We start from the raw sequence: 144,179 nt of genomic DNA on the forward strand, positions 1-144,179 counted from the left end.
GGTTACCAGGCAGAATCTCCATCACTATTCTACGATCACCCAAATCACACGGCACACGAGGGTGGGGTGTAGAAATGGGGACTCCACCTTAGCAAACGAAGGCGAGTCTAGATCTCAACACCGAGACAGTCATGTTCCCGCAATGAGAACACAAACTATCCTCAAAAGCTGCTTCGGCATGCTGTGAGCCCAAACACGTGATGCAACAATTGTGACCATCACAGGGGGACAGGGAACGACCACATCCAGAAACGCACAGGCGGAATGACCTTGAAAAAGACACAAACGCACCCGTGGCAATCGCGGCAACACTGACAGGGATAGTACCAGTACCAGTACAGCAGCCTGTACCAGTGAAGCACTCACTCTCTTCGCCCTCAACCGGCCGTCAGACAAACAAACACAAACAAAGATTTGTTTTGCTGTTAAAACAGCAGTTGAAAGCTTAGAAAGCTCGCGATCACCGCTGTCATGCGCTGTAAACACCAGCACCGCGAAAGACTTCCTGAAGAAGCACCGACACACTCGCTCGTTGTAATACAATACACTCTTCAGAGACATCGACATGAAGACTGATCGGCTCCGAAGTGAAAGACAACTGGTGCGTGCATCCACTTCCGTATTTATACCCGCACTGCGGGGCGGGGCGGGGCGTGTGATGCGATTCACGCAAGCCAATGTCAATACTCGAAGATGACAGGCTCCCTAGCGTGATCCCAATCAGTCAACACTTTCGACTACATTGAACGTGCCCGACTGAAAGGGAACTAATTTATCATGTAAGCAGAGTGTTTTCATGGCAATAGTGATCGTTTAGTGATTGTTGAACACATTAAACAAATTCAAGGCAGACATATAAATTAGGCAAAACTGTTTGTCTTTAGCATAAGCAAGTCTCTTTTGAACTTCACTAAATTAATGTGCATGTGCCACTCAAACCAGCAACAGATAAAGGAACAAGTAATCATTTAAATCAGACATCCAATGTATCAGAGAAAATAATGCAGAAAATAATGCAGTTTGATACATTTGTCTGGATTGCGTAGAACAAATGGTAAATTAGTGAGGGGTAACAGCCTGCTGGTGATCTTGATCTTACAATTATTACATGGCTGATTATTACATGGCTACTCACCAAATAAAAAAAAATACATGGACATTAAATTTAGTTCTGTCATGACAACTATCTGAGAGATTGGCATGATAATGGATGTGGCAAAGTTAATGTATTTGGTCTTGGCCGAACAGATCTGCTAAGCTGCTGTTGTTGATTATTGCTGCTGCTGTAGAGCAAGTTCAGAGACTTGCTACTGCCAAGACATACAAAGACATGCTGCTGTGAGCAAGTAAGAAATACTGCTGCTGCACAAATAACCTACATGAAATAATCCCCGTATCTATGCATGTGGAGCTGGGGAAGTTGCAGCAACCAATCAGCTGTGCTATGTACATAACGATGTGATCGCTAACAAATTAAGTTAGGGACCTATCAGCCTGCACTATCTAGAATTTCATGACATAACTTTGTATTTATCCAACCTGTATATTATCAGTTCAAAAAACAAATTAGTCCATTGCATTGTACAAAACAATTGGCCTATAGTGGACAATATTACAGTCATAATAATACTGAAGTCCTCAGAGGTAATTTTCACTACAATCGATAACTGAGATGCAAGATGGCACAAGCTGCTTCTGTATAAAATAGAGAGAGTGAGTCTGCAGGGTTATACAAGAGAAATTAAAGTAGGGGTGATTTCAGTTATGGGTGAGCAGACTGATATCAGCATTGTCATGGACAGCGGCGAAAATAGATTTTAAGTCGGGTTCTGAAAGTCTCATTCATTTTATCCATAAGGGAATTGATTTTGAATGATAACTTATAAATATTTAAATAGAGACCTGCTATGGGCTGCGAGGTTGTTAATTGTTAGTATATGGTTTTGTTGAAGCCATCAGACTGCATTATTTCAACTTATTTTAAAAATAATCATGTTTAACATTGAAATTCCCAGTGAAAAAAACGACATTACCCATACATTTGGTGCCCACCCTCTCCAAGAAGAACTGGGATACTTCATGATAATGTAGTTATTTCCCTCATTAAAACCATTACGTCTTGTACCTTTGTCCTTTTGTTCAAAAACTTTTGTCCTTTTTTTTTTTTTTTTTTTTTAAATAAAATTGTGTAATAATTTATTTCACCTCGTATTTGGTTAAGTTCATGGTTTAAAATTAATACTTAAAAAAAAAAAATCCCTATGGGAAAAATGAACGGGAAAACTACTTCCTAATCCAAGGTAGCTGAAAAAGTGGTTGGGCATTATTGCACTCTATTAAGAAATATCTGATTGCTGAGTGCCATGATTGACCAATCAGACAGAATCAAGTTCCAGATAATTCCAGATGATAATAATAATTCCTTACATGTAGCGCATTTCTGGACACATTCACTCAAAACGCTTTGCAGAAAAACCCCCACATATTCCATGTAGTTTGGTGCCACATGTATTTCAGAGCTGTGATGTTATTACTTATTACTAAATGCTAAATTACTAAATGCTCTTCCTCAAGATATCCAATAGCACCTCACTGCAGTACACGAGATCCAGGGGGCGGAGTTGGATCCAGATCTAAGGGGTGGAGATTGGTAGGTTTAGGGGTGGGTTTAGGGATCAGGGGGTAGAGATGGGTAGGTTTAGGTGGGAGGAGTTGGATCTGGATCCAACTCCTCCCCCTGGATTTCGTGTTCTGCAGTGAGGACCATCTCAAGATATCCGTCAAGCATCCTCCCCTCTTTATTTCAAAAACCTGTTAAAAATATTTTTCTCTGAATATTACTCTTCAGCTCTTGGTCAGTGTATTATACTATGTTATGGGTGTTTGTTCTTTATCTATATTCCTCTAACCTAACTTTGTAAAGCGACCTTGGGCATTGGAAAGGCGCTATAAAAAATACAATTATTATTATTATTACTTATTAGCCATGTTTGTGATCCCATACCTGCTGTGAGAGTCTTTTATATGATGTGGCACTCAGCAGCGGCATGATCTTTACTGTGGGTGCTCATTAGTGTGTGAGTAGATTTGGTTTAAAGCCTTTATTATTAGTGTATTAATATTTATTAATAAAATTATATTTATGTGCATGTGTGTATAGAGTAAAAACATGTGATGCTAAACACTAATTATTCAAAACAAAGGAAGAAAACATGTAAATTGTCACTGAAATCACAAAGGAAATCAGTGGAAATGTTTGTGGTTAGTCAATAACAAAAAGAAGTGCACCTTTATTGTCATTGCCTCTCTCTTTTGTGTTCCAATAAGGCAGGTTTCACATGATAACAGATGGTAACTCATTTTACTTTAGCCCCCTGAGCTGCATTTGTGTGTAAGAGAGAGACAGTGAGTATATGTGAGACAGATTTGACTCATACATGCCACTGGACTGCTGCTGTTCTCATCTTCTACTGTCCCTCATCTGTAGTAGAAAATGAAAGTGTGATGAAATGTAATATCATCCCCCTTGGGTAACTCAAGGGAGACAAGCAAGCAGAACACAATATATCTAATGGATATTACTGCAGTTCAGCACACACACACACACACACACACACACACACACACACAGGGACATTTACACATACACAGTACAAGATGCTACAAAATAAACACACAGTTGCTTGCATACAAACGCAAACAGATAATCGCATGTACGCATGCACACACACTGTTATTTTCAGAGGAAGATTAACATTAACCTCAGTTACCTTTTTTTCTGTTATGTCCATGAAATTCACTTATATTTACCATCAGTCTCATTTTCCATCTTCCTAATGGATTTCAATAACAAGCCTTGAACTTCTGAGCCTCTGAAAGTACCGCGCACAGCCATGACAAACCCAAATCACTGGATAACATCTATTATTCATTATCTAAGCCATGTAGAAATAAATTGCTTTTCTTCCAGTCAAGGTTGACTGGGAGAGATGAGGGAGGGGGGTTAGATGGGGGGGGGGGGGGGGGGGGGGGGGGGGAGAAGGATGGAGTAGACAAGGGAGAAAACGTGTGTTTGTGTGTGTGTCTGTGTGTGTACATTGTACTGCAGACACATTGGATCTGTCAGGGTCTTTGTTATAATGTCAAGTTATAGCTGTAAAAGGCTCTTAGCTCTTAGCACTAGTGTTAGCAATATTTCTCTGTTCAAAGAAGAGCTTGTGTGTGTATGTGTGATTCTTTAAAATAGATTTGAATTGGATGTTTGCAGTGTGACCCAGTACTAATGGATACTGAAAAAGAACAAAAACTGTTCTTCATCTGAATGTATGTGTACCATTCTAATGAAATCAATGCTCACGATTTATATTATACATACATACATACATACATACATACATACATTCATACATATACATACATACATACATATTAATGGCGATCATTAAAAGATGCTTGAGGTGTTGTGTATACATATAGGACTACCTATCTTTTAATGTATCGTTAATACAAACATATTTTAATATTAAATATATATTTTGTATATTTATACAACATTTATTATTTTTACATATTTATATTAATGGTGATCATTAAAAAGAAGCTTGAGGTGTTGTGTATTTGCAGTGTATAGTGAATAATATATTTTATATTTATAAGTAAATGTTACAAATTAATACACTGAGGCAACTGAACATTAATTACATTTAAAGGAGTCATAATGTTGTGTTACCTTGGATACCCAATGCTCTATTATAGTCTTTCAGGCACTTCTAAAAAAGAAAAGTGGAAAAAAAATAAACACAGAGCTCCTCAGACCCTTATTTCTAAAGGCATTATTGTCTCGCGAGATCTGATGCGATGTTTTGGCTGTCGTGGATGGTCATTATAATAATGCAAATGAGGGGCGCGTTGATTGGTCGTAGAAAAAATACACCATTGCCATATACATTCTTACAGAAGCCCCACTAACTGAAAGCTATTTTCAAACTGCATGTTTTGCATGAGTTTGGCTAATAATGTTTAGTGGTATATTGTTTTCATACTTGCATTTAAACAGTTTTAGCCACTGAGCATGGACTCCTGTACCGTCACTACTGTAGCTGCTAGTGTAAAACAAAGTGGAAAGATGTGGCTAGCATTCGTAGAGTCCATTCCCCGTGTTTACCTCGAAGGTAACGTTACATACAATAGCCGTATTAGCAGTTAGCTGCTATTTGTTAACCACAGTAGAGCAATAAAAACACAGTCTTACCTTTTCAATTTCTGGCAAGTCCCTGATGGTTGGGATGGCACCTTTTCCCAAACGGAGCTTCGAGGCCAAGTTCGCCTGATACTGCCCCAAATTTGTAAATGATTCCGGTGTAAAATGTTTAGCACACACACCTAACGATACGCCACTTGATAGAGTTGTTGGGACAGCGTCATTAAAAATGAATTTCCTCCACTGTTCCCTGATAGTTTCGTCCGTTTTTGGTAGATAAAACACATTTGCATGTTGTTTGTGGCAGTCAACCACAGAGCATCTCAGGTGTGCACTCGGTTTCTCCATCTTTCTCGAGTCGACTAAACTGAATCTGAGGGGGAGAGGGGCGGGCTTCCCGCGGCATAGGTTTGCGGTGTCCATATTTGGTATATCCTCCCCCGTCTTGACGTCAAGAAGGGGAAGAAATCAAAATCTCGTTTTTTCGTGCGCGTGCACGTGGCCTATTTTACAAACCCTGAGGTAAACAAACGCTTCACTTTTAAATATCGGCTTCCCGGCCAGTGTACAATCATTATGCAATCATAACATACATTGATTCTCGTGGAAAAGTGAAATTTCTACATTATGACTCCTTTAATACAATATATTATTTTTTATATGTTGTTATATTTATACATATTAATATTAATTGTGTCCATATATGTACAGTGCTGGTCAGAATTATTTACTTAATATGGGTTTGGTTCCCATATAATGGTAATTATAACACTTAATATGGGTTTGGTTCATACAGTGTAAAATGAAATACTCTGCTGTATTTTTAATGCTGTGGGCCTAATTTTGGGCCTGTGCTAGAAATCTTAAAACGGGCCATGTTTGGATCTTCCAACAGGACAGTGATCCAAAAACAAACATCAAAATCAAAACAAAAATGAGTCACTGAGCACAAAACCAAGCATCTGTAATGGCCATCCCAGTCCCTGACCTGGGGCCTCATTTATAACCGTTGCGTAATCATAAAACATGCCCTGAAAGAGGCATAAGTTGTGATTTATAAAAACAAACTTGACGGGAAAATTTGCGTACCTGCACGCAAACTCTGACCCATGCGTACAAACGTTTTGGAGATGGAGCAGTTTGGCGACACCGATGGTGAGCTGGAGTTAAATGTCTTTTTGGTCACTTTTAGTTAGAAAATCTAAAGAAAATTATACATACAAAAAAATAATGCAAATATAATTTCACTCACCAAGCCTATCACTTGAAGCAAATATCCATCCCTTCTTAAATGTCTGCGCCAGCGAACGTGTTGAGCCTTTTAGTGAAACTGAGCCTATCTAATGGCAGATGAAGTAAAACCGTAACTCTTCATCTGCACATAAATATTTCATATTTTCCTATTCCATATTTCCACGTTATCACGTGGATGAATAATCATATGCAAATGATATGCAGATGATGATATGCATAGTAAAACTAGGCGTTGTAAGCTCCATATATGGTTATTTCGGGGAGGAGACGCATGTGCGCACAATCTTCCGCTGACTGGGATTTATAAAGTGAATTCTGCGCAGCTTCTGGCGTACGAACGGTTTTATAAGTCTGAATATTTTTTGACGTACGCCATTTTTGGCTTTCGGGCGCACGTACACTTTTAGTAAGGATCCTACGCACAGTTTTATAAATGAGACCCCTGAACCCTATAGAAAATGAGTGGGCTGAACTGAAGAGAAGCAGCGCCAACATGGATCTGGGAATCTGAAGGATCTGGAGAGATTCTGTATGGAGGAATGGTCTCTGATCTCTTGTCAGGTGTTCTCCAAACTCATCAGGCATTATAGGAGAAGATTCAGAGCTGTTATCTTGGAAAAAGGAGGTTGCAAAAAGTATTTAATAAAAGGGCAAATAATTGTTCCCAATGTGTTTTGGAGAGAAACATTTATTTCATAATGTGATTTCCTCCCCACTTTCAATTATTTTACTTCAATAAAAGGTTAGATTTTTGCCATTTTTTAAATAAAATATCAAAAGGATGAACAATGCAGATTTATTTTTTACAGCCATCTTTGATCATATTTACCAAGGGGGCAAATAATTCTCACCAGCACTGTATATGATTATATGTTAAATACATTGAGTCTCTTTTGATGCTCACCATTAATATGAATATGTAAATGCACTGTTGTCCATTAGCAGGTGATGGGTGTCCTAGTCTTTTCTTGCACGTCATAGCTATAAATATAGGCTCATGGATTTGAATTTGGCTGGCATTGCTAATGTATTTAAACAGATGGCAGCACACATATACTGCATTAGTCAACTGCTCTTTTGTTCTCTCAAATATGTATAGTACACACACTGCTGGATAACCTGAACAGCTATTATATAATAAAGTGAGATGGAACTTTGTACCTTGAGGTTAAACACTTACACACGCTCGTGATAAAATCCTGTTATATGTTTGCATGTGAGTTTCATTCAAGTGAAAATGGTAATTGGTAATTATGAAAAGTATAAAGAAATCCAAGTCCCTTGATATACAAAAAAACACAGACTCCTACACACTGTAAGTACATCGCAGCTTTTATAATAATGTGTTAATTAATAACAAGACTATCTAGTCCAACGCAATTGCTGCAACTCACTTGTGACTATTTCCACAGCTCGGATTTGTCTTTGTGAACAAAAAGTGTTTGTGAAGTTGTCTGTGTGTGTGTGTGTGTCTGCTCCTGCCTCCCTCATGTTATAGGTTGCTATGGATACAGCTTTTGACAGGCCCTTGTCAAATGCTTAGTTCGATACTCTGTGTCCACAGAGAGCAGTTTCTTTGATCATAGTTCAGAGCTAAGGGATCTTAAAAATCAGGGCAAGGGACGATACTTTGAAGACAAAAGTAAAAAGAAAAATCCATTGGTTGACACTGTTTGGAGTGTATATTTCAGTGCATTTCCTTAGTCTATCCATAACAAATATCTCAGAGTTTGTAGATGAAATGATCATGTAAATATGTTTTTGTTTTTACCTTGACAAGATTGAATCAATAAGCAATGATTCACTCAAACTTAGTTCTAAATGTAAAATCCTGTATAATCATTTTTCTATGGTAGTTAAACATGTTCAATTGATCTACAAAAGGTAAAAGCAATCTAAATAAAAAAAGGCTCTTAGACTTTCTTTTAAAACATGCTTAGGAGAAAGTAAAGATAGTCCTATTAACCCTGTTAGATGATGTCTATGACATGGCTGACTGAGTTGTTTGATTATTGATTGTTCTCATACATGAGTATTGACGAAGAAGTAAATTAAATGGCTTCCCAATCAATTATCTTTTCAGTAAACTCTAAAGGAATTGCCAATTGGATCTTGATGCCTTTCTGTGGTCAGATGAGATTTAGTGTGTGAGCCAATCAAAATCAATAAAGCCAAGCTGGAGTTAACCCTTTAATTACTAGCAAAGCTTGCTTTAAGACTAACAATGAATACAGAGGATGTTTCCTAATGCTCCAGTATATCAAAACCAAGATGACATTACAGAGTGATCCATCTATGGAAGCATTCATTTGCTTTTCTGCTAAATTACTGCTGTATTCTTTTATTTCTAACCAACCTCTTTACTGGGTTATTTTTTGTTCACATAGATTACCAGTCAAATTTGTTGTAGTTCCAATAAAAGATGAATAGCAATGGTTGCTGTAAAATAAACCTCTAACCTCAAAAATAACTCAGACATGTACAATACAAAGGGCATGTGAAAAATATAGCTTGACAGGTTTGATAGGCAGATGCTTTGATTAAAATATCAAAACACCACCCACAAACAGAATGAAAAAAAAAGATGAAAAACAGAAAGGAGAGAGAGAGCACCTGCAAAAATCACTGGCACTGGTGATCCATGAATCCAATAGCTCTCATTAGAGTTCAACATAGACTGGCATCACATCTCTCTGTTCTGCAGAATGTGGCTAGTGGCATTCATGCATGAAAATAAATGTTCATTAAGTATCTTGCCTAATTCTTCCTTCATAGCACTGCATTTTGTGTAGCAGCTCAGTGTTTACAAAAAAAATCCCTGAGACTGTTTGGTGGCAGTGTGTGTTGCTCTGTAATCAATAGGTATAAGTGCAAATGGGCTACTTTTTTGAAGCAAGTTCCTTTTGGTTGATGCAATACAGTGGGCTCCACAAATATTGGCACCATTGGTAAATATGAGCAAAACTGACTGAATTATTATTATTATTATTATTATTATTATTATTATCATTATTTACAGTTTATTCTTAGTTTTTGATTCAAAATATTCACAAGTAATTACCCTTTAATTTAATTTAAATAGCTGAAAGACAAAAATTCTTATCATAAAACAATTTTTTTTATATATAAAAATATGTATTCCACAATTATTAGCACCCCTAAATTCTAATTAGTAAAAATCTAACTGAAGTAAGTTCACCTTAGTGATCAGGAACACTTAAGTGATAAGTCATGACTTCCTGTTTAGCTGGGTTCTAAATATGAAGTGACATGCAGGACAAAATCCTAGTCATTAATCATGCCTGTGTCTATATTGGCCCCACACACTCTGAGGAGGATGGTTTGAGTTGCCAAACAAACTGTAAGGATCGTACATCGAATTGCAGATTCTAATTGTGTCCTGTTATTTAGAAAGTCTCTAAAACTATGATCAGACCTCACCTATATAACCACAATTTGTTTGGGAAGATTGCAATAAAAAATATTTTGTGTAACCCCTCCAGTTCTATTCATATGTGATGCGATCTGGGAAAACCCACCACATGGTGAAATTTTACCTATTACAGGTTTTGATATCATATGGATGCTGGTATCAAGCCTTTTCCAAATCTGTTTTTATTTTTATCATAGCTTGTTGGTAGCAGAAGTTATGTTTATCTGAAGTCGGCCGATCTCTATGATTTTCTGGAATGGAATTTTGAGAAAAACAGGTTTAAATAACTGTCACCGTTGAGACGCGTCCATCTCGCGATTGTTATGAAACTGCGTGACGTTATAGTTTAAACAGGATTGGCGCGAAATGCGCACTATACACATTCACTGTACATCCCAGCAAACACAGAACGTTGGCGCAACGTAGCCAACCTTCTAACAACGTTTTAACAACATGGCCAAAAGGTTGCTATAACTGGGTGATTCTCCAACTAGAAGCACTTTTGGCACTGTGAGTTTATGTAAAATTCACTCTCTTAAAACACTCTTAAAACAATCTTCCTAGCTTCATTAATTTGTCTTCTAACACAATATAACAGTGGGCAGTTTTAGAATTCCATGGATTATTATTATTTTTAACAGTTTTTCTGAAGAGCCATGTCATTTCCACCACTTTTCAATTTATGTATTTTATTACAATATAATATTGTAAAACTGTTATATAAGATTATGTATCTGTCAACAACATCAGTGGCTACCTAATCATGTAACAAAATAAATCTTAATACTTCATGAACTTAATGCATTTTCATTTAAAGTTGCTAAATGCCACGGGTTGCCACGAGTTGGGATTTTTGCCTACAGCATCTCATTTTTGCTCAGGTCTATGTTTATTATAAGTCACTCACACATATATTTTAAGTAATGAACTATTACTACTTATTTTAAAATACATTTAGATCCACATCATTGGTTATTCTTATTTTTTTTCTTAAAAACTGTAGTGGTGGAAAGTGGTGGAAATGACGGTTTCTGGTGGAAAGATTGTTTCTGTTTATTTTTACTTAAATTGCCAGTCCAAAATATTTTTAACCATGTATTTTATTATTTAACATATATGAGTTGAACAGTATACCTAATAGTTTTAAAAATAATGATTACAAATGATATGCAAATTATATAAACCTGCTCAAAACATTCATATAAATATAGATGAATAAAAATACATTTAGAGTGTACTGGAATGGTGATATATAAAGTTCTCAGTCCAAAAGCACAAATATGTCATGAGAACATGCCAACAGCGCACAAAAACGGCATATATCATGTCCAAAGCTACGCCTCAAATTTCTCAGAGGTGGAAATGACGGAGGTGGAAATGACATTTTAGCAGTTTTTCTGCAATATTAACACACCCTCATGTCAGGCTTAGCTACTTTTGGACTTATTATGTTGTTTACTCGTAATAAACATAAATACATTATTTTCATATTTGTTGTACATAATTCAACCAAACTACAGCCAAGGTGGAAATGACGCTGAATAAAAATATTCTGTATAAAAGCTTGACTTACCTTGATTTATTTTCTTGTGCTGAAGAGCACATGTGCCTGAAGTTTCATCTTCAACTAATACGTCCTTTTCACTATTGTTTCCATGATTACCAAGTAAATAAAATATTTAAGGTGGATCTATTAAAGTGGATTTTGTTGAGGGAGGTGGAAATGACGGAAAACCTGGGGACAGACGTATTTCATTCCAAAAATAGTTTAAAATTATGATATACATATGGAATTTCGATGGTATGATATTATTTTATTTGTCCTTAAGACAAACATGTTAAAAAATATTTTTAAATCGATCCTTTAATATAATTTTCTAACATTCAAAGAGGGCCAGTCTGGGTTGGGGACAAGCATAAAACTACAAAATCTGCTAATAAACAGCCATGCAAAAGCATTTTTAAAAGAAAAAAGGGGCAAGATTTGGTGGTTACTATGATGTTGGAGTATGAACTTCATAATGACAGTTTATTTGTGCACTTGTTTGTTTATTTATTTACAAAAAAGGCCAGGGACAACAAAAGTGCCTGTAGTTGGAGAATCACCCAACTACGTTGTGTGGTGAAGGTTGTTACAGCGTTGTCACAATGTTGACATTGAACCACCGTTCAGGGCCATTGCTTAAGGTTGTGCCTAGGGTGTCTGGACAACCACTGGACTACATAATGTACTCGTCACTGCCCTGAAGCGCGAAAATCAGACTTTTAAATTCCAACCACCTGTTGGGCTCATTGTGTTCTCATTCATCATCGAGCAAGGATACGTGAGTATTGCGTTTAGCCTACCTATCAAACACAACCTACAACTTTAATTTCTAATTTGATTAATGTTGGATCGCTCGCACTGTTTAGTTTTTCGTTTGATCTTTCCGCTATTTAGTCTCATTTGTTTCTTTGCTCCTCTGGATTTGTGGATATGTTTCCCCGGTGACACCTCCTGCTTTCGGCTATAGAGCTGGTAAGTCCCGCCCCTTCCGTAAAACCCCGCTGGACCTCAAAGTTGAAAAACCGTCAATGCAAGTGAATGGGAGAAAATAATTATTTTCTGGTCCCGTTTGAATTATGCCATGAATGTGAACATATGTTGTCTGTGAATTTTTTATATAATCTTTCATGTTACAAGTTTGACAGTATATGGTATGATTCTTCGGCTAGCAGTTGTGGAAAAGACATAACGAGAAAGACAGTATGTCGCCTATGTGACGTCACCCCATAAAGTTGACTTACCCGTGGTTTTCACCAACCTCAACGATTTTGTCCTCTCCCTGAAAGAAGGCGGTGAAGTGCACCAAAGACACAGTCATGTTTAGCGGGATCCGTGAGCTAGAGCCGTGTGCTAGTGGTGGTGACGTTTCAAACGCGTCGAAAGCAGCGAAGAGTTGTAGTCCACAAAGTGCTTTCACACAAAGTCTAACCGTATCAAACTTCTACCCGCTAAATTGTAGCATTCTTTACACGAAAAGTTCTATAAAAAATTCACAGACAACATATGTTCACATTCATGGCAAAATTCAAACGGGACCAGAAAATAATTATTTTCTCCCATTCACTTGCATTGACGGTTTTTCAACTTTGAGGTCCAGGGGGATTAGCGGAAGGGGCGGGACTTACCAGCTCTATACTGTCCGCCATACAGACCCGCGGTTTTGTTCATTAAATGTTCTGATCTGCCTTTGCTTTTTATGTTTTATTTATTATAGGCTACTTAAAATAAATTTGTATATTCGTTTATTTCGTTTTTTTTTTCTTTTTTCACAAATGTAGCCTATGACTTTTGGAAGTGCAATTTGATTATATGCAGTTTTAATAAAGTTGAATTAACGAAACCTTCTGTCATTTTTACTCTTCAAAGTGTTGGCTTAACTTGGCTACACTTGCAGGTGTTGATAGCCCCATTAAATAATAATATAGATAAACAATAAACGATAAAAAGTATATAATTATCTAACAAAATGCACCATATAAAAATATTGTCAGAACGTCGTCTCTCAGTTCCTGAATGTCGCGCAACAACGTTGCTACAGCCCTGTCACGTCTTACATTTCTACGTTGTTACAATGTTGCGAGCACGTAGACAGCGACGTTGCCATAGCAGAAATGCAACGTGCCAGAGACGTTGCCACAACGTAAATGTGTTTGCTGGGATGTATGTGGTTTATTTTAAAGGTAAACTATCTTTGTAGTGTTACGAGACGGACAGGTGTATGGGATATACGGCGATTGTTTTGTTTTTTTCACCTCTGCCGGGCGTTAATGGTCGCATAGAATGCATTAGAGAAAGAGAGTATTTTCAGCTTGACACTATAAATCGCTGTTTTTCTGCACTACACAAGGGAATTTTGCCAAGATATTTTCAGAGATAAGAGAAAAGATGTTATAGAATAATAATTTAATGGAAAAAAAAATTTTGACAAAAAAACTGACATTCAAACTATTTTGGAATTTACTGAAAACGGCCCAGCGCGACATCCGACGGGTTTTCCCAGATCGCATCACATATATCTCTGAGCAGGATTCAAACTGGCTTTTCTGGCATGGGAGGTGGGCATGCTAACAAGGATGCTAACGACTGCATCCTCTAGGGCCCTATTTTAACGATCTAAGAGCATGGTCTAAAGCGCATGGCGCAAGTGCACTTAGGGCGTGTCCGAATCCACTTCTGCTAGTTTAACGAAGGGAAAAATGGTCTGCGTGCCCAGGGCATGGTCTAAAAGGAACAAAGTCTGAGAATTGCAGATGCTTTGGGTCCTGTTGGTAATTGGTCCTGAATGGCGCCATGGCAGATTCGCTATTTACATGGCGAAATTTGCAAGCGGAAAGACTGAACGCGCTCCAGAGAGGAAAAGGATCTGCTCATGCACAAGGTTAAAGAGTGCAAGCAGATCATCTATGGGACAAGTCGGATTCCACCATATCTTTATGAACACAATAATAATCTTTTACATTGTAATCCTTTTATTTTTTAAATGTAGCATGTTTGTGTGCTGCTGCGCGTCCCTTTGTGTGTAATAAGCAGAGAATACGCGCGTTGTGGACCCGCCTATAGGTTCATATTACTAATGCGCCCTTTAAATAAATAAAAAAATACTTCGCCATTGACTTTAGACAAGGTTTTTGTTGGTCAATGGCGCAGTCTAGTTCATTTGCCTCAAAATAGCAATGCGCCAACAATGCGCCTGAACACAGCTCGTTTTCAGACCAGCGCGCCTGTGGGCGCAAAAGCATTTGCTATTTAAACAACATGGCGCAGGATGTGCAAATGACAACTGCGTCAGGCCAAAACTAGCAAAATGCCTGGCGCTGCATTGCGCCGGGTGTATGATATAGGGCCCCAATGTCAGTCGCTAGTGCACCTCTTGAGGCCAGTGTTGTGAGGTTTACTTGCACAGCTCTTATTACCTGACCGTCGTTACATTCGGTGATATCAAACAGAAATCTCATGCACCTACAGCTTGCCAGGCTTTTCTGGAACTTTCAGTGGGACTGGATGTTATGGCCAGATGAGACCAAAGTCAAACTTTTTGGAAAAAACACTAGAGGTGGGTTTGGCAGAAACATACATAGCCATGTAGAAAACCTAATCCCCAAGTATGAAGTATGGTGGTGGATCATAAACTCCATCAGACAACTCCAAGTATCAGCAGATATTCCTAAAAATCATGTTTTCATACAAATCACTTTGTACAAATTCATTAAAAAAAAATCACCATCTTGTAAAATACTTATTATTTCCCATGATATTGTGTTGTTGTGATCCTCTTTCAAATTAAAACAAATGATAAAAATATTTTTAAAGATATTCATTGTAATAATGGTTACATTTTATTTTACAGTACGTGCACTTTTTATATATTTACAGTGTACTTACCCACAAAAGTACTGAGTAATGTAAGGTAACAACATGGGTTTAGGGGTAGGTTCAGGGTTAGTACCTAGTTATTACCCAGTTAGTGCAATTACTATAATAAATACATAGTATGTGAGGAACAGGACTGTAAATTAAAGTTCTACCGTAATAACCATTAGAATCATTAAAGCAATGTGAACATTTATGATTAACTTTTCACTTGTTGTGGATAAATAGAACATAAAAATTACCAAATAAAGAAAATTATTTATATTGTTTAGTCATTTCTGTTACATGTGACCTACGTGTTGCACAGGATAGAAATCTGGTAATGTAGTTCAAACTCCCTTGCTTGAGCTTAGTCCAATCTTCCATTAAATCTTCTCATAATGACAGGATGTTATATTATTTGTGAAGAATTTCCCTGTGTGGGTGTATATAATGTGAAAGTCTCAAAAGAACATGAGAGATTGTAATGTTATCAATGGACTTGTTTTTCTTGTTTTTATCAAGCAAGACCTCTGGTCTGGGTTTTTTCATTAGTTTTGATTCAATGTTATTGTCATTGTTTCGAGTACCAAGGATAGAGTTAGCATTTAACCAATGCAAATAGCAATATATTAAATATTATTATTATTATTGCTATTATAGCAGATAGTGCTATCTTGTATTTTCTGGTTCAGTGATGTTACAATGCAGTATTGTTATACTTTTCATACTCTCAAACAATACAAGTAATTAAAAATGTTTATTTTTTATTTTTTATTAATTAAATTGAAAATATCCTATGTAGCTATACTTGACTAGTGTGAAGAGAATCTGTTTGTTAGACAGAGTTGGTTCATGACCAAAGGGATAGTTCACCAGAAATGAAAACTCTGTCATCATTTACTCACCCTCATGTTGATCCAAACATGTTATGCATAAGACAAAAGAAGATATTTTGAAGAATGTTGGTAACCAAACAATTTTAATGAACATTGACATAAATATATAAATAAGTCATACAGGTTTGGATCAACATGAGGGTGAGTAAATAAATGAAATGTGAAAAATTATGTGAAATTTATTTTTGTGTGAAATATATCCCTTTAAAATGTTAACTGAAATAACCCAGGTAAGGTCTAACATCAGCTTTCTTTACATGCTCATTATACAAAACATTTTCAAGAAGGAGCTCTATTTTCAAATGAAAACAGCTCAATAATTCTAAAAGTAAAGCCAGTTGTCAAAGTCTATAAAGTGTCCTTTCACATGTGATGAATGTTATATGGTTGGACTCAATTCAAGAGAATTGCTGACCACACAATTTACTTAAAAATGGCAGTTTGGACCAATAGATCTTCAGAGTCTTTGTTATGGGCCTCATTGTGTGGTGCTGACCTGTAGGTTGTATGAAGAAAGCCATCCCACATCCTGGTTAAAGCCTCATTAGAGTAAAGACCAGCTGGGTAAGCGGGTGGGACACTATTCTTAAATCCATTTACCCACAACTCCTACACAAGCCTCTAACCGCTGAGAAATTGTGTGGTCACTTAAAACAGTGGCCTTTTGTACACCATTTTCTCACACCCAGTTCATTATTTAAGATGTCAAACTAAGTCATCAGCTCACTGGTTTACTGGGAAATGATTACCATCTCAAATTAGAGTTGTTAAATGACATTTAAATGTTATGTGTTAAATGAGACATGGAAATCAGTCTGCCGTTGGCCTTTTTTACATTTAGCTATTATTTTTAGCTTCATATGCATTGTGCTTTTAATGAACAAATTACGTATTTGGTTGACAACATGCCTATGTTTCCATTTTTACCTGTTCAAACAGGATAGCTAATTGTTTAAGCAATTTAGGACTAATTATCGAAATGGCAATTTTTTAATATTATACAAACATATAGTAACCCCAGCCTTTTGTCGCTTAAAAACTCACTTGCCGTGTAGACAGCTTTGTTGATTATAATTATAGCAATCTATATTTGTCGCATTGCTCACTTGTAGTTTAGACACTGTGTAATTCACGACATGAAGTACATCATATCTGAAACAGCAGCCACATGACATTTTTAGACATTCATGAATAGAGGCAAGGCTGTATAATGATGCTCATTTTCCAGCACTACAGCAGAGCAACATCGTTTCCACTGTGTCTTTGAACAACAAACGCATGCTGGGAATCCGTTGCTGCAAGCTGTATAACATATGTTGCATATAAAAGTACATTTCTGATTGGATTACATTCCCTTACTGTATTCAGTATAGTTTTATAGAAACCACTGGCAATGCATCTGCACATCAGTTACAGTCAGTTTCTTTGGATACACAGCGGAGTGCCAAGTGCCCTAACTGTAGTGCTTGGTTTCATGTTTAATATGCTGAAATAAACTTCAGATATTCTCTGCTCAGCAGACATTCTGCTGAGTTTATCATCAGTAAAGACGCATCATGCAACTGTAGCAGCTGCGGTGGTTAAAAGAAATGTTTTTCTCTGTATCTCTACCCTTGTGAAATATATTCATTTGAGGTTGCTGCTGAAAGTTGCAATAAGCAAAAAATTGCAAACATTTACTCGAACTTGAATATATTACGAAATATATAAAATTAAACTTAAATTAGTTTTTGGCCTTTTGGAACAGGCACAACAGAAATGATCACATCTGAACCAACAGATTAGTAACACTTCACAAACAGGTCCAGTTTGTTTACATTAGTTAATTCATTAGGTATCGTGAACTATAACCATCATTTTCCAGAATTTATTAATCTAGGTTAATGTTAATTTCTACATATAATACATACTTAATTAACATTGAGTAATAGCATATTGGTAACACTTTACTATAAGTTTATGTTTGTTAACATTAGTTAATGCATTAACTATTATGAACTAACAATGAACAAACTATTTTTACAGCATTTATTAACCATTGTTAATGTTAGTTAAAAGAGCTGCACGATTAATCGTTAAAAGATGGCGATCTCGATTCAAACACCCACCCAATCTGCATGACAACTATTCGGACATTAAACCTTTGACAAGTTTGATCACACCGTTTAAGATCTGCAATTGGCGCTGCCACGGAGCCAGAGAGAGCAGTTGTCATGTAGGTATAAAACAGCTTCGCCGTCTTTTCAATCACACAGTATCGCTATTTCTTATATAATCATTTAAATGATAATAGAAGTGATAAAAGTTTATAGTTTGGATATAAACACTGATGTATATGGTAGCCATCAAAATAGAATAAATCACCTTTTGATAGTAACTTGATTCTTCAAATAAAGAGTATCAATTACATTTTTACACCAGTAGGTGGCGACAAGTGACTGTTAAAAATGTATGTCATTGAATCAAGAGATTTGCTCAAAACTGCTGATTCATCCCGTAGTGAAACAAGTCAAGTTTTTATGAGTGAGTCATTGAATCATTCATTCAAACAGATTTTTTTTTTTATTCTTTCAAATCAACGGTCAAAAAAACGTTCATATTCATATTAATTCACAGTGCAAAAAAACACAACATAAAGTTGTATGTTAACAAAACTTTTGACCTTGATTATTCTATTGATACTACTATTAATGTAGTAGTAAATGCTGAAATGAACATTAACTAAGATTAGTAAATGTTGTATTCTTCATTGTTAGTATGTTAAAGGGATAGTTCACCCAAAAATTAACATTTACTCACCCTGAAGCCATCCTAGGTGTATATGACATTCCTCTTTCAGACAAATACAATCGGATAACTAGCTTCCGGCAGATGGCTGTACGCATCGATTTACGCAAAAAGACTAACCCTTGAACCCTTTGAACGGGGAAATCCCTGCCGCCATTTTGAAGTGTGTTCCACTTTGTGAAGTGGACGAGGGAAGTTTATATGGACAGACCCTCGTTCCCTCGATTTTGACAGAGGGAGCGAGTCTACTTCAAATGTACACTTCAGGCACCTATATGTCCCACAATGCAGTACGATTGTGACGTCACCACAGATCTTGTCTAATCACCACCACAACAGACAACTCTATGATATATTAATTCAATTTTTTTTATTTAAAACAACCCAAACACACATAGAAACATTTGGATACTGCATTAAACAAATTCTTAAAGGAACATTTTTAAATAATAAATCAACCCCACAGCTGATTCCAAGTGATCAAGGGCTTAGGACGTTCCAAATCAGCCCATTGCAGTTTCCGCCAGTAGTGGGCATTCGTGCAACGTAAGCAATGACGTACATCCGAGTGATCGAGACGGAGGGAAGTGAGCGAGTGAAGGGCATGACAATTTTGGACTGGAACGCAGCACGGGACAGCAGAGAGTAGCCAGTCAAGCAACATCATTGAGTTTGTGGTAAAATGATGAAACGTTTGTAATAGGCATTTACTCTTTGAATGACCAAATTACACCTTTGTGTACACAGTAGCGAAGCAATGCAAACAAATAATTTACATTTATACAAATTCTGAAAGCAAGCATTATTGGTCACTTGATAGGTACATGGTCCTGTTACAATTGTATCCAATGAAAGTGAAATTACAATCCAATGACATATTTTTCAAGAGAGAAAAACATTACTTCTCGCGGTGGTGATGCCCATTTTGTAGCTAAAGAAACCAAACAACAGTTTTCACTTAACGTTACATTGCTGAAGTTGGACGAACTTAACTTACCTGTCCAGTAGAAAACAGGCAACTTCGCCGTTGTAAAAAAAACAAAACAAAGTATTCTTCTATATGGAAAAAGCCAAAACGATGTCAATCCAGGATTTCTGCCGTCGTCTGTCACGACTTCGTCTCATGTTTTCTTTCCTTTGCCGACGAAGATTGATGCTCTGTCGGTTCTTGTGCAAAATAATACACTGTAAAAAGTGAACAGTTGGATCAACTTAAAAAAATTACTTCAATTGGTAACACCTAAAGAAATGAAGTTTTCTCAACTTAAATTATCACGTTTTATCGTGAAAAACGTGATAATTTAAGTTGAGAAAATTTCATTTTGTTAGGTGTTACCAATTGAAGTAATTTTTTTAAGTTGATCTAACTGTTCACTTTTTACAGTGTACGTGTGGTCCTCCATTTGTTAAAATTTCACTACTAACGTTACTACTTCTTCGTGCGTATTCAACGTAGTGACGGTGCAAGTTGCCTCTAAAAACACAAGTGAAGAAGAAGCAAAAACAACAGAGTGACGAAACGCGCTCTGTCGAGAAGTTTGTCCGTTTAGGGGTACTGTACTCACCTGCTTTTCTGTAGTATGCATTAGTATGGTGTTTACTGAGTTATATCGCGATTAGTAATAGTAGCAAAAGTCAAAAGTAGTCAGTAAAAAGTAGCAAAAGTCAAGGCGCGAAATTTGAAATTGCAGTGACAAATTTGAGAAGTTGCAAGTGCCTAATTTAGGTTGTACTGCGAATGTGAATGTAATATTAAATGCAAATATATATTACAAGTTTGTGTCTGTCATTGTATTTCTGTGAATGGCATTTTACACATTTGTGACTACTTGTCTGCAGCTTTAAATTCAGAATACAGGTTTGTGACTATTGTCTGTGAGTGCACATTTCAACATTCAACTTCAGATTTTTATTTTCCAGGTTTTCACATTGAAGCTGTGAGTGTAAATGTTCACGTACAAGTAGAAATATTTATTGTACAAGTTCTCAAATTCACATCTACGTGCTCTCAAGGTTTGCTACTCTTTTACCTTCATACTTGTGGAAAGGAGAAAACAGCGCCGCCGTTCTTCGTTTTTAGACGCGAAATGTGAAAAAAAGGGGACCTGCGGTGTATGTAGATAGAAATGACTCATTAAGGTAATAAAAACATAACGGTTCATTTTGTAAGGTCTTTATACACCACTCAAAACATAGTTATGTACTGTATATTATAATGCATTTCTTACAATAGATCTTCATACATTTTACACACTGCACCTTTAACTAAGATTAACTAATTAAAACATATTGTAAAGTGTTACCACTCCAGTATATTTATAAATTAACATTAACCTAAATAAATGTACTTACCATACCTTACCAACTTACCATAAAATGTTTCCATGTTGACAGTGCTTTACAAGGTTTAATTTGACTCTGTGTTATCAACTATATAACATAATCTGGAACAAAGCAAATTGACTAAGTATTAAATTGTACAGGTCCTGACTGTTCTTCCCAGTATTGACTAGCACTACATGCTTGGATTATGCATTTGTCCATTCAATTAGGCAGCTGTGGAGGCTAAATCAAATGGAAATAGTGTGAATCGACAACGGTCTGGATTTATACTGGCCACAGTATCATATATTCCAGCTGATGTGTATTGATTGAACTCCATGCAGGCTCAGGAATATCGCAGTCTGTATGTATCAGAGCAGAGGGAATATGTGCATTGAGGAATTGGTGTGTGTGTGTGTGTGTGTGTGTGTGTGTGTGGCACCATCTTGCCTCTTGAGTGTGATCCATAGCTGTTCTGATTAGGAATATGGCATAGGTTACTGTTTGTACATTTGTAGGATACTAATGATAAGGCAGAGTTAAAAAATAGGCTGACAGGTGAAGATGACCTGGCAAATAATTTGCAATAATTAAAGGGGTAAATTGGACATCGCCAGAGACTTGTTGCTTGTTGTTTGTTTTAATGTTGTCCATATTATCTATATTGGCCAAGATATTTAATTGTTCATGCTCATTTCCTCTATTTGTAAATTTAGATAACCTTTTCCATCATTTAACACTAAGGGCCCTATCTTACACCCGGCGCAATGCAACGGCAAGCGCGATGCAAGTGTTTTTTGCTAGTTTCAGTCCGACGCAGTTAGCATTTTCACATCCTATGCCACGTTGTTTAAATAGCAAATGCATTTGTGCCCATATGTGCGCCCATGGGCGTGCTGGTCTGAAAACGAGGTGTGTTCTGGCGCATTGTTGGCGCTTTGCTATTTTGAGGCAACAGAAATAGGCTGCACCATGACCAACTGAAACCTGGTCTAAAGTCAATGGCTCAATATATATATATATATATATATATATATATAGATTTTTTTTTTTAAAGAGCAATTGTTTTTTGCCTAAATTCACTAATATTTCTGTTTTATTTTATAACTTAGACAAAATAGAGTAGAACTTAAAACTGGCCATTTCTTAGTTATCAACCACAACATGAATTATCAACTTATCATTTTAGCCAGAATATTAATCTGTCTAATTAAATTATTCATTTTAATCTAATTTCTAATGTGTACACACATGCATTTTTGCCTTGACCCTACTCTAAAGACCAGGGTTGACAGCACATCAAATACAAGTACAAATAACAAGAAAGACTATTCATATCCTCACCAAAGAAATCATTTTATGGTATTTGCTATAACAGCATGAAGGACTTTGTGATCATTTTTGATGGCAGGATCATGATAAATTATGTGTCTCTTTGCTTCTGCAGCAATCCCTGAGACGTCTGATGGAAAGTCTGTTTTTCATTTTGCAATTCTTTCAGTCTCACAGTGTAGAGCCTCAAACTGTCTAGAAGAGGTGTATGAGAGAGAGGACGAGTCTTTAGGGAACACTGAATAAGATGAATGAGGTCCTTTTGAAAGTCAAAGATGACCACCCTCCCATCGCACACCACCAGCCACATCACTATTACCATACCTGACAATGTCTGCACCAGACTTTAGCACTAATTACAGCCCTAGTAATGGGAAATATCAGCAAAAGAGTCTCAATACTAATAAAATGATAATAAATTATTCAATAATTCTAAACTGTATGCTTGTATTTGTGAAGTCAGAAATCTTTTTGAATATCTGAATCGCCATTCTGAAATGCCATTTTTAGCTTCTCAAGTCAAGCCTCTCAGGTTTTTTTTTTTAACTATGGCTGCTATTTGTTATGTAGTTTTCTCTATTAATCCCATCTCTATTAACTCTATTGTTTGTTTGTATGTGTGAATGTGAAGGAAGGAAAAGCGAGAGAGAGAGAGAGAGAGATGGAGAGAAGAGAGAATGCCTCTAATCTCCTCTGATTCACTTTGACATGTGAATGACACAGTGAATGGTTACCATGGAAATAAATGTGTAAAATTTATGCATGCACCTTTTTTTCTGTCTCAGCCAAAAAGAGGGAGATTTTGCTAATGGGGTGTAAGTGCTACTGGTCTCTCTATCTGTCTGTTTCTCTTTGTGTATGTATTTAAGTGTGTGTGTGTGTGTGTGTGTGTGTGTGTGTGTGTGTGTGTGTGTGTGTGTGTGTGTGTGTGTGTGTGTGTGTGCGTGTGTGTGTGTGTGTGTGTGTGTGTGTGTGTATGTGTGCGTGTGCGTGTGTGTGTGTGTGTGTGTGTGTGTGTGTGTGTGTGTGTGTGTGTGTACAAATGTGGTTGTATGTATCTTTCTCTGGGCTTAGTGGCCATTATATTGTGTGTTGTTCTTAGGCATCAAAGCATGTTAGCATGATTAGCGGTGATGTCATGGTATGAAAGCACAACAATGTAAAGACTGGCTTTTAAAACTAGCCTCATTCAGCATAAACCTCCAATTATTTGCCACATTTGTATTGACATACACTGGATTTAAAGTAAGGTATACACAAGAAACAAACTAGCTGAATAATAAGCGCACACACACACACACACACACACACACAGACACACTCATGCACAGAGGCACAGAGGCAGTGGACAACCCCCAGGGTGCAATTTTACTATTTTGGTTTCCTGCATGAATTCCAGGAATTGTGTAAGTATGTGTGTGTGCTGGTGAAACAATGAGCATTACATCCATCATTACATTTTCTAAGGGCATTATTTCAACTTCTCTTAGCCATATTTTACGGCCTTATTTTTACTGCCACATTCTTAGATTTCAAAGTCATAGCTCATATCCAAAAATGCTTCTCTAAAGTCCTGCACCTCATAAAAGAAATAGTTTATGCTTCAGTGCAGGACGAAAAGAAATTCTGTTTATGAAATCTGCAAATGTGGTCAGAAATTAGATGTTTTACTTGCTGTTCAAACCTGTCATTACAGCCTTCATAATGCTGAATCATGTACAAATGATTCAGTAGAGTCTAACTGCAATAATATCTCCTTCCTTTGCAATACTCAAGTATTTCGAACATGTTCTGCTCCTCTCTCTGAATTTATCAGCTTGTTAACCTTTAGATCAGCAGTCAGTGAGAGAAGAAATCTGATCCAGCAGTTCTGTACACAGGGTAATGGCTCTTTCTTTCTCATCCCCAGGCAAGTTAGTCTTCTTCATATATAATGGACACAGCAGCAGCGTAATATAATTCTTAGATATTTGTTTTATGATATAATCTGCTGTGTGAATAGTGCTGATCTGGATTAAGAGTAGTTCTATTCTAAAGGTGTTTATAGGTATTTCAGTAGTTTGTGGCTCAATTTACCAGTGTTTTTTAAACAGAGTATGAAATGTGCAAGATGTCAAATTAATTAAGAGTACAGTCCATCTTATACCAGAAATTATTATTGGAAAAAATAATATGAGAGACATAGAAAGGGAGATATGGACAGAGAGAGTAAACCAATGACTGTCCAGAGCCATTAGAATGAGGGATATTTCAGCTTGACTGAGCAATTCATTCTCAGCATGTCACATTGAATTTTCTCAATTCTAAAAGCCCCCATATTCCTGACTTTTTCCTATCCTTTCAGATGCTGAAATATTGCTTCCAAACTCACTCACACAAATACACGCACCAAATATGTCTGCTTAATCACAGTGAACATGAAAATTACATTTGCATATGTAAAGCATATTTTAAGACGTTATTTATGATACATGGACAATCTTGGACATCTTAATGAAAGTTCAAGAGGAACAAGTTCATCTAATCCTGCCAATCACAACCCAAGGATAACCATAAATAAATGTTTGCTTACATCGCTCCAAGTGACCCACCAAGGTTATTAATATTATAGTTTTGAATTTAGTTTTATGTAGGCTGTAGTTTTATTTTATTTGTCATGTACACTATATGACTGTTAGTTTGATGGTTTTTTCAGCATTTAAGTTTTAATTTATTTAGTTTTTTTATGCTGATAGAATTAACGTGTTAACTGATATAATTCTGCATTAAATTACTCATTGCCATCTAGTACCTATATATCATTACTAATATTATATAGTGTCATCTTCATGTGTAATGCATTTTTATTAAAAATCTTTACAATATGTGTATCTAACAATAATTTGTGGCCTTTTTCTTTTTTCTTTGCATAACTATTTAATTGTGGTTTCATGAAAATGTTTATTTTTTATTTTATTTTTTTTATTTTTTTTTATGTAGGCTACTAGTTTTTATTTTCATTTTAGTTAACAAAAATGGTTTCATTTTATTTGTGTTAATGACAATGGGGGATATTTGGAGCTAGAGTCAAGGTATGGAACAAACTAAAAAAATCTCTATCCAAAATATTTTAACCTTTGTCTCACTAAATTTAAAAGACCTTGTGAAACCATGCATAAGCATATTATGTATTTTTAAATGATATCAGTTGTATTGATAATGTTTAATTTTGTCCTGGATCTCTTTTGTTGATTTTGGGTGAGTGGCTTGCACTCTACAATATATCTCCTATCTCTCTTTCTCTTCCTTATCTGACTTCCCTCTCTCTCCCGCTCTCTTTTTCCTCCCGGCAGTCAGACAGTTGTGACAGGCCTGCTTCTGTCTGACTGATGTTACTGAGATGCCAAATGTGAGAGAGAATGGCAATTATGTCAAACTGCGCAGAAACATGTGTCTGTGTGCACCAGCGCCGACCCACCTCGCTGCACCTGATCACTCTAAATAACTCTGAACACAGGTATTCTGTGCCAGTGGCAGTGAAAGAGATCCTGCGGATTTGTTTTCCTAACTCTCCCTTCTTTTTCTTTCCCTCTGTATTTTGTTTTGTTTTTTCTTTACCCCTATTGCTCTTCAGTCCGCAGCCTTGAACTATCAGAATAAATAACCCACAGTGTTTCTATTTGCGAGAAGCTTTTAAAGTGTGGTATGAGACAGTACTGCATTGATACACCACTATGTGTATGATTATGTGTGTGTGTGTGTGTGTGTGTGTGTGTGTGTGTGTGTGTGTGTGTGTGTGTGTGTGTGTGTGTGTGTGTGTGTGTGTGTGTGTGTGTGTGTGTGTGTGTGTGTGTGTGTGTGTGTGTGTGTGTGTGTGTGTGTGTGTGAGTGTGTGTTTGTGTGTGTTACATGCTGTCTCTCAGTACGAGACAACAGCATTCAGTGCTGTAAATTTAAAAATAGCAACCTGCAAATACATAGTTATGCTCCAACCACAAAGTGGAACAGTGGACTAAATGAGATCTAGAGCAGATTGTAGGAACATTTCACAAGAGAGACACACCAAGTGGAGCACAGGACAGAGAATTTATATTCCCTTAAGTGCTAGAAAGAAAGAAAGAAAGAAAGAAAGAAAGAAAGAAAGAAAGAAAGAAAGAAAGAAAGAGGCACCATATGTTGATATCTGTTTTTACAGAAAATAATCTCAGTGCTGATTTTACTGCAGATCCACAGGATGACACAGCCCAGCACTTCCTGGCACTTGGCCAGTAACATGCAGGCTTTAGGATTTGTCCATTACTGCTACTTATTATTGGGTGGGGGTGTGACGGAATTGTTACCGAAGTTTTGAACATCGAGTGAATGAAGAAAAATGCTTGAAAAAGAAAGAGTTTGGGTATGAGAGAGAGAGAGTAGAGAAAAGAGAGAGGGAGGTTCTCTTTCTGAATCTTGGCTAACATCCAAGGTAATCTCTGTTTCTAACCCACTCTCTCTTCAAGACATATAAAGATTCAAGAAAATTAAATGTTTGAGATTGTCCTCTAGAGGTAAATCATATGAGAGAGATCATTTGCAAACTGTGTTTATATTTAGACCAAATCATCCTGGTGGCCTGTTACCTTTCTGTACAATATTTGTTTTAAAATCTCATAACCAATTAGTGTCATAAAAAAAAAAAAAAAAAGGCACCGGTTACCGTTATTTTTGGTCCTACCCTGGGACATGGTTAATTTTAGTCTATTTTACATGCTGCGTTGTGTGTTCCTCTCTTCAGATTTATATATTTACAATAATATTTGCATACACAATTTCTACATTATTTCAACAGTACATCTTAATGTAATGACATCATGTCATATTAAGCTATGAAATGTACAAACTGCTGAAAGTGATGCATTAAATGGCACTTAAAATATGAGTTTACAGCTGTGGAAAGGCACTGTTATTTTTCTGTGATTAGTATATTAATGCATCTTACATTCATAAAGCTAATATTTCATTGCTGATAATGTGTGTTAAAACTGCCTTGTTTATTTGAAAAAAAGAAAGAAAAGAAAAATATTGTAAACACCTGTGGTTGAATTATGGAAGCCAGAGTCTGTCATTTCAGAAGAAGACTAATGAGAGATCACTTTAGCCTTTTGATTGATAGTGAATGTGATCTGTATAGAGCCAAATATTCCCCTTGAGTAGATCATGAGCATCACTGACTGCAATGCTTTCTGAGCACTGGCCCAGTTCTCACAGCTCTGCACAGTGAGGCTGCAGTGTAAAATAAACACAAGGTCATTTGAAAGGATTTATGACATGTTTATGGGGCAACAGACTTCACATTCCTACTTCCTCTTCTTCTACTGTTTATTCACTGTGCTAACCTAAACGCTGCCACATCTCACATTCCCATTTCCCGTCTTATCTGATGGGATTTCCAAAAACACTTAGAGCCAAGACTAGTGCAAAAACACAAACACACACATAAGAAAATCTTGTAAATACTTTCTCAAATGGTCGAAATAAGGGTTGAGAAATGAAAGAGGGAAAGAGCAAGATTTCAAGTAAGTTCTAAAATGAATTTAATAGACTATCTATCTATGTATCTATCTATCTATCTATCTATCTATCTATCTATCTATCTATCTATCTATCTATCTATCTATCTATCTATCATAAAAAGAAGAAAAGAATGAAAATCCAAGTTAAAGGCAACATAGAGAAATAAAGTCATGGCAGAATGAAACATGTCATTATATGCCGATAGAAAAGCACACTGAGGCATATAATGTAATTACTTCCCAACTTTCACAGTGTGTCAATCACGCCACTATCTGCTTATGCTTTAATGGGATATTGAAATGTCCTCTCAGCTGAGAGGCAATGAAGGCTCCTGCTAATTAGTATGAACGAGGAGCGTTAAAATGAGTAATGCTGTGGAGGACAGGTTTTAATTGAGAATAATATAACGGTCTATCCCTCAAATTCATCAAAGCCACACACTAATTGCTCATCAGACTAATGTTGCCACAGACCATGTTTTACTTCCTGTACGTTTTTGGACCAAGAAAGTTTCTTTGCTCTAATTGATGTTAGATAATTACAGTGACATTTTAGAGTAGGGTGACTTACACATTTTATAAGACAGTGTTTAACTGAAATTAGGAGATAAGTAAATTACTAATTAAGTAATTACCAGTGGTGTGGTAATGACTCCTCGTGTGTCAGTAGGTGAGCTGAAGTCTCAGGGCGCTTATCTTAGAAATGGGAAATGATTTAAATCTATTTATGATCAATAAAATATCACATCTCTATCCAAAAACTACAAATATAACTTATGCAATGTTTTAATGAATATAACAATGGACAGCCTGTGAAACAGTAATTTATTCAGAGCTGTATTTAGCTGTAACAATAATGGTTTTTGAGGACCAAACTGTCTCAATTAGTATGGAAATATCAATCATGAGCAAGTAACAACCACATTTCCATAACAGAGTCATAAACATATAGTACATAGTCAAAGGACTCGAATTGGTGAATCTGTTCATTTACATGAATTGCCCAAACAAACCAATTCACTTGAATCAGATTTTCCGATCTTGAATATGAGGGTGGACCATTTAGGGGACTTGCTCAGATAAATTAATTCACTATATGAATCAGACTTCTGGCACTAGCACTACACATGAGAAGGAGTGCAAGATTGACGCCTAGGTGAGTATGTTTGATTATTTCCAGCAATGTACCAGTTGGTTGTGAAAAAGTAACCTTTTGAAAAAAGTCAAATTTACAGTACTTTGAAAATAGCTGAACTATTTGCACTATTTTCTACTGTACCAGTTGTATTTGGTTTTTAAACTTTGTTCGTTATAAGTAATGGCAAGAACATTTTTAAGGAATGTTACCTTATTTTGTAGAGCTATAATTGACTCAAACGGAGATAGGCCCGTGGATGACACTGGTAATGAGTTATGAGCGTACTCAACCACTGAAAGCTGCTGACTTCAGGAGGAAGGATTCTTGGATACCAAACATCGCAACACTCTTTCCAAATCCTGGTTGGCTCTCTCGGTTTGGCCATTGCTCTGGGAATGAAACCCAGAGGACAGACTGACAGTCAATAATGTACAAAATTCTCGCCAAAATTTGGACACAAACTGGAGCCCCCTGTTGGAAACCACGTCTATCGGGAGGCCATGTAAGCGAAAAACGTGGTCTACTACAGTCACCGCTGTCTCCTTGGCAGAGGGTAATTTAGGCAAGGGAATAAAATGACCCGCCTTCGAGAACCAGTCCACTACGGTCAAAATGACCGTCTTGCCCTGGAAGGGCGGGAGGGCGGTGATAAAATCTAGCACTATGTGGGACCAGGGTCTCGAAGGGACAGACAGCAGTTGGAGTAACCCATCTGGGGTTCGATTGGAAGTCTTACCAGTGGCACAAACCGAGCAAGCCAAGACAAAACTGCGAATGTCACGAGCCATTAATGGCGACCAGAATCGTTGCCTGACCAAAAAACTGGTGCGATTAACTCCTGGATGACAAGCCACGTTAGAACAATGCCCCCATTGAATAACGTCAGACCGTAATCCCTCCGGTACAAATAATCGATTCGGTGGGCCACCGGGCGGAGGCGTTACCCCTTCTAAGACCGTCTTGACCTTCGACTCGATCTCCCATGTGAGTGTGGAGACAAATAGGGTCTCTGGTAAAATGCACTCGGGAGTGGACGGGCGTTCGGAATGGTCAAAAATACGCGATAAAGAATCGGGTTTGATGTTTTTGGAAACCGGGCGGTACGAGAGAGAAAAATCTAAACGACCGAAAAAAAGAGCCCACCGAGCCTGCCTGGAGTTGAGTCTTTTGGTGGTTCTGATATATTCCAAGTTCTTGTGATCGGTCCAGACGATAAAAGGTACCCCCGACCCTTCTAATCAATGACGCCATTCCTCTAACGCTAACTTGACCGCCAACAATTCTGTTACCAATGTCATAGTTACGTTCGGCAGGAGATAAACGATGGGACAAAAACGCGCACGGATGCATCTTGTCGTCTGTGGGAGAACGTTGGGAGAGAACTGCACCTACCCCCACCTCTGACGCGTCGACCTCCACCACAAACTGACGTGAGGGATCAGGGGCTATCAAGATGGGAGCCGAAACGAAGTGACTTTTCAGTTTGGCGAATACAGCCTCCACTGTATCGGACCACCTGAACGTAGTTCTGGGGGAGGTCAAGGCAGTCAGAGGAGCGGCTAGTTGGCTGAAATTGTGAATGAAACGCCGATAGAAATTGGCGAACTCCAGAAACCTCTGTCGGGCCTTACAGGAATCTGGACTTGGCCAATCTACCACAGCCTTAACCTTTTCAGGATCCACACGCACTCCCTCATTTCTCCGCCTTGACAAAAAGCCCCTTCTCTAGCAACCTCTGAAGTACTCGTCGGACGTGCTGCACGTGTTCCTGGAGAGAAGATGACAAAATCAATATGTCATCCAGGTAGACATATATGAACTGATCTACCATATCTCGCAGCATGTCGTTGATGACGAGTGCCTGGAAGACCGCTGGGGAGTTGGACAAACCGAACGGCATGACCAAATATTCAAAGTGCCCCCTGAGGGTGTTAAAAGCGGTCTTCCATTCATCCCCCTTCCTAATGCGAACCAAATGATAGGTGTTCCGTAAATCCAATTTTGTGAAGACTGATGCTCCCTGCAACCTCTCGAAAGCTGAAGACATCAGCGGCAAAGCATAAGTATTCTTTACTGTGATGTTGTTCAACCCCCGGTAATCAATACAAGGTCGCAGAGAACCATCCTTCTTACCCACAAAAAAGAACCCCGCCCCCGCAGGTGAAGAGGAAGGCCGGATGAACCCTGTTGCAAGAGAATCAGAAATATATTTCTCCATAGCCATGGAACAGAAAGCGAATATAACTTGCCCTTAGGCGGAGACTTACCTGGCAGTAAATCTATAGCACAGTCGTAGGGACGGTGCGGAGGGAGAGAAGCAGCACGGGACTTACTGAACACTTCCTTCAGGTCTAGGTACTCAACGGGCACGTTAGATAAATCCACCGCCTCCTCCTGAAACACAGAAACAGGTACAGACGGACAAGCAGACGCAAGACACGACTTATAACACTGAGTACTCCATGCGGAGATGGAGTGCTTGCGCCAGTCCACCCTGGGGTTGTGTAACGTGAGCCAGGGGTGACCAAGTACTACAGGTGCCAGGGGTGAGTCCAAGAGAAGAAATGACAAAGTCTCAATATGATTGCCTGATGTGGTGAGTGTTATGGGTAGGGTTGCCAACCGTTCCGTATAATAGGGAATCGTCCCGTATTTGACACATAAAAGTCTTGTTCCGTATTGAACTGATACGGAACGCACTTTGTTCCGTATTTTTGAGAATCAATTCAGTGCAAATCCATGACAGACACATAGCTTCTAATATATGTCAGACTATGAACGAAGACATTTGTAGGCTATGATAAGGAAAAAAAAACGACGGTGCGGTAGATACTAATTTCTCCCCCTGTTTGTCTATGATCAGCGTAGCGTTTTTAACATCTTGGAACATCATCAGAGAATGCCCTTTTAATTGGTCGTTTCAGTCATTGTGAGTCACGTATCGTAGCAACGATGACGACAAGTGACAACAGCGAGAAATGTAAAAATGACTACCTCCGAGCAGCCGGCGAAAAAGAAAAGAGCACAAAAATATACAATTGAATGGGAAAATGACTACCCGTGGCTGGAATGCGTGAGGGACAATGAATACTGTTGTGTTTATTTTTCTTCAAATGCAGTCTAAGCCGATGAGTTTTGAATGTTATATGTTGTATTTGTTTAAGTTAAAAATAAAACGTATTATAAACTAAACAAATCCATGGTTCATTGTTGGCAAAATGATCATGATAGCCTTTATATTTCACATCTATGTGGTTCAGTCTTGTATATTGATTAGGCCTACTTTTCTATTCTATAAATATATAGGCCTAATAAGTTGTATAAGTTGTATTATAATATGCTATAATGTATGAAATGTATTTATCTAAATGTATCAATTAGTTTCCACAATATTCACCAGAAGTCATCATTTATGGGGTTATTTTTCAAAATGTTCTTCCGTGGGGGCATGTCACCGGAAGCCGCTGCTGGTTCGTGGACCCTCCGTGACTCCAGGAATACGGATTGAAAGAACGCGACGTTCCATCCTGGCAAGTCGTGCGTCCACCTTGAGAGCCAAATCCACGAGTCCGTTTAAGCTTGTGGGCAAATCCAGCGCGTAGATCTCCTTCTGGACACAGTCAGCCAGCCCATGCAGGAACATGTCCCACTGCGCCTCCTCATTCCATTGGCACTCGGCCGCCAGAGTGCCGAATTCGATTGAGTAGTCGGACACGGATCGATCACCTTGTTGTAAGTCGGCTAGGACTCTGGCCGCCTCTCTTCCCGCCATCGACCGGTCGAACACTCTTCTCATCTCTTCGGCGAGTGCCTGGAACGAGGCGCAGCATGGGTCTTGGTTCTCCTACACCGACGTTCCCCATAATGCCGCCCTCCCAGTCAGCAGCGTCAACACGAAGGCCATCTTCGATCTCTCGTTGTTGAAAGTGCGGGGCTGTAGTGAAAAGTGCATGGAGCACCTGGTCAGGAACGCCCTGCAGAAATTGGGTTCTCCAGAATATGCCTCCGGGTCAGGAAGACGAGGCTCCGACTGGAAGGACGACTCTGGTGGTGCGGGCTGAAATGGCGGTGTGGGCGGCGCAACGGGACTCCTCAGGTGTTGGAACTGTTGGATGAGCTCGGACACCTGCGCCACTAAAGCTTGTACCGCCCGCCCCGTGTTTGCGATACACTCCTCCTGCGAATCCATCCGATTGATACTGCGAGCGATGAATTAATTTAAGCTGATCTCAGAACCACCTTCTGCCTCCATGCCTTGGTCAGATCGTTCTGTCATGAACGAAAGAGAGAAGGCAAAAGCAGGTCAAATCACGTTTATTTGAGAATAAACAGAGAAGGTCAGGTCCACACAAAATACGACACACAGGGCCGGGAGAGTGACGCAGGGACTTCAACGGGCAACCCGGCTGAAGGTGGATGGTGGATGAATGACGAGTCCAGTTCCAGAGAGTGAAGATGAAGAACGGAGACGAAGACACAACGAACAATCCAACAGGAACGGAGACCAAGAGAGAATGCCAAACGGGAACAGGAACAAACACCAGAAACACCACAACGATCTGACAACACAAGACACCAGTCACTGAGAATATATAGCTGAGTAGAGTGGAATCAGCTGGCGTTGATGATCAGCGGTAATCAGAGGACACACCCACACTAATCATACACACTACACAATCACACGAGACAAGGAAGAGACAGTGAATTCATGAACCGTGACAGTATGGCCATATCACAGCACAGATGACTACATTGCAGCAAATTATTACCTACAGTACATTTCAACAGTGCAAATACAACAATGCAACTGTGATAGCAGAGAAAGAGAGTGAGTGAGAAAGATAAATTAGGAAGGGGGGTAGTGAGAAAAGGAAAGCACTTTTATCTTTTATCTCTCTCATCATTACTGAATGCTGTAATAGAGGTGATGGCCCCTGAGGCCTCTATGTAAAATGCAAAGACAGCATTTCCACACTGCATATTGCAGTAACAGCCATGATGTAGAAAGGAAGGGGTGAGGGTGGTAGAGAATCAAATCTCATGAAAACAACATTTGTAGAGGGTAGAGTAACTTTATCCTCCTCTGATCCAACGTAGCCATGTTATTCTTACAGACTATAACAGTTTTTTCTCAATCTCTTTGGCACCTTTTTCGAAGCAGTCTTAAAATTCTCTAAACTGTAAGTTCAATTGTAAAAACAGTTTTCTGGAAAATCAGAACTCTATAGCATGGCTGCAAAATGTATAACTCAACAAGAACATTGAATTCGTGCTTCAAAACTTATATTGTGTCAGTAAATTGGCTAATGCCACCAAAATAAAAAGTGGTTTTGTCATTGTGTGAACCATACTGGTCAAAATGTTTTTTTTGTTGACTTTCCATTCTATACTAGAATGTCAGTTTTGTCATGCTTTTGTGTATCAAACTGAGATACACAGATTTCAACAGTAGGTAAAAGTTTACTATAGGAAAAGTCAATACAGTACACAAAAAGAAAATGAACATTTGTGTTTATACAAAACTATTTTACACGTAAACTGAAAATTCACAGTTGCTTGTTCATTTTTACACGCTCTATTATGTCTTCCCCTAACACCACCTAACATTGTTTTATATCATCCTATTTCTCTCAGTTTACATGCAACACATTTCTACAAAAATGTACTGTATGAATATTTAAAGTACTGCTGTAGCTGCTGCTGTTTAGGGTTGCATTTTCTCCATGTTCAAAAATAGTAATTGTGCTGGGCAAAATCCATATATGCTTCCAAACTTAATTGGTTGATTAGTTTAGAATGTGATAACTATTTCAATACAATGTCAGTATTTTGCCAATTTAAAGGGGTGGTTGATTATGATTTCACTTTTCTAACTTTAGTTATTGTGTATTGTTGCTCTTTGAGCATAAACAACTTCTGCAAAGTTACAATGCTCAAAGTTCAAAGCAAAGGGAGATATTTTCTTTTAAATACATTGCTTTTTAAGGACTACATCAAACGGCTGGTAGGGACTACACAACATTCCTCCCGGGTTAGTGACATCACAAACCCTAAAATTTACATAAACCCGCTCCCGGAATGCGATTTGCAGATTTTCATGACAGAATATGCTAATCAATGACTAGAAGATAACTACACATAAGCTACATAAATTAATCAACTAACCATTCAGAAATGTCCTGTACATGTTGTCACTTCTTCTTGTCTCTCTATAATTGTCTGACTCCGGTTTGAACATAAAAGGCTAAAAGTTTTAGAAATTTTCAGTGCATGTCTGTGTAAGGTAAAAGGACACAAGCTGTTGAAGCTCTGCCCTCTGTGCCGGGAGCAGCAGCTCATTTGCATTTAAAGGGACAGACACAAAAACAGTGCATTTAACATGCTATATAAAAATATCTGTGGGGTATTTTGAGCTAAAACTTCACATACACACTCTGGGGACATCAAAAACTTATTTTACATCTTATGAAAAGGGCACCCCTTTAACAGACATTACAAACATTCAATGTCAGATTTTTATGGAATATACATGCATGTCAGACAGATTTTGATAACTAAATGCATCATTTTGCATGTGATGATGGCTCGATGAAAGAATGTTTAGAAATTGTGAACAGTTCACTGAGAATCAACTCATTAGTTTTGATAAACAAGCGCACATTTACATTTAGTCATTTAGCAGACGCTTTTGTCCAAAGCGACTTACAATTTAGGACTAAATTAAGCGAGTCATCGTGAAGAGGCAAAAACAATGCAAGAAGTGCTCAACATACGAAGTTCAGGCATTGGTCAGAGTAGCATAAGCCCGATAATGGAGGATTAAAGGAAAAGGATAGAAAGTTTATTTTTATTTTTTATATGAGGTTAAGTGCTCACGGAAGAGATGAGTTTTCAGTTGTCTTTTGAATGTTGTCAGGGATTCTGCATTCCGGATGAGGGTGGAGAGAGCATTCCACCAGCATGGAACCGTGAATGAGAATGTTCTGGAAAGTGATTTTGTGGCTCTCTGTGATGGTACCACGAGACGTCGCTCATTGACTGATCGTAGGCTTCTGGTAGGGATGTAGACTCGCAGGAGTGAGTGAACGTAGGAGGGAGCTGACCCTGTGATAGATCTGTAAGCAAGCATCAATGCCTTGAACTTGATGTGAGCAGCGAGTGTAGCCAGTGCAGAGAGATGAACAGAGGAGTGACCTAGGCCCTTTTTGGCTCGTTGAAGTGCATTTAGTTATTGTGTAAATTGTAGACAATGTATTTACTCTTATGCACACATGTGCCAAAACACATGCAATTTGCTTAAATCAATAAGAAATTCAAATCTGATGTAAACAAGAAACGAATTGTTCATTCGAGAATTGAGCGAAAGCGATTGAGAAAAACTGTAATATTCAAATGCATTAGATTAGAAATAGAAACTCTCAAAAATCAGCTATACACAAGCACATCAGTGATCTCAGTGACATGGGAAATACATAATTTAATATTCAGTTACCTTTTTAGATTTTTACTCAGCTATGCGGTGTGCCCTTATAAAATAAACATGGTAAATATTTTAGACCCTGCCTTTGGTTATATGACTGCATTGATGATAGCATATGTATCAGACTCTTTTTCTGAGGGGCTTTTTGAGATGTGACACCAGCCGAACAACACTTTGTTCAATGACAATTTGACTTTATTGCATTACAAAGGGGAGAGAGATCAAAGACCTCAGTGTCTGATAATGAAGACTGAAGGCCAAGCCAATTGCACAGACCCAACAGCCTGAGAATTTTACTGATATGAATCCATGTATAATTGGAAATAAGCTTGATCTCTAGGAAGACTGTGGCTGAATCTTGAGTATCTGTTCTATACACAGTGGAGCAAAGCTGATTTGTCAGTTTGCCAAGGTCACAGCAGAAGACGCTCTTCTTTAGATTCATAGCAGAGAATAATTTGGAGCTCTGGGTGGAAAAGTAATGCTGTGGGTCACAGGTCCGAGGCCCAGATGACAAGAGTCATTTTTAACAAATGCAAAAGGATGTGTAGGCTGCTATAAGATAAATCACAAGGCAATATACAGTACATGATTGAATTTGTAACTATATTGTGAAAAGTGTCATCATCACATCATATTAGGTTGGCCTATAAAAATGCAACTAAAAGATTTGCATTATGTGAAGTATTTGGCCTTGTTTTATAATAAGCACAGGAGAATTGAATATTATTAATGCCACTGATGCCTCTTCTTCTACATCCACAGCTGTTCAGTCTAATTTAGAGCACACCGCCACAATGGAGAGATCACAGGCTTAATATGAGGGGCGCATAAATAAAGATTATTAGGTTAATTAATTATTTTGCATTTATTATTCTTTTATACCTCCACATAATTACTGTGGGCTGCTATAATTGAATTTGAACTTGTGCCAGAGTGGGATAATTTGTTTTCAGGTTACCAAATGGTGACAATGTTGCCGGATGTAGAGGAAATGACATGAAGTGTGAGTGCGGCATAATTCATCTGTGCACGCTGACACCAAACCCACAGAGAGGAAATTAATTCAGTTTCCCTCCTGCTACATGGGCAAACAGCATTACACACACAAATAAATAATAACAGAGAATCAAAGATGCCCTGCACACATCAGATCGGGCGCATTCATCACCACACGTATCAAACGTAATAACAACAACATGGAATGTGAAACACCCTCCTTATCTGATCGTCAGTGTGTGTGTGTGTATGTGTGTGTAGATAAAACGCACGCCTGTGTGTTTGTCTGTCTGTTCATGCATCTGCATGTTTATTGTATGAGTGTCTGTCTGAGAGGGAGAAAGAAGAAGGAATGATGTGCATATAATGTGCATATACTGCATGCATTTCTTTTCCTTTTGTAAAATCCTTGGGCCTTGTAGATAATTTGAAATGTGAAAACTCATCTTAATTAAATATTTGGTTGTGTTGCGTATAGGATTATGCATTGCACAAGAGTGAACATTTTCAAAGGGAACACTGTGAATGCAAATGCAATCATGATTGCCACTTACCTTCCAGCTGAGCCTCTGTTTTGCTGGTGGAGTTACTTTCATCTATAGTTCTCTGATTCCAACCCATGGGATTACAGAACTCATTCTAGCCCGTAATGCACTACATGCATGTCATTTTCAAAAAAGATTCAAGTAACCTTTCAAATTGTTTGAATTGTATCAAAAATAAAAAGATTTTTGTTTTAGTTGTGGCACTGCATAATGACAACATATAATTTGGTTTTAATGCACAAAACTCCAATAAACTCATTAGTTTATGAATGTTGTAAATCCATATAGCAAGTCTAATGACAGCTTCAGTGTGAGAAATGAGAAAGAGTAACAAATAACTTTTAAAACGTTCAGATTACTGTTCTAATTTTCTGCAGTATATAGTCTGTAGCCCCTGGTGGTCATTATTGAGAATGCTATGCTGCTTCAACAAAGCATGTTCGATTTGGCTACAAGAACATATGACATGTCTTTTACTTCCTATCTGTTTCCAATTGCCCCACAGTCACCTTGCATTTAGTAAGAACTACACTACTAATGTGGTGCACTACTTTTTTGCTTACTCATAAAAAGATCACGAGAATAGCTGAGCAAGAACGCTGCTTATTCACATGCAAAAAATGTGCCTAGCATATTCTGTTCAAACCCCTTCTGCCCCTTTTAAATTATGCTGAATTGCACTGAAAGAAAGTCAATATAGGTTGTCTTTACTTAACTGTTTATATTTAATATGACCCAATAAAATTATGTTTTGTTATGTCATTGTTCTAATTCAAAATCTGTTTTGGTTTAATTAAACTACTTGCTTCAGATCAAAGTGCAGTTTCGTGTTCCTGTTTGAGCCTAAACTGGGCAGAGGATTTTGTGTTCCCAGCATATTTAATGTTTTAGAACAAGATGAGAAAAGGAGAAGACTTGTTAGTGTTTATGTTGGTATTTACAAGAGATTCTGTGATGTTGAGTTTTGGAGTCGGTGCTTAGGATGAGGATGAGCTAATGGAAATGAAGATCATGAACGCTGCTTTAAACAAAGAGAAAATATTTAATAGAACTGTACAGCCATGACGTCAATTTGTCAACTCAGAAGGCTAATTCACCATGAGTTCTCTCGGGAATCTCCTATGGGTTTTTAGAATAGCATTTTTCTGAAATGAAAAAAAAGGAATGTATGTGGTTAATTAGACAAACACAAAAGTGTCTTCAGGTAAAGGTTACTCTATTTTACTAATCACTATCCCATTGCCTCAAAATGCAAATTCTTTCAGGTTTTAGGACAACAAACTCAACAGACAGTCAGCATTAGTCTCATCTTCTGTGCGCTTCCACCAACATCATACACGTGTTATACATATATTAGTGCTGTTCGATTGATTAATCATGATTAATCTCATCTAACGTAGGTTTTTGTTTATAATATATATGTGTGTGTGTGTGTGTGTGTGTGTGTGCGTGTGTTTGTATATACATATACACACACACATATACATATATGCATACATATATAGGTTTACACACTATAACACACTGTGACACACGCACACACACACACACACACACACACACACACTGTAACAAATAAAAGTTTTTGTTTATATTGGCTATATATATATATATATATATATACATATACATTCATACACACATACACACACACATACAGTATATATATATATGAAGAGTTCAGATGCAAAAACCTCTAAATGCCATCTGAAATTTTCTTCTAGAATGATCATTTTTATGAAGCTCGTATATTTAAGTTCAATAATTTCACTTAAATGGCAATTAATAGGTAATTTTCATTGCCATTTAAGTGAAATTACTGAACTTAAATATACAAGCTTCATAAAAATGATCATTCTAGGAGGAAATTTCAGATGGCATTTAGAGGTTTTTGCATCTGAACTCTTCATATATATATATATATATATATATATATATATATATATATATATATAGCCTATATTAAAAAAAATTATGTTAGATGGGATTAATCACGATTAATCGATTTGACAGTACCTATATATAGGCTAATTGTATGCCTATAAAACATTTAAATATAAGTTTATACAAAGAACACACAGTGGCATATGTACATGTTACTTTTTATGATTCATGAGTTTTTATTATTGATTACTTTGATTATGTTTAATATAGTGGTTATATGTTGTCCATGTAATGTACGCCTGGGCTGTTCTGTCTGGGGCTGATAGGGGAGTGGCGATGGGTGTTCGGGGAGTGGTCGCAATGAGCCCCACTCTCTCCCATACTCCTCCATCACAGCTTGATGTTGGCTGAAGTAAACAGAAGACCATTGGCTGTTCAGAGTCCCTCAAGCGCTGTAATGAATATGTAAACACCGCTTCCCAAGTTTCTTGGACTAACGGTGCCATCGGACAGTATTATCCATGTGTCTGGAGGGCTTAATTTCATTTAATTAGCCAAGCTATGAGAGGTTAAAGTGTGTTCAGATCTCCCAACTGACCGGCAGCGCTTAATTTGAAACGCAAAGTGTGGATTGATGGAGGTGTATTTGAAACACTGAGAGCGGGAACAACATTGTGTTCAAATCCAGCATCTGAGTGTATCTGTGAATGTGTATCTGAGCGGAGAACATTGTAGCGGAGTTGCTGTTTGCCGGCTTTCTTTGTGTTGCTCTTCTCCAAGCATGCTTGAACCTCGCGGCGCAGGAGCAGTTTGAACATCGCCAAACCTTCCTCAACATCCCAAAACTATGGCCAGCGACCACTACTTATAGAAGAGGATTACTTAAACTACCTAAAACATCCCTTTTACCCTTTCTCTGTCTCCCGTGAGCTGCATTAAACCCGCGCTGTTCACCGCGTCCCTCTCATTCATCGCGCCAGGATTGTTGAAGGACAAGTAAAAAATTGCGCCCTTTTGATAGAGCAGCCCTTCGCCGAGAGGAAACATGGATGTATTTTATCCGTCTGCCGGAGGGAATTCTATTCCTGGAGATCCACAGAACCTGGATTTTTCCCACTGCCTGGGATACTACAACTACAACAAGGTGAGATACGCTGTTAAACCCCCGAGCTGGTGTTTCCAAACTAGAAGCGCAAAGTTGATTCTCTGTTTGGTTCAGTGGATTTTAAATGGCGAGCGGTGTTGTCATTTTTGTTTTTGTTTTGTTTTTGCGACTGCATATTGTTTTCAACCAGTTTAAGTAAGATATGGTAACTTTGAAGTGGTTTAATGAAAGGGTCGTGATGTTTTCACTGATTTTACTTTGTAAAGCACCATCATTCAGAGCAGGTGGAAGAGCTACAGCTAAACACGCTCACTTGTGGCAAGCCATTTTAACGTGTATTCCTTAAGATTAAACCGTAGGCCTATCTGGTTTTATATCGGTTTTTTTTTTTTTTTTAAGAACTAGTAAGTAGTCCAATAGTGATTTATGACTAATATTATCTCAGTTTCGCTAGTAACTGTTGTTCACTAGATCCTTACTTTGCTACTCGATGATGAAAAGGAACTTAATTGCTTCTAGTAACAAATTGCACATTTATGTCTGACTAGTATGTTCTTATTGTTGCTGGTACCTATACCAGTAATTATGTATTGGATACTAGTACTTATTTATGAAATAAAATCGCTTTTTTATGTTGTATACAATGACTCCTCATCAGAGGGTCTACTTTATAGATAAAATAAAATTGTAACAATTGGAATGCATTTTAGTGTCTATTCAGTCTCTACTAGGAAAACTGGTGATTGATAGCAAAGGGAGGATAGTGAAGTAGCTTGAATAGCTCTTGTGAAACTGACAGCGATACTACTAGATTCATTACTAGATTACTTGCTAGTAAGTTAAAAATAGCGACAACAAATATATAGTTTCAAGGACTACATGTTAAATTGGCTTGCCATATTCCCCACTCTTTCTGTTCTGAGTCCTCTGTATTTTCCTTAAACAGTGTTTTGGCAGAGATTTGGCACAAGAGACGACCCCACTCTTTCTTGTCATGTCCTTTTTGACTGCAAGTTAGTTCCAGAATCTTATAGGTCTATAGATTTAGTAATGACTCTAATAAAGCAGAGGGATACATGCCTTCAGCAGTTAAAAAAGACTTTCAGACAAAAGGCTGTCAGTGTTACAGGACAATGAGTGAATTGTGCTGTCTTACAGACTCTGCATGATATGACAGGAATGTTTTTATTTGCTCCTAGGGAAATAGTTCTGTGATTCCAAGATTTTAGCCCTCCCAACAAATGTTGTTGTTTAGTAATTCACAAAACTATAAAATCACATTTCACAGTTTTTTAGACTGGCAGGTGTTGTCTGTGTTAGAGGAGCTTGAATTTGTTTACACAGCTTTACTGTCAGAGACTGCATTATTTTGACCATACTGATGGTGTCAGAATTGTCAGTAAAGTCAAAGTGATACAGTAATAGATTGCAAATCTGCTTTATTGTAAAAATAAACAATATGATGTTACCATATACTTTAATTGCAAATTTGCAAAAAAAAGTTGTGATTGTTGGCCCTTTGTTAAGGTTTGAGTAGAAGCTGAGTTGCCTGCTCTTCTACATTGTTTATCACCTGTCAAAACAATTATATGATGGTTAATAAATCTAAAGTGAAGTTTTGACCCCAATCCCCCCCAACCCCACCCCCGGCCTTAACACAACTTCATGCTGTTTTATTTAACTAATATGAATTACAGAGTTGTTAATGTCACTGCAAAGACGATGGCTCAGAATGTACTCTATTAAGCACTAGAACCATATTTACTACAATATTAGCCATCAGTGGCATGTGTCCAGTCATTTTTAGGGACCATCAGAAGTGCTCAGATTGTGTTTTGAGAATAGAATTTTCCATAGATTTGTAATGCATAAACATTATTTGCAACACTATGAAGATAGTAAGAATATCTCTTATAATATGTTATGTTTTGTTGTTGTTGTGACACCATATTGTTTTAATTTTGATTGTTGTTTTAAATGCGTTAGGACAGTCATCCTACATTTAAGCTCCTGTTCTTACTTTTATTCCAAAAGTCCACAGCAAATTAACATTGCTTTCAGTCGCCACATCTTTCTTTATATCTTTCAGTAAAAACAAAATGACAGACATAAACTTAATTTAGTACTAAAATAAAGCCAGAAACTATTTAAGGATGGGATGGAAAAAAGTGGCAGATGGGAGAAAGAAAAGGAGCAGGACGATATAATCATCTCCACTCTGAATGTTCATAATGCAGGTTCAGGTGTATCCAAAAAAACGAAAACAGTTTGAAACGTTGAAACTGAAACCACAGGTTTTGGAAAGGTCAACGATCACAACTGATTTGCAAACAGTCAAAAAGGAAGAGGTGTGTCCCATCAACAGTTCTAATAAATGAATCATTTTAGTGCAGTAACAGATCCGGGTCTGCGGATGTTCTCAAACTGAACTTTAAGCTTACCATTTAAAGGCCTGTATCCTTGAGGCAGCTATAAGGGGTCTTGATTTGTGTCTGCAGCCACACTGTATGCAGTGGATTCTGGGTAATGAGTGTGGTTTGTGCAGGAGCATTGGGTTTATTAAGCGAACACATGTGTTAGCAGTCAGTGAAATTTACTAGAAAAGTGTTCCTGATGGCTTAAATAAACCAGTGCTTACATTTTGCCGAATGCAATTTGGGCTTTTTTTGTTGTAGTTTATAGATTTGGGGAATTTTAAATGACACATTTAAATGCTGTTTCTGTTCTGTGTTTGGTCTAGTTTTGTATTGATCAACAGTACTTAAATATCAAAGACAGATCTGTCACACTGAACTCAACCCTGCATGTGCTCGCTTTATAATTTCGTGAGTTTGTGGTAGTATTTACATAATGTCAGGTAAGAGTAATTTGCATCCTAGGTCAATAGTTGTATTTACTCTGATCATTTACAGATGTCCAATAGTGTAATAGGAACGTTTTTTATTATGCAAAGGCATTACATTTAACTGATACTTTTGACTGAAAACATTCAAGGTTGTCGTTAAGGAGATAATTTAATGATTACGTGGATAATGAGACTTCACATTTTGGCAGGGAACGTCCGTCTTTCTTTTGGTGGTTGTCAGCATTCCTAACCCTATTCACTCTCTCTCTTTCTCTCTATGCCCTCTCTCTCATGAAAGACATCATTCAGTTATGCAAGAGATGGATGATTTTCTTTGTCCTGTTGTCCTGGAAATGTTTGTGTGTATGCATTTTGAACTTGACATAAACAGATCGCTTTAGAACTGCTGCAAAGTTTTGCACACTAATTCACTCATTGTTTAAATGTAAAAGACTCAATGTATGTTGTGCAAATTATACAACTAAACACTGAGGTTTTTTATTATACAAACTCCCTGCATGGAATGACAAGTTGTGTGGGTTTAGTCAGACTGTTTATAGAACAAATCAGAGATTGTTTTGACATACTACGTTATTGCAATTTCGAATGACATTTACTTTCCTTTGATAGCCAACTATCAGTGTTTACTCATAATTATCTGTCATAACAGTCAGATGTCAGTATATGATTTCTTCACAAGAATTGCTCAGAAATGCACACATTTCTTAAAAAGGAAAATCAGTGAAGATAAATTAATCTGGGGAGAGAAAGTCTGGGTAAAGACAGAACAGGAAGGAAGTGTAGTTAAATGCATATTTGCAGGGGCTGAAGCTGTTATTATAAGGAAATACTGATGATGGGTGACTTGGAAAAAAAATATATTCACTGAAATATTGCTTTAATTTGCTTTTCTTAAACTAGTATTTATCTTATGATACATTTTGAGTTATACTCTTAATAAAGACAGAATCGTTTCCCATATGAGTGAAGGAAATAACTTTTACAAAAGCTATTTTTAGGAGCTGGCACTGATCTGATTTATCAGGATAAGTGTGCATGTAAAATGAGTAGATACAACATCATATTGCAAACTGTACAGACTCTGAAGGATGTAGGCGCTGTTTCATGATTCTGTGCTGAAGACAAAGGCTAGAGGAAATTAAGTGACAGCAATTGAAGCTAGCAAACGACAGCGTTGTCTGCATTCAAATGCATGAACTCACTATTTTACCCAAACATAGACTCTCGTCCCTCAGGTATATAGCTTTTCAATTCAGGCCTAGTGTTGATCCATACAGCAAGGGTTAAATTACTCCCCAAACACATTCTTACATTCAGATCTGTGTACAGTGATACAATGAATGTACACAGTAGGTGTCATTACACAGGAAGCAGCATAGATCTGATTCATGAGTTTTAATCGATGTAACATAATCCCTCTCTCTCTATTTTTTTTATTTTTAATGGTTTTTGGAAATGTTTTGTCAAATGTTGCTGCTTAGTGTCAGAAATAAGAAGATTTTGGGGAAAATAGAAAGTCTAATCATTGTTGAAAGATGACAAGTGAAGATGGTTTGAAGGATGTTTCAACTGTTTGTGTCAATGAGGCCCTTTTGTGTTCTGGATAAGAAATTAAGTCATACAGGTTTGAAATGACATGAAGTAAATGAGTAAATTTTGGGTGAACTATCCCTTTAACTGCCTGATCGACAGCGGAAGAAAATAGCGACTGTTGGCTGATATGTGAATGATATAGTTTGACTTGCAATCTCCATTCAAGCAACGTAGCAATTTGAGAGCATGAGCACATGTAAGTGTGCAGTGTGTATGAAAGGTTTCTCATTGCTTTTGCCAGGAATACTGATGTATTTATTGAAAGTGGACAGCTTTCATCAGGATATGAATTCACCTGTGTTATGTCCTAAAAAGGCAAACAGATGCAAAGATTGTCATTTGGAGTTGTGGTGTTTGTGGCAGGGTACATGTAATCTGCTACTGAGTGTTCAGATCTTGTACTGACACTCAACAAAATGATATGCCAATCACATTGTGTTCCCTTCATTTTCATCTTTGCCGAAGTACTGACCTCCCTCTCTCTCTCTCGCTCTCTCTCTTTTGCGGTCTTCTTCTCCCTGTTTCTATTTTCTTGTTCTCTTTTTATTGATCGATTTCTTGAAGTGAACTTAGACTTAATGTGATTTCGCCTCCAGGACGAGAAGTCACTTGATGGTACTAGTCGCATATCGCAGTGTTGTATAACCTACATGGTTATTCTCATTCTGTGCGTGGGAAGTGTCATCATTCAGTGTAAATAGCAATGTAATTCATTTGAGTCCTCCACAGCTAACCATGACCAATGGCCATCTCAGATGCATCAGTGATTGATGGAAGAAAGGTAACCATGCTAGTACAAGCCCCAGGCTCAAGAGCTCATTTCCACTAACCCCTATCAGCAGACTTTTTAATAGTGGCTATGATTGATTTAGTAGCTGGCTAATATGATGTTGTGTGCCTTGGCAAATATGTAAATTTGTAGCTGACACACACCATTAGCCAGGCTACATCACGCTCTTATAAATCATGTCTTAATCCAGAGGTGGGGGACTCGAGTTACATGACTTGACTCGAGTCTGACTTGAGTCACACATTTAAAAAATCAAGTTTTTAATGTTGTTTATATGTCTATGTGGAGACAAACCATGTGCAAAATCATATGTCAACACCATTGCGAGTATTTTCTCCTTAAAACTGCAGTGAACTAAAGACAGTCTCAAAAACAGGGTTTGAAATCGCCAGTGTTTCTCACGTCATAAACTACCTTGTAACCAATCATGTAGGTGCCGGCGGGCTTTAGCATATCATTAACTGCGAAGCAGGGGAGTCTCGAGAAGCCTGGTCACCCTGGTAGATTTTTCTGTTGATTTGAAAAATTGTGTTCAATAAGCAATATTGCGGGTGAATTATGTATATGATGTATATTACGATGTTATGATGAACTATATGCCTTTCTGTACATTGTGACACAGCTAAGTGAAATGTAGGGTGGAGACTTGGTTCTATTTACCATTGATTGGATGAAGGCAGATATGAATAGGAGCTTGCTGTCAACTGCAAAAAGTTGAAGTGGTTAAAGGTTTACGTGGACTAATTGATTGGAGAAGTCCTGTATACGTCACCTGAGAGAGAAGTCTGTTTTTCATTAGAAGATCACTTTATGATATATTTTATCATATGTTTTATGTATTTTTTTAGAATTTGTCACTCCCCTATGGTGATATTTCATTGGAAATATATATAAGGGTCATTCCGTGTCAAATCAACCAAATTTTGGAAATTTCCCCTTTTTTTTCTGTAGAAAGGTAAACGTATGAATTATCCACTGTTTTGTCGAGGGGGTCAAATTTTCACCTGAGATTTGGAACCAAATTAGAGGGGTGTAAAAATGACTTAAGAAAGATGGCAGTAAAAATTAGATACATTTCTAGTTTAAACATTATAAAAAAAAAAAAAAGTATCAGCTGTATAAAAGGTACATTTGTTTTTGTCCACTGAAAATGTGTATAATTTAACATTTAAATGTGTGTCCGTCATAGATAATGCTAATCTTTTTTTTCAGACTGTTGACAAATAAAAATATGATATGAAAACATTTCTATGAAAACATGGACATATGGACATATAACACTGCTAGATTATGATGCATCAATGTTTTTGAAAAAGATACCGTCTCAAACAACCCAGTCAATAATATTGGGCATTGCATTTGAGCTGAAACTGTGAATAAACACCACCTTGCAGCGATTTGCTAGAGGGTTAATGACCTCAACCAGACGCATCCTATATTAGATTAATCAGATATATACCTAGTACAATTTACAACTTACATCTGCACAAAAGAATGCGCGTGTGAACTTGACCGTGCTAGTTTGAAAGGGTAACTCCCGTTGTGGATTCGCTCTTTCCTTAACAACAACGCTGATACACGGGCAACTAAAGCACAGAGAATTTACAACATTCTAATCTATTACAGTCGTGTTCTCATTATAATGTTATGTATATGATAGATTGGTGCTGCACATCTTGCACTAACATGATCAAAGTGATTCCAGGCATCACTGTCTTTCAAATCCAATTTCACTTTATTTCGCCGGTCTGGAAGGCGTGCTGTCTAACGCTTACCAATCAGACCTCATGTACGACCCAAAAAGCCGCATTAACCAATCAGAAAAATAGACAAATGTATTTTTTAAAGTCAGTTCGATAATCGTTTTCATGATCGATCGTTGCTGTCACGACCGAGTACTTGAGTAGCCTACTCGTGCCCATCCCTACTCTGGTTGAGTTGACACTGAATGACCCATAAGCAAAGTTAAACAAATGACTACTATAAATTTACTATAAAATTAAAATAATGTTTATGCAACACACTTGTGCACACACTTTTTTTCTCATTAATTTTCTCATTAATTTGCTTGTTTATCTAATCATTTATTCATTTATTTTCTTATTTTTCTTATCACAGGAAATGACGTGCGAAATGTGAATCGTAATTTTGCGAGCTAAGATGGAGAGGTTGATGATAAAGAAAAATGTCATGTTACAATATTGAAAATATTTTAGTTTTAAACCATGAAGGTGAGCCAGTGGGTATGACACAAGCAATATGTAAACTTTGCGCAAGAGTTACGCCGGTGAGGAAGTCTCAAACCTTAGTTAGTTCACTACAGAAAGTGAAAGTAAAAAATGTCAAACGCTTTTGGTATCTGACGCTACATTACCGGTATCTACTTCAACATATGCTGATAAAATGCGGTATATAACTTATAAATACATTTATTTTCTTAATATTTCTCTTGTGGCCCATACGTTTCTGAAAAAAAATTAGAGAAGTATTTTGTGTTAAACAAGTTGTTTTTGAATGTTTGTTTGAAATAAAGCTGCTTTTCTTTGATGACGGATTATTGCAGTGTTCTGACTTATTATAGACCGTTATTATATCATTTTAATTATATAGTTCATTGGATAATAGACCTAAATGTTTTTAAAACTTTTTCAATGAGGAGTAAGCTAATCTATCTAATCTTGTATTTTCCTTCCAGCACATCGGTTATGCGGTGATGCGCTATGAAATTTGCAGGGCAAATGAATTGTAATATTTATTTAATAATAATAATAATAATAATTAAACATTCATTGGAAATGCCATATTTGACGATATCTGGCTATCATCGATAAACAATATCATCATCTATCGGCACAACCCTAAATCCACTATACATGCTGTTTCCTGCAAATGCTCTTCATCTAATTTTCTCAAATATTACCTGTGTGCCTCATCTGGGTGTTGTTCTGCTTTAACTGATGGAGTAAACTTTTTCTTCTAACGCAAGTGAGAGATGCTTGTGAATTTGTTTGATAACAGAGTAAAGTAAATGAAGTCCGAGGCGATGTAATCCTGTATTTCTATATGTGTGTGTAACTGTGTGTGTGTTTTTCTTTTTATTGGGAGAGAGAAGGAAGGTGAGACAAAGAAAAAGAAAGGCATCATTGATCCCGAGCTGCTGAAAACTGTCACCAAATCTTCCCCTGAGATTGTGTTGAACAAAGGTTTGATGGCTCCTCTTCAAGACAGGAATGTGCCCCAGCATGCTTAGGGCACAGCACATCTGACAACACATTGTGCCCATGCCAGTTAGCTATGTGGAGAGGGTTTAGCATGTCCTCCTTTTTTTGTTTGGAGCCCAGCCGAAATTCTGATTCTCATCCTGTCCCAAAACTCTTCTCAAATCTTATTGTTGCGAAACAAAGGGTGCCAATCTGGAATGCTGATTACTCAGAAGATATTCCAGTTATGACAATGACTTCTGATAAGAGAAAAGAGAAACTTTTCTATATATTGTTTTAGTTTGATGGGGTCACCAAACATCTCTTTCATGGTGAGCAAGGTAAGTCTTAGAAAGTATTGCTACATTTTCTTCCCCACTTCTTTTGGGGTTATATGTGTTCAGAGAATATTCAATGGTCACATATTATTGTATTATGTATACAGATCTCTTGACTAACAGTTTTGTATATTACTTTTACTTTTCTAAATTGCTCAAAAAAAAAAAAGAAATCACAATGAAACTGAAGTAGCGGCAGGTCTTTTCTTCTGTATTGTGTTGTATATCTGAGTGAAACGTACTATCAGAAAAGAAAAAAATCTAGGGCTGAGACTTGGTTCTATTCATCAGATATTGATTAGATGGATTAGAATGCGAACTTGCATGCAAACCTTTGTGGTTAACAAAGGTTTAAGTGGACAAAATGAGTGGAGAAGTCTGGTATACATCACCAGAGAGAAGTCTGTCGTTTCACTAAAAGAACGAGTTGGGTCATTTTAATTAACAATTACAAGGTCAAAAATATGCATGGGTAAATCATTCGTAATAAAATTAATAACATGCTTTTAGAAAATAGAAATGAATGAATTTTCATTTCATGGTGACTTGATCTGTCAGGTTTCCAGCAACAAACACATTTTCTTTTGAGCATGAAAATTATGTGTGATGTGACAGCTTCAGCCAATAAGAAGAAATTGCACAGTTATGTGGATTTTGGACCAATGGTATTTTATGGTGGGTGGAGCTAACCTGGGTTAGACAGAACATTTTATTTACACTAGAGATAACTTTCATCTCGTCGATTTATCACATTAGTACACCGTGTACAAGAGAACATCTGTCTGATTTTAAATTGAGCTTTATTTAGCTCTTCAAGTGTAGTGTTTCTGAGATTATAATTGCACTAATGATTGCTCCCATTTCCTTTGACCTTTTATACATCATTAAAGCTAAAAGGACGTAGAGGAAACAGACTATTTAAAGAACAGTCTGGAAAGTGTATGTTCATGGCCCTACAAAGTATATTTTGGTCTCTCAAAGCTCTCACAAGCTTTGTCCTGCTTTTCTGAAGTTATCGACCTCTCAGGCTTATTGCAGGGATATTTTCAGTGACCTAAAAACAGCTTTTGCTCTGAATCAAGCTGTTTCTAAAGATCCACTTGGTGCTTCATAAGCACAGCGCAATAGACTGTTTTCTTACTTTATGGTTAAAACCATATGTTGTTTGTTTTTTTTGTATTTCTCTATGTAGCCTACAGTAGGGATGCACAATATATCGACCACCATATCAGTATTGGCCGATATATGTTCATTTTTAACGTTATCGTTATCAGCCCAATAGGAAAATTTGGCCAATATATTAAAAGCTGATAAATAATGAATTATTTCCTGCAGCTAAGATACTTCAGATGTGCACTGTTTGCCATGATGGTTTGAGAATTGCTTGAAATATGATTGGAATCACTTTGAAAAGGAAAATACAATGAAGTGCAGCAAGTCTGTCATATAGGCTTATACATTTATAATAAGAACACTAAAAGAATGTTGTGAATTCTTTGTGCTCCCATGTTTTAGAGTGTGGTTACAGGAAGAGCACATCCACAACAGTTACACCTTCATGACTAGCATAGTCAAGTTCACTTGTGCATTCACATCCTTTTGTTTTGTGCAATTGTAAGTTTTAATATTATGTTTGTATTTGTTTGTGTATATATATGATTAATCTCATATAGGATGCGTTTGGTTAAGTTAAGTAAGGCGGTAATAAAACACTTCAGTTTACCAGTTATCATCTTTAGTTTCAGCACATGCAGCTCAAACAGCAATGAACAACATTAATAACTGGTCGGAACTGTCATATTACATAACATTTATAATGAGGACACTATTGTAATAAAACGTTGTGATTTCTTTGGGTTTAGTTGCCGTGTTTCAGCGCGTTGTTATGGGAAGAGCTCCTCCACAACAGGAGTTATACATTCTGATTAGTATGTTACTTAGTTCAAGTTTGCGTCATTTTGTGCAGATATAAGTTGTTTATGTTGTATAAATATCTGATTCATCTTCTGGATGTTTCTTTTTCAAAAACATTGATGCATTATTTATAATAGCTAGCACTTTATTTTTCTCATATTATTTTCATCAACAATATGGTTTAATTAAAATCATTTTTGTCCGTGTGAAGACTTATCCATGGCACATGCATTTTAATTCTTTATTCATAAGTAAGGTTGTCCAATTACTTTTTCTTTTGCGTTTAGGCATTATTTTATTTATTTGTAAGACAATAGATGTAGGGGAGACCAGGGAGAGTTGTAACACTGTTGGTTTGACAAGTCAGAAAAGAGCTGTGGTGATGTCATCAATATATGTCATATACTCCCATCACCTTTTTGAGCTCACAGGAGAAGTGGCATGTGACTGTGAGCAACATTGTAGATTTCATGACCAAAAAAACGATTATCAGGAAAGAAAGCAATCAATTGCAAAGCAATGATTGTATTTTTCCTTAAAATTATTAAACATACATAACCTACAGTAGCCATTTCTCTAGTTCTCTAGATAGTTGTAGCAAACAGTAATAACCTACCCCTTATGAAGATTCCAATGTGTCCTGTCATAAATCTCCTCCCTTGTGGCAGTCACGTGGGTTTTTAATGCGCATCAAGGGATTTATTTGGTAAATGTGTTTCTATTGTAGTTTGTCTTGGATTAAAAACAAAAAACAAATTCACTTCAACTGAGTACATAGTTTTTTGTGCACATTTTGGGTGGACCAAGCAGCAACATTTTAATCTGAAAAATGAAGCCTACCCGGAAGTGCGAAAAACTGCAATACATCGAAAATCCGCTAAGGGCAGGTCCCAAAAGGGAGCAAATCTCCTTAGACCCCCATGTTAAAATGTCAGTTTTCACAGCATAAATTCATGTTTTTACAGGTTGGTCCCATGGACTTTTATTGTATTTTTCGATAGGTGCCTGAATTTTTTTCTGACTCGTTAGTTTAGATCGTATTTAGATATAAAATGTATGACAAATAAGGGCGTGGTTAACTTTGATTGACAGCTGATAACGAGCATAGGCTGTGCCGAGTGGAATTCCTGAAATGTGACGTCTCGGCCATGATCTGACACAACACATCATACCACCTCTGTATCCTTTCTGAACATTTGTATTATAAAGATGGCGCCACCCATACCCCCCATAAACGGCCTCAAAACCGTTCTTCAGAAAGTCTATGGGTGACGTCACAGGCGCTTTGTCCATATTTTTTACAGTCTATGGTGTGGACCTTATTTCAGCAAATTACCTCTCATTGTTATCTGTCACAACTCACCCCAGTAGAGGTAGGCTATAACAATGGAACTATTTGTATTTGACTTTAATTTACATAATTTCTGATTGTGTACAGGTCCAAGTGAGGTTTATTTGTAGTAGATAAATGTGGCTACTGTGTATCTAAGTCTGAGAGGTCTAGCTCAAACAACCACTAAGTTACTGATGCTCGAACAAAAAGTGTTACTTCCATCCCCGGTCTTAGTTCCCTACTATGTTTGATTTATGTTGAAGTGTTTGGGACATGGCTTTTAATGGTGAGACTTGTTTTTTTGTAATCAGACTCTCAAACATTATATACAAATATAAAGATTAAAAGATTAATATTTTTATTTGCTGGCCAATATATCAGTAGTTGGCTTTTAAATAAAGAATTATTAGTGTTGGCAAAACATTTCATGACATTTTCATGTCAATGCATCCCTATGCTAAGACTACTATCTTATCTAAAACAGTGGTATAAACCCCATTGTAATCAGTGATGCTTTCTACACATGACTCAACAAATCCCAGACAGTTAACTGATATGCTGCTCTGTTTCTGATGTACTCCAGCACTCTGACACAAGGGACAAATGAATTTGCAACATTCGCTATGTCGCGTCCAGTTCTGTGTCACATCCAAGCTGTTGTGGCATGGCCGTCGAGTCCGGTGTAGACATAGTGACAATATGACATATCTAGCCCTCATATTCACCAGGACAATTGTGGTTAATGAAGAGAGACCACAGTGTGTTGCTTACATCAAAATATTAGCTTCTTCTGACAGTATGACAGTATACTTGTTTCTGTGTAATAACAATTCTGATTATCACAGAAGTACTGGGATAAAAGTTTATAGTTCAGATATAGACAATGATGTCTCCGGTAGCAAGTAAAATAGAGCAAATCACCTTTTGAAAGTAACTTGATGCTAATAACGATTTTATCATTTTCATCGTTACACCACCAGGTGGCAACAAGTGACTGTTAAAAATATATTTGTCATTGAATCATTCAGTAATGAAACAAGTGAAATCTTTATGAGTGAGTCATTGAATCATTCATTCAAGAGATTTGGTCGAAAATGCTGATTCATCCAGTAATGAAACAAGTGAAATATTTATTGAGTGAGTCACTGAATCATTCATTCAAACTGATTTTCTTTAAAATAATTCATTTATATTAGTTCAACATTTCAAATAGATTGCAACATTTTATTACATGTTGTTATGTTTAGTTGTCTATTCAGAATAATTGGAATCGTGATCTCTGTTTGAAACAATAAAATCGTGATTCTTCATTTATCCAGAATCGTGCAGCTCTAGTACTGTATTGATTAAAATGTTTCAAATAAATCCTATAGGATTTTGCAAACAAGGTCATGTCTGAGAATGTCTTCATGGGTGCATGTATATTTATCCTCAAAAACATGAAGCTGCACAACTGTTCTCAACATGATAAGAACTGTTTCTTGAGCAGCAGCAAATCAGCATATTAGAATGATTTTTGAAGGATCATGTAACCCTGAGACTTAAATTGTTTAAATTTCAGCTTTGCCATCACAGGAATAAATTGTTTAAACATACTCAAAAAAAAAAAAGGGGGGCCCAGCAGAAAATGTTTGGGAACCACTGATCTAAAACAATCCAGTAGTCTCAGCAAAAACTTAATTTACTTTAAACAAAGATGTTATTTTACCACATAATTGACTAAAACACTTTTGATCGTTACTTCATTCTGAGATAAGTCTCCACATATTCAATCATTTGTGACAGAGGTACATTGTCAATTATTCATTTGATGAAGACATTTGGTTTTCATCAAACTCCATTTTTTGATATTAGAAGTGAATAGTGACAGAAAAAGGGGAAGAGAGGAGGGAGGATCTCATTATTATAACTGAAGAATGATGCTTCAGATAACGCGTGTCAGATGATAATATAAAATCATACTGCAGTGGATCTTTTAGTCCTTTGTCAGGTTGCACCACACATTCCCAGAATGCCCTGCGGCTCCAGGTTGTCCTGTATGAACTGACAAAGACAGCAGGTGTGCAAATACTAGTAAGGCTCACTGAGCAAAGAGTTCAGATAGTGGGGGTAAACAAAAGACTCATTTGAATGAGCAAACAGAACACATATTGAAATGACTCGTACGATTAACAACATACATAGACATAGAAGACTACCTTTAGATTTGTTTCATTAGTCTTTCCTTCTTTCTACCTTTCTTTCTTTCTTTCTTTCTTTCTTTCTTTCTTTCTTTCTCTCTGTCTGACTCTTTCTCTCTCAACTAGAAATTCAGTTGGATTTTAAAACCAGTAAGGTGATTGTATGCAGCTGGAGACAGTGTTATGGAAATTAGGGACCAATGGTTGTTTGCTATTAGCTTTAAAAAGTGATCAGTTACTGACATTATGGTAACTCCTCCCCTACTTTCCCACAAGGTAGCTGGGAAACTTTTAAATGTCTTGAAAAGCCACAATCTCTCTCTCTCTCTCTCTCTCTCTCTCTCTCTCTCTCTCTCTCTCTCTCTCTCTCTCTCTCTCTCTCTCTCTCTCTCTCTCTCTCTCTCTCTCTCTCTCTCTCTCTCTCTCTCTCTCTCTCTCTCTCTCTCTGGATTTTAATTGAAATCTTTTATAAAGGTGCATTAGACTGATAAGAAAGAAAGACCTTTGTTTTGCATGGTAATGTAATTCACTGTAATGTATATTAAATTGTTAGGCCATGTAAACGTTAGCTTTGCCGTGTATTCTCTCCCTCTCTCTGACTCTTTCCTTTTTTCCTCACTCTGCCATCCCTTTTCAGAACGGATTTGTTTCTTTTCTCAGGTTTACATTTAGCACTTCACAAAAATCTGATTGTCAGCATGTTGATTCACAGTCGTTCTTTTGGACCCGCTCGCTCCCAGTTACTTACTTTGTCAAAGCTGAGAAGGAGGACCCGCCATTGTCTCCCATGCCTGAGGCGGTACAGGAGCATGGTTTTGTTCAGTAGCAGCGCATTGCTCCAAGGGCACTGATTTCCAAAGGCTGGCAGCTTGTGCTGACATGCCGACTCATTTAAATTGTGCTTGACAGAACAACCCAGGGCAATTAATCATTTGACTAGCATGTGGAATGATGCTGTATCACAGGCAGAGGAGAGAGAAAAGGACCTCTCGCACGTTTGCTCTTCCTATCCGATTCGCCAACCATGAAATTGTTATCATGCCCATGACAGCGTATTTTCCCTTGTAATAAAAATCTGCTCCGTACAGAGGATCTGTTCTTCTCATTAAGACAGGGCAATGTACATTCATTTGCTGTCACTTATATCATAACACATTAAGACATATGTTCTCTGTTTGATGCTAGATGAAGACAAGGTTCTGCCAAGGGGAAGAATGATTAAAAAAGAAATAAAGAAAAGGAGGTAAAAAAAAGTTCGATGCTGTTAGTTTTTCATAGCCACCAACCATATGGTTTGCCTCACTGCTAAGCCAGCTGCTGATATTTATTTCATATGCATATTAAAACTGGAGAGTGAATGCTTTGTAGACGGTTTCCAAAAATTGTACAGTGATTGCTTCATTGCTGATGGGTCTTTTATAAGCCTCAGAGGAATCCTTGAGAGAAACACCAGTCTGTACTCTCCGCTAAAGTGTGATTGAATGTTGCATTTAGCCTCTAATAAAGTTCTATTGGAGACTTCAGCAGCTGGCTTCCATCTGGAGTTTGTGGAGAGGCTTTTACTGTGTGTGTGTGTGTGTGTGTGTGTGTGTTTTCGGGGTGAGGGGCTTTTATTTAAATGTATTTAGATGGGCGTTAAATGAAGCACCTCCATTTTGCTAAATGAAATTTATAGTGGAAGATTTGTGGTTAATATGGTGTTGCGTGAAAAGCTTGCAAGGTTGAGTTGTGCCACAGAAGCCGGATGGCTACAAGGAGGACCTTCAAAAGGTTCACTGATGTCTCTGTCATGGTGTTTGGTTGAAACAAATGTTTTTCAATGAAAAGGCATAAACAGTGGAGGTTTGTAATGGGTGCTAGCTAACAACGCAAGCTCACTGGAAAAACGTGCCTGTGCAACGTTTCTGCAAAATGATTTTACGTTTCTTCTTGGACTTTTTGTGACACCTTCAAAGTAAAATGTCCCATGAGTGGTGCTAAAAATTGTATCCAAAGCAGATGAATGTGAATCTGGCAGTGCTTTATTATGTTAGTTGTTGTACATACTTTGGCAGTTCAAAAATTAAATGTCTGATGAGTGGCACTAAAAGGGTTAATGCTCTATCACGTTTGAAAATAAGTAACGTACCACCTACACTCAACTTAAACAATAGTGTTAACAGAAGCAAACACGGAATAAAAACACATTTTCTGAAGCAACCATGGCATTTTAGCTTGCATCATGGGAATCATACCCAAATGCCTCCCATTGCAAGTGTAATGCTGTACCATGTGAGCTACTGAGCAAGGTTGCTTTGTCAGAAAAGTCAAATGGTGTTGGTTATGTGATGCTAATGTCAAAATGTATTAGTTTACAAATCATGCAATATGGTTAAAGTGTCTTGAGGTCATAACATGGTATCATTCAAGGAACCACTTGAAAATACTTAATTTAATCAATAATCTGCCGTTGTAGTCATAATTTATCTGAAAATGGAATGCAATTGTTGTTTTACTGCCACTAGACTTTATTTCACCTGGTAACTTCAGTGAATTGTTTGTATATCTAATCTATATTTTTGGAATTTTGAAAATTGTAGGTAGTAGAAGCATGTTTTCCCAATGAGCCTAGGTTGCGGACTAATGTGTAAAATTGTATGATTGAATAATGAAATAGAATGTGGTCTTATTTCGAACATGTTCATTTCGGTTGTTCACCATACAGAGACAGGTGTTGTTTTTATCAGATGCAAATACTTGAATAATAGAATCTTTTACATGCGTCAGTAGGAAGGAAAACAGAGGGGTTAAATGGGATGATTCAGTGTGTAACTCATCACTTTGATGCAACTAAGCACTTTGACTATTTTAATGCACTTAATCTACTGTTGTACAATTTTCATCCTTACATTCTTAGCTTATCCACTTTGGTAACGCTTTAGATTACAGCCCGGAAAGTACTTTTACAGCATTTACAGCATAACTTTCGGTAATTATAGTGTACACAGTACTTGCATGTAAGTATAAGGGAACAATATGTAAAGTTTGGGGAATAAAGGGGTAACAACCAGGAGAATTAAAAAAATGTTTATACTGTAAGTATTATAGAACTAAGGGGTACTTATTCTACTATTATGATACAACAATCTTACATTTGGGAGCAATTTAGCGAGAACATACACTGTGTACCTTTTTTAAATAATTGTGTACCAATACATACTGTATAAGCTTTTTAAAAATGACAGGGTTCATATCTATGCATTTATACAGTGTTTTTTTTTTTTTGTGTGTGTGTTTTTTTTTATAGCAGAGGTTTGGGCTTACATGTTTCAAGGCAAGTAAAGCTAAAACTATTGCAATTTTTTTAAATACTGGGAAATATACTCTTGTTCCATGTAGGGCTGCAAAACGATTAATCGCGACTAATCGTTTGCAGAATAAAAGTTTTTGTTTACATCATATATGTGTGTGTACGGTGTATAATACTTATGTATATATAAATACACAAACATGCATGTATAATTTTAAGAAAAAAAAATCTATTTATATATTAAGTATTTATAATTATATATAATATAAATTATTTAAATAAAAAAAAATTATATGAACATGTAAATATTTTTACATATATACATGCATGTGTGTGTATTTATAAATACATAATTATTTTACACAGTACACACACATATATGATGTAAACAAGTTGCGATTAATCGTTATGCAGCCCTAGTTCCATGTAGTTCCAGGGTAAGTGGTGCTTGTTACCCTCTTGTTCCATGTAGTTACAGGGTAAGTGTGACATTGCGGGCCGTAAATTAAAGTGGTGCTTGTTGCCCTCTTGTTCCAGGTAAGTGCAATAAAAATACATACACACAATCTAATATCACTGATTCGGGAACCTTTATTTAAAAAAAAACAAAAAAAAAACGTATTCCAGTTGGTCTGAAGCGATAGTCTACAAATATTGCAATTTCTCTTCCTAACACCTATCGTTTCACTTCAGAAGACATTGATCCATCCATTGGGGTCGTATGGATTACTACAGTTATTGCAGTATATGCTGTTTGATGCTCCAACTTTTTTAGGAACACATGAGAGCTTGCATTATAAGTATTCCCAGAGATGTATTTTTTTTATTTTTCTAAATACCTTCATTTGTGTTAATTTGAAGAAGGAAAGTTGTATACATCTTGGATGGCATGAGGGTAAAATATGAGTAAATGGTGAGGACATATTTCAGGGTGTACTGCATTTTATTTGAATACATAATACAGAATAGCAAGAGACATGATTTCTTCTTCAGATTCATCAGTGGAAAGAAAGAAAAAGAAGAGGATCAAAAGGAAGAAGCCAAGCAAGAGAAAAAAAGGGGGGACAAAAAGTGCTACTTTCTGTCAAGACTTAAGCATTTGAAATTAATTGTTGATTTAAAAAAAGCAGTTTTAAACGAAAAAGAAGTATTGTAAATCTGTTTTGAATTAAGTTGTTTTTCAAATAAAGGTTTCCGAGTCAGGGATATAAGATTGTGTATGTATTTATATTGTATTTAACTACATGGAACAAGAGGGTAACAAGCACCACTTTAATTTACGGCCCGTAATGTCTACTTACTCTGCAACTACATGGAACAAGACGGTAACAAGCACCACTACATGAAACAAGTATCTTTCCCCAATATTTAAGCAAAAGTTGCAATTGTTTTAGTTTTAAGTGCACTTTTGTTAAAAAGATTACTGTATAAATGCATAGATATGTACCCTGTAATTATTAAAAAGCCTATACAGTATGTATTGGTACACAATTATTACAAAAAGGTATACAGTGTATGTTCTCGCTAAATTGCTCCCAAATGTAAGATTGTTGTTTATAATAGTAGAATAAGTACCCTTAAGTTCTATATAATACTTACAGTATAAATATTTTTTTTAATTCTCCTGGTTGTTACCCCTTTATTCCCCAAACTTAACATATTGATGCAAGTACTTTATACATACACTATAATTACCGAAAGTAACATGTAAAATCGCTTTAATTACGCAGTACTTTCCGGGCTGTAATCTAAAGCGTTACCAAAATTACAGAAAGTTAAGACAAATTGTTACATCAGAATTATTTGACGTTAACAGCTCATGAAAGTGTTCGGAAAATAGTCTTATGACATGAGTAGTGCTTTGCTTTAGGTAGAAACTCTGTGGCCTGCAGAGTGAGAAGACTTAATCAAGACTTAGACAATAAGGATCCATATGTGATTCAGTATGGTTTTGGTTCTGTTTAATATTCTTAATTATTTTTAATAAAATTTACTTGATGGTTTACAGTTTAAACAAGCATTTCAATTCAGTTTCAAATCCCCTCTAAACTTCCACGTGTACAAATTACATTCTCAGGATTTAATTGCACTTTTTTGAAGCAGTTAACACATTTAAACGATTCAACATTATTACTGTTTCATTCTGTTCTGTGTGGTTTCTAAAAACTGACCTTTGAAGCATATATTGGAACTGATCATAGTTCACACTCACAAATATCCCTAGCAGAGCATGCATTCCTCAGTGAATGCAGATTAATCATTTTTACAAATAATGTGTGATACTTTGGCTCGGTAGCACTTTCAGTATTGCTCTATTTCTTTGAGTGTTTCAGAATAGCAGCCAATGTCTGAAATTTAAGAATTTTAGATTGGTGGTGTGTTTGGAGAAACATCTTATAATGTGTCATTGGGTGCTGCTAGTTGTGCAGAAATTAAACACTTCACCTTCAGTATACTTCCTTTTTGCTTCAATGTGTGAGTTTTATATGAACACAGACACAGTTGGTCCACTTGTGCACTGCTGTAGGGGTCACTAGATCTTGCTGCAGCGTTAGCATCTGTTCGCTTAAACCGCTGGACGGGACGCTCTAGAGTCTTGCACTCTGTAAAACCCCCATTGGTAGATTGTTTTAGGAACATTACCCTTCTCACTCACCCTGATAAAGTCTGTATGAGAGCATTCATCTCCCCATGCTCCTCTGAGCCACATGTCAGAGCCCCGGAGACTGGAATCTCCAAAGCTCTGTTTACACAGGGGCTCAATCCACTCCTAAACTCAACTGGCCTCACCGAGCACCGCGGTGTAAAAGAAGGCCATGATCACTACTAATTGAGCATCGGGGTGGAGTCTGATCTGTTTGACATCCCCCGGTTTGAACGGCCATTTTGTTCTGCGCTAGTAGGAAGAGAGTGAATTGTTATCAGGGTAATCTTTGTGGGTTGAGCATATAAACAATGTCTCTTCAGTATAGTAACATTCTGAGCTGCTCGGTCTGTTAAATGAGAGGCAGCATTGTGTTCATATAGGGATCTGATTTAGCCATATAGGTTTCCTGCCATGGCATGCAAGACCTCTATGTTTAACATCTTTGTTCTCAATCCAGTGGTGCCGTAGGATACAATCTACTTGTGCGGCGTTCCTCCAAAAGGTTGCTAAGCTATCTTCTCTTCATACGAGACAGAGAGAGAGAGCTAGAGAGTGTTTGGCCCCTGTCTAACTGAGGCTAAAAGGCTGCAGAGGAGAGCTGTGATATTTGAAGTAATTCACAAGTGCATGTGTTCGCACATTAGTGGGATGCAGTCGGACAGCCACAAGGTTGAGAGCTAATTACAGCATTTAAAGCCTATCAGTTCCATGTGATTGCTGCTTGTGCTGGGTAAACGGCTTTTATTTGGTATGCTGTGGAAGTTTCCCCTCACAGCGAGGGCTCTGTGGCAGCAAATTATTTTCATCTTAATTGCATGTAGGTGGAGACATGAAATAATGGGGCATATTTGTGTTCAATCTGCTGTGTTTTCATTACATTGTGGAGGAAAACATTGTTAGCGGGAGTTAATTAACAAATATGAGTAATTGCTCCATGCTCATATTTATCACTAGTGTGTTCGCAACAGGCAGGCCTGAAGCGCTAACGACAAAGTGCTACATAAATCAAAGTGCTTTTCTTTGCCAAAGCAGAGCCCTTGGGAGGTACCTTAGAGCTTAATTAGAATCTAGAAGGATTTTGTTTTAAGTGTGAGGTGAGCAAGCACTTGAATAACAATGATAAATTAGGCCCCAGAGCATTGTCTGTATGTTTTGGACCACGCGTGCAATATTATATCCTATTTCTATATAATTCATAAAGTGTGATGGCAGAGGCGCTGCTGCAGACGTTCTGCCGGCCCTGTCGATTTGATGAGAGAGATTAATGCAGGTATTGCTGTTACTGGCAGGAAAGTTTACTGAAACGATGCCAGAGTGTTCACTGCAGAATTACCCAGATGGGATTACGTGGACTATTCAGATTTTACGAGGCCGTTTAGAATATTTTTCTTGTCACAGAGTAATGCGAAGGGATGCTTAATGTTGTGCTTCACTGTCAGTCATAATTCAGCTATTTGGCAGTCCAAAATATTTGTCATCCAACATATTTGTGGTCAGCCAATATAGTGTTCATTCCTGATGAGAAATTACTGTGTAACTTTTCTGTTGAAAGTTTTCTGTTTCATCAGGTTATTATTATATATTTTTTCAGGGTTTTTTTATGTACTATTAGAAAACTTAAAAAAAAACCTTGTTGTGCATAACTTATTTATATGTGATAAAAATCATGAGGATATATAGGCAACCTGTTATTTTCAAAATCAAAACATTTTATATTGTTATTGTACTGAAACAAAAGATTAATTTATCATCTGGAAAATATTAACTTTTTATTTAGTGTGTTTTTCCTAATTCTAATTCATAAACCAAGTTACTATAAAAAAATATATATATATATATATTTAGAATGCTTTTCACAATAAATGTCGTTCCGGAGCAGTTTACAGTGACCTTTGACTAAACAATACATAATTTTTCTCTCATATTTTCTGCAGACCCCCTAGAATCTTCCAGTTTGAAAACCCCTGAACTAACCAGTCAGGTCACCAGCAATGTAGAGCACTCGCGGGAAGACGACTTTCATCATTTAGCCACTGAAAGAAGCGGAGTTCTCTCATGCACACATGCAGAGAGAGCATGTTGCTGATGTGAAGGACTGTCTATTGCCACGAAATTCCAATTGAAGGCTTCTTTTGCACTATTGCACTTAATGTTGTCTGCGGATTAAAAAAAAATAGTATGCTGAGTGAAAAGACTTCTCTGACAGACACTTGTGTGATTCTTGATTACAGTCATACTGATACTCTGTGGACATGCATATGGACTGCCTGTCTGTCTTGGCACCAGATTCAGCCATCTGGCCTCAATTATGCTTTAAACATGCTTTGTTGTACATGACAAGTCCACATTGACAGCGAGTCTGCCAGTGTTTAAACGTCATGCCTCTGGCTACGATTATACTCAATCAGTCACTCTGATTTTAATTGGAATGGTTGAGGATGAGTGGGAGACGTGAATGAAAATAAAACTGTCTTCATCATTGCTGTGGTCAATTTGTAGGTTTAAAGAGTAGCTGTGCAGTAGAAGAAGAAAAGATGCTCAAGCTGACTGAATTGAAATGTACTCTGCAAAGAAGAGTGTCCTGCATTATCCTTTGAAAATAAATCATTTTTTACCTGTTTATCTTTGCGAAGTCCCTCTGAAATGGTTTGTTTTAGATCAGGGGTCGGCAAACGTATGGCACGTGGAGGGATCATTGCAGAAGCGTGCACCTGCGGTTGCACCAATGGTTTGTTGGATCGTCATGCGCAGGTTATAATCTCACAGTTTAATAGGATGTATTGCTCCTGAATGAATAAAACAGGCTGTGTGACTAGGATAAATGATTACCTCGAAATGTACAGCTGTATGCAAGTTCGAGGGAATGCAAAGTTCTGTCATTAAACTCTAGATGGCTCAGGCTGATGATTCCTTAACTCAACCTGCTGACAATTCCATAGTTAACTACACAGCACAAGCTGATTGGTGTTTGTTGCATCTGCAGCCAATGAGCTTGCTGCTCAACATATAAGTAGTTGGTCAGTGTTTGCTGTAGCAGTCTGCAGTGCGTTTTCAAAGTTCCTCTGAAACCCTCCACATTTCCTAGCTCCACCTGTATAGATCTGCTACAGGTAATTTCATATATGCTATTTGTGCAGCAGCAGTATGTCTTACTTGCTCACAGCAGCGTGTCTGTGTATGTCTTGGCAGTAGCAGAAGTATCTGAACTTGCTCTACAGCAGCAGCAATAATCAACAGCAGCAGCTTAGCAGATCTATTCGGCCAAGACCAAATACATTGCTAAACTCTTCTGAGAGTTGTTATGATAGACCTTATTTAAATTAGTGCATACACCTCTTTAGGTATTGTCATGTGCCAGTGATAATCCCGTTGCGTGACAATGTTGCCCTGTTTTAGATCAATGTGTATGGATATCAGCCAGAAAATGAGCCTTGATCTCTTTTGTGCAAATGAATGACATTATTTATTTTCACGGGGTTTTTTTTTTTTTTTTTTTTTATCAATTACATCTCCTATTATCTCTTCACCACCCTAGAGAAACAATGGAAGCAGTCTATCTCTCGTTTCCCACCATCCTCAGATACGTTCCATGCCATAACTTTCATCTATCTCTTTACTCTTAGGCTCGGATTAGCCACTTGCCATTGTCTTCACCTGACCTGCTGTTGCTGTAAATTGGCTGGCTGTGCTGTTGTGAGGTTATTGCTTTCAAAATATCCACGCTAACAGTGTTAGGAGTACACAGGATGTCCCTGAAGACCTCTTCAGATGCAGAGAAACGGGTCAAACACTGACCTAATGAAGACAGATGGAGTTGGACAGTGTCTACATGTGCTGTGGATGATGGTCGGCCTGTGGACATTTTTCTTGTGTTTTGGCCAATCTGTTATTTTAGTCCAGCATTTCTCCCATTTGACCTGTAACAGAGGTCAAGACTCAAATATAGGGTCTGTTATTGACCCTCTTTTCAGACTTTTCACAATAAAATGGGGTAATATTGCACAATGTCCGTGTACATTTTTCTGGACCCAGTCTATAATGGAAACAGACAAAGCAATATGTCAAAATTATTTACATTTTGATTACATTATAGTGTACTTAAATATTTCATTGAGATCAGTTTTTTTGCCATATTTTAGCAGTAAATTGTGATTAACGTGTACATTGATTTCTCCAGTTTACTTTGTTGATGTTGTAGAGTCTGAATCACTCAAAATCCGCCATCTCTTCTGTTGTCTTAAAAACGTCTTTGTTGCTGAAGATAAGTTCTCTCTCCATCCACATCACATGAAACCCTTTTAACAACGGCACAGTTTCAGTAATTCACAGTTTTATTTCAGTTTCTCTTTGATCGCTGTGCTGTCACCATGTCTTCAAGAGTGGAATAATTTTAGGGCATATATGTGCAAATCCTTAGTGCTCTTTTGTTCCTGGGCTCTCAAAGTGTCACCATAATAACCAGAAGTGAATAGAGAAGATTAGGTATTGTAATTGTGCGATACATATGGGATTGGCCATTGATTTGTTGGAATGGCTCTAGTCTAGTGGTTCGTTTTTTCATAAATTTTCTTTTATTTAGCATGCTATGAAGCCTGGCTCACTGTTTGTCTTTCATATATGAGCAAGACCTCTCTTTCCATAAAGCTGTGTGTGAACACAAAATAGGTGTAAGCAGTCTGTGTGGCACAAAACCTATAAACTGTTTTCATTATTCAGGCTAATTTATATCAACCACGCTGTTAATCTTCCACAACCTGTTGATTGCTTTGTTTCTCGACACATTTCTGGAGGGCAGCCATAACTGTGTTTTCAGAAGGACTCCTGTCAGTGGCGCCAGGCTACACAGCCACAAATTGGAATGTGGCACTGGCCCGGGAATACAGCCAAGATTTAAATTAGACAATAACCTCTGGCCCCTCATGCAGGCTCCTCTCTGCAGCTGTAGGCTGATCCATTTGTTTAATATGGTGGAGTATTCGCTAGAATAATAGGCTGATGTATGAGCCGGCTCTTAACAGTTTGTGTTTCACAGACTTGCAGAGACTGAACAACTGGCAGGCAGTGCACCCACTGCAGATGTACCCAAACTGCAATAAAGGAAATGTACTGTATGTTACGCTTGGAGAAATTAGTTGTGGAAATGATGAATACAAAGAAAATTCTGCTTTGGAAGTTTTACAGAGAGTTGCTTGGTAATAAGAAAATGCATTTAACATTTTTATAGGGTACACTTTTTATTGCTTTATTTTATTTATTTATTTATTTATTTGTTATTATACAGAGCTTGTTGGTACATTCCAAAACCAGAAATTAAATTAGGTGCAAGTCAGCATACATATATTATAAACTGTGTTCACTTCCATATGTTGGGGCGGTGGGTGGGTGTGTGTGTGTGTGTGTGTGTGTGTGTGAGACTGGATGTTCTGTTCTATTGTGGGAATCTCTGAACGTCTGAAGCCATATCCAGGGTGTTAGCTTTACTGTGGCACAGAGCCAGTGCTGTACCCAGCGAGATCAAAGATGAAGCTTCAGCTAGTCAGTGCTTTCTTTAAAGGTTTTCTGTAAGGATTGAAATGGAATAACTGACCTATGACTCCAGCACAGGAAGTTACAGGGGTTGTCATTAATCAGAGGTTAGACAAGACAAGACAGTGTTAGACAGACAAGACAAAACAGGGCCGATTTGATTTTAATCTAATTAGTATAGAAGATTATTATTATTATTACTCTGATGATACTGAAAATGTTACTATTATTATTAAAAGTAAAAGTAGTAGCAGTACAATAGTAATGTTGTTGTTGTTGATGATGATGTTGATGATGATGATGATGATGATTATTATTATTATTATTATTATTATTATTATTATTACTACTACTACTTTAATTCAGCATTTTGTAACACATGCTGAGATTAATATACTCAACCCACATTTTTCTGTCAAATCTATTAATTTAATTTGCATTCAGTCATCCCTCTGTATGCATTACAGTGATATAATGCCTGTCGTGCTGAAAGCTCAGTGGATGGAAACTCAAGGACTTATAAATGGATCCATTTCATATCTCTCATCTGGTGGGAAAAATCTCAAGTATAGCTCTCAGATTTCATTGTTGCCACTTGTAGCTCTTTTAGCAATTGTGCACTAGTCCAGATCTTCATCTCTCTTCCTTATTTATTTGTAAAAGGCCAGCATCTACAGCAATAAATATCATTGTAATGCAATTGTTTTCATTTATAAATGGCACTTTATACACCCAGATGTACTTGTTTTTTAAAGAAACTGAAGTATAGCCGAATGCAGTAACAGAACGAAAAAGCACAGAAGAGAGAAGTGAAAGAAAGCAAGGGAGAGAGAGTGACAGCATGAAAGAGAAGGATGAGAGGAAGAGGTGACTGTCTAAAGAGAGTCTCTGTCAGTGTGATTGTATTCTCTCTGTGTGCAGTGCTTTCATCTAATGATTTTAGCTTTAAACTGACTTTTAGAGATCGATTTCTCCTGTGGATCAGAACGGCCCTGCTTTAGGCTCTTTGTGTGGGCCTGCTGGACAAAGATGTCAGTTTACACATTTCCCTTCCTGAGCTGTGTGTGCTTATGTCATTTTATATTTGTGTGTATCACTTATATTCTGTGTATGTATGTGTTGTTCACGCCATCTTAGAGGCTAGTTTTACTGTTTCCCTTAAAGCACCAAAGATAATTCCTTTCTCAAAGTATTATATTTGTATAATAAAGTAATCTTGCATATGCGTCATACTGCAGTATGTTTGTTCAACTCACCCATTTGTAGATAATGACCATGTGACCTCAGTAATTCTTCAAACAGGCTGTTGGTCATGGTCACATTCTTCTCAAGTGGATTGTGTTTGGGTTGTGCCGGGTATTAGTTCTGTAATATTGTTTTCCCCCCGGGATGATTGAATTCACTCTGTTGTAATAATATCTTATTTCCCTCTGGAAACACTTGCATAAGAATATACAAACACTCAGGTTATGAAACCCAGCTCAGTCTGGACAATGGAGTCCAAATCCAGTCAGGAACAGTTTTGTGTATATAACAACACTAACATGAAGATTGTCTAATGGAACCATTTTTATGTTTGAAATGTCTAATTAAATTAAAGTGATAATGCAACATTTTTTTAGAAAAAAATAAGGAAATTTACATTTATTTAACTAACAATTTAAACTAATTAGTTGTAAGTAAGAAATATTTTGCAAATCATTTGTGCATAAAAAAAAAAAAATATATATATATATATATACAGTGCAATGCATAAGTTAATACACCCATGCTAAAGTTGACTAAAAAGAGGAATAAAAAATCATATTTTGGAAATTGACCTTAATGCCTTAATTTAAAAAATTAGGAAAAATCCAACCTTATTTTTTTTTTTTGCATTTTTGCATTTTTTTGTCAGTATAGAGGTTAGACGTGTAAAACTACTTATTTCCAAAAAGTAAAATATATGTTCATTAAAGCACTAATGCTAATAAATAAACACTTAGGAAAACAAATGAGTATAAATACTGAAATTTACATCACTAATCTGCTGGTTGGTTGTTAAATGACTAAGTTTGACTAGTCATCCATTGTGACTCATGCCTAATATGGCTGTGTTTTGAGCTCGTTACTGTTCACTAACGAGGCAGAGGTATAGCGTTTGCATTGCTTCTCTCATCTTGTTAATTACAGAGGCTCCATTGTCTGATCTGACCCATTTTCAGCATTCTCTCTTTCATTCTTTCAGTTTGTCTCATCCTCCCATCACAGCTAATCTCATTTGGCATCTGGCTCAATCCCACCCTGCCATGAACATGAGAGGGTCTGCTCTCTCACTGAAGAGAGCCAAGAGCGACAACAACACCCCGTGTCCTTTTCCATTCACGCTAACTTCTGTTTCCTAAAAGCTCTCTTTCATTTTATTTCTGTTTATCGGCATCAGTTGTTAAATGTACAGCTGACAAGTGGAAGGTGATTTAATGCAGCACTTCTTGTCCTTCTGTTATATTTATTTGAGAATAATGTTTGTTCAATTAATATTCATGAGTCGTGGATCTCCATGTGTCAGTGATGCGAGGCAGAGAGGCAGGTAATGGGATTTAAAACAGGGTGAATGCTGATGGTGTGAACGAATAACTTAAAGCCTGGAGCAGTGCTAGTGTGTGTACACACACACACACACACACACACACTTTCTTCCCCTTTGCTGTTTGTATTGTGTAGACCCACCTTAGTGATGAAATGAGGCATGAACTTTTTTCCATCTTCTCAGAATCCACCTTGTGTTCTCTCTCTGCCTCTCATTTGATAGATCTCTCTTTCCCTCCCTCCCTTTCTTTCTTCTTTTTTAACTTTCTCAAAAGATGATATTTTGCAAATTCATTGGTAAAGTCAATATGAATTGCTGTTTGTAATCTATTTTCCATAATGTAACTATTTAGAAGTGGATATTTAATCTTAAAAAAGTACGAGGTGGAATCAATTGGATCATAATAAAACATTACATACCAGAATAGAAATAGTCAGAATGCGAGTTAAACCAATGCATAAATTGATATTTGACACTCTTGAAAATAAAGGTGTTGGTATCTATGGTTCCATGAAGAACCTCTATCATCCATGGAACCTTTCCTTTGCATAGAAAGTTCTTTATTGTGGAAAAAGTGTTTTAGATTATTCAAATATTCTTCACCCTAAGAAAAGTGGTTGTTCTATGGCATCGCTGTGAAAACCGCCTTTTTTAAGAGTGCTGATTAACATTTATCCAATAGCCTAAGTGGGCCTAAGTGATGTCAGCATAAGAGGAAACTTTATTACATTTTGATTTAATGATAATGGATGAACTATTTTCTTTCCTTGGAATAGCATGATTCACTGAATCATTCATAATAATGTACATTAATTTAGAAAATTTCTACTTTTTCAAAAACTTTTATTTCATGTTGACTCTGAACAGTGCTGCAGTTATATTGATTTGTTTATTAATTATTATTATTATTATTTTTTTATAATAATAATTCTCCATTTTCCGGAGGGTGGGATGAGGGTAATTATTTTCTTTTAATGAGATGTTTAGTCAAAGACCTTTCTTTCTGTCTCTCTCCCCATTGGTTGCTCCAAAAACTTTGGTTGCTTTTCTCATACTACTCTCAACCAGCTCACACCAGTTCACCATCATGGTTTGGAGTAAATGGCACCTAAACTGCACCGCTGACAGCAGACTTTTCCTGATATGATCAGAATGCTTATAACAAAAAAAGACACGCACTACAAAAATGTTCATTTTTCAGTTTTTCTATTTCCAGAGGCATTATACCGCTGACGTTATGGTGCTGTGTTGTGCGAGGCAGTGTGTTGTTCCTCTTTAGTGTATATGCACCAGGTGAGCGCTCCAAAAGGCCTCCTCAGCCCAAAACACCTGCTCTTCAAGTCCTGCAGCTGCCGCAAGGCCTGTGTGTGTGTTTGTGTTGTGCGAGGTTACACGTGTATGTGCTGGTTAGACTTTTAACATTTCAGCTAATTCTTTTTCTTTCCCCCACCGCTCTTTCTCTTGCTCACTCTCTCTCCAGGGCATAGACTAATTAATGGATACCATTCGCAGTTGATTAGCTACAGTTCCTTCGGTAATTACATTCGCATACTAACCACTCAGACAAAAAGATGAGGGGGGGGAGAGAGAACAAAGCAAGGGAAAAATAAATTAATGCTCTTCTCATTTTGCTCTGATCTTAATTTGTTCCTGCAATTGTTTGCCCTCCACAATAAGATAAGAAAGCCCTTTTCCCCTCTTATTCCGACTCTTCTGGTTGTGTAACATCTGAAGGAATCACTTTGTTTTAAACAGACAAAAGCTTGCTGTTGGATGCGCCATTGAATCAGGGCCTTGAGGCTGTTGTGAAGACTTTTTCTGGCTGTTCTGGTTGATGTCTGTGTGTGCGTGCGCATGGCTCCTCACTTGTGTGTGTGTGTGTGTGTGTGTATGCATGATTTGTCTGGTTATAGAGGGCCCTCTGTGCTGGCCCTCCAGCTGCTAACCCATAATTCCTCATTTTGCTCTTCCATTGTTCCTACCTGTCAGTGTGTTTGTGTCTCAGAAGAAAAGATAGGATGCCTGCCATTTCAACAATTTGCCATCATGTTTGATTTAGAGGGGTACAGATAGAATAAAGGATCAGAATAAAGAAAAGAGCTCCATTTAGAAAGGAAGCTGTAGAATACTACATGGATATACTGTAGAATAAACAACACCACCATCCCATTATATTTTCACATGTAAAATAAAGAAAATGACCTGAATATGTATGTAGCGTCAATTTTAACATATATAATTTTTTTAATAATCAGACCTTTGTGTGTGGGGGTTGTTTTGCAGTACTATACAAGCTGCTTTGTGTTCACCTGCTGTAATAAACTGTGATCTTTCATCAGCCTGTGTGGGCATTTCAGATTATTAAAGACGACTGTGTGACTCCCCCGCTTTTCAAATGCAAAGTTGCCACACCTAGCTGCCCCACTGATGTACAGTATGATGCGAGGTGCATTAGCAACTGGGTTACTTTCTGTGTCTGTCTTTATTATTACCCAGTTACATGAGGGGCGAACTAATCAATGAACCGTTTTGGTACTGCTTTGCAAGATAGAAGAAATATTTCAGATAACATTAATGTACAGGCCTGTCAGTATTTCCTATGGCTGTTTGATTCCAGAATATTTGGAATTGATTCTGAAATTAGAATTCAAGTAATTATTATCATCCTTTAAAATCTGAATTTTAAATGACTGTGTTCTGTGGATGTTTTTTTTTTGTCAATTCAAAGTATCTAATGCAATAATTGTTCACGTTGTTTCTAACTAAATGCTGACAGCTTGACAAATAATTAAATCTGATTATTTTCATTTATGCAGCAATAGATATTAACCAACAAGCAGTATGTACCTACTTATATAGGTTTACTAAAATATTTTATTACATGAAAATGCAACACAAATACTTGTATAACATTTGTAAGACACAAATTGAATGATTCTGTTGAATGAATGATTCAAAGATATATCAGACTGCCCCGAATAAGGTCGACTCCCCAAACCCAACTCAGAATCAAAGAATTGGTTTATTTTGGATTAATCTCCCATCCCCACTATTTTGTGCATAAAACAAAATTCATTGCTATATTGTGACTGAAGAATACAACTACAGTGAATTGGAGAGAGGTGCAACTGAAATGACTAATCTATTCTCGTTTCTTTTGCAGTTTGGGAATAACAACAACTACATGAACATGGCTGATGCCAATGGAGCCCTGCTAGCAGGAGATGTGAGTACATTGTTGCAGATAACCTTTACATTTCTATGGATGGTAAACCATTGTTAGTTCATGCCCAGCAGTATTATTCTGGAATCACTAAACAGTCATTTCCGTGTCTAACCATTTATTGTTTCAAAACAAAGTCAATTCATTTAGCATGCTTGCCTCTCTCTACGTTCAAATGAAGTGATTAATTTCAGCGGCAGGTGTACAGCTGCTGCATTTACATAAAACATGATTAGCTCTCTACATGCCTTCCTGAACTGCTTTGGGATTTTCCACACCCCAAACCCTTAAAGCTTAGAGCTTGTTACGCCAGCAGCTACATGTTAATACACATATGTTATAATCTGACTGAATGATTCCTCCAGTGGAGCTGATATGTTTACCAGCGTTAACAGTGCAAACAGCTCAGTACTGACCAGAGGTTGAGGAGCACAGGGGGCACTGAGTGTTGAGATGGGATTAGGGTCACTTTTGCAGGGGGATATTCCACGGTTTCACATCCTGCTGGTATGCTCCAGGTGACGGCTAAAGGAGCATGCATGTAAACACCTGTCCCCATGATCATTTAAAGATACCATCAAGCTAGAAAAGGAAAGAAAAGTGGAACCTCTCACAAAAGTCACTCTTTCTCCATCATTTTTTATCCTCTGTCAGTGAGTCTGACAATACTGCAAATCACAGGTTGTGTATCTCAGGCTGGCCCTACTATCTGTGTGTGATTCAGGTGCTTTACAGTACGTGTTGTCACTCACTGTTACACTCACTGTTGCCACTGCCTGATTTCCATCAAATTTCCAATGCAAATCTCCTTCTCACAATCTCAACGGCATCAATAGACTCATGCTGGCTAAGCAAAGATAATGCCTGTGAACATGAAGTACGTTTGTTGCACATTTGTTGGTAACGATGGGTTTGCGTGGGCCTCTCGCTTCATTTTCATTTTAAGTTCAGGTGGTCACAGGCAGTTGTACCCACATTTGATGGAGTCGGTTGCAATCTCCATAAATTCTTCTGATAAAAGTGTTCCTTTGCTGAGGCCAAGCTCCAAGTTGGCACCTGCAGTGGAAGTAGGGCTGTCGAGTGTTGACGGAAAATTTCCCCTAGTTGAAATTTTACCTAAGAAATAATGTTTCCTCCTTCGCACTGCAGCTGGTATTATGACACATGACACAATGAAATTAGAAGCATTAATATTTAAATTCCTCTTTCCCATACCTGAAATATGTGTAGGGAGGTGGAAGGAGGATATTGTTTCTTGTAACTCAAGCTGAAGAGAAATTAAAGGGACTTTACCCTAGTGAGTGCTGTAATTTCACAGTGTGATGGGTTTTCCATGAGCTTTAGCTCTTTCATTAATCTGCTTAATATGTCATCTTTAGGCGAGAGAGAGAGAGAGAGAGAGAGAGAGAGAGAGAGAGACCAGGAGAGAGGGGCTAAATATCTCTGAGCCTGACACTCTGCACTTTGTATACAGACCTGAATATACTGTATATAACATTAGTTTTAATGTAAATCAGGTCTATATACACATCATCCTGTTATATTTTTAAATAGACCTTTGACGATAAATACTATAAATTTAACTGATTATTTTTTGAGTAAATAATGGCAGCTATGTGGTTGCCAGAAATTCACTGTAAAAAAAAAAAAAAAAAAAAAAGTGACAGTGTCAGATAATGCGGTATGGAATAACTTCACAACTTAGAACTTTTGTATATTTCATTATGTGACAGAATCTAAAACCAATCTACTTGAACTTCCAAAATCTGCTTTCTGCATTAATATGATAATACAGGTGGGGACAGGCCTGTCCATAAAACACTTTATCTACTTCAAAATTACATGTTTAATGGGGGGGGGGGGGGGGGTATGTTCTATAAACATGCTAAATAGAAAATATAACACAAAATACCCTAATGTACATTACTGATTACATAAATGAGAAAACAAACGTGATGCGTCACGTAGGGAATGTCATTTTACAGTTTTTCTCTGTGAATTACATAGTAAAAAAGAATTGGCAGTATTTACAGTAAAATTGCATAGTTTTCACATTACATAGTTAGATAACTTACAGTTAACCAATTAACAAGTTTTACTGTTGCATTTTTAGTATTTTCCTGTAAAAATGAATCAATAATTCATAAACATTGATCAAGAAATATAAATAATATTTCATACATGGTAATATATGTAAACCACATTATCTTGAGCGTTGTAATGCTACATGATATGGAAACCATATATCACAGTGCTTGATAAGGTGACCTCTTCCTTCCTGCTGTTGAACTGAAACTGATACGGCCATATTCAATTCCACTTAGTAATATCACTTATCACACACAATCTCATTACACACACATGTAATCACTACTGTATATGTAGAAATGGATTTGGAATGGTTGCTATTGGACTCTGAGAGTCTTTGCCACTGTCATCTGAGGAGAGCTTTTCTCTCTGCTGAGTTGATATTAGGAGCTTTGCTCTATCGATCCTTCTAACCATCATGCTCAGTAATTGTGATTCACTGCCTTTTAACAACTGCTGCTTATGTCTCTGCTGAATCAGTTTACTAAATCTACAAAGTGAAAGGGGTTATTGCTTCATAATCGGTGCTATTGTTTTACCTTGGCTATCTGACTTTAGCGTATTAGGGTTGATGGATGGGGCCTATGATAACTTTAGTTAATTCTACAATAAGTAAATCCACTAGCTAATTACTCTTCAACAGCGATGACATAAAAATATGCAATATTCTCTAGATGGCTGCACACTTGTTTCTTTGACGCATAAAGTCTATAGAAGCACACAGCTGAAACAGTGCTGGAAGATCATCACTCATAAACTAGGAACTTATAGCTGTTTATTCTATGTACTTTTATGATTTTGTTATTTTGTTTACACATGTAAGTATGTTTAATATGTTCATTAAAATCACTTGTTTTTGGAGGGTTTTTTGGACCCTTTGCACCATTAATTATGTTTCGAAATAAACGGCTAGCCTACCTAATCCATCGCACAGCTTGAAGACATTAATGCATATAGAGTACATAACTACGGTGCGCTCTTTTTTTTTTTCTTTTTTTTTTCATGTGTCTTCTGCACGTTTTGCACGAGCCGCACACACCTTAAAACTACGCACTCCACTGATGACCTTGCTTAATCGACCGTCAATAAGTTTTATTGATTAAATTATTATCGCAATTAATCGATAGTTGATTAATCATTAGCGGTCCTAATATACACATTCCAAACTCAGACGTCTCTGGGTGGTTTCACACCGAGTTTGTTTCAGCTGTCTCTTCAACGGTTTGCATAACTTTAATGTGATTGGTTCAAATGAAAGCAAAACTCCTCCATAATATTTAAAAATACATAACCTTTACAGGTTAGTATATTCAAAGGAAACAATGGCAAGCAAAGGAGAAAGTGATCTGCTTAATTTATGTCTGTGGAGATTAAACACCCCTGTAAACTCCACACAGACTCTCAAAGGTCATCATTCAGCTTTCTGCACAAATGAAGGCTTGAGGGTTGGACCTCATTGCAATGCCAGGTAAAGTGAGGAAATTATAGCAGAAATATTACTCTATTGTGTTCTGTGCACGGATGATGTATGTATAACCTGAGGCTGTCTGTAAATTAAAATCAATCCTGAATAATCTCATGATGTTTTTGTAATAAACATGATTAATTTATCACAATTGGGTTTGCAGAAATTTGGCTCCAATATTCATATAAAGTATAGTGTGTGTTCTGTTTTACTGGAATCATATTCTATTTTAAGCTATAAACTATAAGATCATGTTTTATTATCAAGCCTAAAGATGAATATTTGTTTTTATTGTTTTATTGAACAAGGACACTGAGTTTGGTGTGTTGAAAAACTGCACCTTTTAAGTGGACCAATAAGTGAACCGAATGAAAATGAACCTGCTGGTACTTGCATTTACACTGAAATTCATAGTAATGACAGATCTATTTTTAGTCAACTTAGGGTTTAAAGTGTTTTTGTTTGTTGTTGTTTTTTCAAATGAGATGTTTAGTTCACTTTAGTGAGAAATTAGTTTGTTTGATTGACATTTTCTCATGTAAGTGTCATGCAAGTCAAACCGATCCAAGATCACTTATGTAAAAAATAACTGTGAACACACTTAAAAACAGCACTTTCTGAAGATTTACACAAATTGACCACTGACCTGATCTTTCAACACACACACACACACACACACACACACACACACACACAAAAATACACTCTCCAGCAGGGCTGTAGTACTCGAGTCCGGTCTTGGACTCCGGACTTGTCTCGGACTCGGACTTGTCTCGGTCTCGGCCACTGGTCTTGCCAAATATGGCTTTTGGTCTCGACCGAGTCCAGGTTTCTTTATTATGTTCCCAGTAATAACGTATTATTGTAGTATGCTTCCCGCACACTTCCGCAGAATCCTCCGTAGATGACTACCTGCACGTGTGTTATTTATTTTCTACTATTTGCTACTGCAATACCGGCGCATAGCTGAAATAACAGATCCGTCTATTCACTGCCGATCATAATATCAAATTGCTATATGGACAAGTGACTCTGAATATTAAAGACTGCTATCAAAGTCTGATTGGTCAGCGAGTCTCTGCAAATGAGTGCAGGTTCATGTACTACACATACTCAAGTACACGTTCATCTTCAGCATTTCATCGTCAGATACGCTCAGAAACCCGTCAAAATAAAAGTTTGGTTTAACGTGAAGAAATGATCACAGATATATTTTACTGGAGTGAAGCTATATTGTCATTTAGTTGCTCAAATGCTCAGTACTAGTACCTAGCAGTGGGTTGGTGTTTGTATATCGGTTCTAACACTGCTATTATGAGGTATCACCATATGTCATCATTCTGTTTTCTTTAGATTAGAAGATTATATGATATCAAGGGGAATATCTATATACTTAACAATCCTGGGTGTTGTGACACTTTTTTGCTTTTAGATCAACAAATAATAACCCAAAATGATTGGCTTGGTAATGTCATGCATAAGACTTTTTTTTCCTGTCCTGTCCTGGACTCGGTCTTGACTCGGACTCAAACCTCTTTGGACATGGTCTTGACTTGGACTCGACTAGTCCTGGTCTTGGACTTGTCTTGGACTCGACAAAGGTGGTGTTGACTACAGCCCTACTCTCCAGTGACCTACCACCTCATCCCGCAACACCAGCCTTACACTGACAGCTGACAGCTTCTGTACGTCAGACATAATACAACCACATCTCAATTCTCATTTACACACACTATACACAGTCACACACACACCACCTCACTGTCTCTGAGAGCAGATATTAATTTAATCTCTGCCTTCTCTCTCTCTTGTCTCATTGTGTTCAGTCAGGTATTCAGTGTTTTGTTTTGTTATTTGTAAAGGTCAGTGTCATTTTAGTTATGCTCTGATGTGAAAAAGATGAAAAAGGGACTATATGTACCTCACATTTGATCTTTGAATGTCGTATCAGATCTTACAGCACAGCTGTGTGTTGTTGGGACATTTAGGTCGGGCCTCTCTCTCTCTCTCTCTCTCTCTCTCTCTCTCTCTCTCTCTCTCTCTCTCTCTCTCTCTCTCTCTCTCTCTCTCTCTCTCTCTCTCTCTCTCTCTCTCTCTCTCACGCTTTCTTTTTCTCTGCGGTATTGTACTGTGAAAACATGCTGGCACTGCAGGTCTTATTCATAGATAAAGGTCATGAAGTAAAGTAAATGAAAAGAGCACCACTCTCTTCCTCTCTCTGTGTTCTCTGCTTTGCTATCATTCATTCCCTCCCATTTTATCCATCTTGTATTTATTTTTTTATTTAGTTCCTCTCTCTTCCTCTATTTTACTTCCCTGTTGGCCCTTAAATTCAGTGTCCGTGATGTACTGTGATCTCTGCCATGTGCATGATATTCGAAGCGTTCTTCTCTCATGACACAATTTTTATTATTTATGCCTCAACGCCGATGTTTTGATTAACACACTGTTAACTGCTGCAATGCCACAGGGAGGGAAAATGAGTTTGTAGCTTGTGTGTTAATGGAGAACTGGGAAACAGAGCTGTGCTGGCCACTAATGGCTTTAGTTGGAGGTAATGTGAACATGTGTTAGGCACTGCAAGCCCCTGGCTCTCTCTATGACAAAACACACCACTGCCTTTACAAGATCTGCTGCTCACAGCTTTGGAAAAAATGCTGCAAGTTAAATGCTGGAATGGAGCCACATAAAAAATGAAAATAAGAGGGAGAGGTGACAGAAAAAGAGCTGATTATTAGCCTTACCCCCTTCGACTGGATCTCATCATACAGGCATTGAATGAGCTTTGAGTCTCTCTCTCTCTCTCTCTCTCTCTCTCTCTCTCTCTCTCTCTCTCTCTCTCTCAATATATATATATATATATGTGTGTGTGTGTGTGTGTGTGTGCAGGGCTGGGGGGATGGTGGTCAGGTTTTACCTACACTGTGAGGACCAAATGTCCTTGTAAGGACGCCTGAAAGTACCTACATTGTGACCAGCCAACGGCCTATAAGGAAAAGGGCTTAGTAAATGTACTAAATAATGTCTAAATTAAAATTTAAAATACAAAAAGGTTTTTGTAAGGGTTTAGTTTAGGTGTAGGGGATTAAAAATATCATTAGCTTAATGTAAAACAAAAAATAGTTCTTGGAAAGAATCACTGTAGTGTGTGGGACTTTCACTAAAATGAGAAAAACATTTCTATAATAAAAAAATAAATACTGTTGGCATATTCCCTGTGCACATAATTCGTTTACAAAAGAGAAGTAAAAAACTGGCAATAAAAATGTTGAGAATGAGGAAGTAAGAACATGAAAGACAAGCTATAAAGTGACAGCAGAAAGAAAGACAAACTGCTTCAGAGGATGAATGATGTGTTGACATGATGTTGATATGTTTTTTCGAGGTAGTGAAGGAAACTCATTGAGAGTATTAAAGTGAAGATGGAGAACAAGATTGAACATGAAACTAGAGGTTCTGAATACAAACAGAGAGAGAGAGAGAGAGAGGAATGGAGGTCACTGAATTCCTAGATGAGGAGGAGCCAGAGCAGGTAGTCAACATAAGCAAATTAAGTGTGACGATAATGTAATTCACAGGCAGGGGGATTTGGTCGTTTGATGAACAGAATTGTTGGTGCAACTGAGAGGAACAAAATGTGACACTTCTGGACAGCTAAAATAATCTGTGTGAATATTCTCTAAACCCATCACTCCCTGCACTCCCTTTCTCCTCCAGCCAACATCATCCAGCTCGGATTAAGCGGCTTTAATTTTGTCCTCCTGCTAGTGTGATGATAGCACAATATTGCATTTCAGAGTCAGACATCTTGTTTTTCACACCCTGTTTAATGGAAAATGTAATGGTTTGAGTCTGAACGAACATTTTCTTGTACAAGTATCAAATAGCTGTTCTTATCTCTTCTTCTCTGGTCAACATATTTCACAGCTCTGAGATTAAATGTTTTCATTTTATAAGAAATCAGTAGGTTTTGTTTAATTGAATTACAGTGGTTCTTCTTTTTAACAGTATTAAGAATTTGTGTGATTTCAGGATTTCAACTGTGTCCAAATTTTGTGCAAAAATAATTCCTTTGTCTTTTCCTTAGACATTTCATACTCCGAGTCTTGGTGACGAAGAGTTTGAAATACCCCCCATCACCCCTCCGCCTGAGACCGAGCCTGGTATGGGCCTCCAGGAGGTGGACTCACCTTTCCCCAGGCTACCTGACCACCCCAACTCTCAGCGGGGGTCATTCACCCCGCAGTTCCCACCCCAGAGCCTGGAGCTGCCCTCGATCACCATCTCCAGAAACATGATGGAGCAGGAAGGACAAATCAACAATGGACATCCAGGGGTAAGTGTCTGGTTATTTACTTGGGCATCTTAAAAATCTTATTGTTTACAGATGTTGAAGGCAGTTGTTATACAAAGGCAACGAATTCCACGAAATAAATGTCCACATCATCATTCACTGGCAGTTACATTTAGATTTTAGCTTCACCTGTATTTAGGTGCAGATTTAAATCCAGGTAGTTTTCCTCCTCTAAATGCAAATAAGTTTGCCAAAGGTGTTATGTGCAAAACAAATCAAGGTGCCTGATGTTACGTGTCAGTGTTTTAAAACTAGTTTGTAGACAAAGCCTTAAAGGGATAGTTCACCCATAAATAAAAATTCTGTCATCATTTCATGTCATTTTCTATGGAATGTAAAAGATAATATCCTGGCCACTCTTTCCATTTTAATGAAAGTGAATGAGGTCTGGTTCTCTCAAGCTCCAACATGGAGGGAAAAAAACACACACACATACACCATAAAAATATCATTTTGAACAAGTGTTCTCTCTATGATCGGTTCTCAGGTTCATCTCACTGACTCTATGATCTGGTAGTAATGGTTAATAGCTCACTGGATTAGAAAATTATCATTAATTAACTTTTTTTGGTTTGTTCATCACACAAAGCTATTGTATGGCTTCAGAAGACTTTGAATACAGTGCACGAGTTTTTTGTTAATTTTTTTTACCTTAAAGATTGAAAGCTCCTATACTCATTTATTATAACTTTGTGGAAAAGAGCGACCAATATATTCTTTAAAAAAAAAAAAAATTATGCTCCATGGAAGAAATAATGTCATACGTGCTTAGAACGACATGAGGAGTAGAAAATTATGACTGAACGCTTATTTTTGAAAAGACAGCAGACTTTCTAACAGACAGTAGATGCAATAAAATTGGTCTGCTTGGCTAAATATATTTATACTTTAACCTTGTGTCACGGTGATGACTAACATGTATGGTAAAATAAAGGTGTGTGCAAGCATTTGTTTCATAATAATCATGTTTTATGGTCAAGCTTTTATAGCTGTTAATTCAGGTAGAGAAATGGGTCCTAAATGCCATAGACATGGATTCACCAATAAGGGAAACGTTGAAAATGCCATGGCTAGACTAGATAAATTAAAAGTGCTAAAATTGAAATGAAATCACTATCAGAGAAATTTGAATACGTAAAAAGACAAAAAAGTGACATTAGCCAGCAAATAATGTGTGGCAGGCAATTCTGTATAGGTCCTCACTCTCCATAAACATACAGTGGTATATGTATACGTGGGATAATATATCTTTATTTACATTCCAATATAGATAGGCACCATCAAATTTTATTGCTCCTTTCTTGGCCATCCATGCTGCTGGCAAGTAAAATAATTGCAGCTTTTAAAATATCTGTGCTGCATAAGTGACTGCCGGAAGGCTTTTTGCCTAAAGAATTTTCATTTCATGGTCAGTTAAGCTCGTATGCATCTGAAAAAAAAAAAAAAGAAAAAAAAAACGGAACCTTGACACAATTACAACACGGCCTGTTCTCACTGCGCTGCGAAGGGATTAGATTTGATTCTCCAACATTATTCCTCTTTAGCAGCTCTTTCTGTGGACAGTGGTTCTGATTGTGTCGGGACTATATTAGCGGGTTTGGGGGAGAATGAGGGCACTCTGCTCTGTGCCTGGTGGCATTGTGACCGTTCCTCCGATTCTTCTCTATCGCTCATCACTCATTGTCCTCCTCAAAGACTCTGTCTCTCTCCTCTTAATGGAATTGATCTCAGTTTGTCCTCCTCTCTGGGACTGGTACAGACAGTGCCGTGCCTTTGACTCCATGCCTCACATTTATAAAGGACTCAGTAAGGGCTAGCAGAAGTTAGCACTGTAGCCTCTAACGTTGTCCTTCAGTCATTTTGATGTGTTTCAGAATTATAATTTTACATCTAATGCAGGAAGACTGACCAATAAGTACAACTTGGGGTCCAATTTATGTAATATTTAAAACAGATGGGCAGCAAGGGAATAAAAGAAGAATGTATGTCAGGAGAATTTACACATTATCTCAAAAATCCATTCCAACTCAACTAAATAGCAACTTATATGCCCTTTGTGTTTCTACATTGAAGCCAACTATTCCTCTAATTCTTTCCCTCTAATGCTCCACGTATGTCAGGCGAAATTAGCCGCAGATGCTGCTGGCCGAACCCAACTCTGCAAAATCCATTTCTCAGCTGTGAAGAAGTCTGGCAGGATTCAGAATGTGAAGTCATTATTTATTTAATCTCTTCTCCTAACAAGCTCCTGCATCTCGTTTGAGTCTCGTTGGAATCTGGGTTCTGACTGGATCTCAGAGTAGACCGAAACTGATGAAGAAGCAAATTATTTGATCACCTATTTAGACTAAGTTCAGAGGAGATGTTCTTGGAGGTTGTACAGAGCAGGTTTAGCATTCCCATTTTGTTCTTGGAAGTCATCTTTTTCAAACACTGGCAGAAACAGTTAATTCCGTTTGCTGACATTCTTTTGTTATGTATACATTTGATACATTGCAATACAATGCATTCTTCTGTGCATTAGTGTTTTGTAAAGACTGTACATGAATGTATGATTATATGTATGTATGAATATAAGTAAATAGTTAACAGTGAATCAAAAAATATAATTATGGTCTATTGAATTGGCAGTGCATTGTATAAAGCAGGTGTAAGATTCAGAGCACTCAACAATGGTAGAGCTTTAAAACATGATCCCTCACAAACCGACGAGGATCTGACTGCTGTGTCTGTGAATAAAATGGAAAATATGACCAGTGTTGCAGAAACTATTTTTCTTCTCCTCCAGCACCAAACACACAGACACACACGCTCACACTTTCCTCTCTCCCCCACTCTTTTTCTTTACACTTTTCTGTTATCTTATCTCCAAGCTGAGTAGTTGTGACATCAGTTGTACATCAATCTCTGAAAGTGGATTTTTTTCTTCCCCTTCACCTTCATGTTGTTCTTTTTCTTCTTCTTTTCTGTCAGACAGCCATTGTGACATATTGGGCCAGTAAGAAATGAAAGATATTCATGCAGGCATGCAATACTTGTAATGAAGTCTTAGCCTGACCTTCTGTGTGATTGATTCTGTAATTTAGTTTTCTCAGCCAGTACTTGAAATGAAATGAAATCATGTTGAACAAGTTTTAAATACCCATAGTGCAACGGGAGAGATGGAGGGAGGGACGAGGAAAGGAAAAGAGATGAGAGAGAAGAGAGGAAGGTTGTAGACTACTCTTTTTTTGTTCTTTTTTTTTTAGGCATTGGAACAATGTTTTGGACCATTTTTTTTAGAGGGGGCAATTCGTGCAGGGTGTATTGAGCATGAACAGTAGTTGAGCTGTATGAAACGAGAGAATGTGTGTGTGTTTTTAGAGAAGAGAGTAAGTAGGTGGAGGAGAAATACGAGTAGAAAACAATTTATCTTCACGCTACCATGGTCTCTGCAAGCATTCAAAATTCCATTTTCTTTTTTTTTTTTTTCTCGAGGAGCCAGTAATGCAGGTGCCCATAAATGGTTGAAAAATAAAGCAGCATGTTGGTAAAGGTTCCAGTGCAGCTGTGAATATATGCTGGGGGCTGATAAACTATTCATAATAGAACTGACCTTTTCACACTGGCCAAACTTGTAAGATTCATCCTTATAATTACCATATAGATGATTTTACTCCTTTTTCTGTTATGGAACATTTCCAAGAGCTCCACAGAAAGATTGAATGAAAATTGAACTTGTTAACATTCTTTTCAGCATGGAACAGCTCATACCAAGCTGCTTTTAATAAACTCTCCAATTCCTTTCCCACCCCCCACAGAATCCCGAGGCCAGTATCTTAAAGAGCAGACCCGATACTCTCAGCCATTGACACGGCATCTTCAGATTCTTATCCCGATCGTCTGAAAGCAGTATTGGTTATTTTATGGTTATGAACACATGCTGGAAAAAGCCGTTATATTTTCTTGACTGTTTAGTTGCGGTTTCTGCTTCTGATGAAAGAGGTGAGGATACGATTGGAGGCAGAACCAAACGGTCATCCATCAAACGTCTCAGTGTGTTGGACAAGAGGCTCGTTGTATGGTGTAGCTGTTTGGTACAGCATCTCTTTTTGGCACCTTTTAATGTCGGAATCTTTTGTGCCTGCTGTAAAGTATGTTGGGGAATAAAGATACGAGGAGGAAAAAGGTTATTTTTTGCTGGAATACAGTCAGCCGAGATGGGCTGATTGCTGGAATAATAGCAACATTTGCACAAGCACACGCAAACACACAGAGGAGAGGATAGGGCACATCTGGCCTCTTTTCTCTTCAGATAAGAAGTTATTTACAGATTTATGAAGACTATCAAAAGCATCTGTGTAGATGTGAGCTGTGTGTCAGCAGACAATGTTCCAATCAAAATGCAAATGGAGGGTGTGCAGCAGGGACATAAATAAAAAGATTGGATACTGACTCACTCATTTTACCAGCTAAACCACTCTGACAGCAGAAATCACATTTCTTTCATTGCCTACAAAGGCTGCTATTAGCGAAAGCTGACTGCTGTTTGTGCGAGTTTAGTTTGAATGGTCCATCCATCGTTCTTTCTTTTCCATGTACCGATTATACGCATAAATATCTATTTTACACAAAATAATTTCGTGTTTTTCATTTTCATCAGATGATGTTGTCAAATCATTAAATGCTTCAAGATAAATCACAGCCTTTTTTCAGAGTTCACATCTGTTCTGCTTTGTGCTACCGGATCAAAGTGCTCCTGGAACTAAAGACCAGTTCTGATAGTTTCTTAGACCTCATTCACCAACATAGAGTAAAATCAAATGAGTAAGTGGGCATATGGTTGTCTGACGAATGTTGCATGTTCAAATCATTGATCATGTCGATGTATTCACATGGGGGAGAAAGCCAGAACACAGAGACTTTGATAAATATGAGCCCTCAAATGCTGCCTTACATCTCTGTGATTCTCTCCGCTCTTTACATTACTGACACATAGAGAAGGCTGTAGTGATTTCAGGGCATCGGTGGCTGTTAGAGTGAAAGTGTTAGACACAGATGGTCATGACTAATGAACACAGTAGACAGGTCTGACACAAAGACTGCTGCTGGCTCTGCATTCTAGCGATGAAACTAATGCAAATATTGTTTTGTCTAGGGTGTAATTGTGTCATTTATTCAATGATTATTTAGTGTTTTTTTTTTTTTCTTTTACCAATCTCTTTTACTTGATACTACTTTTGCAGTATGTTTCTTTAAAAAACAACAATACAATACATATTTTCCAGGATATGATGTTGAAAACAGCTATTGTTTTGTAGAATTTTTTTTTATTTTTTTTTTTATAAGGCACAGATTTGATATAAAGCTGTGTGTGCCCAGGGAATTAATACAAAGAGAATGTAATCTGTGTGTGAGGGAAGGTGTTAGAATATTGTACTATGGGAGAGGGTTCAGCAGGTCTGGCCAATAAGGCCAGGTGCACTGCTTTATGATGTGTTGACACATACAGATATTGAGTTTGAGTCTCTGAATACCAGATGGAGAGAAAGGAAAGGAGTTGATGTAGAATAAAAAAATGAACAAAGGAGATCAAATGAACTCATGGTTTTCTCAAGCTGTTTGAGTTGATTTTGCTCTGTAATCTGGTTGCTTTTGGAGACTGTCAAATGCTATAATTTTACCCTCTGTTCGGTCAAATGCATCAGGCTCCTGTATACCCTACCCTGTTTTGGTCAATAACTGACAAATGGCCAATTTGTCTAAAGCCTTTATTATTCACAATCTGCAATTTTTCACAATATTGTGATATATTATTACAATTTAAAATAACTTGTCTTTAAGTATAATGTATCATTCAGTGTCACATGATCATTCAGAAATCATTCTAATATGCTGCGTTTGTGCTCAAGAAACATTTCTTATTTTTATCAGTGTGGAAAATAGTGCTTCTTAATATTTTTGTGCAAACTGTGATACGTTTTCTTTCAGGATTCTCTGATGAATATAAAGTTCAATAGAACAGCATTTATTTAAAATACAAATCTTTTGTAGCAATATTTTGTAACAATAACTTTTCATAAAATTAATGCATCCTTGCTGAATAAAATATAAAGTTCTGTCAAAGAAAAAAAATCTTGACACCAAATATCTAAAAATGTTTTTGTTGTCTGTTTGCTCTGCAGACTATTGGTCAAAACCACCTCCGTCAGTACCCTCCAAACCCCACCATGGTGATGCGCTCCATCATTAGCATGCACAACCCCAATGGCATGATGTCACAAAACCAGCTTACCACCATCAACCAGTCCCAGATCAACACTCAACTGGGGCTTAATATGACTGGATCAAACATTGCTCACACGTCCCCGTCCCCACCCGCCAGCAAATCGGCCACACCCTCTCCATCCAGCTCTATTAACGAAGACGATCCAGAGGAAGGAAACAGGGTGAGTGCCATTAAATCCATGCAATGTTTTATGCAGTGTTTTCACCATAACGTTTAAATCAACATCCAAATAGCGAGATTTTATAATAAGTTGCCCTCTCTCTGTCAGGTGATTGGTGAAAAACGTCCCGCCCCTGACACAGGTAAAAAGCCGAAGACGCCCAAGAAAAAGAAAAAGAAGGATCCTAATGAGCCCCAGAAGCCAGTGTCTGCATACGCCCTGTTCTTCAGAGACACCCAGGCGGCCATTAAAGGCCAGAACCCTAACGCCACGTTTGGAGAGGTGTCCAAGATAGTAGCTTCTATGTGGGATGGACTGGGAGAGGAGCAGAAACAGGTATCAAACTGTTGTCCTGCGTAATAACCTCGTGATGTGCTGTAAATCGAGCCGTCTGCCTGTCTTTTTTCTTGAGCTAGAATAACAAATGTTCTTAATTTCTATTCAAATTTTTGCACAGAATGATTCATGTCAGGTGTTTCAACAGACTGCTTGATGTTTCACCCTTCTTTAGTTTTTTATTACCGGCTAAGATGAAGCCTGCAGGCTCTCCCTGTTGTGAAACTCATGCTTGCCAGTCAATGTTCCGCTAATTATCTGTTTATAACACCTCATGTATTCTGTTCTTCACAGGTTTACAAAAGCAAAACAGAAGCAGCAAAGAAGGAGTATCTGAAAGCTCTTGCAGCGTACCGTGCTAGCCTTGTGTCAAAGGTGAAGATGTTTTCTGTTTAAACAGCTCTCCGTCTGTCTGTTTTTCTTTCCTTCTCTCAGTCTACCTCTCACTGTTTCCTTAATTTTTTCTCCATTCATCCTGTTTTCTATTATATTTCTGTTTACCAGTATGTTAATAATAGTTCAGCTCACTTTCAGGCTCAATGACTTTCATCTTGAGTCCTTAACCGCTTTTAAAAGATTAGACCTTCTGCACAGTAAACTTTTCAAAGAAAGCACCAAATGTATTAACTGCTGAAAGCTGAAAAGTGGTTGAAAAGAGCAGTTGTTCTATGTCTAGGAGCAGTGTTTATTCCTTTGTGCATTAGTTAACATCCATTGATTTGCACGAATTTAATTTCTAAAAACCAACTGGAAAGGATTCAAATATATGATTTTTCAACACACAGAATTCTCTTGCATACTTAAATGTGTCTGTGAATGTGTTTGTTCCATCACACTAGAGGTGTAAAAATAGCATTAAATACAGCTAACAAATTAGAATGAGATATTCTTATGATCCATCATACCTCATTAACTCGCTGGCGGCCGGGAACATTTGCATATTTGTTGCTTCTTGTAAAAAATGTAAATCATTTTACACACTGTTGTTCATGTATGTTAAAGTCTAAGCAACTCAAGAACAGGATATGTATGACACCACCATCACATTGCTCTCGATTCAGCAGTTGAGTTAAGCCTTTTTTTAGTTTTTTTCAGAAACTCCAAACTGTAATTTTTCTTATTTTCAGTGTGCAAGTCTTTTCCTAGGCTACTAAATAATATAAATCCCTTTCTTGGCAAGTTCTTTAGATCACTGAATCTAAGACAGCAGCAATTTTCTCTGAACAGCTTTTTCTGTCGAGTCAGTCACCAGATCAGCACTAATAAAGGAGAGGGCACTACAAAAGAAAGAATCTGTTGAGTACCAGAATTCATCTGACCGATCTCTATTTCTGTCTCAGGCTGCCGCAGAGTCAGCGGAGGCCCAGACGATTCGCTCGGTGCAGCAGACTCTCGCCTCCACCAGCCTGTCGCCAGGGCTCGTGATGCCTTCACCTCTATCCCAGCACCCCTCAATGTCTGCCGCTGCACAGGCGCTCCAGCAGGCCCTGCCTCGAGCCATCGCCCCAAAACCTCTGCAAATGCGCGTCGGCGGCAGCCAGATTGTTACCTCGGTCACGGTAGCTCACCAGAACATGACGCCCGGCGGCGTTCAGTCACAGCTGCTGGGGCAGATGGGAGCGGGTGGTCCGCAGTCGGGTGTGTCGTCACAATTGAGTCCACCGATGCAATCCCGGCACACTTCCATGCAGCAGCAGATGCAGCAGCAGCAGATGCAGCAGCACTTGCAACACCATCAATTGCAGCAGCAGCAAATGCACCACCAGCAGATTCAGCAGCAAATGCAGCAGCAGCATTTCCAGCATCACCTGCAGCAGCAGCTTCAGCAGCACCACATGCAACATCAGCATCAACAGATGCAGCAGCAGCAGCAGCAGCAGCAGCAACAGCAGCAAATGCAAATGCAGCACATGCAGCAGATGCAGCATATGCATCAGCATCAAATGCAGCAGCATCTCCCTCAGTCGCAGTGTTCGCCCGTGCAGCACTCGCCCGGCACGCCGCACTCGGCCTCTCTCGGCAGCCCGCCACCTCCTCCCGCTCCTCAGCCTCACCCCTCGCAGGTACAGGCTCACGCGCAGGTCCTGTCGCAAGTGAGCATCTACTGAACCAAAAGCCCTCGGACCTGCAGTTGCGACTCCACGAGAAAGGCAGAAGGAAGTTGTTATTGAAAAGCATCATTACAAGGTTGCTTTTTTTAAGTTGCACTTAAGAAGTGTGTAAAAAAAATATGAATGTTATACAAAGAACTGTCCTTTGTTCTAGATGGATATAAGATACGTTTTAAAAGGACAAAGCTTCTTAGCTGGATTTTTTGTCTATAAGATAGGCTGAGCTACCGGGAGGTCTGTTCATAGACTTGAGTGCCCAGTAGTCATTTGTATGTATATTTAGTTCATTGGGGTTTTTCTCTCTCTGTTGTGGAGTTTAAACTCTGTCGGAGCATGATGACATGGGAAGACCATTTAGAGACGATCACAAAAACACCTGATTGGTTTATTTAACAGCTTTATTTATGAGGTTGGATTCGCTCTCACCACCAGACAAAATGAAAGAATGAATGGGGAATTCAGAAAGAAGGCACTGCATCACAGAAGGGATAGAGATGAACTGAACAATGCACAGGTACTAAACTGGTCATCTGAGACATGCTGAATGGCTCTTGCACTGTCCGGCCAGTGTATCGTCATGTCTACCTTCTCTTCTTCCCTTTTCCATCATCCTCCTTGGCATTCCTACGGATGAAACTGTTTAACAGTCACTGTCGGGAAGCTCTCAATCAGCTCACCCTGCTTTTAGAACCACGTGGTGTTTGACACATCTCATACTGTTAACAAAGAGGAAAATATGTAAAACACAGAGTTTTGCTGGACTATTTGACACGCTTCCATAGATCATTTCTGTCATCACGTCTCTAAACACTTTTTTTGACCTGCTGTATGTGTTCTGAGGAAAGTGGAGAGAAAGTTCTTGGAGTTGCTCTTCTCCTCTAGCCAAAACCCTCAAAACTCTAATTCACTTCAACAGTAGTAACAGCACTCCAAAAATCATTCTTCTCTGTAATTATCTTTACCTCAGAAATGTAATTGAATAAGTTATGTTTTTTTTTCTTTCTTTTGTGTAATGAAAACACATGGCTAAATGACTGAATTTAGGGTGTTGGTTTACTGAGTGGGGTATTTGCATTTCATAATACCCTACACTTCACAACAAGGACAGTTAAACAGGAATTTTATCAGATGTTTTTTACTATCATAGAAAGGACATGGAAGTATTTTGTGCCAGCTGTACAAGAATCAGTGGTAAGATAAAAGAAAATGAAGTTGTACATTTTTCATACCTCTTGTTGTAAAGTTTTAATATGTGAGACTTTAAATGCAGATGCTGGCAAGCTGACCTGTCACCTGCTTTATCTCATAGTACTCTTTTCTACTTTTTTTATGAGTTACAGTAGCAGCAAATCATTTGTTTGTATTTTTTGCTTACATTTCAAAATTAATTGTTTTTAAAAACCTGACAGTAAAACAATCCAGTTGATGTCATTTGGAAACTCCACCTGCTTTTAAACGTCATCAATGTCATTTATTAAATTCTATTTTTGCCACCCAAAAACACATTTAAAAGAGGCATTCCATCTTCATCATCATCATCATCAATATTATACTAGCCATAATTTTGTATTATATTGTCTCTCTGTTTGCAATTAAAATAATCAAAAATATTTATTTCAAGGAACTGATTCATTTCAAAGATTATATTAGCCATACTTTTGTATAAAATATTTCCTCAATGTGTCCTTGTTAGTTCTGAAAGATTTCAAATAAAGACATCAGTACTTAAAATATTCTGTTTATTTCGGATACACAGGTGTATATTTTTCTTGTACCAACTCAACTCAAACAGATATTTGATTCTATTTCTTTCTACAAATGTTTGAAGTGTTGGTGTGTCTATGTATGTTTCTGTTATGCCTGTGAAAGCAGAGTCGTTAAGATGGCCATTCACATCAACCTCCTTTTATACAGCGTTTCACAGTTTAATGACCCCTGAGCCCCCAGACACAAATATTTGTAGGGGGAAGGTAGGATAAAAAAAAAAAAAAAGGCTAATTATCATAAATGCACAATAAGCACGTGAGGACAGTGCTGACCGGTGCTGGTATTTTACACGCTATGCCAGACAGAAGGGAAGGAATCTGTGCCTGCGCATGTCTTGTTCCACATTAATAGAATTCTCAATCTGTATTTTGTACCCAATTAGTTAATTTTGAGAATGCTTGTGCTATTTGCATGAGAGAGGCTGCCGTGATTGGCTCTCGAGTCGGGTTTTGTGTCACAGAGAAGCCCACACTCTCACTCTTTGATTAATTGCAGCATCTGTTCTGTCAGAGGGTGTAGTGGAGAGGTCTGCAGGAAAACTGCAAATAAGTGCTGGCAACAGTCTTAAAGCGCCTATGATGAAATGAAAATTAAAAACAGCGAGTACCCCACATGCCCTGAATTTCAATAGCAAGAAGTGGGGAGAGAGAAGGAGGGAGAGAGTGAAGATTGCTAAGCATAGAATGTAAGGGTGGTGTCCATGGCGACCAAACGCATCCTTTAAAAACAGCCGGTAATGAGGGGCCGGGAAATAGCGCTTATTATTCCGAACAGTCTCATGGAGGGCAGCATCAATAATGCATGCAGTACCTTGTTATTTGGTAAACCTTGTTATCCGCATGGTCTCAGTGAGGATAAATATCTCGCGACAAGGGTTGGAACTCTGACACACCCCAGTGATGAATGAATAAATAAAGGTTTGCAGATATTTTCAAAACTTGTATTATATGTCTTAATAACAGCGGATGATGTTGGCACACCAGTGATTATAAATCCAGTTGTGTGCCGTTTCAGGGACAGAATGAAAACTGATCATTTCTACTAGACCTCATTTAAATTCAATCAATGCTTCATAATCTTGTGAAAATGTCAATGTTTTAAAATGTAGCATAAAATGTGTCTTTTTCCCCATATAGTGCCATTTAAATGCTTGAAGGAATAGTTCACCTAAAAATTATAATTCTGTCATCGTTTACTCACCCTCATGTCATCCCAAACCTATATGACTTTCTTTCTTTTATGGAACACAAAAAAAGATGTATGAAGAATTTTTCAACAGTTGTGTCCATAATATTGTCTTGTGATCCACAAACGAACACAGACTTTAAAACAACATGAGGGTGAGTAAATGACAGAACTTCAAATTTTTGGGTGAACTATCCCTTTAAGTAAAATGTTAAAACATTCATCAAAGCAAACATAAATTCCACCTCGACTGGAATTACCCTAAAGTAGAGCTTATGATGTCTATCTATAGAATCTAGTTCAAACCACAGTCACATGATTGCACAGTAGTGTTATTACATATAACCTAATATTCCACTGTAATTCATCACGTGTGTTTTTCTCAAATACTGGGTACCCATCACATTTTACATTCTCAAAAAGCATCACCTAGTATGATTTATAAGCTGTTTTCCTCATGGGGACAAAAAATTAATTCTCCACAAGTATTACAGGATAGAAAATACAGTTTGTACAGTAATTAAAAATAATTATGTCCATGGAAAGTCCCCATAAAACACCCAACGTGTGTGTGTGCGCATACATATGCATGCATTTTAATTTAGCCTATGTTAAAGAAGACATAGTAGAAAAGGTCATATGCATTGTGAATGTCCCATTTTTGTAATATCAATCAATGATTGATTAGCTATCTTTCATTACCCTGCTGTCTACGCAGATACAATGTGAGCTGTGTGACAAAAGGTCTGTGTGGCCTGAGGCTGAGACCGTGACCTCAGTGCCAGTTTCCATCAGAGCAGGAAGAGAAATGACCCTCATTTATATTATTATATTGCATTTAAGATGGATTATACTTTCTACCAAATTCAAAGCTGAACGGCTGCTGTTGTGAAGAGACTTATTTTAGTTAGCAATCAAGCTACCTCACTACATTATGCAAATTTGAACGAAACGTTTGTGATCAGTAATTTAAGGTAATCATTAATACAGCTTCTTGGTTTCTGATAAAGTAATCACTGATAGAGCAGCTAAATGACAGATGGTGAGTTTCTGGTTGCTGACATCATTTGTGTAGCTTAGCAACAATAACCAAATAGGGTAGAACTTGAATAGGGCAAAGGTCATCTCCAGCCACAGAACATCAGTAACGCTGTCCAGTAGGCCATGCAGTTTGCCCCTCCATTAACAAAACAAACCCCTTCCCACCCAGCTCCCAAAGCACACATGCAACCTTTGACCTGACTTCAGACACACCTGCATGGCCTTGCAGTGAGTGAAGTGTTTCGCTGACTAGCTTTGGGCAAGACCCAGCTTTTGTTTGCACAATGTTGACCTCTCAGTCAGAGAGAGAGGGAGAAGTTTCTTTAGGTGCTGTTGACCTGCTGGTGATGCCGTGAACTTTTGTATGAAAGATTCCCCAGACTGAATGAATGTCTGAGGCAAAGTAAAGAACTTGACTTTCAAGACTGTTTTTAATTTGTCTTTTATTTGCTTTTCTTTAAGGCAAAATTTCTGAAAATTTCAGTGGTGCATATATGTAATATTTATTTAATGAATGGTTTGCTATTGAAATTAAACTTTTAAACTCTACAGTATTCTATAAAAGTAATATACTATCAAGCACTCATTTTCTTCTTTAAAATCTACTATAGTGTTCAAAATGTGTAGACTAATACCAGATATAATATTTAAGTAAGTGTGTACTTTGATCCAGTGATATTTTTTAGTATTAACTATTAATATTTATAATTTTAAGTTTTAGTAATCTTATTTGATTGTCATTTTAGTTTTTTTAAGCATTTATTTGTTTGTTACCATGTTTTACAGTCTTTCTGTAGAATGATGCTTCTTTCCACAAAATATTTCCCATTGTTCCCACAATTAGTTGTTGTTAGACGAGATGAGCATCAATTGTTTACTTAGTACAGTTACAGTAACACCAGCCTTTGCTTTTCCACAGCACTTTATCAAAGCAATAGCAACGCAGAGCCTATTTCTCCCAAGTACATCAAATGGGCTTCTAGCTGTTCCCATAGCAGCCCTCTCAGCTCTGGCAGAAAGAGCAGAACAGCACTAAATTGAAGTTTAAATTCCCAGAAAATAGTTTTCGCTAACGCAGGATACTTATACGCACTTATTAATGTCAAGTGAGATTATTCTGTTGAGCTATATTTCACGCCTCCACTGCAATGATGAATACAATGAAACCCTCAATATTTTAACTTCAGCATGTTCATTTTACAAAAAATGTCTTACATTTTATGAACTTGCTGAATTTAATGGAGTGAGGATCATTTCAAATTCTATTCATTGTTCACCAAGGCTACAATCATGTTAAAGTGCTGTCTTTGAATATACTGAGGTTATGTTTGCTTAGAGCAGTTCAGCACTCCAAAAGACTCTTTTTTCTTAACTCATAAATATTCCATCGACTGAGTCACTTTTTATTGGTTAGATGAATAAAAAAAGACTGTATTTCCTATTTCATTTTAATTCCTACAAACAAAACAGCATGGCCAAAGTCAAGAAATGCTGTGAGATCTTCCAAAACTACTTCATTCCTTGACCACTCTCAGTGTCCAACTCTGAGAGTTAAAGGTCATCAAACAAACAATCCTGGTTCAAAATCACTGGGGTGAACAAGCCCACAAATACGACTCAGTTTCACCTTGCAGGCAGTAGAAGGCCAGCAGTTTTAAACAGGAAATTTCCAAACATACAGTCAGTATTTTCGAGGCCAACACAACCAGTGTGATTTTGGTATTCAGAAACAGTTTGCGCATTGATGGATTTTTTTTCTGCGCTAATGTTACTGTTACATTTATTTAATGTTCAGGTAGAGATTCATTTTTAAATTGCATTGTGAGCTGTCATTGACTGAGGAACATTTGCTTTGTTGTGACAGAACTAAACTTTGTAGCTGACAGATGTCTCTGGGAGAGAGAGAGTTGAGATTTCACTCCGTCTCCTCTGCTTGCAGAATATAAAACCATATCTTGTTTCCCCTGAGTTGCCTCTTTTCAATTCCTCTTCAGTATTCTATGGACTTTGTGTTCTTTGGAGAAACCTGACTCTCTGAAATTGCTTTTTATTGTGACTTACTTAGGCTGTTAATGTAAGCTATTACTGAGCTCACATGTTACTATAGCAACAAAGCTGATAAAGTGCACTGGGAGACCAAAGTGATAGATTACATGTGCATGGAATGTCATATCCAATAACTCAAACTTACTATACGGCACATTATTCCAGTGGTCTGAGAGAAATCAATAAATGTGGACACAACCCAACAAGCCATGCTCCATCTCTCTCCATCTCTCTCTCTCTCTCTCTCTCTCTCTCTCTGTGTGTCTAATTCTGTACGACAGTAAGGAAGCCGTAGCAGATCAGGCCATGTTTCTATGATGTCTGTGCGGAGCTACAAGGGGCAGGTGCTGTACAGACACCATTCAGAGAGACTCTATTCAGCTCCTCTCCTCCGTTTCTCCATTCATGCAGGGCAAAACGCCATCTGCTCCTGTTGTGCCTGGAGCTCTCACAGCTGACCAAAAAAACCCACCCCAACAGCTGTTGCCAAACAAAAGCCAAACAATGGGGGCAGAGAAAGGTTACACACAAGTTTGAAAGAGAGAGAAAGAGGGTGAGAGGGAGGGAAGGGTGGAAATGCATTGCTCCAATGAAAGGGGAGTCCGAAACAAATCTTTAACAGATTATGGGGAGGAATGCTCTTTTCAATGGGTGCAGTAGAAACTGTTAAATATGAGATGGTAAATCTTGCCTCTTGTCTCTATGAACTTAGTGGACTCCATTACGGCTGTCAAATGGAGAAAGAGGAAACGGCATTCATGGTTAGTCTTTTGAAGTCCCTGGTAAGTCAGACTAATGACAACAAGAGCGGTGAGAATGAGAATTCATGTTTCAGTATTTACCAGTATAGGATGCCTAAAAACATATACATGCTTGTAAAATCACCGTTTTACATTTTTTGACCATACTAATACAGAGTAATAAATAATACATAATACATCCACCCTACAGAGGATAAGCGGTAGGCTATGGAGAATGCATGGATGGATGGTGATTTCAATTCCACTAAACTATTCCATTGACTATTATTTTTGTACATTTAAGAAAAAAAATAATACTTGGTCCTAATTATATACTAAACAAAAATACTAAATACCAAACATCATGAAAATCATTCAACTTTGTTTTTTTAATGTAAACTCAGTAAGAACCGGATCTAAATTTGTCACCTTAATAAGAAAACCAGAACTGGATTCTGGCCAAGTTGACACAAAATCAATGGTGTCTCTGCCCATGCACATAGACAATGAGTTGTACACTCAGTCAAACATCAGAAGGATTGATGACATTCAGTAGCATCCTGTTGCAACAAGGTTAGAGAGACTTATGTTAAATGTGACCCTGGACCACAAAACCAGTCTTATGGGTCAATCTTTTTTTTAATTGAGATTTATACATCATATGAAAGCTGAATAAATACGCTTTCCATTGATGTACGGTTTGTTAGGATAGGACAATATTTGGCAGAGATACAACTATTTGGAAATCTGGAATCTGAGGGTGCTAAAAAATCTAAATATTGGGAAAATCGCCTTTAAAGTTGTCCATTTATGTTGGCGATTGTGCTGCATTCACCCACAAAAATAAATGTTTGATATATTTAAGGTAGGAAATTGACAAAATATCTTCATGGATCATGATCTTTACTTAATATCCTAATGATTTTTGGCATAAAATAAAAATAGATCATTTTGACCCATACAATGTTTTGTTGGCTATTGCCACAAATATACCCGTGCGACTTTTGGCTGGTTTTATGGTCCAGGGTCACAAATGTGTTCTTCATCAAAGATTCATTTATTGTTGTGCAGAAAAAATACAGTTACACTGTTACACACATCAGGTCGTTAGTGAATCTATACAATTTTTACAAAAAAATTATGGGAACACAGGCATTCTTTTATCATTTGATTATCTTTTTCTTGTTATAATTGTGTATAATGAATTGATTGAGGAATACTAAGGTTGATGTCTAACTTAAAAAAAAAATGAATGAGGAGGAGGGTATAGTGAATGATGTCCCGTGTCACTAAAGACCCAAGGTATGCATAAAAGGGTTAAATGAAATAAAAGTACCATCAAAATTGCCCTAGATATTTGAAATGTGTTTTTATTATTATGATTATTATTATTGCCATTCTTATTAATTTTATCTGAGAATGCACAGAAACCTGACCAAGTAAACAACTGTAACCTTATGTACCCTAGGTTAGGAAGGTCCAAAAATATGTTCTCCAGGAGAAAACTTTTGCAAAAACAACAATTGTTCAAATACATTTTGATAAAAGCATTTTTAAATTTGATCATCTATGCATGTTTATAAGTATGTGGTAAATATTGGCTAACGCATCACATTTACCACTGTTCATGGATATTCTCTGGTGAAATCCAGTCATTTCAATGGGAATCCACTTGATCTGGAATTTCGCATGAGGACAGAAGATTTCCCCACGCAGAATTTTGCATCGGGTTCAGTTGGTCATGCTAATTTGTTGCGTTGATCAACAGAAAGGTGCTTGGTTTGAAAGTGACAACTCACTCAGAAGTGTTGGTGAATTTGCATGACCAACTTGATCCTATTGTAAAATCTATGTGGAAAAAAATCTTTTGCCCTCATGAAAAATTATTGAAATGACTGGATTCCCTGAACAAAGGTAGATGTGACCGCACCTTAACACTTTTTCACATAGGCTACAGTTCAGACCAAACGCATTATTGCACAAAACATGGTGTATTGATCAAAGACATCCATCTTGGGCTTGTTTACATGAAAAAATAACAGAAACACAGTGCGGGTGGACACAAAAACACTTAAAGTTTGAACCGTCACCTATTCACATGGCACGACAGTAGTTCAAGTTACTCAAAGTCAACACGTTGTGTCGTTGTCAAAGTTACCTCTCAAAAAAATAGCCTTTTGTTCAATTGATGGCAGATAAATATTCTCTGCTTTGTTTGTTTGCTGTGTTTCTAAGTATGCTCCAAATGATTCCGTAGCTTTTTTTTTCCATCCAAAGTAGCAAAATTGGAATTTTGCATAAAACATTTGGATTAAAGCAGCGTTTCAATCCCATGTGTTCAAGAGAACAGAAACATCTGTTATAAAAATGGAAGTTGCTGCAATCGGGGAAGCCAGTGTGGCTCTTTTCTCACTGTCACCATAGTGATGTAAGAATTTTCCACAAGTGGGTCTTCTTATTCATCACTGTTTTGCAGTTTATCAGAAACAAAGTGACACACACACACAAAAATAATAATATAATAATAGCCTATATAATATTAATAATAATAACAATAACAATAATGCATTTTGAAATCTATATTATACACTACATTCAAGAATAAAATAAATAAATGTTGTTGGGAAGAAGAGAGAGAGAGTGAATGAGTGAATAAAGGATTGATAGAGAGAGTAAAGTGATGATGGTCCATCAGCCAAATGTTGGCTGTACTCTTCTACTTCTTTATACATATGAGGCAAATACTCACAGAAAATCACTCAGAATCCTACTTAACAAATCCAGCCAATGATGGATTAAGTGAAGTTGTTTGGTTTGGTCAGAGAGTAAACTGAATTCCAGATGATGGTGTAGACAGCAAGACTGCATAAAGACACATCAACTTAATCCTAATCCTGTTTCAAAACAGTATGGAATTTCATGAAAATAATATGTATTTATGTAAAATAGATTCTACTGAACCTGATGTAAAATATTTGTAACAAAAAAAAAGAAATAAAGTGTGAGATATTTTATGGGTTTCAAGAATGTATACGTAATGGTGTGGACAGAAGCGCGGGAAGGGGGGTGCTGCGGGGACTGTGGACTAACATAATATTGTACTTAAAACCATGAAATAAAAATAAATAAATGGACAGCGTTAACTAACGCTCTTATGCCTAATGTAGTGAGTGTTCAAACTACGGAGAAAATGAAATAAAGTTTGAATTTGTCATGCTTTGTTCCGATCAGAGCATGACTCGCTCAACCCAGAATGGCCTGCTGGTTAAAAAATATGTGGAATAAGGGCTGCCTCCGACTAAAGTTTTTTTTCCTAGTCGACTAGTAGTTGTTCATTTAAAGGAGTCATAACCTGCAATTTTCACTTTTCCACGAGAATCAATGTATGTTATGATCGACTAACGATTATACACTGGCCGGGAAGCCGATATTTAAAAGTGAAGCGTTTGTTTACCTCAGGGTAAATAAACCAGCGCGCGTGCACGCGCACTCAAATACGAGATTTTGATTTCAGCTCCCTCTTGACGTCATGAGGTAGTAGGATATACCATATATGGACACCGCAGCAGGAAGCCCCCCTTCCCCTCTCCCCCTCATATTCAGTTCAGTCGAGAAAGATGGAGAAACCGAGTGCACACCGGACTTGCTCTGTGGTTGATTGCCATAAAAAACATGTAAATGTGTTTTATCTCCCAAAATCGGACGAAACTATCAGGGACCAGTGGATGAAATTCATTTTTAATGACGCTGTCCCAACAACCCTTTCAACTGGCGTGCAGAGCCATATAGAGCGTCCACGACAGCCAAAACATCGCATTGATCTCGCGAGACAATAATGCCTTCAGAAATAAGGGTAAAAGTAGGTCTGTGTTTATTTTTTTTTCCACTTTTCTTTTTTAGAAGGGCCTGAAAGACTATAATACAGCAGTAGGTATCCAATGTAATACTAGGTTATGACTCCTTTAAGCTGGAGACATTTAATTGTTTATTAATAAACTGGTGTTTTCTGTGTCTGCAAAGATGAAGTTGGCGATGCAGACTCGCCATGAACGCCAGAGAGAAATATCCACATTTCATATGGATTACATAATCAGGGAGTAGTCTGTTTCTTTTCGTTTTGAATAGTTTCGTTTAAAAGTAGACATTTCAAGCTTTCTATAATAGATAGCCTATATTTATCAAATCTGAGAGGCACAAGCTGAGTTTCAGCACCCTCCAGTTCATGTGCAATGCAAGTGATCGTGCCTTGTCTTATTACACTGTCTGCTATATATTTGCTTCTTATTTATTAAATACAGGCAATTGGTTGATAAAACATTGATCAAAATTAAGATACAATTTATACAAAACGAAAATCTTTTAAAAAGAGTCTTTCTACAAAACAAAACTTAATGAAGTGTTCAAAATCATGTCTTACCCACTCCATGTCTCCAGACATATTGCGCATCTCATGATGTATCATTATCTTTCTCATGCTGCATGCTCACTTTCATAACCAACATATTGATTAAATTAAAAAATAACATTAGCCTATAATATTTAAACATGAAACTAAAAATGTTTTATTTAATGGCTACAACACATAGGCCTATACAGTACAGAGAAATTTAATGTCTTGTCGTCAGCCACAACATAATGACGTCACATATTTTCCAACCCAGCCCTCAGCCCCCCTCGCATGAAACAGCTTCCAGCGCGCCTGGGTGTGGATAAAACATGACTTCCGAATAACACCATTATTACATAATGCATTTTTACTTAGTGTTGATTTGTCAAAGTTAGTTTCAAATATGAGTGGAAATGATCTTAAAATGATGAACACTTTTAACATCTCTGCTCTTCAAACAGACAATCTCTGCATTTATTCTGAAAGGTCGAGGCAGCTCTGCAAAGCTGAACCAGCATAAATAAGATTCATGCATATTTAATGAGTTTTAATCAAAATCAGTTCTCCATTGTTTTTCTATGGTTCGACCACCCCAGTGATGTGTGAGTGTGAGTGTGTGAATGCGTGTTTATGTATGTTGCCCTGGCTCGGAGTCTGGTTTATTATGTTCATGGTTCCATTCAATTTGTCATGTGTTTGACTGTGTTGATGAGGCTACGGAGGTGCTGGGACTATTTATCACACAGCTCCTAATGCACTAATTCTGTGTTCATGATCTTCAGAGGGTTCATCCATCAACATCAGGTTGACAGAACCCCTCCCCCACCCCTTGTCCCAAACCCCGCCTCCCCCAAGAGCCGTCTGTAAACATATGGGCCTCATTTTTTCATCGGTGTCCTAAATTTCACACAATCACTCCATCTTATGAATCTAAACAAGCTGGATAGGACGTTTGATAAATGGCATAAAAACATGTACCAGACTACACAGACTAAATGCCTTTAGTTATTAAATAAATAATTTCTTTACATTATTAATGAATATACAAAGAAAAGCACTGAAAAACTAAATAGACAATCCAAATAAAGCCAAATAAACACACACACACATTGAATTTCCATGTTTTATGGGGACTTTACAGACATAATGATTTTTATACTGTGCAAACTATATATTCTAATCCAAAAACAGCTTATAAATCATAGTAAGTGATTTTTGAAAACCTAAAAATGCTGAAAGGTTTCAATAATGGGTAGCATTGAAAACTTTCAGCATTTTTAGATTTTCAAAAATCACTTACTGTGATTTATAAGCTGTTTTGGGGACCAAAAAAGGTTTTCGGATATTGCCATCTTTGTTGTGCCCGTAGCGTACAGTTCACCTGACACACGCACAGGCATACACATACAGTATATATATATATATATGGGCCATTCTACAGAATTGGTGCAAAGTCAGAGTTGGAAACATCTTGAAATTTTTTTGTTTTTTCCCACAAATTTTGCATGTATGCAAATTGTATAATATCCAAGGTACGCTTTTCTAGTAATTGTGCAGTTAATTCTCATATTGTATTTTCAGAAAATGCTGGAATATTTTCCTTCTCCCCAAATTTGTCACTACCGAAACACAATATTAAATAATTTATTAAGAAGGCTTATAATGACCTATTAAGATTTTGTTTACATCTACCTTATAAATATATATTTTTTCTATTTTTAAAAAATATTTTTACTGGTGAAATCAATAAAGATTATAATTTTAATAATATTTTAAGTGTGATTTATGAGATTTGTTGTATTTTGAACCCAATCTTTCTTTGTAGAAGGCATAAAGTTTATCGTACTGATTTCAAAGTTAAGGATTCATTAGTTTGAATATGCATTGAACCAAACACTATCATAACATCTTAGTTGATAATTCAATATACTTTATTTTTGACAAAACATCCCATGTTACGGTAGTGACTGCACATTTTTGGTAGTGACAGTAATGTTTTGGTAGTGACCACAATAATTAGTTTGCCATGGCTGAATCAGACTGTCCACATTTTATGTTAATATAAATTAATAACTATGATGCACATATGCAGTCAGTACATATAGCAGACACACATCTGACAGTAAATATCTTATAAGAACACCTAGAGCTATTCTATACTTTGGGTCTTGAGGTGCAAGTGAGAAGAGGTATGCTCATAGATTTTTCTTCCCAAAAAAACAACAACTTACAATGTAGACTCAGAACCACTTTGTTTTATTTGCACATTTTCAACATTTTGTTTATGAGTCATTCAGATAAATCTCCAGAACCACTGAACTGTGTGTGTGTGTGTGTGTGTGTGTGTGTGTGTGTGTGTGTGTACATAAAACATTAATTTCAGAATAATTTTCCTCATTCAGATAAATCTCCAGAACCACTGAACTGTGTGTGTGTGTGTGTGTGTGTGTGTGTGTGTGTGTGTGTGTGTGTGTGTGTGTGTGTACTGGTGTCTGATCACCCTCACTGGAAGTGCTAGGTGGTGTGGAAGCCCTGCAAAATGTCTCCACCTCTTTTTGTCTTTTCACCATCATCCTGTGTCTTTTCCTCCATGCTTTTCTGACATCTCTTTGCTCCCTGTCAGATAATTCACTGATACTCTTCAACTTTCCTTCTTCCCTTCGTTTCTTATTTCTTTCTCTTTCTTTCCTTAAGTATTCATCGTACTTCACTGGGTCTTCCCTCAACCTTTGTTTGTATTCTCTCTGTCTCTCTGTTGTAGTTTTTATATTTTTTTAGGCATGTTGGTGTTTTATGTCATTCTCCCTGTCAAGTTAATCATATAAATTAACATTACTGACAACAACCTTACACCTAAGCTAGTATCATGGACTGCAACCTTAAGTAATTGTAACCTCATTACATTACAGAATTTTAACAGAATATTGCATACTAAAACACTACTAAAACATACTACAGTAGTAATTATTTGCATAACTGTACTAAAATGTAGTTTATTCCTCCAAATAAAGGATTATGTGTTCCCTTTTGTCACTACCAAAACAATGTCACAACCGAAACTTCAAGAAAATGTTTCGGTTGTGACTGTTTTGGTAGTGACAATTTTAGATACTTTTGAGCCTAGCTCGAAGATGCTAATCAGCACATGGTTAGCAATCACTGGTCAGAACAGTTGAACACATATAACAACTAAATTTTATGGAATAACATCCAAAAAAAAATTCTCAATAGCAGAAAAAATGAGTTTGGTAGTGACATTCCTTAAAGTTACACACAGATGTTTAGACTTTAGAACACATTTACCTCAAAATGATGGGATCAATCTACTCACCATATAGCACATGAGAGAGAGGGACACAGGAATATTTCCTGATCAAAAATGTAGGAGTGTGGTTAAAATCAGTCTCAGCCAATGGACTACAACATTCACTGTTTTGGTAGTGACATGAAAATGCGGGACATGTTTTTTTTGATAAAGTTTCATGATTTAAAAATAAAATATAAAATAAATATTTTTTTTAACTTCTTTTTTTTTTAAAAAACAAAAATATTTTTTTTAAAACAAGAATGGAAAAATTTGCAAAATTTTTTTCAATATCATTTTCACAAGTTGAAATTTAGGGGTTAGGGTTTGGGACAGCCACCTCCTAATTGAAAGTAGCCCATCAATTATGATTTTATATATATAAAGCTTACTGATATCTTAAATATTATTGTGGGTTTCAATAGATAATTGAAGGATCTTAGTAAACATCTAAGATTTTAATAATTAAATGCTTTTCAAATGTGTTTTTTGGATGAGGGACAGCAGTTTGCACCAATTCTGTAGAATGGCCCATATATATATATATATATATATATATATATATATATATATATATATATTAGGGGTGTAACGATTCGTTTTAACAACGATTCGATTCGTATCGCGATTCGTGGTTGTCGATACGATTCAAGGACGATATTGGTTCATTAGAACGATACGATCCGAAACGATTCAGTAACTTGAAATCGATTCAGTGACTTTTTAGCCAAAAATTCTTGAAAGGGAATCATGGTATCAATTAATTATGCGCGTGCAATTAAAGAGTGCACGCTACGAGCACATGATGACAGGACATGAGATTTCGTTTTTCTGAGGTGAGAGACTTTATTTCGTTACAAGTTATGAAAATAATGATAGAATAATGACACGGACATATAGCCTGACAACATCATCTGACCGCAGATACTCAATCTGGACAACACGTTTTTTCTAATTTAAAACGTAACGACGTTGCATGCTTGTAGTTTATTTTGTGCTTTATATAGGCTAGTGAAACGATATAGCCTAAGCCTGCAGCACGCGCCGCCGCATTTGCGCGTGCAATTGAAGAGTGCGCGCTACTGCAGTATAGCAGCTGAGAGGACAGGAAAGTCCGTTTTTCTGAGGTGAGAGACTTTAAGCTGCTTGTTGTCTTTGCGCTGCTGCTGGCGCGCCACGCATGGCGATCAGGTCACAGATAGGCAGACTGAATCGAGTAACGTTTAACGCCTTTATCATTAAAAGTGCTAAGAAAAAAACATCCTTATAAAGTCTGACGTGCTTAAATCCAATGCGTTATTTCATAGTATCGATACAATCGATTCATTACCTTTTAAAACGATGTTAGATCGATATATGTCTAGATCGATATAACTTGCCGAGCACAGATCGATGTAGTTGGATCATTAAGAATATAAATCGATACATCGATGTAGTTGATGAATCGTTACACCCCTAATATATATATATATATATATATATATATATATATATATATATATATATATATATATATATATATGTATATAACGGAGGCCAGCTAGTAAGAGCTGTGTGAGTAAACCTCACTCCCCTGATCTTAAGAGGCGCTCTAGCAACTGACGCTAGAGACTGCGGTCTTTAGCCTCCTAGTTAGGGTGCCCGCCTCCCACATAGGAGACATGGGTTTGAGGTGTGCACAGAGCGGGGCGAGTAGGACCTGAGAGGGTTGCATTGGTGCCGTGACCCAGATGGGAGTGAGGTTTAAGGGGGTGAGTGTAGAACCTGAGGGGGTATATATGTATGTATATATATATATTGGATATATAAATAGAAAAGATACAGCTAAATCAATCACTTCTAAATCTAGTGACCTCAGTTATTTGTTTAACTGGTTTAATGTGCATTAAACATCCAGGTCTTAATAAATAATGCCTAGTTTGGTTTATAAGTACGGATAATGTTTTAGATAATTCTGATCTTGTATATGTGAATGTACTGGTTCTATCTCCTTTCTCTCCCAGCTGTGCTATGCACAATAATGAGTTCTAAGCAATCAAAACACAATTAGAACAGTTTGTAATTAATAATGGAAGCTGATAATGATGGTATTAAACATTAGTCATTCAATTCTGTTGCTTGCGAGTGTGTTCTTCAGGATATGAGAGGGGAGAAAAATAATCAGGCGGCAGGAATGAAATGGCAATGCTCTCTGTGATGTTCTCTCCAGAAGTAGAAAATGAAAACAGAGAGGCTGGCTGTGGGGAAAGGTCAGAACACATGTAGTGGAGATGTCTTTTGAGAACGCTCTACCACAGATGGCTTGTACTTAATGATGAGGTGGACCAGGAAGCATGAGACGATTTTGATTAGACTTATGCTTTGAATGAAAAATGTAAAAGGCACAGAATCATGTAACAAAACTACGCACTAACCTAGAGCTGTTTCTTTTTTTATTATACCTTCAAGTTTTACACTAATAAAGCACTTATTTTAGTGAGATAAATTTACACAAACAGAACTCTAAAAATTGTATACAATTATATAATTCGATATTCTAAAGAAAGTATGTTATGCTCACCCAGGCTCTAAAAATACAGTAAAAACAGTAATATTGTGAAATATTTGTACAACTTAAAATAGTTTATTTAAAAAATAAAAAATAAATGAAAATGGGAATTTTCAGCATCATTACAGAAATTATTCTAATATGCTGATTTGCTGCTCAAGAAACATTTATTAGTATTATGGATTCTTTGATGAATAGAAAGTTCTAAAAACTGCATTTATTTGAAATAGAAATCTTTTGTAACACTATAAAAGTCCTTACTGACGCTTTTGATCCAATAAATGCGTCTGTGCGTGAATAATAGTTTTAATTTATTAAAAAACACTTTATATACAGTGCTGGTCAAAATTATTTGCCCCCTTGGTAAATGTGATCAAAGATGGCTGTAAAAAATAAATCTGCATTGTTTATCCTTTAGATATTTTATTTTATTTTAAAAATGCTAAAATCTAACCTTTTATTGAAGTAAAAGAATTGAAAGTGGGGAGGAAACCACATTATGAAATAAATGTTTTTCTCCAAAACACACTGAGAACAATTAATTGCCCTTTTATTAAATACTTTTTGCAACCTCCTTTTTCCAAGATAACAGCTCTGAGTCTTCTCCTATAATGCCTGATGAGTTTGGAGAACACTTGACAAGAGATCAGAGACCATTCCTCCATACAGAATCTCTCCAGATCCTTCAGATTCCCAGATCCATGTTGGCGCTTCTTCTCTTCAGTTCAGCCCACTCATTTTCTATAGGGTTCAGGTCAGGGACTGGGATGGCCATTACACATGCTTGGTTTTGTGCTCAGTGACTCATTTTTGTTTTGATTTTGATGTTTGTTTTTGGATCACTGTTCTGTTGGAAGATCCAAACATGGCCCATTATAAGATTTCTAGCACAGGCTGTCAGGTTTAGATTTTTTATCTGTTGGTATTTGATCGACTCCATGATGCCATGTATCTGAACAAGATGTCCAGGAACTCTGGCAGAAAATTAGGCCCACAGCATTAAAGATACAGCAGAGTATTTCATTTTACACATGGGTTACTTTTTTGTGTGACCCGTGCTGGCAAAATGAGTCAGAATGAGCAAATTTTCAAAAATGAGTTATTGTTACAGTATTTTCACATTCTCTATAAAAACAACATTCAAAATGATGCATGATTTGTCTGAATCGGACAAAAAATGACTGAGCTACACCTGTTTGAAGTAGAGGCAGCAAAGTAAATTTTGAGAGAAATCGAGTTAAAGCTTTCTGAGGGTTCCAAAACAAAATCAACTATAGCAACCATACCTTAAAATCCCCGGTAATACCACAACAGGTCAAAACCAAATATACTGTATACAGAAAAAAAAAATAATGCTATTCAACTTTTTTTCCATGATACCACAATTGTTTGATTAACATTTATTTATTTATTTATTTATTTATTTATTTAACAGACAGCCTATTCAGACCTTCTGTACCGCACAGATCTAATATAATGTTACTCATCAGATATTTTTCCCCAACAGTTAACCAACCAAACGTTCACCTAAGACATAACAGATAATGTTTGCGTGAATACTCGCCAAGACAGACATTTTGAAATACTGTAATTCTGTGTATGTGTATATCAGGATTGTGCGCTGTCTGAGAGGAGTCTCTGTGCGCACACATCAGATCTGTCAGTCAGCGCAAGTAAGATCGTTTTACATCATAATGAGTTTGAAAATCACATTTCATTGGTTCAGACTCATGCCATCGAGAGTTCACTATGAATTTTCACAGAGTTGGAATGCACAAATAAAGATACTTTTAGATGTTTAATTGCTATTTGGAGCATTGGGATCGTCAGAAGAGGGCTTAATGAAGTCATTTTTGTGAAAACCTCAAAAATAAAAATATCACTTGTTTTGCCTGTAACTCGAAATTAGCCCGTGCGCATTCCGACTACTTTTGCTAGCACAGACACACAGACACAGACACACACACACACACACACACACACACACACACACACACACACACACACACACACACACACACACACACACACACACACACACACACACACACACACACACACACACACACACACACTCTCATACATCCTATTTGTCATTGAGGATGAAAAAAAAAAAAAGTCTTTCTCGTGTCTTTCTTAAAAGAGCTCGTGACTCACCTGGACCAGAGCACGATCCACATTTACACAATCTGACCCGGTTCTCATCTCTCTGTGACTGACTGGTCTCTCTGAGAGACACATTTCCTGTTGGGGTTGGGTTGTGTGTTTCTGGGTCAGTGGCCTGGTGTTGGGGGGATGAGGGTCTTTTGTAGAGGACCAGAGTCCTAATACAATAGAGACTCTTCAACAGCTGCCCTGTTCTCAGCCTGCCAAATGAAGTGACCAAGCTCTGATGAACTTTTCCCTATTGTTCTCTTGCTCTGCCATCTTTTTTCCCCCTCACTGGATTGGCAAACTCAAATCATTAGGCTTCATTGGAAGTGATGTACAGTCGGCTTTTGTTTGGGCAGTGCTGTTGTCATATCTTGTAATTCATTAGACACAGCAGAGTGCAAAAACACAACTGGGACTGCACTGATTCAACCTTACATGCATGTTGATTATATAATGTTGGGAGTGTATGATGATGATGGTGTACTGATTAGTGTTGATAAACAGCATCTGTTTAGCTGAAAACCTACAGAATAACTTTTCATTTCTTCTAAATAAGGTTTCTCTGCACATCACTGGAGAGGGACTATCTTCTGTGTGCCAGAACGTCATGGTTTATTTTCATCAGATTAAATGATTCTGAGGTTGAATCACATTGCAGCCTGCATAAATAAAAAAAATCCTTAAAATGGGACCCTTCAAGGAATATTTATAGTCAAGGCTGTGACATTTAGAGAAAGTTACAGGAATGTCATTCACATCCATTTATTTTGTTTATGTGTCACCCTGTGCCACATTGGAGTTGTTTTAATTTAGTCATGTATGACATAGTTTACAATACAGTGTTTTGAGGAATGCTGTATACATTTTTCTCTGTGAGATGTGTAAAACGCTTTGCCTTAGAGCAAGAGAGAAGCTTGGAGATTGTTGCAGAAATAATGTTATCCTGACAGTATAAATCAGCTCCAAAGTAAGGTAAACATTTGTGTTGCTGTCACATTTAATAAAGTGCCCTGGCATTTCAAGCAGCTTTGAAGAGTTGTTCAGCGTAATAAATAATATATCTAGCCTTGGACTTCAAGACCTCGAATGGAAGCGAACAGTAAATATTAAGAGGAATTTTGTGTTTCGCTGACCGACTAGTCATCAGATTTAAAAAAGAAACCTGTAAGGGTCGACTGTGTTCCCAGACATACAGCCCATTCTTCTCCATACTATAAAAAAATGAAATTGCCTTGACAAAGTACACAGTCTGTACTTCATACCATGTCAAAAAATGTGATCTAAGTTGGCATGGCAACAAATCTCCAGGGAAGGAAAAGGTCATAGTGGCTATAAATTCATTGCTTCGGTTAGAACGAGGTGGTTTCCTATTATCATCTCCATTCTGCAGTAGCTTTATTCTCTCTCTCTCTCTCTCTCTCTCATGCTCTTATAAATGTGGTGATTCACTGCTCCGCAGCTAAACAAGCTGATGATTTTAATTTTCTGTTTTCAGAGTAATAAACATTGACATGAGAATGTGCCTCAGGCTCAGGCTCCTAATGAGAAAATGAAATTAGTTTTTCAGCTGACTGAACAGCAACATTTTACACGTAATAATCAAGCATTTATTTGAGTGTGGGATCTCTCTGCTTATGAATGCTTGTATGTGTTTTGTGTGTCTACATACATTTCTAGGAGGAAGAAGAGGAAGAACAAAACCCCCTGCCATGTTTGTGCCCAGCAATTGCATTTGTGCGCACTAACTCCACTGAGCGCATAAATCAGTGTTTTTGATTTTACGTCCTTATGTTGAAGGTTGCAAACTAATGTCGTTTCTATAATTTATCTTTGTTGTAGTTTTGGGGTAAAAGAGGTGGCCCAATTATCTCTCTGACACAACATTTATTCCATTTACAATCTGTCTGACCTCACATCTCAATGAATAATGCACTCCAGGTGTGTATTTGCTGCGGTGGCATAGGTCTTGAGTCATACACCAATGTCTCAATTACTTACAGATGCACAATGGCTGATGCAAGAAGCGGTCAATAAGAGAGGCCCTCTTTGGCCCTTTCTGCCCTGGTGTATACAGAACGGTTGTGTTTTCTCAGACGATTTTATTTGAGAAATTGTTCAGGAATCTCATACACTAGAGAATTGGAAGATTTTCAAAAGGGCTGCTTTTTCCTTAACAGGAAACATTAATTGGAAAGGGGAAGCTAGGATAGACTTATATGATGCATTGAGGGTAAATGTACTCGACCGAAAGTACTGTCCGCAGAAGTTTCAACTTTACTCATTCGTGTACGTCGCTCCAGACTTGAGTGAGCCAAGTCTCTCTATCATTCCATCCATATTGAGCTGTCTACCTTTGAACTGAACATGCTTTATTAGTTTTATTCCTGCTGTTGGCAGCCAGTGTTGGGGAATCACATTCATTAGTGTCAGTTTCATTGCCCGCTGAGTTCAAAGCATTTATCTGATGAGAGAGAGCTGGCGCGGTTACACTGAGAAACCCACAGCACCTCTCCCCTGCTACCACTTTACATCTGTCACTCAGCTGATGCAAAACACAAAAACAGCAACTTGTTTATTGGCATTGTTTTGTTCGGTTTTCTCTGTAGCGTTCCTCAGAGAAGCACCTGCTGTGATCATTTTTGTTTGATATAAACTTGTAACAAGTTTTCTTGCCCTTGAGGGTTTTAATTAGCAGTAGAGAATAAACAGGCAGAGCTGCATCATGCCCTTGCGGTCAGTTAGCTAAATGAACCGAAAATACATAGAAGTTAAATTGAAAAATAAAATAAATAAAATGTTATTCAATTTAAAATGTGTAGTGTGTAGTCATTTAGCACTTGATACAAACAAACATTAAAAAAATGGGTAAATATGTGAGGGATGTTATACTTGTATTTTACTAGCTCAGTCTCCATAACTTGTCAAATAATTAAGCAGAGGCGGACAGAGTACACAGCTTCATTACTTGAGTAAAAGTACAGATACCCCTTGGTAAATTTTACTCAAGTACAAGTAAAAGTACTACAGTCGGTTGTCTACTTAAGTAAAAGTACTAAAGTACTTGTTTTTAAAAGTACTTGAGTATCAAGAGTACATTTTCTAAATATTGCATTACTACTGCCACAGTGCTGTACATTGGTAAACACAGCAAACACCTGAAGCGAAAACTATCATTAACTTGTTCAGAAAATTGAAATAGTCTGGCGAGGTGGGTCCACGGGTTGGCACATTCCCGGGATGGACCTGCTGCGTCTTCATCCATTGTTTCGTCCATGGTTTCGTCTCTTATCTAAATCTGACCATGGAGTTGACTTTGGCGGAAAGCTGAAGGTGATTGCTGATAGGCTGTCCCAATCAGTGGCGCCTGCACAATCCAATCACGTTTGAGAGGGAAACAACATAAATATATATTTTTTTTTACAAATTTTTAGATGAAGTAACGGGTACTCACGGTTATGGATAGAAATGTAGCGGAGTAAAGAGTACAATATTTGCCTCTCAAATGTACTTGAGTAAAGTCATGAGTACTCCCCAAAAATGATACTCGAGTAAAGTACAGATCCCTCAAAATTGTACTTAAGTACTCTGCCGTGCAAAGGCAAAAGACCTTAACTTCAATTTTGGTCAAAATTAGTTATTGCCATTTTTGGAACAATGGACATCAGTTTTATCATGTGGAAAAATATATTGAGTCAATTTTGTTCTTTTCTGCTAAAAATAAGATGTTGTTTTTGTCATAACTTCCAAAAGCTGAGGGAAAGCAAAGGCAGAAGCCCTTAACATCAGTTACGGTCTTTTAGCTTGGTTCCGCTGCACTCTAGAATGCTGGAATCAAGTTACAGTTGGAGTTAAGGCACTCTGCCTTTGTTTTACCAACGTTAAATTTTTGCCGCGCTGAAGTTAACGTTAATGCCTATATGTAATTTAAGCACTTTTGCCACGGCCCACACCCATTCAATAAATAAAGTGAAAATAAAATTGTTGCAGTGGTTGTTTTTTAACTTTATCTAGCATTAAGAATGGCCTATCCTCGCGGGAAAATGATGGTGGAGATGGCTTTGAAACGCAAACACCAAGATCAAGGTAACGTTAAGGATGATATGGATACATGAAGAATTTTTTTTTTAGATATGCAATTTAACTTACTTCAGATTTTATGAAATTCAGCTAGGATACTGGTAGCCTAGTTAGCTAGCTAGCGATGCAAACTTGGGCTAAGATAGGCTACTTGACACACAAAACACCTGATCCAAAAATAGCCTAATGTTACATAATAGATGGTGTGTCAGCTGTAAGACACCATAAATCAAAGCCTGGATATACTATCCATCCAGCCAATCTGACAGTCGATGCACTCACTGACAGAAAACAACGCGAGTGGGTTGGGGACGCCTCACAATATGTAAGGGGAGGAGAAAACATTACCACGCAAACAAACAAACAAACCAACCCAGCAGATATAACTTAGATTGCAGCTTACCTTTTTTTAACATGGTCAAACTCAAAATCCATGAAAATCCTGTTTTCCCAGGACATGTCCTGTTTTCACGTCTTGTCCTGGCCGTCGTGGCTGTTTTTTTTTTTTATAAAGTGATGAAAATGTCCTGGTTTTCATTATTTTTCATTGGGCCGTTAAGCATATACTTTAAATTTACTGGCGCTTATCTTTGCACACGCAACATTTGAAACCGGCTAATCAGCGCGTTCCTCAATTCGCAACGGCAAGCAGAGAGCACGTCAGAAAACAGAGGCTTGTGTGTGTGTGTGTGTGTGTGTTCATCTCATATTTGTGAAAGGTTACTTTAACTTCTTAAAGTGTTATTTTACTTAAATTAAGAACACCGATAAAGTTTTAAAATGATCCAGTACAGTAGCCTTCTCTTTGTTTTTTATTTTGTAATATTATATTGATGTAATATTAAGCCTTCTAAACAGAACTCACTAAATGTTATTTTAAGACTATCATTGTTATCATAGAAATGTTTTTATAGAGTGATAAAAGTCAAAATGGTCAATAAATTAGAAGTTAAGGTACTTTGCCTTTGTATGAGCCATTATTGTTTTGCAGATAATGCAAAGGCAGAATGCAGTAACTTCCGAATAAGGGTTAAAGGTCAAGTTTGAGCTCAATTTTTTTTTATGTAGATAAATATATTCATTATGACAACTACTTGGCAAATTTTCAGTGTCCTACCTATCATACAATTGGCTGGACAACAAAAAAACTTTAAAGTCATTTTTCTCAGTTTCACACTCTGGTGAGTTAAGGTCTTTTGCCTTTGTAGGGCAGTACTGTACTCAAGTAAATGTACTCCGTTACTGTCCGGCTCTGTAATTAAGTATCTCAGTTTATTAAAAATGAATCGCAGTTGCGTGATAAAATATAAGACAAAATTAAAGTAACCATCGCATGCACTTTGGTTTCAGCCACAGAAACTCCTTTATTAAAGGCATTTGGTTGCTCATTTTAATTTTTGAGTATATCGTCCCCTTCTCAAGTGACTTGCACATAAATACCTTCTGGCATAACTAGGGGTATAACGGTACATGTATTCTTACCGTAAATTTTAGATACAGGCCTTTTGGTTCGCTACATGTGTGTACCGAATTAATAAAAAATTTAACCACTTCAAGCGCAGAACTTCTCTGTGTACGGAGCGTAATTTTAACTCAGAATTTCCCCCTAGATGGAACAATATCATTTGATGTTGCAAACATATTTGAAAAATAACAAAGGACACAGAGTGAGTGACTGCCTGATAAGTGCACAATCCAAGTTGTCTTAAACAGGAGACATGCTTTATATTAAGTGCTTTAAACAAAATAATAAAACCATGGCCTTCCCCGGTCACCGAGATTTTGCCGAGTAAGACATGTTCCTGAATCAACATATTTTGTTGATCCTGGAACAACATTCCTGTCCGAAAATTTTGTCCTAACCCTACCCATAACTTTTCCCTAAAATCAGAGGGAAATAGTGAATAACAAGGCGAATAACACTGATTGTAAGCCAAAACTTGACATAAACTGTAAACTTGTCCCTCAAATCAGATTGGTTTATTGAAATGTTGTTCCAGGATCAACAAAGATCTTGATCCAGGAACATGTTGTACATGTTGTGAAATCATGTTCACCGGCTTTCCCCATGGTCAGATGCGTGCTGTTTAATGCGTTTGAGAATCATTTTCTTCAATGGTTGTATAAATTCCTATAATTGTTACAAATTCATGCAAGTATTTTCATTTCACATAAGGATTATTCTGACAGCAAGTAGGTCTATGTTGCACTAGACTTTAATGAACAAGTGCCGGTGTTGTAAATGGTGCGGATTAAAATGGGAGCACAACAATTCAAATTTATTTTGCTAACATATTTTGAATGAAGTGTAGAGCATTTCACATTCCCTCACCAATTACAAAAGCACCATAAAATGCATATGTTGCTGCCAGTTGCAGCAACATTGACAGAAAGATTTTGTCTTTATTTAAAGACAGACCGTTTTTTCAGTAAACCTGTTAATAAAAAAAATAAAAAAAACATGTTTTTCTTTTTTTTTTTAGCTGTACCGAAAATGTACCGAACCGTGACTTCAAAACAGAGGTTACACTGTTACAACCCCCTATAAGTGTGTAATCTGTGGAAAGGCGAAAAGTGACTGCGACAAACAAATAATTAACTTGATTTGGTTAGTACTGATTCATTCAGGATCGAAACAGCGTTTGCTCGGAGATACACTTGACTTGATTTTGTAGTGGCTTTGTTTGAAACTGTTTTCGTTGGCAGAGCAAAAATACATAAAGAACACAAATAATGTGTCTAAAAATGTAAGTTATGCAATTCTTGTTTATTGAACTGCTGTATCTTTGTAGTGCAAAACAGTCGTGCTGATGTGATATTTCCTAATTAAAACCTATCCTAAAGAAAACATGAGTGCCCAGTGAATTGTAACACCTTGAACTGATCTACAGATTATCTACAATATAGTATATAAACAGCTTGGAGGCGATCATGATTTATGTCAAATCATGATGAAATATGCCTGTTTGCCGTTTACTCTCACCCTCTGAGGTTTAAGTTAGACAGGACATCCATTATTGTCAAGTGTTTTATACAATTTACTTCTAGGGTTTGGATATAACGAAGATAAAACAAACTACATCCATATAGATTTACTTGCAGGCTGCCCTTTATTTTAAAGGCAGAATTCAAATATTTAGCCTGCACCTGAGTTTCAGGCTTTTACACTCACTAAAGCATGACAAAAATAGTCAGGAAATGTGCAAGAGTTTGAGAAAACCAACTAAACAAATGAGGCATGAAAGGATTCTAAGACTTTCTCAGACAGTAGGAGTGCGCATGAAAGCACATTTCATATATGGGTTTTTGAGTGCTCCCTGCAAAGAAATCATTTTCCTAATAAGCTTTTATTGTATGGCTTTCCAGTAAAATATTTAGACATCCTTAAAGAAGATACATTTACTTGAGAAGCAAAATTTTGCAAGATCATAGGACTATATATATATATATTTTTTTTTTGTTGTTGCTGTAAATTACTTTTCTTTTTACACCACATTTGTATGACTGCTGTCCACTTTTTCTGATTGAATGAGGTTTTATCAACATTATGTGACAGCTTTCTGTAGCTGAAATAACAACTCACTTCACCATTTCCAGCAACCTAATTAAGCTCTGGTTAGACAGATGTGACAAATTCAACACCATGTGCAAAAATCACCTCAGGCTGTAATACAGTCAGGTACCACTGACCGAAAGCCCAATTACAGACCTGTGATGTCCTATACCAACTCTCAGCGCTGATCCTGCACCTCACAGTGCTTTGGTCTACATAATCTCCCACCATCTGTTTCTGGGAACTACATCCTAAAACATTCCAAGAGAGATGCTGCCATACGAGAGTGTGACAGGTGTAGTGTGAGGACCAGCGAGGAAGAATGGGTTTTAACGGGTAACAGCAAAAACGATTCATTTGAACTGAAGTAAATTGCTTCATGTAGCACAACTGGCTCACAGAACAACACTGCTTGAAGACCAAATGGCCAGAATCCATATGCTATAAGGGCATTAATCACGCTCAGATTAAGTATTAAACCTCAATGTGTAATTTGTTCCACACCATTTATGCTACGGCCATGACAGTTAGCGCAAATAGCATAGATTATTAATAGTCCAGGTGATATGTGCAGGTGCAATTTGAGGTGGCATGTTAATTTTTTCATAAAAGCATGAAACTTGGTACTCTTGTACAGTTTGGGGCCCTGAACATTTTCAGAAATGGAGCTTTCCGCCATAACCAAAGTATGTATTTTGTATCATATCTCCTGAACCAAACATGATAACACAGAAAAGATGTCTACCCCTATGTTTTGATGGTCAAGGATTACAATGATACCATATACAACAGCATAAACTGTTCAGATGAATAGTTAATGGTGAATTCAGGGACTTGAGAAGGAAATCACAGTATCTGATGACCAAGGCTAAACTTTATAATATGTCTGTTGCATGCATGTTGTGTAGAGATGAAAAAGCTTAATCCTTTTGTTCATTAACCTTGACAATGCAGGGAATGTAAAGAGTAGAATATTAAATATGACCTTAGCAACATAGCTTAAAGGGGTCATATAATGGTACATGCACTTTTACAAGTTGATTGCACTAAAATGTCTGTTGGCAGTGCCTGTACACAACCATCCTATCATGATAAAAAATCCATCCAGTGGTTTTGTTTTAATCTCCTTATATGTTTGACCATCTCTGAAATCAAGCCGTTCGATATTGTGACGTCATAAGATCGTACGCCCCTCCCGCTATTGTGATTGACAGCCTTGTTTCAACACAAGACCCGCCCTGAGCAAGCTGTGACAGCCGTCGTCATAGTAGTCCGCCATTGTTGATATGCTGGAGTAGAATGGCGTCTAAGCGATTGTGGTGTTCTGTTCTTAGATGTAATAAGGAACACAGCAGTCATTTGGATGTTCCTAAATCCGAGCCGTTGAAGAAGCAGTGGCTGAGTTTTGTTTTTATGCCCAAAGGATTGACGCGGGGATTCCCTCACGGGGATTCCCCACGATCGTCTGTGCTTTCATGTTTGCGCGAATCATTTCACACCAGACAGCTTCACAAACGAGAAAAAACGGATCGGTACCAACGTGTTCCTGCTGAACCTCCAGAAGATGTGAGTGTAATGTTTTATTAACCTTTATATTAGTATTTATATTAATCTTTGCGAAATTTGCAAACCTTGCTGCAGGCTTCACGATGAATGCGTCTAAGGTTTACACTCAGGGTACATTACGGCATGTTTTCTATGTACGACGTTCTCAATATAATTCATAATCCCACGTTTATAACGAATAACACGTGGTTATTGTGTTAGATACGGTCAGATAATGTCTAATACGGTGTACCCACAGAACGGAGGGGCGGGGTGAGCAAAGCTCATTATCATTTAAAGACACATGCACTGAAACGGCGTGCTGAAAACAGAGCTGTTTTTGACCAGGTAAAATTAGTGTTTTCTTACAATACTAATGAGAATTTTTAATTAAAGTATATTACAAACTTTTAATTTAGACCCTAAAGAATCATATTAGCTTGTACAAAAATGGCATTATATGACCCCTTTAAAAAGAATGTGTCAAACACAAAGATTTACTTAATCTATTTCAGAAACACGTTTGTTTGATTGTTTTGTTGTTGAACCTATTCTTCAATGTCTCCTTCACAGTCTCCTCCACAATGACACAGAGCTGTGCACTTTAAGGGGGATTTTTTTTTTGCAATGCCCCTGGCAGCCTTTCTTGCAGCCACAATTTAAGAGTTCAAGGATGGACTGGCTTGCCTGTGGAAGAGTTGACCACAATGGTCTCCATTCACTTGGGTCTATCCAACCCCAGTCTGTTGGAGATGGCATATTTGGTGCCTCCTCAATTGCTTGTCCCCAACAGTGTCCTCCTTGGTACACAGCTCTTTTGAGGTGCTAAACTTTGTAAAGAAAGAGACTGTGTCACAGCCAGTGAAGGCATGGAACACAGGAAGGGCCTTGGATTTGTCAGGACCCAGAGACTTGGCAATCCCATGGGCAGGTATGTCTCTGAAGTTCTTGCCAGTCCAAAATGCCATCCACAACTCCTCAATGTCCAGATCTGACACATGTGCAATAGCTAGAACCACAACATCTGTGTCCACAGTGCGCAGGGTGATCTTTTTAAATCCTTTTCTTGCAGCATCCGCCGCATGGAGTAGCATCCTTGTATCTGCCTCTTCATATGTGCAAGGGGCAATCTGATCTGATTCTTGTGGGTGAGATGATTGGGTCCACATGTGTAAACAACTTGTTTGGTAGCCAACATTTTCACAAGATTCCTTTTTGAAGAAGTTTTCTAGGTTCCCATAAAGGGTCTGACAGGGAATGCAGAGTCTGGAAAACAGTGCACAGTCATTTTTCAGCGAGTTTTGTCTCGGACTGTCCTCTTATTGGAGCTGTTTTAAAAAGAGGGAGCTTGTTCCTCTTTAAAGGGCCAGTGATGCGTTATGTGCCCTGCATCCTCTCTGCAACAAAGAGTTTGTACTGCTCTTGGCCCTTCCTCTCTGCAACCCGAACAGCATCCACAACAGCTTGTTCTGCTAATTCTCTTGAGTTCAGCTTCAGAAGATTGTTGCTGTCTTCTGCAAAGGGGTTTCCTATTTCCTCAATCACGTCAACCATCTCACATGTCTTTTGACATGAGATGATGATTTGAGAATCCTGTTGAATGTGCCCTAGTTATTGACGATTCTATTACACGGAACGTGAAAATAGAGACACCAGCCACCATAGTCACATGTCAGCCAGGAGCTAATGCTAATCGTAAATTCTCTAAGATTATTATTCACGTCGGCACTAATGATGTTCGACTTCGCCAGTCGGAGATCACCAAAATCAACGTTAAAGAGGTGTGTGAACCCCAAGTACGATGTCAGGCACAGTAATTTGCTCTGGCCCCCTTCCTGTTCACAGGAGTGATGAGATACTTACAGTGTAGTAGATTGTCCTCACTCAATGGCTGGCTGTCTAAGTGGTGTCCGCAAAATAATATAGAATTCATAGACAATTGAAAAAGTTTTTGGGCCAGACCTGACCTGTTGAAAAGAGATGGTATTCATCTCTCCTGGGATGGTGCTGCTCTTCTCTCTAGTAATATGGCACATAGTCTTAGAGCTCAAACATGAATTGGGGCACAGGTCAGGAAGCAGACAGACTGGCTAAACCGACCGTCTGCTAGCTGTCTCATGTCACTGAGGTCAGATAAATCCCATCACATAGAGACTCTTTCACCTAGATATCATCATATAGAGACTGTGTCTGTTCCCCGAATTAGGACATACAAAAAAACTCCTAAACCCATTTAAGGGTAAAAATGTAATTGATGTTCAACAAATAAAAAACAGATATAATACAGATGAACAAATGATAAAGCTTGGGTTGCTGAACATTCGTTCCCTTACTTCAAAAGCACTTATTGTTAATGATATGATTACAGATTATAACCTAGATGTGCTGTGTTTGACAGAAACCTGGCTAAAACCAAACGATTACATTACTTTAAATGAGTCCACCCCCCAAGATTACTGTTATAAACATGAACCTCATCTGGCGGTAGATCCTTTTCCTATTTAGCACCAAAACTTTGGAACAGTCTTCCTAACATTGTCCGGGAAGCAGACACTGTCAGTTCAAATCTAGACTAAAAAGACATATCTTTGGGCTAGTATACACATAACACATTATAGACTTCTATAATTCAGAGTTAGGCTGCATAGTTTAGGTCAGCCGGAACCGGGAACACTTCCCATAAATCCTGATGTACTTGTTACATCATACGAAGGATGGCGTCTACATTAATATTAGTCTCTCTGTTTATCCCGAGGTTTACCACAGTCTGCCGGATCCAGGCTGTATCCAGACCGACAACACAACGGCAATGCAGTCCTGAAGTGTCAACTAGTCTCTCCCCTGTGAAGCCTCCTTCCCTTCCCTTTACCTCTGTACAGATAAAACGTTGTCGAGTCACCACGTGGCTACGCGGACGCGATAAATAATTCTGTATTATATATTTTTAAGGCCAGACAAGCAGTTTGTTGAGGGTTGATTTGTAAAAAAGGACTACGCGCCTCTGCACATATATATTAAAATGCGCATACCTATGGACTGAGCACATGATGCACATGTGCGCGACGTCGGTGTTTGCGCAGAGGTTGAGTAGGTTTGCGCAGAGATAACTGACAATCGTTTGCACCTTGGAACCTATTTCCGGGAGTGCGTTCTCGAGCCACCAGGCACTGTTTTGTGCAGATGGGCGGCCGGAGCGCGTTGAGGGTTTTCTGTTAGAATGGTGTCGTGTTAGCGTCCTCTAAGGTAATAACTAATGATCTTCACAACGGAAGTGAATCAGTCAATCAAAACTAACTTTAGCTGGACAATAACTTTATCCTAGAGCTGCTGTAAAGCCAAAACAATCTCTGTTACTGCAATTTCCTATTATCACTGTAAAGCTGCTTTGAAACAATTCATATGTGACGCGATCTGGGAAAACCCGTCGGATGTCACGCTGGTACTTTTTCAGTAAGGTCTAAAAATAGGTTGAATGTCAGTTTTTTTGTCAAAATTGGGTTTTCATTAAAATATTATTCTATAACATCTTGTGTATCATCTCTGAATAAATCTTGGCTAAATTCACTAGTTTAGTGCAGAAAAATTGCGATTTATAAGAACTTTTTCTCTTTAAGAACACGAACGGCGGAGGTAAAAAAAAAAAAAATCGCCTCTCCTTCTCTTAACACTACAAAGACAGTTCACCTATCGAAATAAAAACACATAACATAACATCTAGAATAAAGGTATATCAGTGCCCATTTCCCGCCAGTCCTGTGTAAACTACAACGGCACGCAAGGTTGTTTTTTTTTGTTCGTTTTTTATCCAACGTTATTGTGAGATGTGGAGATGTGCACAAGAGAACAACAGAGTCTGAACACAATCTGTTATGTCTTTATCATTCAAATGTCTATTTTAAGATTAAATTGGGTACCAAGCTGAAATAATGTCCAAAATGCTTTATTTTTAACCCGAAAAATCTAAATATGATATAAAGTGGCATAACTTTTGATGTAAACAACTTACAGAGACAAATGGACACATTTTTCTGACCCCAAAAATTTAATGGAATGGTTATTTTTGACATTTGACAACATATTGCCTCTGTTTTTTTTTTTTTTATGGCCAAAAAATAATAAATAAATGTTGACCTAAACTACTCATCTTCCTCATCATGACTTAAGAGATCTTCTCAGTCTATTTCTTCCAGCACTTCATCCTCATCATTATGTTCATACTCTCCATCAGGGCCTGAAATTAACACCCGACCACACGCCAAATGCGGGTGAATTCTGCAATTGGCGGGTAACACTGTCAATCTACCTGGCAGGCAGCCAATGAGAATCGACCCTTCGCGGGGAGTTTGATTGATAGGCGATCTGGCCAATCATAATCCGCCGAATCCGCCTTTTTTGAATCTTTTTTTTTTTTGTCCGACAAAGCAGTCACGAGAGTTCAACGTTGGAGGATTTGAACTTGAAAAAACGGAGTGTACTGAGTAAGCCTACTGACATCTTTCCGCAGTTAAAACTACATTCCTTCTTATGTTCATTCATGTTTATTTGATGCAATAAATTAACTAGAAGGAAGAGATGATCGGTTCACAAGCAGCTTTAACTTGAGGCACCACAGCGATCTGTCAAGATACATTAGAGCCACAAAACGGTATTGTCTAAATTTCTTTAAAAATGACCAAATTTTAACGTTGAGACTTTGTTTAATATCAAAAGTAACCACTGTCTTGTCTGTCAGCGTGTTGTCAGTGTCCTCTCTGCTGCGCGATGTGTTTTTCATTGCGTGAGATCATGGTTTGGCGTGAGAGCGGTGTAGCTTGTCGGACATAGCAACAGTAACTAAAGTGGCGAAGGTTTTATTTTTGTTGTGTTTTTTTTTTTTTTTTTGCAACTGTTGTTCTTTGACATTCAAACGAAGTTGTATGTTTCGTTGGATTTTAGCTAAAAATGTGGCGGCACATTACTGGAGTAAAGAAAGCATCTGTGAAAGCAGCGCAGTTTGAGTGGTTCGGAACGTATGTGATCGGAGAGAAAGATGCGTCTTCTCTGACTATGTTTGAATGTGTGAGTTGTATTAAACTGTTGGTGAGATGAGATAAGATAATGCAACGCTGACATAGGCTACAGTACAATGACAGTTGCACAGATGTTGTGTCCAAATGTCCGGTAGCCTACCCGGTAACTTTACCAGTAATAACAATATTAATTTAGTTCTGCTTAACGGTTCCTGAACGCTGTAACTAACAGCTGCCCAGCCATCAACACAGCCGCTTGTGATTTGTTTACATACGAGCTGCACTAGGTCTAGCTGCTATATGTATTCTAAGAGTTATTATTACTTGTTGTATGGGTCTCGTTAATAACTTGACAGCACTTAAATGTGTATTCTTACAAGTTAAAGAACAAATGTTTGTGCAATTCCTTTTTTTTTTCACCTTTTATGAGGCCCAAAAAAAAAAAAAAAAAACCTGGCTGGTAAAAAGTCACTGTGGCGGGTGGATTTTTAAATCCACCTGCCACAGTGGCCGGTGGTCAAAAAAGTTAACTTCAGGCCCTGCTCTCCATCCTCTTCACCCGCAGACAAGTTGTTGTTGTTGTTGTTGGAATCAGCTACCTTGGCAAGAGCTGCCTGCTCTCCTGACTCTGCTCTCTGAGCCAGTACCTCAACAAGAGGAGGGAGGATGGGTCCAATTGTCCAAACAGGTTCCAACACCTCCTCCTCTCCTGTCTTCTCCCAGCCCATGCCTGGATCATATGGTTTGGGGCTCTCGATTATTGCCTTGTATGCTCTCTTATAGCAGGCAACTCTGTAGTTGGCTCTCTGTACATGTGGGATGAGACAGACTTTGGGGGGTGGCAGGCGTTCCAGGTCTACTTTTGACTTTGAGTCCAGGACTTTGTCAGCACCTACCATTTTTCTCAGCATCTTGGCACGCACTGCGTCAACTGATGTCATCCGTGCTTGGCCATACATGATGCATATGAAGCTCTCCATCTCCCGTTGAAGCTCATCTGTGACCAGCCAGTCTGCAACAAGCTGCCTGAAAGCATTGTTGAGTTTAGGATTCTGCTGTAGCTTCTTCAGGGGATTCACCTTTCATTTGCCTTTAAAAGCGCTGGTACAGTCCTCCCCAGTAAAGACATAGAATCCCAGCAGGATGCTACAGTAGTCAGGGCCGAGTGATTCAGACAGTTCCGTCACATTTATGAGTATGAGATGTTTGCCAGAGCCGTGGTCAAGGTAGATTGAGAGGTTGATCCTGCTGGCATGGTAGAGAAGGATCATCAGAATGTCTGTGTCAGGTGTCCTCACCACACAGGACTTGTACCCCCATTTGACAGCCTGGTGGAGGTACAGGACAATGCGGCTGTCTGTCTCCTCCTGGTTGGACCGCAGTGCATAGATCTCAGAAGTCTGGACCTGTAACAAATAAAGAAACTAAATACTACAACATAATGTAACAATTAATACATAAGACAACAACTGCATGACTTCAAATGTTTAAGAGCCCAAATATGTTCTGCAATTGTACATGTGTGAAGTCGAGAATATCCACCTTTCCATTTGTTGATGTTAGGTCATAGGATTTCCCGTTAACACACACCACTGCTTTCATACTCTTCTCAATCTGGAATGCTTCCTCATTGCTCCCCCAGACCTTGACATTTAATATTCAACAATATTATTGATCTGCCTTACTTAGGGTGGACGATGAAACAATTTTCTTCTAGAAACAAACTTTGTTGTATTATTTACATCTTATCACTGTGAAGCTGTTTTGATGTAATCTGTATTGTAAAAAGCGCTATATAAATAAAGGTAACTTGACTTGACTTGAGAAGCAGGTAAAATAGCTGCTTCTTGTTCAACTCATTACCAAGGAATGACTTAAAGTCATAGGGCTTCCGGGTATTTGGACCATCAATTATATACTTCTCAGTAAAGCCACGCCTGAGCCTCACCTGGGCTTTGATGGAATCTGGCTGGTAGCAGTCTGTGGAGAACACAAAATGGTGCAAGGCAACCATTAGGTCCAGGAGCTGCATGAAAATCTCTCCACTGCTTGGTGGGAGGTTGGACATCATGTGGAAGAGGGCATTGCCATCCTGTATGTAGAGGGCATCATTGGGGTAAGGTACTTCTTCATACCTGTCCTTTAGAAGATGGTGAAGGATGGTGGCCTTATTTGTTTTGGCAAAATAGCTATCAGGAAAGCCAAGGGCATGAGAAACAGGTGAGAGGGGATACCACATGAGTTCCTCAAGGTTGATGGGCATCTCCAGAATTGGTGACTTTACGAGTAGCTGATAGGCGAGGTTACTCTGCTCCTGGTACACAAAGAGCTGTAATGGAAAGTAAAGAAATGAGGAAGGCATAAATACAACAGACCTTAACAGAATGTATTTTGTGTAATGAAACGTGCAATTAGTATAAGTTAAATCAATATCCACCTTCCCCTGTGCAGATGTAAGTTTTACCCTCTTGCTGCAGTCATTCATCGTCAGCAAAGGGTTAAAAATGAAGCCTTTGGGACATTATTTCAGCTTGGTACCAGGCAGATTCTGAAAATAGACACTTAAAAAAAATCAGGTGGCATAAAAAAAACCGTGGACCCCTATTTCCATCTAGACTAGGGGTCTTCTCGGCGAGAAGAACACCAGGTGACACATAGGCGTTTCTCGTAGACAGGGCCCAAGCGGAAGTGATGGTAGCCAACACCTGAGTTGGTAGGGTACTCAAACCTGCCGTGTCCCGTCCAGGACCCATACATGGAGGTTCCATAGATCGGGATGTGGGTGCCAGAGGGTGCCCCGTCTCTGAGAAAGGAGGTCCTTCCTCAGCGGAATTGGCCAGAGAGGGGCTGTCGTGAGGAGCACCAGTTCGGAGAACCAAGTCCGGTTGGGCCAATGAGGCGTCCTCATCCTCCCTGATCTTGCACAGGACCTTTCCAGGAGCCCGCGGAAGCATGTCCATTGCACATGGCACCCCAGCCCGTGGTGGAGGCATCTGTTGAGACAACAACATGCCTGGAAATTCGTTCTAAGGGCACTCCGGCCCGTAGAAAGGAGAGGTTAGACCACTGGGTGAAGGTCTGACGGAAGGCCCGAGTAACTGGTACTCGGAGCGTGCCCAGTTGCCATGCCCATCTCGGGACTTGATCGCGAAGCCAGTGCTGAAGCGGTCTCATATGAAGCAATCTGAGCAGTGTGGCTACCACTGCGGATGCCATATGCCCCAGGAGCCTCTGAAATAACTTCAGTGGAACCGCATTCTTGCCCTCGGCAGTGACACATGGCGACCAAGTCGATTTCCATACCGGGAAGAGAGATCCTCTGCACGGGGGAGAGTTTGCTCTTTTCCCAGTTGACCTGAAGGCCCTAACGGACGAGGTACCAGAGCACCAGATCCCTGTGTTCGCAAACCTGGTCTCGAGAGTGAGCTAGAATCAAACAGTCATCGAGATGCACAAGGGCTGCCTTGACAACTTTTGTGAAGACGCGAGGGGACAGGGCTAACCCGAATGGGAGAACCGTGTGCTGGTATGCCTGCGCCTCGAAAGCAAACCGTAGAAACGGTCTGTGTCGAGGAAGAATGGAGACATGAAAGTAAGCGTCCTTCAGGTCGATCGCTGCAAACCAATCCAGTGGACGAACACATTCGAAAATGTGTTTTGCTGTCAACATCTTGAATGGAAGCCTGTGAAGGGTTCGGTTCAAGACACGCAGGTCCAGGATTGGTCGTAACCCACCGGTTTTCTAGGGTACAATGAAGTAGGGGCTGTAGAAGCCGGACTTCATTTCGGCTGGAGGGACGATCTCGATCGCACCCTTCACCAGTAGGGTGGCGACCTCCGCACACATGACAGGGGCATTGCCACCCACCATGGTATAGTGGACTCCCTGGAAGCGGGGAGAAGATGGTGCTAAGGCCGGCGACACACTGGCTGCATGGTGTGAGCGTGGCGTTTCTGTTGCGTGTCAGCTGCGTGGTGGCTGCTAGGTGACATATGATAAGCCTCATTGGTGATATATTCGACATATTGGGAGAGAGTTGTGGAAGGCCTATACTTCATGTTAAACATAAATAGTTAGAATAGCAGCAACATAAATAGCAGCAAAGACAACGTCAGCAGTATTGACAGCAAAATGGGCTACAGAATATTTCGTTCTGTATTGACAGGTGCAATATTTGAAAATCGATAATATTTTTATTTATTACATCTATATCTGCATTTATGTCAAAACCTAGAGACTTTCAAACATCAAAATGTAATTTATTAATATGTACTCGTGTCAAAATGACATATAAACGTCTTTTCCTATTCTATTTTGCCTGGAAACGCTTCCAACACGCCTGCGTGTCGCGTGAAAAATAGGCGTCGGTTCTATTTCTAGCATGCATGCGTTTTCCAGGCAGTGTGCAAATTCTAACCTGTTAACATGGGAGCCGAAATAAAAACGGACACGCCACGCAGCTGCCAGTGTGTCACCGGCCTAACTGAATCGCACAGCCAAGCCTGATGGTTCTTGCAACCTAGCGGGACAGATTGGGAAGTTCTAGCCAGGCTCCCAAAAACTGAACCATCTGGGTCATGCGAACCACAGACGTCCCCACGGTGGGGCAGCGAGGCGGAATGACCGGCCCAGACATGGGAGGCGGAGCGTTCCAGTGTAGGTGCACAGTTATATGCCGCGACCTGACAGAGGAGACCAGGGAAGGACCAGCGTTCCGCGGGGCTCTGCTCTGACAGGGGTCTGGCGACAGAGGGGGACGAGACACAGGCCTTCCGCGGCCTCTGGGGGCTAAGAGATGGGTTTGTGAGTTCTTTCTTTAACCATTTTAGGGTGCTGCCGGCCGTGAGACCAGCAGCGGGTAATGGAGAACAAAAGATTCTCCCCCGGCCCTCCACCGGGGGAAGGCCCTGCTACCATCTCCTGCTACCATCTCCCATCTTAAGAACTTTAGCCCATCTTTGAGCAGTCCGCATCAGGAGCGGACTGGGTGACCTCTACGGCGCGGCCCGGGTGAAGGCTGCTGCTTCTCTGTTATGTGCCATACAGTATACATGTGAGTTTCATGTATGATTCTGTTGTACACCAAGTAAATGTAAAATAAGAATTTTATGGTTTTGTGAAATTGAATAGGAAGGTTCAGTGAGGGATTATGATTGTCTATCCTCTGACTTTTACTCTAACGCACACCAACACAAAGCATGCTGAACATGATGTAGTGCAAAGCACAAAATGAAAATTTTCACATCAACTGCAATTGGTTTTACCTAAATGACTGCTCCCCTCAGTGCCAGGTGCACATGCTTTATGTGCAGTTTTACATTATTGCATTTTGTTATTTATTTATCTGCACCAAATTGAATTTTCCATCTGGCTCAAGCTATAAAGCCGTCTTTGTTTGCCGTTAGATCATTACTCATGATTTTACCTTCTTTTTCCTCTCAGGGGACGTCAGGGCCGCTTTATCCAGAGGAGAGAAATGCACTGTGAAACATTACCCCGTTTCCACAGCGTTAGGGTTATTTCATCCTGCTGTTGCTATGCAACAATGTGAAATGTTGGCACAACATGATTTAGATCTCGCACAACAATAAAATCCTGTGCATAACGGCGAATGAAACTGCTCTACCTCCACACCTTTAATGTTGCCAGCTGTAGGCGAACACAATATAAAACACTTTTATTATAGATTTTCTGTCTCAAGTACACCACGGTCTGTTTCTCATTCAAAAAGGTATTTTTTTCTAATCTCATATTAATGCTTGATGTCTGTATAGATTTGATGTGGCATCACTGATATATTTTGCATGAGACAAAAAAAAAAAAAAAAAAGAGAGAATGTTGGCTATGCTTCAACTTCCTGGTAACTGTGTGCACATGTATTTTACACATGCAACTGCTGCAAAAAGAGAGCATTCAAACAATGCTTTAATCAGCCCTGCTGTCGATATGTCCTAGATAGCAGCTCAGAACAGGTGTTATTCAGCTGATAAGATCTTTCTTATGTTAAAACTGAACTGATAAGGTGCAGTGTGGCATGAAATAGGCATAGTCTGAATGTGAGGTTAATGTTTTTAGGCTGTATGTTTGATAAAGATAAACTCAATTACTGAAGCTTTTATTCACAGATAAGAACTTATGCAGAGCCAATTTAAAGAAGGATGACAAAACTGTTTTTATAAACTGAAGTATGAGATAATGTATTATTGCTATTTTGTCATTAGAAGCAGCCTCCTGTTTCAAATCAGCAAATTTATAAATGAGAAAAAAAAATCATACTCACACATCAGCTGAAGGGATTGATTATCTCAGTTTATTAAAAAGACATGAGCCATCATCTTAAATGGCTTTGAAACCAGCCTGCCATTTAAGTTATGACATTACCACACAGTTTTCAATAATAAAGCTTACAGTAGTATGAATATTCCAGACATTATTGCTAGCTGGTAATTCTACTATCTCAATTTAACCTTTTCTGTGGCGAGCTACAATCATCTGACATTGTGTCTATATTAAGCAATGAGAATTACAGCATATTAAACACAATCAATGTACTCTATGTGGGCTGTAAAGAAAGAGTCTTGAGGATGTGTGTGTGTGATGGGAGGGGGAGTTATAATAGTGCCTGAAAAAGGAGCAGAGAACATTAATCATGGCTCTCTTTCACGGCCTTGACACATGAGTCACAGAAAAACTCTGTTTATCTGTGCTCGGAGAAAGAAAGAGAGAATAAATATAAACGCTTTATAGATAATTCCCTACAGAGCTGCAGAAAGCTGTCCTTTCAGACTGCTCTCTCTCTCTCTCTCTCTCCTGCCATCAGACAGTTCCTCAGATCATCCAATTATTTCCCCCACTGCCACATACCAATTAGTTAAACCATCCCGTCTTTATCTCTGATGGCTGCACCAGGTGTTTTGGTTAACTTCCTGTGAAAGGGTGTTTAAGTTTGAGGGAACTCTATTAAGACGGAAACATATGGGAGACTTTCTGCCATTGTCTTGACACTTTTTATTATCAAAAGAATGAACTATTTGTTGCTGACATTTTGATGTTAATGTGTGTTTGTTGTGTGGATCTTTATTAAAAATAATTAAACAATGGAAATTAGTGTGTTTACTCTTAAAAGAGGAATCAAACAAACATTACATAATACACCAGTAGGTGGCAAGATATGTGCCTGCCTTTATGAGGAAAAAAGAAAATGTCCCAATTTGCATGCATAGCTTCCACCCTAAATAGATATTATGCGAATCTGATTGAGGCTGATTGCAGAAACTAAACAAGTTACGGTCATTATAAGAGAAAATCATTAACTCAATAGATTCATTCCAAAACACTGATTTATTCAGAAACTAAAAACCACTGAGTTGCCCAGAGTTTTTGATTATGATTTGGCTTCCTTTCTGAACTATTTTGGTTGGTACACTAAAATGAACAATATTTATGAGTTTTGCTATCTTCAAGCACAGCTTTGTGAAAATAACGACAGACAGTCCTTTGAAAACATTGTGAACAGTTCTTAACTGATCAGATATAGCAGTTCTTATTTTCTGGACAGTTTTTAACCTGCCGTTTCTTCCCCTTTTCTTTCTTTCTTGTGTAGTATTCATGAGGAAAACAAGAAAGTGACAATCACCCTTAGAGGTGGACAGTCTGACAGTTTGTGTGAGTTTACACAAGGAGAAAGCCACAGTTGTTCTCTCACTCTCTCCCATCTCTTGCTCACACTTCTCTTCTGCACTCCCCCTCAGCGTGAGTTTAATTATCCTGCTCATTCTCCTATCTGATTCACACACACATACAAGACTCCATTTTCTCTGCTTTAGGACCCTCACTTCTTCCTACTTTTATTCAGCCTGAAAGGGAAAGCAGAGACTGAGCTGGCAGCATGGTGGATTTTATCATAAAGAGGTTATTGTTGTTTTATGGCCAGGGCAAGCTGAAGAGATTTCTTAGTGCTGTCTGAGAAAGTTGGTACAGTAGCTTTGTCTGTACTACTTTGCCTGGAATGGGTTGTTGGTTTTGGTTCTTTCTTTTTTTAAAAAACCTTCAGGACAAAACTAATTTTTGTGTGTTTTCATGAGAGATTCCAATGTACAAGTGTGCATTATGGTGAATTAACCTATCATGTTGCGCTTAGATGATAAGATGTTGTAGCCTGAAAAAAAAAAAGAATTGTTAATCATTATAGAATGTATTTCCAAATTCTATAAAAAGCATTCTTTAACTTGGAAGATGCCATGGCAAATGGCCTGAATCCTTCTATTGTGTAACTCTCTAAAATGTCAGAATGTGAAAACTCATTTTCCACCTAAGGATTTTAAGAGCTCATTTTCATTTTATGGGATGGATTTGGTAGTCTTTCACAGAGCTATTTGCATTTACTCAGAACAGCCCTCACCATTACATGCAGCTAAGCCAGTCATGTAAATAGCTGGTTCTTTAGAGAAGCACTAAAGGTCAGGTCTACACAAAGATGGCTTGTTTTCAAACAAGGACGATGGAGGCTGGGACTTCACCAAGCTGCAATTGGCTTAAATCTGAGTGTTTCACATACAGCTCAGTAAACCAGTATGGAACACAAAAGACTTTCAATAACACCATGTCACGACAGAAAAATTGGATTCTAATGGTGCCTTCTCTCCCCTCCCCCAGAAACCAAATGACTCTCCCCGTCATGCTGCACAGTTCAAAATCATCTTGCCAATCAGACTAATTCATATCGTGAGTAATACAACAGAGCTGCAATAATAACATGTTGTTCAAATGCAACACACTGATCATCAAATGATAGATAAAGACATCATTTATTCAGAAGCCAGTGGCCAAGCCTTTATGTCGATGAAGCTGTGGATTTGACCAGAACCACTAACAGAAGGTTGAATGAAAATATAGTCTCTATGTGAATTATAGCCTCAGGTTTTTAATATCTATTTGGCCATAAAAGACATAGCTTGGTGGACCTCTCTCAGAACCGGTCAGCATCCTAAGTGACTTAGAAGGTAAATATTAACATAACTGGATGGCTATATGATAACATAAACTGCCCACAAGTAAACAAGGTCAATTACAACCAAAAGTGATTCACTTCATTGTTTTTATGCCAACCAAAATTGAGCTGGTTCAGTTAAAAAGAGATAAATGCAAGGTTGTTCCAGGAATGACTGATAAGTGTTCTTAGTTGCTAATGTGATGTATTTGTGTTCCATCTATACCTCATTGGATACGTTTGCACTTACAATGGACTACAAGGACTTACATTGATCAAAGCAACATTTTGGTTGTTTTACAGTCTTTTTGCTGTTTCTGAGATTTAGTGTCTTTTAGTAGCTGGATAAATTCTATAAAACCTTGACCCTGAACTATATCAAGCTGACCTATACACATTTTAATAATTCATTTAATCAAAAGCCTGAGACAGTACCAATATTTTAAGATCTTTGGACTGGAGCCACTGGGCTTGTTTATGTGTATGTAAGCAGTCTTGAGTAAACAGTCTGAGTTTGTTTATGAGTTGTGATGCTGAGGGTTCCTGACAGGGCAGAGCGAGAGAAAGAGATGCTGATAAAGGTGCACTTTAGCCTCCAGACAAACACAACATGGGCGACTCAAGGCAGACTGTTGTTCTGACAATGTTGCTACTGCAGTTTTAGTTATCCTTACATATAGAAAGAGAAAACAGATGCCTGTGGGCAGCTATAGATATGGGTGGATTATCTGTTGTTTGTCAATTAGTAAATAAAACAATTTTCTTAACTAGGTAATGTATTTCTAGTTTCCTGTCTCGTATTTTTCAGTAACTCTTTCTGCAAGTTAAATTGATTTGTCAGTAGATGGCAAAGAGGAACCATGGAATCATTCATTCAACCAATACGTTTAAAAACACTGATTCATTCACAAACAAAACAAGTGACTATTCACTGAATCACTCATTCAACCAAATTTATGATTGGTTGCATCCGAAAGCTGAAAAATGCAGCATATGGAGGTAGGAAGGCAACAAGGCATGTCCGAATCCAATGATCGTGCCATCCTGTCTAGTGAGATACCTTCATCTGATCGATTTTTGAAGGCAGCATAGATGTATCATTGCGGTTGGTCAGTTTGTGTATAAATGTTTAAAGTTTTTTACCAACTTTTTCAAAATCTGCGCAGAACAGATCACTGCGAGATGCATTCCGCTTGGATGAAATCGTCACTACCTTTCACCCTGCTGGCGACGGCCCTGGCTATAGCTATGCTTTCGAATTACTCCCGCAGTACTTTGATGTCATCTACTGATCGGTCTGAACAGCGCCGCTTCAAGACGGTTGCAGCCATTGAGTTACTGAATCATTTACGCAACCGATTAGTTCAAAAACACTGAATCATACAGGAATTCCAATGCGGTTTGTTTGGAGATGCGCAACTTGTTTTCTGCTTTGACTTGGTTTGGAATCTGTTGTCTAAAATGTAAATCACTCAATATTTACTTCTTCTGTTGTATAAATTAAAAGCAACATGACACTCACTGCTGTTGGTCTGAATATCAAGTGTATTATTTTGTCTAGTCAATCTTATTTATATAGCGTTTTTGATAAAACAGCATTAATAATGGCTTAAATTCTAGATCATAACAGCTCTCTTGCTCGTTTGACCTTGTTTAAATAGATATAATAATATAAAGACTAACAAGTAATTTTATATGATATGGTCAGACTTTATTTATATACTTGCATTTGCATTTGCATTTGCGCACAACAACCACACCAGCCCAGTTTTCTCTCATCTGGATAAACATTGGCTGTTAGCTTCAGAGTGTTATGAAATAAATTACCACCCACGGACCAGAGTGAATAAGACACTGCTGTGATGTTCTGTCTTAACTAGCTAAAGTCTGAACTAACAATTCTGCCTTTGCCCCTCTGACAAATTATTCATCAACTGGTTAATATACATAGGCTAGCTGATGTAAAGGAAAAAAGGGCTTTCTGTCACGTCTGAGAACAGACATAGTCTACCTGAACAAAGCCTACAGTTATTTTTATGTGTGGAAATAGAGTGCAGAGTGAAAAGGCAAGCAAAGGCCATTACTGTAAACTAAATTATGTATAAATAATGCTGAACATTACTTATAGTTATATAAGCACAGTTCAGTTCCTGTTAGGTCAAGCATAATGAAATTGTGTGAGATGACTAGTTTCTCAGGAAAGCTATATTATTAAATATCATAGCAATTAAAATACAAAACAGACAAAGCGATAGCAATTTGATGTGTGTTTTGTTTGTATGAATTGTGTGAAAATTGCACACGTTTTAACCAATTGCCATGGGATAATAAATAGGTAATTATAAATACCATTTTCAACAGATGCATCTGGCTGTGCTCGTGAAGGGGTTTGAATTAACCTTTCCTTATCAGATAGGTTAAAGGTGCTGTTTTTCCTTTTAGTCTTCAAATGATTCACTCTGCTACACTCAGCAGTCCAATAAAAGTCCCTTTTAAAATGACTCCCTTTAACAGCAGGACGGTTATCTCACAGTGAAGCACTAAACAACATGAGAACAGACAGACGAAGAAAGACCTAATTTCACTGTTAAACATTGCTTTGCTCTTATATTTTTTGCAAATGTGTATTTCATAAATGGCTGCCTTTGGAAGGCAGCTACACAGGAAGATAATGGTGTAGATAGAGATGTTTGTGTAGGAGGATTAAACAACAGTCCTTCATTCAGAGCTAATGCATTCAATTACCTGGCCATGCTGACGGCAGTCTCTTCACAGAGAGCTGTGGGTAAGTGGTTGCATTGTTGATTACCTGAAGCGCCTCCAAACACAAAGACCCAGCTGCTTTCTCATGTCTCTGCCAATGACAGAGAGCCCATCGGCCTTGGGAGAGAACAACGAGAAACCATCTAAAAGAGACTAGGGGAAAAGAGAGACATAAGGGGGGACAGATAGAAATAAATGTTCCACAGATGTATTCACAGAGATCTGTATTAAAATGAATATCAGACAATTGACATACCGCTGTGCTGAGTGTGGTTTATTTTATGATTATTTTATTTATTTAATGTTTATTATATTCATTATCAGCAATCACCTGAAATTTTCAGCATTATTATTCTTTCTGATACGGTCGTAAATGTACATTTTGGCTCTGTACAATGACAACTGTCTTGGGAACTTGAACATGAATATATCCTTCATATTTCTAGGAGTGGCATCATAACCGATTCATCAGACAATTATCAATTATTTAGTCACGTGACTTGTTGAGGTGAAGTCACATGAATTGATGTAAATTATATTTGCATATTGCTGTTTCCATTTAGAATTTTTGTGCAATATACCAACATTTGCATGAAAATATGTGGATTGAAACCCAGCTAGTGACTGTCTGTGGTCACTGTAACATCCACACAAAGTTGATTGTACAGTTAGAAGTATCTACTACAATAAATGTTTATTTTGTGTTGTCATTTCATCAGAACCAGGCAGCAGTAGACCAGTTTGCTTAGATTAACCTTGGATCTCAAATTTCAGTCCAGTTACGAAGGGATGTATTGACCTGGAGCAGAACAGACCTTCCCTTTCTTCTGCACTTCTCCTTCAAACATACCCACTCAACTACACACACACAGAGAGAGAGAGAGAGAGAGAGAGAGAGAGAGAGAGAGAGAGAGAGAGAGAGAGAGAGAGAGAGAGAGAGAGAGAGAGAGAGAGAGAGAGAGAGAGAGAGAGAGAGAGAGAGAGAGAGAGAGAGAGAGAGAGGGTGGTAAGTAAGAGAGCTCAACTCTGAGCATGTGTGTAATTGCTATATTTCTTTCAAACAGACATAAAAGTATGTGTTAACCTAAGTTTAACTCAGCTGCAGCCTTTCCCTCTTCATTCGCAAAAAGTTTTGTAAGTATTGGGATATGGGGTGTAATGATCTCCAAGTAAGATTTTTTTTTTTTTTTCAAAACTTGTGATACACTGATAACTACTACTGATCATTTCTGTTTCAAGTGTGCAACAATAACAAAAATAACAAAATATATATCATATTTAAAATGAGGAAAAACAGAATGTGTTGAAATTTTTAAGGTTTATTGTCAACTAATATATTAGCAGTTGGATAGAAAAGCTTTGAATGTCTTGATCAAGTTACTGTTGTGATATTGTGTTCTCTTCAAATTAGACAACAATGATTTTGTGACAATGTATGTGGAAATGCTCAATAAATTACTCTGGACTTGAATAGATAACTTACACTCTATTGTCCCCCTGCCTCACTCATGAACTATCACTTCCTCCTGGAATCCTTGATGTCCAATACTGTTTAGCTTTCCTTGAGCATATCTCATTTCAGCTGGGCATGTTGCACCAGCACAAAGAATGACAAGACCAGGCCTTTTCCCCTTCCCTGCCTGCCGCCTGGCCCTATGCAGGCATACAAGGGTTTTACATAAGCAGAGCTGCTATTCTGGGCTGTACTAACAGCAGATGTGATCCTAAATTTGGACACTGTGCTCAGTGAGCTTTCCCAGGCAGCTGGGAGAGAGATTAATAGAGCTAATATAGCAGCACCAGATCCAAATGTGCATCATAATGTAGCTTGGGCTAAAAAAAAAAACTACTGTCACTCTGAAGACTTGAAGACTGAAGACTGTTACAGTAGAATATAAGGAACATGAGTAAGGATTTCAGCATGTGATGGTGGTCAGTAGAATAGGATACATATATTTTATTGTGGCCAGCCTAAGGCACACCTGTGTAATAGTCATGCTGTCTAATCAGCATCTTGATACGCCACACCTGTGAAGTGGATGGATTATCTCAGCAAAGAAGTGCTCACTAACACAGATTTAGACAGATTTGTGAACAATATTTGAGAGAAATAGGCCTTTTGTGTACATAGAAAAATTCTTAGATCTTTGAGTTCAGCTCATGAACAATAGGGGCAAAAACAAAAGTGTTGCGTTTATAATTTTGTTCAGTGTATATATATATACATATACACTCACCTAAAGGATTATTAGGAACACCATACTAATACTGTGTTTGACCCCCTTTCGCCTTCAGAACTGCCTTAATTCTACGTGGCATTGATTCAACAAGGTGCTGAAAGCATTCTTTAGAAATGTTGGCCCATATTGATAGGATAGCATCTTGCAGTTGATGGAGATTTGTGGGATGCACATCCAGGGCACGAAGCTCCCGTTCCACCACATCCAAAAGATGCTCTATTGGGTTGAGATCTGGTGACTGTGGGGGCCATTTTAGTACAGTGAACTCATTGTCATGTTCAAGAAACCAATTTGAAATGATTCGAGTTTTGTGACATGGTGCATTATCCTGCTGGAAGTAGCCATCAGAGGATGGGTACATGGTGGTCATAAAGGGATGGGCATGGTCAGAAACAATGCTCAGGTAGGCCGTGGCATTTAAACGATGCCCAACTGGCACTAAGGGGCCTAAAGTGTGCCAAGAAAACATCCCCCACACCATTACACCACCACCACCAGCCTGCACAGTGGTAACAAGGCATGATGGATCCATGTTGTCATTCTGTTTACGCCAAATTCTGACTCTACCATCTGAATGTCTCAACAGAAATCGAGACTCATCAGACCAGGCAACATTTTTCCAGTCTTCAACTGTCCAATTTTGGTGAGCTCGTGCAAATTGTAGCCGCTTTTTCCTATTTGTAGTGGAGATGAGTGGTACCCGGTGGGGTCTTCTGCTGTTGTAGCCCATCCGCCTCAAGGTTGTGCGTGTTGTGGCTTCACAAATGGTTTGCTGCATACCTCGGTTGTAACGAGTGGTTATTTCAGTCAAAGTTGCTCTTCTATCAGCTTGAATCAGTCGGCCCATTCTCCTCTGACCTCTAGCATCAACAAGGCATTTTCGCCCACAGGACTGCCGCATACTGGATGTTTTTCCCTTTTCACACCATTCTTTGTAAACCCTAGAAATGGTTGTGCGTGAAAATCCCAGTAACTGAGCAGATTGTGAAATACTCAGACCAGCCCGTCTGGCACCAACAACCATGCCACGCTCAAAATTGCTTAAATCACCTTTCTTTCCCATTCTGACATTCAGTTTGGAGTTCAGGAGATTGTCTTGACCAGGACTGCACCCCTAAATGCATTGAAGCAACTGCCATGTGATTGGTTGATTAGATAATTGCATTAATGAGAAATTGAACAGGTGTTCCTAATAATCCTTTAGGTGAGTGTATATATATATATATATATATATATATATATATATATATTGCCATCTCCGAAAAGCCAACAAATGTTGATTCTCCTTTTATTACGAACTCTGTCTCGTTCTTATTTTGCCAGCCGACTCTCTTCTATTCAATGTTTTTATAAACGGGTGATTCCCCGGAGGTTCGAAAAATTAGCGTGCTGCATGTCAGCTTGTCTCGCTCGTCGTGACAGCTAACTTTTGCCACTTCCACATCATGTGAGCGTCAAAGCAGCCGAAGCACCTTTTCTCTATTTACAGATATAATGAGACACGCACGGGCGAGTGACGTATGTATGCAATTTCCCACAAAAACCCTCCCAACAGGTCTAAAATATAAACACGGCTTACCATAGTGAATGAGGGGGTGCTTCTCAATACTCAGGTTGATACTTTCTCGTTTCCTTGCTCCTCCCAAGCCCATGACTCATAAACTGATCGTACTCAGCCATCTTGAAGGACATCTCCATTCTCTAATTGCACTGCGAGGAGGCGAGGAAGTCATGAGCGAGGATACACAGGTGTATCCTTCCCTAAAGCATCATAAGGGGGTGGAGCTGAGATGCGAGGAGAGGAAGCAAGGGAAGGAAACAAGGATGCACAAATAAGAAATGAGAAGCACCAAGAGTAAGACAGAAACACATTTTGGAAGAATAATTCATGATGTATTGACTCATGATTTAAATTTAGTTCATTTGGAACAAATAAAATGTCACAGTGTATACATTGGATACATTACTGTGGTCGTCATTACAATGAAAACATTTATGTCTTTCAAATGCCTATTTCAGTGTGAAATAAACATTGTTTGTAAACTTTTTATTTGTCCACTCAAATTCTCCACTTGAAGTAATGACATCTGTTCTGACCTTATGCATTCTGGCAGTTATTATGAGATATTAAGTTTTATCCAACGCTTTCTGCAGTTGTGATTATCTTTTCAGGGATCAAACCTTATCAAACAGTTCCCAAAATGGTTTAACGCCTCAAATTGTATTTATCACTCCCCAGAGGAAATACAAATAAAAAATAAGATCCTTTAAGCCCGGCTCACTCCAAAGTCCTCACTACAAAGGGAGTAGGGCATAGGGATGCTCACTTCCAAGCAATAAGCATTTCCCAGCCGGGTTCGTCACTTATTGGGGTCCCCTGGAAACAATTCCGTTGTGGTCTATGCTATTTGCAGCGCGTTTCTGTATCTGGTTGTGTTGTGAGTATTTGGAGCACACAAGTTGTAAAACTGATGAAGATGTTTTCTTAATTAGCGGGTGTTTTTTCTATGTGCAAGTTGCTGCGCGTTGAGCTCTCTCAGCCACCGTAGAAACATCTGAAATGCTATTGATACAACAATGAGTCTCCAGAGTCCGCAGAGCATAGGAAAAGCAACTACTGAGCAATACATTTTTCCTCTGGGTCTTTTCTAACCGCTTTTTTGTCAGACAGATATATCTATATATATATATATATATATATATATATATATATATATATATTTTACCATTTCTAAAAGATTCTTCTCTTCACTGCTGCAGATGAAATTGTTTTTAGCATGTACTGTTCAATGAAACTTCCAGCTGAGTTCCAGTGAGAGTCTGTCTCTCAAACTAGAGGCTGTGATGAAGGCCTTGTGTTCTCTTGGTGGTGTGCATCTGGGTCGGCTACTTCTCTCTATGCCCTGTTTAGATCCAGTTTGCTTTCTTTTATCAAGATAGCATGGAAAAGTCTTTATCTCTCAAAAGAAGAATAGACTGATGTGTTTATAGAAAAATGCGTTTGTCCACACAATTTGAGTGTAAAGTGACCAGCGAAGTTGTTGTGGCCCGCGTCGAAAGACCGAAATACAGGCCGATTGAAGATTTACTTTCTTGCTTTTTTTTGTGTTTGTTCATTTTGTTGCCTTTTGTTGCTTATTTAGTTATTTTTTTATATATAAATTGCAGATGTTTATTTTTCATTTTATATGTGCATATGTACAGTTTCATTTTTTGCATCTTGAAATAAATATTTCTATGTTCTGTATCACTCTGTGTTGTGTTCGATTCCTTTGTCTGTTTAGAAGATAACTGAGCCTTTAAATCTCCTTTGTAAAAGCTTTACGAGGCATACATAGTCCTCACTTTAGATGAGCTCAAAAATAGGTAACCTGAATTAATCATGAATTACAGTATGAATACTTGTAAATAAAGCATTTATTAACACACTAAGCAACTATTACTATATGTCTAAATAATAACATGAATACATTTACATTTAAATAGTTTATTAATAATTTACTTACACTTTCTAAATTATATTATGAACCACTGACAACTCCTAAAGAACTGGTTTGTAAATAATGTAACACTTAATTTAGAAATGATAAATTGATCATTAATAAAGTATAAAAATACAATTATTATAAACATTATAGATATGCTTATAAATCAAGAATAAAGCATTTATAGCTGTATTTATAAACTGCTTACCAATGTCTATTAATGTAGGGACAATGCTTTATAAATGATTAATGAACTATTTACTACTGCTTAGCTAATGATAGAGTGCAGTTATTATAAAGTGTTACCATACGTTCTTACAAAGTTTTTACAAATGGACAATGCCAAAACCAAATGAATCACAATTTCAGAGCAACTGTCACAAAAGGTGCCACCTACATCAATAGTATCTTTAAATTTCACAAACAAATGTTTTGCTGGGTATATACTGTGTATATTGACAACTCTTTGAAATAAAACGTGTAGGCTATGGATTTGTTAGGAGTTAAAAGAAAGACAAATATCACCTACATAAACACTTATTATAATAGACAGGGACCATTGTTGAATATTAATTCTTGTCTGATGTCTAAATAGCATACAAACGAAGATGTTGCATCAAAAACTTTTGCATAGTCTTCTGGTGTTATGGAGACATTCACCATAAGTGAAAAAATCCATTTAAATTAAATAACTGTTCTACCATGCACAGGCATTTGTGAATATAAGAATGTGTGAAGTACAGTATCTCATCATCTTTCATCACTGTGAAACAGTGAGACTGCTAATCAGACTTTGGACTACACATTTACTCAACTAAAAGCATAATTAATGAGTAAATGAGAAGATTATGAGACATTAGGCTGACTGAAGTCTTGAGGAAATTCTACATACTGTAATACCTTAAAATGTTTATTAATTTTTTCCCTGATGAGGCTGCAAAGAGAAATCAACAGCATTGAAAGATATGTACTTGTTTCTCATAAAAGTTTGTGCTGATGTGTGATCTTGCATTATTGATGAAGTTTCTTATGGAAAACTCAGAGTCAAATTGCAGTGGACTACATCTTATTGTTTCAATGACCTGCTAAAGCCACATCATCTATTGTGAAGGTGTAGCAGGTGGCCTATGTACATGCTATCTTTGTTGTTTGTGAACTTGAGCTGCTTTGGCACATTAGTAGTCCCATGGGATGGCTGATGGGATACATGATGCTAGCCTGGTTCCATCTTGAACTTTAACAAGGCTGATGGGAGAGGTCCTCTATGTTTTCTTTGTGTTTATATATAGAAAATAGTCATGAATAGATGTGACCCTGGATCACAAAACCAGTCACATGTCACACGGGTATATTTGTGGCAATAGCCAACAATACATTGTATGGGTCAAAATTATCGATTTTTCTTTTATGCCAAAAATCATTAGGATATTAAGTATAGATCATGTTCCATGAAGATATTTTGTAAATTTCCTACCATAAATATATAAAACATTTATTTTTGTGAGTGAATGCAGCACAATCGCCAACATAAATGGACAACTTTAAAGGCGATTTTCTCAATGTTTCGATTTTTTTGCACCCTCAGATTCCAGATTTTCAAATAGTTGCATCTAGGCCAAATATTGGCCTATCCTAACAAACCATACATCAATGGAAAGCTTATTTATTCAGCTTTCAGATGATGTATAAATCTCAATGTCAAAAAATGTACACATGTGACTGGTTTTGTGGTCCAGAGTCACACACACACACACACACACACACACACACACATATATATATATATATATATATATATATATATATATATATATATATATATATATATATATATATGCTTATTATTACTCAGTACTTAAATATATAATTACACCATAACAACGACACCTTAAAATAAAGTGTAACCAAAAAAACTTAAAGGGATAGTTCACCCAAAAATGAAAATTCTGTCATCATTTACTCACCCTCAAGTTGTTTCAAACCTGTAAGAATTTCTTTTTTCTGCTGAACACAAAAGAAGATATTTTGAAAAATGTCTGTAACCAAACAGTTGATAGACCCCATTGACTTCCATAGTATTTTTTTTCCCTACTATGGAAGTCAATGGGGTCCATCAACTGTTTGGGTTAATGGATTTGTTTGGGTTATCCATTGTTTATCCAATCCATTGTTTGGGTTAATGGATTTGTAGTATACTTAGTATGAAATAAATGCATATTTATCATATAAATCATATAAATATTTTTAATACATTTTGGTATAGGTTTTTTTTTCCACTAGGGTATTTAGTGTAGTAGCCTTTATTGTCACTTAGTCACAAGTACCAGCAAAATTAGCCATCAATTTATCATATTTTGTCCACTTTTTTTTTGACCATCACTGTTGAAATGTATTGGGAAGTCAGAATGTTCCCAGACAGGAGATTTATATGATGCATCATGCAGGTAGAGGCTCTATCAGCGGCTTGTCTCCTTCGCGTGCCATGATCACACCAACATGCAAGAACTGTAATGTCAGCAACAGATTTACATGCTAACTGTAATGATTTGGTTGTGGTGGTAAGACAGCATTCAGCAGAGAGAGTGAGAATCCAAACGCAGTTTATTAATAAATATAATCCAAGGTCATAGACCATACCAGGCAGAGGGTCAAGCACATGTAATCAGTCCGAACACAAATACAATCCACTGAGGCAGACGGGAACAAGAAATTCAAAACTCAGGAACAAATAAATATAAAGAAAATGCTGCTCAAAATGCTGACAGAAAGTGTGAACCAAATTAAACGAACAAACAAGACTTCATACTGAATGAAGGCAAAAGGCATTTAAATAGACAGGGTGAAGATCACATGAAACAAGACACAGCTGAAACAGATAAACTAATAATGAGCAGAGTGAGGGACTAGGGTGCCATCTGTTGGTACATGGCAGCTGACAGATGTAACACTAACAGTTGATTGGACAGCTACTCTCACGTGAAATGCATGCGGCGCGTATCCATCGACTGAACATTAGTGAACTCTGTCTGTCTGTTTTACGCATTATTTTTTTAAACAAACCATTCTATATATGCGTCGTCAGATTTGAGATTAAACGCGGTGCAAGTGTGTGCCGAACCATGGGTGGAGTCTGGTTCCATTTTTTACAGAGGACCGTTACACACACACACACACACCTCAAAAAAATTAAATAATGCTGTTGTGATCCAAAGAATGTTAACTATGTTCAAATTAAATAATGCTCTTATGTTTGTGCATTAAAACTAAAACAGCTGTGTTGACAGAATTAGAAAAAAGTAATTTCTCAAATTTACACAACTCACTTAAGTTAAAGGGTTACTTCAGGATTTAGCATTAAGCTTTGTATTAGTAGAAAACCTGTAGTATTTTCGAATTACCGTGCTTTCCACCCTCATATCCCCCTGAGACAAGAGATTTATGTATTTTTTGTCTGGAAAAAATCCTCCGATGACGCAAAAATCGTCATTTTGCGTCATCGGAGGATTTTCTGGACAGAGGCTAAAGACTACAGCCAGTAGATGGCATTGTTCCGCATGTTTTTAGCCCGCCCATACAGGGTGGGATCTCACTCACAGAATGTACACACAGTCAGCCTCTTTCTGTGGAAGCTAAGCTAGCAGGCTCTTGTTCTGTGGAGAAAGCTGAATAGTAGGAGAAAGCTGAGTAAGTATGGGTAACCATTCTCCTTTTCCCGGACTTGTCCGGCGGGCGAGATCGTTCAAAATGTCCGGGATTCAGCTTTTGCTTTCTGCGGTCGCCATTCATTGTTT

At 37.8% G+C, this 144,179-nt stretch overlaps 1 protein-coding gene across 1 annotated transcript; it reads left to right on the top strand.

The window, feature by feature from the left end:
• The first annotated feature begins 40,504 nt into the window (after positions 1-40,504).
• On the top strand, positions 40,505-91,524 carry tox3 (TOX high mobility group box family member 3). The gene is made up of 7 exons (XM_084406118.1): positions 40,505-41,343; positions 72,713-72,775; positions 80,413-80,661; positions 86,844-87,107; positions 87,216-87,443; positions 87,738-87,818; positions 88,784-91,524. The coding sequence occupies exons 1-7, from the start codon at positions 41,245-41,247 to the stop codon at positions 89,549-89,551; spliced, it is 1,752 nt and encodes a 583-aa protein (XP_084262244.1). The 5' UTR covers positions 40,505-41,244; the 3' UTR covers positions 89,552-91,524.
• Positions 91,525-144,179: the final 52,655 nt, after the last annotated feature.

The sequence above is a fragment of the Rutilus rutilus genome, assembly GCF_951802725.1.
Source record: "Rutilus rutilus genome assembly, chromosome: 3".
Classification (NCBI taxonomy): domain Eukaryota; kingdom Metazoa; phylum Chordata; class Actinopteri; order Cypriniformes; family Leuciscidae; genus Rutilus; species Rutilus rutilus.

Coding starts and splice junctions, on each gene's coding strand:
- tox3 (XM_084406118.1), top strand. CDS start 41,245: ATGGATGTATTTTATCCGTCTGCCGGAGGGAATTCTATTCCTGGAGAT. Junction 80,662..86,843: donor TCAACAATGGACATCCAGGG/GTAAGTGTCTGG, acceptor TTTGCTCTGCAG/ACTATTGGTCAAAACCACCT. Junction 87,108..87,215: donor ATCCAGAGGAAGGAAACAGG/GTGAGTGCCATT, acceptor TCTCTCTGTCAG/GTGATTGGTGAAAAACGTCC.